Source organism: Miniopterus natalensis, chromosome 18 (genome assembly GCF_054644295.1).
Source record: "Miniopterus natalensis isolate mMinNat1 chromosome 18, mMinNat1.hap1, whole genome shotgun sequence".
NCBI classification, from domain to species: domain Eukaryota; kingdom Metazoa; phylum Chordata; class Mammalia; order Chiroptera; family Miniopteridae; genus Miniopterus; species Miniopterus natalensis.
Window position 1 is genome coordinate 39,641,692 of NC_142098.1, and position 130,827 is coordinate 39,772,518.

Genomic DNA, 130,827 nt, shown 5'->3' on the forward strand with positions numbered 1-130,827 from the left:
TTGGCCCTGGCCGGTGTGGCTCAGTTGGCTGGAGTATCGTTCCATACACCAAAAGGTGGCAGGTTTGATTCTCGGTCAGGACACATGGCCAAGTTCAGGTTCAGGTTCAGTCCCAGGCAAGAGGTTGATTGATGTTTCTCTCTCTCTTAAAAAAAAAAAAAAAAAAAAATTTGAAAAATACCATTAAAAAAAAAGACTTTCTAAAGAAAAAAAGAAATTTGTTAGGTTTTCATCCCATTTCTGGCACAGAACCCCTAAAACCCTTGGAATTTCCTAAGTGAAGAGAGCATAAATGTATCTCTTGTTAGGTTAATGAGGTGACTTTTGGAAAACACCTAAGGATGGGGGCTGGTTTCCTGGGGGAACCGACCATGTGATTAGAGGGTTGGAACGTTCAGTCCCACCCCACCTCCCTCTCTGGGGAGGCGATAGGAGCTGGAGGTTGAATCAGTCACCAATGGCCAAGGGCTTAATCAATGAAGCCTATGTAATGAAGCCTCCATAAAAACCCAAGAGGACAGGTTCAGAGAGCTTCTGGGCTGGTGGACACGTGGAGATTTGGTGAGAGTGGTGCCCCTGGAGAGAGCATGGAAGCTACGCACACCCTCCCACAGGCCCTGCCCTCCGCATCTCTCTCATCTGGCTGTTCCCGAGTTATATCCTTGTATAATAAACCTGTGATCTAGTAAGTAACATGTTTCTCTGAGTTCTGTGAGCTGCTCTAACAAATTAATTGAACCCAAGAGGGGTGGGGGGTCAGACTTACAGCTGGCCGTCAGAATCAAGGTGACAACCTGGACTTTGATTGGCATCTGACACCGGGTGGGATGGGGTGGGGGGCGGTCTTGTCGGACTGAGCCCTCAGCCTGTGGGATCTGACTCTCTCCTGGTAGACTGCGTCTGACTTGAGTTTCAACTGTAGGACGCCCAGCTGGCGTGCGAGAATTGCTGGGTAAAGTAGGGGAACCCCACCCCACACATTGGAATTGGATGAGGAACTCAAATCCTCCCATTAGCCCTGAAAAGTCCAGCCTAGTTCCTTATACAAGGCCCACTGTTGAGGCAGTGACTGGGCTTGGCCTGGACCCTCCAGATTGAAGGGAGACCATGGGGGGAGTACGGGAATGTGTCCCCATCAGCCCGGATGGGTTCAACTCACTGGTGAATTGTCCTTAGTCTAGGCGGGCACTTCTGTGAACCGGGGAGCTGACATTTCCCCAACGGGGGCCTTGAGAGCATGAAAAGGGCTTCACATGCTGGACTAGTGTCTGGAAGTGCTGTAATCCTTTGACACCCCTCCCTCCTGGCTTTTCTGTCTCTTTGGGTCTCCGCCACTAGCTTCGCACATTTCCCACTGCCCAGGTCCCCATTGTTATTAAGATTTCCCCGGGCAGGTCGCCACGGGAAAAGGTCGGCACGTTTCGCCTCCCGGGAGAGGGAGGGAGGAAGAAAGGCTGAGCTGCCCAGAGCTGGCCACCTGGCTGCCTTCCTGGTTTAAGGTGTGGGTGGTCACAGTCTCCAGCTCAGGTATGTCTTTAATTTTCTGTTCCACAGGAAGGATCTGGGCGGCCACCTCTCACTCTCTCTCTCAGATCCCAGCTGTCACCCCAGGCGGCTGGCTCGGGACTGGCAGCCTTGGAGACGGGGCATCACAACAATTATATCAATGGGAGCAGCCGTGCTAATGGCACCTGACACAATAACCCTCACTCGGTACCCGGTGTTCTCTCGGGAGCTGGCCACACACCAACACTATTCACCTTCCCAAGAACACCCCGGAGCACGGGCCATTAAAAAGAAAAAAAGTTTATTCATATATTGAGCTGGTTCGTAATCGTTCAGCAGAGAGAGTTGAGCTGGTGATGGGTGCGAGAGACTCCTTGTTTGTCTCCATTCCCTTCTGTTGTCTTTAAAAACTGATTTAGAGAGAAAGGGGAAGGGAGACAGACAGACAGAGAAAGAAAAACACCCGTTTGTTGTTCCACTTGTTAATGCGTTCACTGGCTGACTGTTTTTTTTAATTACATTTTTTTAATGTTGATGTTATTGCAGGCTTTCCCATGGCGCTCCTCCCTCTGCCCCCCCCCCCACCTCCCCCGCTTTGGCCTTCACGACGCTGCAGTCCCTGTCGCATATGTTCTGGAGCGAATCCCTCCAACTGCTCTATCGCTGGTTTACTCTTCTGTGTGCCCTGACCCTGGTTCAAAGTGGGAACCTTGGTGCATGGAGACAACACTCCCACCCACTGCACCGCCCGGCCCGGGCGGCCATTCTCTCTCATTGTGTATATTCATTGTCCCTCCTTTGCTATCTTTACTATTGTGTATCTTTGCCACTGTTTTTATTATTGCGTATCCTTTGCTCTTATCTTTGCTATTCTATGTCCTTGTTATCGTCTCTATTACTGGGTATCTTTTGTTATTGTATTTATTTTTGTGTAAATTAAGATAAGGCCTTACATTGAGGTTGAGGAAAGGAAAGTAACCTCTATGTTTTCTGCTAAAAAAACAACAAATAAACAAACAAAAAACCCTGGTAGTTTAGTTGGTTAGTGTCCTCCTGATACTCCAAGGTTGTGGGTTGGATCCCTGGTCAGGGCACATACAAGAATCAACCAGTGAACGCATAAATACACGGAACAACAATCAATGTTTCTCTCTCTCTAAAATCAATAAAAAGGAAACACTTCGGAATGAAAAAAGAAAAACACACCAAACCCTCCATTAAAAAAAATTAAGCCCTGCCGGGCGTGGCTCAGCGTTCGAGCATCGACCTAGGATCCCGAGATCGCAGGAGGCAGTCGATCAGTGGCTCTCTCATCATTGATGTTTCTCTCTCTCTCTCCCTCTCGCTTCCTCTCTCTGAAGTCAATAGATATATTTATATATAAAAAAATTAAGATGAAATGCACATATAAAAGTAACTATTCCAGGTGCACAGTTCAGTGGCATTTACTACATTCGCAATGTAATTTTATTAGTATATGTTATAACAAATTGTGTATTGTTTTGTGTGCAATGTCTTCTTCCCAGAATATCCTATTTAAAATAGCAACTCCACCCACTCTCCTAACACAACTTCCTTTTTTCCTCTCATTTATTTTATTTTTTCCAACACAACTTTCTATCCCTTCAACTCCGCCTTTTTGCTGCCTGACAATGTATTTCTTTACTCACCTTCTTTATAATGTGTCTCCCTACAAAAAAAAAGTAAGCTCTGCAAGAGCAAAAGGTTCTATTTAATTAACCTCTGTCCACGATAGTGCCTGGCTTATGATAGGTACCAACATTTAAATAAACAAAAGTATATTTACCCACACTCAGTGTCAGCACTGAATATGTTTGCTGAGAAAAATAAATAAATACAACACCCTTGGACACTCAGCAAAGGGGTTATTATTGACATCCAAATGTAGTATTTTATAGGGAACCTTGCAAATAATAGCGGTAAGCCCTCAACATTTATCCTCACAGCAGTGCCCTGAGGGAAAATGAGAAGCCCTGTTTTACAAATGAGAAAAGAGGCGGTGAGTTTTATGACTTGTTCAAAGTAGGCACTCCGGTGGCTTGAGCATCTGACCATTGTGTTCTGGGGTCACGGGCAAAGGTGTAACCATAGTAGGGGGCATTGAACAGGGTGTCCTTGGAGGAGACAGATGGACAGGATATCTGGTGGACAGCGGGGTCCAGGCATGGGGCCCCCCTTGGGATACTGAAGCCCATCGCTCTAGATCCTAGAATGGGCATGGGGATTTGGAGACGGGGAATATTGCCAGAGGCAAGATGTTGACAGAATGTGGGATGTGTGTTGGGGTGGGACATTTGGGAGGTCCAGAACTATGTGAGAATGAACTGTTATGAGGGTCAAGGTTAGCTGTGATGCCATTCAGAAAGGCATAGCATAGAGGATTGTGGGCACAAGAGAATGTTTTCAGAATGAAATGTCATGGGAGTCTAGAACCTTCTTGAGTACCAAACGTAGAAGGATCTAGAATGTTGGCAGTGAACAAGTATCTGAAGGGGTATAGGATGTTCTCAGGAATGGGCATTCACAGGACATGAATATCATTGGGATGGGATGGAGGCATCAAAGCATTCACAGATAAAACATTTGGATGGTGAGCTGAGTTTATGCTGAAACAATTGGGAGACCTGAAACATGTCTGGGTTGGGACTCTCGGGGGACTGAGGTATTTCAGGGATACAACGTTGGGTAGATTGTGATGCTGGCAGGGACTGAGTGCTTTTGAAACTCAGTGTCAGCTGGGATGGGACATTTTGAGAACATGGACCGCTGGTTCAAGTGGAATGTTCTGGAAGGGGCAGAGAAGGGCTGGGCAAACTGAGGAACAGGGGCTCGATGGATGGAAGGAGGCTGGCAAGTTGACCCGCCTTTTATTGTGGGCCCTTCGTCCATTTCTGCTCCTGAGTTTTCTGTTCTCGGATCGTTTCTTGAATCCATGAAACATACTGAGAGACTCGGGTGTAGACGCCAGGCCGGTTGGGCTGCCCGCATGGGAAGTCTCCCCAGGAGATGATACCGTGGAGCACTCCGTTACAGACCAGGGGGCCTCCCGAGTCGCCCTGAGTGGGGGAGACAGAAAGGTGGGGTCCGTGCTGAGGCCAAACAAAGGCAGAGATAGGGACTTGTGGGGAAAGAGTAAAAGATGGAGAGAGACAGGCACGGAGGCATGTCAACAGCAGGATCTGGGCAGCCAGTGTCAGTCAAAGCCCAGGCTTAAGATGAATTATATTTGCCATCCCTGGGGACTCCTTTTTGTCTTGACCTTCTACGCTAGGGGATATCTCACCTTACAAAGACTGGTTCCCCAAAGGCTAGAAGCAAGTCCTTTCCCCCTGGCATCTGTCCCCACCTCCATCCTGGCTGCCCACCCTGGCCCCTGGCAGCCCCCCCCAGCCCCACGTGGCTTCACCTCACAGGAGTCCTTGCCGCCCTCTTTGGTGCCGGCACACAGCATGTTGCGTGTGATCTTCCCCGGGTAGATGTTGCGACACTCCTCATCGGAGCGCAGCTGGATGTTGGCACACTGCAGGGTTTGTGGAAAACTCACTGGGGAGGAGAGAGAGAAAGGTCTTAGGGACATCTGTCTTGGACAGGCCGTGAGGTGGGAGTTCAACAGGAGAGTTGGCAGAACACAGAGATGGAAAGAGGGAGATGGGCGGAGAGATGGAATATAGTTCAGGGGAAAGTGACGGAAGAGACAGAAACGGGGGGGGGGGGGGAGAGTGAAAGGAAAGAAAAGTGGAGGGAGAGACGGGTCAAGGAACTGAGCGAGAAGAGATGCACATGGGGAGGTAGAGGAGAGAACTGACGCAGAGAGAGTTGGGAGAAATAGGGAGACACAGGAGCAACGGAGAGAGCTGCAGGAGAGTGGGAGGTGGGGGGAGAGATGGGGCATGCTGGGCATGGACAGAAAGGTACAGAACAGGCCGGGAGAGCCCTGGGGACAGCACGGGGCTCCACTGCTGGAGACCAACTTTATGTTCACATATATATAACTTATACACAGAGTATATAGCTGCTTACATTTTATTATATTTGATAACTACCTATCAAAATATTTACTTTATAAATTATATATTTATGTATGCATTTAAGTATATTTACTCATAATATACAACTTATATACAAATATATTTAAATAAATGCATATAGAAATATAATTTAGAAAATAAATCTAATTTTTATAATTTGCATATTTATATAAGAGGTATAATGTATATTTTTATAAATATTTACATAATATATAGAATATACTATAATTTTATATACTTAAAGACATAACTATATAGTATATGATCTATAACATTACATAACTTTATATTTATAAATTTATATAAAGTATATATAACATAACTTTATATAGTTATAAATTTATATTTATATAAGATATAGACAAATTTATATGTTATATGTAATATATGTAACTATATTTTTCTTGTTTCTTTATAACTATATATTTTTTATTTTCATTTTTATATATAAAGGAATCCTTGTCCTGGCCAGGTAGTCAAGGTTGCAGGTTCGATTCCCAGTCAGGGCCCACACAAGAAGCAACTAATGAATGCATAAATAAGTGGAACAACAAATCAGTATTTCTCTCTCCCTTCTCTCTAAAAATCAACAAATTAAAAAAATAAAGGAATAAATAAAGGAATCCTCTTCCAACCTACTCTCCCGTATCTGCCCCTGTTTCCCCGGTCACCCTGTGAGACCCCAGGCCACCCCTGTGGATACCTACCCCGGGGGCTGATGGTGGTGCCCCAGCCGGACACCCGGCAGCAGGTGCCGGCGGGGAGGCAGTCGCTGTGCGGGAGAGGCAGTGTGCGGATGCGGCTAGTGAGCAGCACAGGGGCCTGCAGCTCCAGGAGCATGATGTCGTGGTCGTGGTTCAGGTGGGTGGGGCTGCTCTGGTACAGGGGGTGGGGGATAGAGCGGACCACGTCCCTCACCTGCTCGCCTGCCTCCCTGTGCCCCAGGGCGTGCTTGCCCAGGTGGACTCTGTATCCGCTGCGGGCACAGGAACAGGCTGGTTAGAGACGACAGGCCCCATCCCAGCTCTAGCCTCTTCCCCAGCTCACCTTCCTCATCTCCAAACACATCTCCCTCCACATCAACTGCAGTCCCATCCAAATCCTCTACTTCGAGTCCATTCCCACCCCCAACCCTCTCTCTCCACCCAAATCTCATTCTCACCCATTCCCCTCCCAACCCGAACGAACTCCCCACCCAGTCCCATGACCAACCCTACCCCATTCACCCTGGCCCCACTTACTCCTTCAGACAGTGTGCTGCCGTCAGGACCCATTTGGGGTGGACCAGGACTGCCCCACAAAGCAGCCGCCCCTGCACAAGCAGGGCTGCCTGCCAGGGCTGAGAGTGGGGAGCGCAGGTGTAGCCACCTGGGAGAAACCCATTGGTCCCATTGGTGCCATTGATAATCTTGGAATATTCCTGAGAGATGCCTGGTAAAGAAGAGACGATGTTAAATAACTGCAGTTCAGGCAGAGGAGGAGGTGTGGAGGTGGAGTCCCTGGGCTTGGGGGGAGGGTTGGAATTTGCCCTTGGTGACCAGGAACTGATGATTCATTTCTTGGGCTCTGGGAGTTGCTGTTTTCTAAGTAGTGGAGATAAGTCAGGGCAAAGAGATGACAATGCCCTTTTCCATAGAAGTGCCATACCCTCCATGGCTGGGATGAAGGCAGAGTTCACCGAATGAGGATGCTTCTGATGTGCAGAAGTCTGGCGTTCCCTCACCTGCATTTTCTCTCATCCCACCATGGGGATGGATTTCAAAAGGTAGAAGTGAGATGGACCTCCACAACTACCTAGGCAACATCCACCCACCCATCTACCCACCCATCCACCCACCCATCCACCCACCCATCCATCCATCCTTCCATCCATCCTTCCATCCACCCATCCATCCACCCACCCATCCACCCACCCATCCACCCACCCATCCACCCACCCATCCACCCACCCATCCATCCATCCATCCATCCATCCATCCATCCATCCATCCATCCACCCACCCACCCATCCTTCCATCCATCCATCCATCCATCCATCCATCCATCCATCCATCCATCCATCCATCCATCCATCCATCCATCCATCCTTCCCTGTATCTATCCATCCATCCCTGTATCCATCCATCCATCCATCCATCCATCCATCCATCCATCCATCCATCCATCCATCCATCCCTGTATCCATCCATCCATCCCTGTATCCATCCATCCATCCCTGTATCCAACCATCCATCCATCCATCCATCCATCCATCCATCCATCCATCCATCCATCCATCCATCCATCCCTCTATCCATCCATCCATCCCTGTATCCAACCATCCATCCATCCATCCATCCATTCATCCATCCATCCATCCATCCATCCATCCATCCATCCCTGCATCCATCCATCCCTGTATCCATCCATCCATCCATCCATCCATCCATCCATCCATCCATCCATCCATCCATCCATCCCTCTATCCATCCATCCACCCATCCCTCCATCCATCCATCTTTCTAATACCTATTTACTGGGTTCCTCTATGGTTTTAAATATCATCCATAGGCTAACTACTCCCAAATTCAAAGTTTGCAGGAATCTGAATCATCTGACCTTTGCTAATCTTTTTGACCCCACCTCCCACCTCTCTCCTCTTCACTCACTCTGTTCCAGTTTCATGGATCTGTTCCTCAAACAGACCAGACCCTTTGCACTTGCTGCTTCCTCTTTCTCAACAGCTCTTTCTCCAGACCCACACTGTTCAATATGGTAGCCAACTAGCCACGGGGGCTATTTAAATTTAGATCCATTAAAATGAAACTTAAAAAATAAGCTCTTCAGCCACACCGGTCATATTTGAAGTCCTCAAAAGCTCCAAGTGGCCAGCGACCACCACATTGGGCACTGCAGAGACAGGATGGAGCTAGACCTAGCATAGTGTCTGGCACACAGTAGGTGCTCAACCAATGTTGTATGCACCAGGCACTGTGTCTGGCCCTGGACACAGCAGCTGAAAATGGAACAGAGAAAGTCCAGTCCTGAATCTGCCGCTTTCCAGCTGGGTGATCCTGTTACAAGCTGCCAACCTCAATCTTAGCTATAAAGTAGGGAACAGTTTCATCTCTCATTCAGTAAAATATTACATCTAAGACACACACTGCATTCAGTAAGTGGGGACTGTTGCTATTATTAGCTGCAGCAGGAGGGCCCCAGCTCCGTGGCCGGCAAGTCCCTTCCCCACCTACGTAGCAGTGGGATTAGCCAAGTGGTTCTCAAAGTTGGGGACAAAAGTCATTGGTGGGCACAGGGTCATTTTAGGTGGTACAGGGATGAAGCGTAATTAACATCAAATTGCATCCTCAGACACCGTGTCACTGCCCAGTTCTCTTCAAATTCTGATTTTATCGATGGTGCTGATATGTTTTTAACACCTCTCTAATCCTCTCTGAGCTCACTTAAAAAAATGTTTTCATTGATTTTTAGAGGGAGAAGAAGGGAGAGGGAGAGAAGGAGACACACACACATCAATGAGAAAGAAACATTGATCAGCTGCCTCCTGCACGCCCCCTACTGGGGATCGAGCCCACAACCCAGGCACGTGCCCTGACCCGGAATTGAACCTGAGACGTCCCTGTGCATGGGCCAACAATGAACCAACTGAGCCACACTGGCCAGGGCTGACTCACTTTTTAAAACCCAAAGGGATGCCCTGGCCCATGTGGCTCAGTGGGTAGAGCATCGGCCCAAGTACCCAAAGGGTCACGGATTCGATTCCTGGTCAAGGGCAAGTACCTGGGTTGCAGTTCGATCCCCAGCCCCTCCCTGGCCCTGATCACGGGGGTGCATGGGAAGAGGCAGCCAGTGGATACATCTATGTATCTCTTCCTGTCTCTCTCTCCCTCCCTCCTTCCCTTCCACTCTCTCTAAAAAAAAAAAAAAAAAAAAAAAAAAAAAAAAAAAATCAATGGAAAATATATCCTTGGTCAAGGACTAACAGAATAAATAAATAAATCCCAAAGGGAGCAGAGCCCTCGACCTGCAACCTGAAATTTCTTAAGTTGAACCATCTGCAGTTACTGTTTGGGGGAAGGTTAACAATTTCAGGTGGTCCAACCCAATAAACATACTGTCTTCATTTCATTGTGCAAGATTTATTTCTTTTTCTCTTTTATTTATAGCAAAGAATGCAGTTTTCCACTTAGGACCATGATATAAACTTTACTTTTAATATGCTTTCATTTAAGTTAATAATAATAGACTCGCTTGGCTGGTGTGGCTCAGCGGTTGAGCATTGACCTAGAATCCAGGAGATCACGGTTTGATTCCTGGTCAGGGCACAGGCCCGGGCTGTGGGCTCGAACCCCAGGCGGGGGGCGTGCAGGAGGCAGCCGATCAATGACTCTCTCATCACTGATGTTTCTCTCTCTCTTCTCCCCTCCCTTCCTCTCTCTGAAATCAGTAAAAATATATTTAAATAATAATAATAATAATAATAATAGACTCTAAGCAGACCATCAGGTTTAAAATAATGAAGATGGACTGCCAGGACGTGAAGTCCAGGATTGGGGGGCAGGGACAGGGCAGGCATGGGTTAGGATTCTGACTCAGGCACCACTGCTGTCTTTGGGGCAGGACTCTCCTGTCAATCTTGGGTTTTTCAGCTGTGAAACTAGAGTAATTATAGTTCATGTACCTCTTAAGGCTGTTGAGGATTCCACAAGCCAATGCATGTGGAGCTCCTAGCCCAGGGCGGGGCACCCAGGAGGGGCTGGGGACTTGGGCAGGAGTCCTGGGAGTGTAGCCAAAGGAGACAATCCACCCCACCTCTAGGCCAAGGGGTGGTGCTGGGTGCCAGGTGCCCTTGGACCCCTCCCTCCGTCAGGTTTCAGCTCAAGGGTCTAGTCCTTGGAGGGGGCCTTCCAGGCAGGGAGCTGCCATCCCTAGGCTCCTGGCTTGGCCCCTTGAAGCCATCCCCTCCTGTAAGGATTGTAACTAATTACTCACTAATTATTTGGGTAATTGTTGGAATGAGGTCTGCACCCGCTAGGCTCTGTCTCTGCTTACACATCACTCGGCACATGGCCAGGCAAGCAGAGCTGTTGTTCTACAAAATTATTATTCAATTTACTGGGGTGACATTGGTTAATAAAATTACATAGGTTTCAGGGGTACAATTCTATAAGACATCGTCTGAATGAATGATGCATGAGTGGGAGAGAGGGCTTAAATGGGAGGGGATCAACTCCGGGTACAATCAGGTAGTTCTGGGGTCACCCCAAGAATGAAAGGAAGGACTGGAAGGTTCTGGAAGGGGCTGAGAATGGATAGAGAAGAGTACTAATAAAGTAGTAGTGACGACCAGCTTTCCATCCATTCTATCTGCCGGGCAGTTGGCGCAGACAGGTGTTACCTCATTTTAATATTCACAACAGCCTTTCGTGGAAAGGACTGATCCAGGGGTGGGCAGAAGCAGGTTTACAGAGTTTGCTCCTGTAGCATTATTTAGTAGTCATCGTATTATTTTCCATAGGAACACCTGGAAACCTACTTTTGCCGGCCCCTGTACGTTCCCATTTTACAGATGGAACAACCGAGGCACAAAGAAGCGAAGGCACTTGCTCAGAGCGGCCGCCGCAGGATTCGACCCTGCGCGTGCGCGGCTCCTCCCGCTCAGGGAGGCCGGGGGCGTGGGAGGCGCAGCCGCGGGGTACCTGGGGGGCTGGCGGGGGGATTTCCAGCGCAGAGCCGGACAGACAAGGGGCCTGGCGGGGACAGGGGGATGACCCCAGCCGGGAAACCAGGTCACTCAGGGATAAGCCGGAAGCTTTCGGGGCTGTCCCCGCGGGACCCTGCCCGGATGGGCGGGGGCGAAGCTCGCGGCCTCCACGCCCCCTCCCCACGGGGACCCTCCTACCATTGTCTGGGGTTCGCCACCGCGCCTCCGCCCCCGCGCATTCTTACCGCCTGACAGGGCCGTGGTCAGGAAGGCGATCACCGGGGCCAGGGGCCACATGGCGGCTGGCGTGGGGCGGGACGGGCCTGAGGAGTTGAAGGGAGGCGTGAAGGGCTGGCCACCCCCATCTCTGACCCCCCCTTACCTCTGCTCCTGAACTTCCCAGCTGTAAGTCTCCTTTCACCCTGAAAACCCTCACCCAGGAATCAGCACCTCCTCCCCAAAGTCGGGGGGGGGGGGGGCTGTGCACACCTAGGGCACTGGCCTGCTGCTCCCCAACCCTGGTCCACCCCTGCCCTCCAGCCAGCTGGGTCCCTGGTGCACTCTCCAGCCCCCCTCCCTGTCCCTTGGCCCCCCCAGGGTTGGCTCTGGCACCTGGTCCCGGGCTGAGGTTCGCACCTTCCTGCGGCTTCAGCTCTCCATCCCTGCAGGTTCCTGGCTACAGCTGAGCCTCGGGTTTCCCTCGTCTCCCTGACTCAGCGACGTTCCCCTTTCCCCTTCCACCTGCCTGCCCTCCTCCCCTCCAACGCTCCAGCCCCGGCCCCAGGCGCAACCTACCTGGGCGAGGGGCCCGGGCGAAGAGCTTCTGCAGCCAGCTGCCTCCAACTTCAGCCTCGACCCATGCCTTTTAACCCCTGACGCCCTCCCCCAGCGCCCTCAGCATTTCCCGGTCGCTGGCCTACCCCTCTCCACCCCCAATGGCTCAGCAGGCTGCGCCAGGCACCCCCCAGCCTGGGCTTGGCCCTCTGCTTGGGGGTGGAGCTTTCAGGACAAGCTGGGACCCAGATTTGGCTCCGCCCAAGCCGGAGTTGAACCCACTGTGAACTTTGAGGCAGCAGGACCCACCTAGAGGGAAGAAGGCCCTTCACTGCCTTCCCCAAACCCACCCTCAGTCCTCAGGACCCTTCCTTGTGACATAACTCACCTTCCAACCTCCACTCCAACCCTGTGCATGTTCTTAATATACATCAGCTCCCAGAAGGCCGTTTTCCACCCTATTTCCATCTCCCTCCCTAATTTCAGCCATACCTGTGGCCCCCCTGGCCTAGCCCTCAAAGCCAGTGCCATCAACAGCTTCATCTCAAATTTATCTCTCAACATCAAATCCAACGCATCTGAATTCCAGTTCTTAGTCTCATCTCCAGCCCCATCTCCCATCTCCAGCCCCTTTTCTTTGAAAAACACTGGGATGCCCCAAGTTACTCCCCCCCACCCACCCAACCATCAGGCACAAGAAGGGAATCTTCAGGTAGGTGATTGAAAGTCACCCGTCCTTGAACTGGAATGGAAGCAGGGATTGGGCCTGGGAAAGCAATGTTTCAGATAAATGGCCTTTTGGGAGCAAGGTCAGATGGGGTCAGAGGGAGTCCATGGGGACATGAGGCGGGGGAGGGATGAGCTCCGGGGGCTGGGAAGGGGGAAGAGGAAGCAGGAAGAGGGCTTTTGGGAATGAGTAGGAGTCTCCTGGAACTGTGCCTGGGTGGGGCTGTGAGTTCACCCCAGGGGGTGGGGGGCAGGATTAAGGATTAAGGGAGGACCGAGGTGGGGTCAGGATTTGGAAGAAAGCCAAGGATGGGGGCCAGATGAAGTCTGGAAGGAGAGCAGTGGTGTCAGGTTAAGGATATTTGGGGAAAGTTTAAGTTTGGATATAGGGATCAAAACTAGTGTTAAACGATAACTTTCTAAAAAGGATCTAACCAGAGGATAAGGGGGGGGGGGGGTGTATAAATGGTGATGGAAGGAGACTTGACTTGGGGTGGTGAACACACAGTACAATATACAGATGATGTGTTATGGAATTGTATACCCGAGACCTATATAATTTTATTAAGCAAGGTCACCCCAATAAATTCAATAAAAAATATAAAAGGATCTAACCATGACTCTCCTATATATAAAAAATGAACATATATCTAAGATTTCATTTTGATTCATTAATAAATGATATAACTAGCAAGATGTTACAAAGAACCACACATGTATAGGCAATAAGGTTTTGCTGAAATGAATTTATAAATAGATGTAAAACTGTCCTGTTCCACATGGTGGGGAAGGAAATTGTGCTTCTACTTGACAAAACTCACTTGCATCTCTGGACAAGAACTGTTTGCATTATGAGCTATCTATAATTTACAGAGTTGTAAAGCAGCTCAAAGACAGTAAACGAAGCAGAGACCTCCCAAAATCAGCTGATCCATCTAGTTTTCCATTGAAGACACTTGTTGCATACATATCAAGGTATTTCACAATTTTTCCATACACAAGGGAGAAAGTTTTTGGTCAGGTTTAGGATGGGTCAGATGACAGCATTGGGAGTGCGAGTGAGGGTGGGGGAAAGAATGGGCATGCGGTGAGGATGGGGTTGGAGTTGGCTTAGGGGATGGGGTTGAGTTGTGGTCAGAAGGGATCTGGCAATAAGGCTGTTGATGGAGTCCTGTTGGATTGGGACTGGAGATGGGGCCAAGGCTGAAGTTTTGGATGGGGAGGTGTTGAAATACAGTTGAGCTGGTGTTGTGGGTTGACATTGATAATGAAGACCAGACATGACATTGAGCATCTGTGTTGAGGTAGGGTTTTGGCAGGACTGGGCTGGGCCATAGCTGTGAACTCCTCTCGAGGTGACAGAAAACCAATTGTCCTTCTGCACCTTGGAATTCACCCCTCACAGGCTGGAGCCCAAGGTGGATACCGAGTTCACTCTTTCCCGGTAGAGTTGGGTTCTGGCTGGGTGGCAAGAGGGAGGATGCCAGGTTACGTGAGGTGACAGGCTTGTGTGGGAAGCCAGGGTACCTGTGCCCTCTTGTGGCCTGGGTCCACACTTCCACAAAAGCCGTTCTCAGTTGGGAAGGGCTGGAAGGAACCTGGAGTGGGGGTGGCTGGCATTGGCATTTGCTGAGGGGTGAGTGTGAGGTCAATGCTGATATTAGAGCCCATGATTGGCCGGGACTTAGGTTGGCTGACTCTCATTGAAGTGAAGACATGGACCCACAGAAGGCTGAGCGTGTTCCATCTCCTCACTTGACCCATAAGATGACCGCAGACCATGGGGGACAGCGAGCTGCTGAGAGTCACACACTAACTAGACCAGGTGTACTGTCTCTCAGATCAGGGTCTTACCCCCTTCAGACAGTAGGGCCAGGGAAAGAAATACTAGAAAAAGAGACAGTGTTCCTAGTGGTGTAGAGCTGAGACTCTGGAGTTCAAGGGCACTCTGTGCCTCAGTGTCCCCATTTGGTGCTATCAACAGCACCTACCTCATACAGGAGGGTTAAATGAGTTAATATTGGAAGGTGTTTACACAAGAGCCTAAAGTGGACCTAGGGCCGCAAATGTGCTTGTTAAGTAAGTAAAGCTGCAGATGGAGGCAGCTGAGGTTCCTGGAAGCCCCACCCTAGCTTGGCTTCAAAATGGGGTTCTTTGTGAGGCAGGAACTGGAAGTTCTGGTTGGAAGTGCTGGCTGGAATGAGAAAGTTGGCCCCACAACCAGGCCCAGAGGAGAGGCCCTGATACAAGAAAAACAAAGGGATAAATACACAGAGATAGACAGACACAGTGGGTGGGAGAGGATGGGAAATGCAGAGAGAGAGAGAAAAACACAATGACATAAGAGATAGAGAGATGTCCCCGGGAAAACCAGACTTGAGCTGCGCAAACAGTCGAGAACCATGAATTAATTCTTCAGAGCTGGATCCCTGTGTTACAGATGTCCACCCCCTCCCACATTTTTCCTGTGCACCACTTTCCACCTGTCAGAAAATAGCAAAAACTAGAAAGGTCCGCTTTGCCACCTACTTGCATGTGTGCCCACATCCTCTGCTTCCTCTCCTATTTCTTTTTTTTTAACCCTCACCTGAGGATATTTTTTCCATTGCTTTTCAGAAGGAGTGGAAGGGGGAGAAAGAGAGAGAGAAACATCAATGAGAAAGACACACCTATTTGTTTCCTCCTGCACCCCTCCCCCCCCCACTGAGGCCGGGGAAACAAACCTACAACCCCGGGTCATGCCCTTGACTGGGAATCGAACCTGCAACCCTTCAGTGCACAGACCGACGCTCTAACCACTGAGAAACACCAGTCAAGGCTAAAAGAATTTTAAAAACCTCTCCAACTGCCCTGGCCAGTGTGGCTCAGTTGGTTGAGGCACATACTCAGGTTTCTGGTTCGATCCCCGGTCGGGGCACATACAGGAGGCAAACCAATTGATGTTTCTCTCTCTCCCTCTCCCTATCTCTCTAAAAATCAATTTTAAAAAATTGATTTTAAAAAATAAAATAAATAGCAAATAAAATAAAAACTTCTCCAACCTTCATGCCCTCCTGACCAAAGTTTTACTCCCCTGAACTGCAGCTCTTCTCTAAATAGTTGGCTATGCTCACTGTCCGCAATTTCTCTCCTCTTGTTGTCCCTGGAGCCCTCCCTCCCAGGTTTCTCCCCCACTGCTCTGCCAACTGTGCCCCTGTTAAGGGAACCAATAACTTCCGTGTTGCTGAACCCACTGGCCAGCCCTTTAGGGTTCACCTTACTTGAGTTAGCAGCAGCGTTTAACGGCTTCTGGGACGCTACACCCTCCCGGTCTTCCTCAGAGCTCACTGGCTGCTCCTCACGGTGGCTGACGCCGTGTCCTCATCTCCCCAGTCTCTATGTGGTGGGGCATCTCAGGACTCAGCACGTAGAGTCCTCTTCTCTCCTGTGTCTATACTCAGTCCCTTGGTGATCTCATCTGGTCTTGTGGCTTTAAATACCATCCACACGCTGACGACTCTGGAATTTGGGTCTCCGGCCAGACCTCGCTCTAGAACTCTTGGCTTAGCATTCAACTGCCACAGCATCTCCACACTCAGAACCAAGCTCCCGTCTTCCACCCCTCTCACGCCCCACACAGGCTCCTCTTGCGGTCTTGGTCTTCTCAGCTGACGGTCTCCCCATCCTTCCATTCCTTGGCCCAAACATTTCGTTCTCGCCCCCGAATTCCTTCTCTCATACCACAGACATCCATTTTGTTACCAAACCCCGTCAGCTCTACCTTCGAAATAGATCCAGAATCTGCCCATTTCTCAACACCTTCCATCCTTGCCACCCTGGTCCCTCCCAGTCACCATCACCTCTCACCTGTAAGTTTGCTATCTAGTCTCCCTGTTGGTGTCCTTGCCCGCCTACATTCTATTTGCGACACAGCAGCCAGACTGACCTTTGATAAAGTCAGGGCAGGTCACTCCTCTCCTCCAAACCCTGCAATGCTTTCCACCTCACTCAGAGTGAAAGTCAGGTTTCCTTAGGGTGACCTACAAGGCTCTAGTCTAGGCCATTGGCCCCAATCGCCCTCTGGTGTCATCTACCCTCTCTCCTCCTGCCCCTCTCATGCCAGGCACACTCCCATCTCAGGGCCGTTCCCACTCTGGGAACCCTCTTCCAAACCAGATGTCTGTGTGGTTTCTCTTATTCTTGTCACCCTCTCCACGAAGATCTCCTTGACTCTTGGAATTGGGTCTCCCAAGACAGGTTCAATGAATCTCCAGACTCATGGAATTCAGAAAAGCTGCTACGCTCATGGTTTTGGTTTTATTACAGCAAAAGGCTACAGATTAACATGAACAAAGGAACACAGCACACAGGGCAGAGCCCAGGAGAGACCAGGCATGAGCTTCCTGTGGTCCTCTCCCAGTGTCGTCATGCACACGGCACTGAATTCTCCCAAAGATGACGTTTGACAACACATGTAAAGTGTTGTCCACAAGGGGAACTCACCTGAGCTTTGGTGTCTAGGTATTTTATTGGGAGTCGGTCATGTAGGCTTAGCTGTCTGCCTTTGCGGCTGACCTTCTTCTCTGGGTCCTCCAGAAGTCAAGCTGGTACAGCATGCTCTGAGGACTCCACCAGAAGTCACCTTGTTAGGATAGACTCTGGGGCATGGTCCAATGCCCCCAGGTAAACAAAAACAGGATATTGCAGAGGCTTAGTGGTTATCTCCAAGAAACCAGGAGAAGGCCAAACCTTTCTTTGTAATGTGCAGGAGAAGGCCAAACCTTTCTTTGTAATGTGCAGGGCTTGGACAGCCCAGGCCTGCTGAGTTAACAACCCTTCGTGGCACAACCACCCACTTAACATTGCAACCCTCAAGGATGTCAGGTACAGCACAGGGAATATAGTCATTAATGTTGTAATGACTATGTATGGGGCCAAGTGGGTACTAGCCTTACCAAGGGGATCACTTCGTAAACTATATAAATGTCTAACCACTATGCTGTACACCTGAAACTGATATAAAATGATAATGAATGTCAACTGTAACTGACAAAATTTTAAAGGGGACTCACCCGTTAACGGGATCAGTGGAGTCCCGCAGGCAGGTGGGAAGCGTTCATGAGACAATTAAAAAGCATTGCAGACCACCATGGCCATTGTTCTCAGTGGTTAGAGCATTGTCTACACACTGAAAGTTTGTGGGTTCAATTCCTGGTCAAGGGCACGTACCTGGGTTGCAGGTTCAATCCCCAGCCCTGGTCAGGATGAGTGTGGGAGGCAACCAATCGATGTGTCTCATCCATGTTTCTCTCTTGCATCGTGTTTCTCCCTCTCTCTCTCTCCCTCCTTCCCTCCCTTCCTCCCTTCCATTCTCTTTAAAAATCAATGGAAAAAATATCATTGGCTGAGGATTGACAAACAGCAACAACAACAAAACACACTGCACCCTTCTCCGCAATCCCATCCCCTTCGTCTCCATGGCTCACTCCCACCTGTAATTCTCGATGACCTACTTATTCATTTGTTTCTTTGTTTCTCCTCTAGAAGCGAGTTTCCCAAGGGTGGAGGTGTTTATCTGTTTTATTCCTAGAACAGTACCTGGACGTAATAGGATTCAATGAATATTTGCTGAACGAATGAATGAGCTACTGGCATTTTTGAGGGTGTGGGGAGACAGGAATCCTTCTTATCTGGACCCAAACCTGCTGGTAGTCGGTGAAACTGAGTAAGAGTAGGCCTTTTGGTCCAGTCGTCCTGCTCCTGTATTCCAGAGACTTCTCCTATAAGTACACAAGGGGCACCTCCCCTGTCAAAATTTAGGGCAGTGACCTTACCCTAGACAGGAATTGGGAAGGCCTGTAGGGGGAGCTCTCACACCCTGTGTTGTCGAGGGAGCCCTCCAGGAACCACTCTATGCTCACAGTGCAGCTCTATGGTCCTGTCAATCCCTCCCCTTAGCTTCTCTTCTGCCTGGATTAAGTACCTCCTCCGAGTTTGTCCTGGCATGAACTTCCACGTGGATGGCTGTGGCTGCACAATTGGATTGCAGTACTTTTTCCTGAATAAATCCTTTCTGGCGACCAAATACCTGGTCCACTTTTGTTTATGGTCGACACCTCAAATAGTCACTGTGCCATCGTTTGGGTAGTAGAGGGAACCTAGGTGTGTCCACCGCTGGGGGACTGGGTCATTAGCATGGTGGGTAAAAAAGTCGTGCTGAAATTAATGACAAATTCCTAACTGGGCAGGGCAGGCTGGGTAGCCTATCACTTCTCTGTTTTTTTGTTTTGTCTTTAAAAATATTTTTAAAATTGATTTGAGAGAGAGAGAGGAAGGGAGACAGAAACATCAATTTGTTCCATTTATTTATTCATTCATTGGTTGCTTCTTGTATGTGCCCTGAGTAGTATCAAACCCTCAACCTTGGTGTATTGGGAGGACTCTCTAACTAACTGAACTACCCGGCCAGGACATCTATTTTTTTGACACCCCCCCCCCATTTTTCCTACCATTTCTTTAGTGAAAAGTTATGAAGCCAGCCCAGTCCATTGTTCTTGTGCATCTAGGTTAACACACCTTTGAAATGCCAGAAGTAATACCCCTGGAAGGCGTAACCACCCTCAAGAGAGCACTTAATCTTGTTAACTAGCCTGTAATCCAATCCCCGCCTTGTTTTTCTCCCACGTCACTTAATCTTCCTTAATTCCCTCCTTAACGTCAAAAGCATTAAAAAAAAAAAAAAAAAGCTGCAAAACTGTTATTATCAAGGATCTGAGATCTTGCTCCCCAACATATGTTATCAGTTTGGCTCAAATAGAATCTTACAAAAATTCTCTACAGGTTTGGACATCTCTTATGTTCATACCACGGGGTGGTGCTTCTCAAAGCACCTATTAAGTGCCTATTAAAGGCACTGAGTCCTCTTGGGATCTTGGTAAAATGCAGATTTTGGTTTAGTTGTTCTGGGGTGGGGGTCCAAGACTCAACTTCTAATGAGCTTCAGGTGATTGCAATTCTGCTGTTCTCAGGACTGTGCTCTGAGAAGCAAGGGTACAGACTAGAGCAGAGACGTCCAATAGAACTTTCTGCGATGATGGAAAATATTTTATTTATTGGCGTGATCCCATTTGGCTGCCACTAGCCACACACGCTTATTGAACACCAAAATGTGGCAGTGAGACTAAGACATGGAAATTTAACATATGCTAAATTCAGCTAATCTTAATTTTAAAATGACCACAAGTGCCCTGGCCGGTGTGGCTCAGTTCATTGGAGCATTGTCCCAGACACCAAAAGGTTGCCATTTCGATTCCCCGTCAGGGCACATACCCTAGGTTGCAGGTTCAATCCCAGGTCATGGTGCATATGGGAGGCAACCAATCCATGTTTTTCTTTCTCCCTTTCCCTTCCCCTCTCTCTAAAATCAATACAAACATATCCTTGGGTGAGGGTTTAAAAATAAGTAAATAAATAAATACAAATGACCACAAGCGGTTAGTGGCTACCATGTTGGTTGGTACAGGCTGAGAAGACTGGCAGTCAGAAGCAATAAACTAGATGAGAAAACAGCAACATTGACAGATTAACACTGTGTGGAGAAATGAGATCGTCCATTCAGCGTAGCAGCCTGGCTCCTCACCCACATTTGCTTTCCTTTGTTCCCTATTTCATTAAATCTAAAATGCTGTCGACATAAGAAGCATCCAAACCTGTAAATACTTATTGTAAGAGTTTATCTGAGCCAAACTGAAGACACCTGTGGGGGAGCAAGATCCCCAAAGCTCTGGGGAATAAAAGTTTTGAGGTTTCTTTCGCGCATTTGAAATTAAGGAGAGAAACCAAGGAAGATTACGTGGAGGTGGGAGAAAGCTAGGTGGGGTTTGGATTATGTGCGCGTGTTAATTTAGACGCACAAGAACAGTGGACAGGGCTGGTTTAAAAACCTTTCACTAAAGAAGTTCTATGCCTGGGGCTTGACTACCCACCATGACCTGCCCAGTTAGGAATTTATGATCAGATCACCCTGGAAGGTTACTTTCCATAGAGCCCCCCCGCTTTTTTGTCCACAATGCTGTGGATTGTATTTGCAGTAAGTAAGGAAAAAGGGGTGTTGATTAAATTAAGACACTATCAGTTAGTTGTAATATGCCCTCCCACTTTTATTATTATTTAAAAAAAATTTTTGTGTGTGAACCCTCACCCAAGGATTTTTTTTTTTCCATTGAATTTTTACAGAGAGTGGAAGGGAGGGAGGGTTGGAGAGAAACAGAGAAACATTGGTGTGGGAGAGTTACATCGATTAGTTGCCTCCCACAAGCTCCCCTACAGGACCAGGGAACAAACCTGCAACCCAGGCGTGTGACCTTGACCAGGAACCAAACCTGAGACCCTTCGGTGCTCCTGCCGACCCTCTAACCACGGATCCAGGGCTGCCTTCCCACTTTTAGAAACGTTAAAAATGTGAAAGGAATGTGTATCTGAGAAGCAATAAAATATGGTACTCAGCCACCACAGCTGGGAGTATGGGTTGGAAATCAGATTAAAGTAATCATTAAAGTATGTTTACTTAGCTTTATAGAAGGATGCAGGCCAAGAATTACACCAAGGCTGTATCCTCATTGCACCCAAGTGCCCAGCTGCTTATCTTGCCTTTCCTCCCAGAGCTGGTTTGGCCGGGGAGAGAGAGAGAGAGAGAGAGAGAAAGAGAGAGAGAGAATTATCTTGACAGAAGGTGCAGCCTCTGTTTCCCTGCAATCTTTTTTAAAATTAATTTTTAAAAATCTGTTAATTTTTAGAGAGAGAGAGGGTTGAAGAAACAGAGAGAGATCAATTGTTCTACCCATTTATGTACTCACTGGTTGATTCCTGTATGTGCCCTGACCGGGGATCAAACCCTAAACTTCTACATATTGGAATGATGCTCCAACCAACCAAGCTACCCGGCCAGGGCACTTCCCAGCAACCTTTTGAGCTGCCGTGGTCCTGCAGGTTTCAGAGCTGCCACCTCAGAACTCTCCAGTTCTGTGCTGTTCCCCACAGCATAGCAAGCGTTCACTGGTGTGGTCACATGGCACTCCACGCTGTCTGAACTCTGCAGCACCCAAGCACAGAACTATGAGAAGATAGACACCAAGGTCATCAGGTTGCTCCCAGGCTGACCTGTCCAGTAGTGTGTTGGTAAGGGTTTAACAACAGCCCTCTGATCTGTGCTGTCTGCCAATTTCTGTGGTGTAAATACTGCCCCTTGGGTTGATATCAACCTACCAATGCAAAGTCACTCGACAGAGAATCAGAAAGAGATGTTCAGAAACCCACCATTGCAGATGTAATGTGATAGACATAAATAACATCAAAGCATGGATATTAGTAAAAATAATTAGGGATCGATAAGTTTTGAGTGTTTTTTTTTAAAGTACTATTTTATTTTATTTTTATTTTATTTTTTAATCCTCACTTGAGAGAGAAAAGGAGAGAGAGAGAAACATCAATCAGTTGCAGCCCGACCGGGGATCAAACCCGCAGCCCAGGCATGTGCCCTGGCTGGGAATCAAACCAGCAACCTTTTGGTGCACAAGACGACACTCAAGCAACTGAGCCACTCCGGCAGGGCTGGGCTTTGTTTTTAATATACCTTGTTTAATTGTAAGTTTATGGAATTTAATTTTTAATAATGGCTGTGTTTAGCAACCCGCTCTCAGAATTCCTGAAAATTTGCCAACAGGCTCTTCCGGGCTGGTATGAGCTAGCTCTGACACACACTGGGCCTGCCGCCCAGCCCAGGTTTATTGACCTTTTACTTATCGGGACTCTCTACTTTACTTTAAAGTAAGTTTCTTGTTTCTCGTCTGTCATCTCCTGCTGGAATGTAAGCTCTGTGCGAGGACGCATTTTGTTTTATCTCGCTTGTTCACAGTTCCCCCTTCTAGAACATGCCTGGTGCACAGTAGATGCCCAATAAATAGACCAATGCCTGGCACACAGTAGGTGACCAATAAGTAGACCAATGTCTGGTGCTCAATAAAATAGCTGTAGATGAATGAAAGTAAGAAAGAAAATGAAATTCCTAACAAATGGCTTCCTATAAACTAGAAGCGACAATGCAACAATGCATTGGCATCTGAGGCCATTTGTGTGGGTGCCTGTGGGGAGGGAGGAGACCAAGGCCGGGGATGACAGGTGGAAATAAACCAAAATAACGAGAGCAGGGCTCTGCCAGGACTTGAACTTCAAAGCGTGATTAACTAAACTCTCTTCACCTGAGATCTGATTAGGAAAAAGCCTCGATTTGCATAGTGTTTTCCAGGAAACAGTCCATCTTTGCCCTCCCTGCCCTGGACCTCAGCAGTCCCTGCTCACAGGACCCACACGGGAGGCTGGGGAGCAGTGGTACTCTCAGGGTCACACTGCAAAGCTGAGGGGCCTCCTTCCTCACACCAGATACAGTGCGGGGGGACCCCCAGGGAACAGCTGGCCTCCCGTTCAGCCAGTGTCGGTCCTGGTTCCCAGCTGTGCCCACGGAGCCGCTGAGAGCACACGTCCCGACTGAGGCAAATGAACAGATGAACGGAATTTAGGAGTAGTCATCATTGTTATTATTCACCTGGTTTTTAGAGACGCTAAGAGGTTGGAAAATAGTCTTCTTTGGAATATATTGCCAAGTGTGGTGCCTTCATGCTCCCGCCCTCTGTGACTAAGGGTGGTGATGCCGTGGGGGTGGGAGGGGCGAGAGCAGCTGAGGGACTGCTCTGGGAGAGGGAAGTTCTGAGCCAGGGGTCAGGTCCAGGATGCTGGGGGCCTGGACTCCGGGGCCTGAGGGAGGAGGGGCTGGGGGCCTGGACCCCTGGGTGTGAGGGAGGAGGGGCTGGGGGCCTGGACCCCTGGGTCTGAGGGAGGAGGGCCTGGGGGCCTGGACCCCTGGGTCTGAGGGAGGAGGGGCTGGTCTTGAGTGGAGAGAGCAGGTCTGGGCAGCAAGTGGGCAGCGATATTTCATCTTGCCGGCAATCATGTGCTCTGCATGGTTTGCTGGATCCAGTTATAGTACTTGCAGAGGTTGGTGTAGACTCCCGGGTAGCCAGGCAGGGCACAGCGCTCCATCCCCCAGGACACGAGGCCCTGGAGCTGTCCTCTGCACACCAGGGGTCCCCCAGAGTCTCCCTGAGGGGGAGAGACCGATGGAGACACCCACGGACAGATGGTCAGAGCCACGTGCATGGAGAAGCCGAGAGGCAGAGATGGGGAGGCACATGGGCTGAGACCCGGGGGGTAAAGGGGGGAACTCTGCAGATATCAGCACTCTGAGCTGCGGGCAGACACTGCTCTGTGTTCTTTCCATGGACCATCTCATCTGATTCCACCAACTGCTCTAAGAGGTGCTACCTCTGCTTGACAGATGAGAAACTGAGGCATGGAGGGATTAGGTCCTTTACAAGGGTTTAGGAGGCAGACTGGCTATCACAATCTCTCTAGGTGTTGGGGGGATCCCCACTGATTTTCATGCTCCTGAGATCCTTTTGTACGGAAGCCCCAGCCCCAAGCCTTCCCCCTCCTCCGGCTCTCACCCTGGGCCTCACCTGACAAGAGTCCTTCCCGCCTTCTGGGACTCCTGCACAGACCATGCCTGGAGTGATGGCTCCGGAATATGCCTGCTGACATTTCTGATCAGAGACGATGCTGACGTTCACACACTGCAGAGAGCTGGGGTACCTGGCTGGGGAGGCACTGCGAGGTCATGATGTGGGTCCACCCGCCAAGGGGACCCAGGAATGTGGGGACCCACCTCCTCCTCTTCCCTCAGACCCAGGAGCCCAGCCCCCAGCCTGCTCCTTCCCAGGACACAGCAATCCTCACCAATGGGGCTGGACGTGGTGCCCCAGCCGGACACGCGGCAGGGAGTCTGTGCGCTGGCGCAGTTCTGGGCCACAGAGATGGGCCTCACCGCGCTCCCCAGGCGAACCGGCCTCTGCAGCTGCAGCAGCATCAAGTCGTTGTTGTGGGTCCTGGAGTTGTACTGGGGGTGTGGCACCTGGCGAACCACGCGCAGCACCTGCTGGGTGGCTTCATACTTCTTCAGGTTGTGCTTGCCCAGAGCTACCCGAAGGATCCTGGCCCATGACCCGCAAGAGTAGAGCTGCTCATGATCTGACCTGGAGACCCCTCCCCACGCTCCAGCCCCATCCCCTCTACCTGTAGGCTGAGCATTTGCTGGGTGTTCTCTCTTGGGGCAGTCCCACCCTTCTCCCCTCCTCCCCTTCTCCCCTCCTCCCCTCCTCCCCTTCTCCCCTCCTCCCCTCCTCCCTTCCTCCCCTTCTCCCCTCCTCCCTTGAGCTGTGCCCTGGCTTTCGGCTTGGGTGTAAGGCGATGGTTGGGAGCTCTTGGCCAGCGCCGGGTTCTATGCTCTGTGCTCTAAGTCATACTCTGGGCTATGGTTCTAAGCTCTAAATCAGAATTGATATTCTGGCTTAGGCTCCGGGGAGGCTCCATCATGGTTCTAGCCTGACCTCTGGGTTCTAGACCTTTTGAATTTTGGAATCTAAGCTAGGATTGGGGTTCTAGATTGACTCTGGATTGTGGTATACTTTCTAGATACTGTGCGAGCTTTCGGTTTTAGGGTAGGCTGAGGGTTCTGTTCTGAGCGCTGCACTATGGCTTGAATCTGGGTTCTAGATATTGATTTGAACTTTTAGTTTTGGGGTTGGGAGAGGATGCTGTACTGACAGATGGAATAAGACGAGCTATGGATTCTGGACACTGATATGAGCTCTAGTTTCTAGGGTGAATTCTGGATTCTTGCTTAAGTTCTGGCTTATGACCTGGGTTTTAGACAATGGTTTGAGCTCTGTGCTCTAGTTGGACTTAGGATTCTAAACATCAGTCTTAGTCTTGATTCTAGGCTGGGCTCTGTTTTACATTGAATTACAGGCTCATCTGGGCTCTTGGTTCTAGACTCTGGTCTGAGTCCTTGACCTTGGGCTCTGGGTTCTGGATGGAGCTCCTAGATCCAAGTTTCTGATGCTGGTTTGCGTTCTGAGCTTCATAGTCTAGACTCTGGGCTGAGTTCTGTGTTCCAGGTTCTAAACTGAACTTCAGTTAATGCCATTAGATTTGGTTCATAGGCAGTAAGAGAGCTCTCATCTTGGGCCTGGGGTCTAGGTTTAGGTCTAGAAGCTTAGAGGGGTTATGAGTTCTGCATGGGGCTTCAGATTATGGTCTGCATTCTGGGATTTAGGCACTGGGTTGGGGTCTGGGTTCTAGGTCACTCAAAGAGGAGCTGCAGAATAGACTCTGAACTAAACGTTGTATCTAGGATGGGCTTAAGGTTCTGCATCTACCCTACACTCTGAGCTGTATGTTCCAGCTGTAACCGGGGTTTTGGATTTATGGCTGGAGTGTAGGTTCTGAACCCAACTCTGGATTCTAGGCAGATTTCTAAGAGGGGTCCTGGGTTTCTAAATTTAGACTGTGCCCCAAATTCAGCCATCAATCTAGAATGGGCTCCTAATCTTGATCTCTACATGGAGCCAGCCTCTGTATGGATCTCGAGATTACTCATTAGGTTGCAGGTTCTGTGTGGGCCTCCAAGCTGGCGTATGGGTTCTAAGCTGCCAATCTGCCTTCAGAATCTAAACTGAGTCCAAGATTCGTGGCAGGATTCCCTATTCTGAGCTATGTCAGTTGTTCTAGGCTCTTATCTAGACCCCAAACCAGGCCCCAGCTGCTACTTTGGCTCTATACAGGGGTCCAGGTTCTAACTGAGCCCTGGGGCTCCAAATTGGAGTTCACTTGGCATAAGAATAGGGGAGGGTGTCACTCACACGCGGGAGCAGTGAGCGGCAGTGATGACCCACTGGTCTGACAGCAGGGCCCCTCCACAGAGGAAGCGACGCGTGACACCTGCCAGCAGGGCTGCCTGCCACGGCTGGGAGTGCTGGATGCATGGGTAGCCACCAATTATTTTGTTATCCTCTTGGCTCTGCACCATGGCTAGGAACAGGCAGGGGTGGGGTGAGGAAAGCAGGTGAGCAAGTGTTCTCCACTTCCCAGCAATCTAGGATGTCTAGGACCCCAACCCCCTTTCTTTGCTTAACCCTTGATCACCACACCTGTCTTTCCCAACCAATATGACATATGGCTGACATAGCTCCCATCACTGCCCCAATACAATAGGGAGCTTACTGACACCCACCTTCATTATTTGACCCAGGGTCTTGCTATGTCTTCTGCCCTTGACTCCAAATTCCCACAAACACTTTCCATCATCACTTTTCACAATACACCCCACTTACCCCCATTAATCCCTCCTCCAACACATTCAAGGTGCTCCCTGTCCTATCCCAAAACTTCCCATTCAATGTGGCCCCCTAAGGTTCCACTATCTCTCCCCACACCCACTCCATACTCCACACCACGTCCCTGCCATGAGCCCGCCACCTCCTTGTCACCCCAACCACCACTTGGAAGCACCCCATGGCCCCCCTTTCTTATATGACTCCTAAAATCTCCTGAAATAACCACAAGACTGCACTTAGGCCTCCCTCTCCAGCACATCCCCAAGCCTTAATTTCTAAACTACGCCCCCCAACTCCTCACCAGGTCACCCATGAGCATCCTGGTCCCCAGGGCCCTTCCCCTCCTTTCTCAGGGTCTCCAGGGGACTTCCTACCCCAGACCCCAGCGCTATCTTACCTACAGCCAAGATCTGAAGTGCGGTCAGCAGGAGGAGCATTCTGGGGGCTGGGAGTTTGGGTTCTGGCAAAAACAGAGAGAAAGTGAGAGAGAAGGAGTGGCGTCAGGTCCAGAAGATGAGGGACAGAGACAGCGAGAGCCTCTCACACAGAGACCAAGACCCTTAGAGACATGGATCTGGGGTCCTTGGCGATTGGAGGGAGGATGTTGAAGAAGGCCCACATCCGGCCTTGATATCTTCCCAGGTGGAGGAAGTGGGGATAGTGCCTCATCTCCCTGTCACTCTCTGGAGGCCTTTTATCCCTGGTCTGGGCAGTTGGCCCTACCTCCCCCCACCCCGCCCCCCTACCCCGCCCTTTTCCTGACTTTTTTTTAATTGCTTAGTTCCCATTCCAAGACTCCCTGGTACCATCTCCTCCCTCTCTGGCCAGAGAAGCAGCCACAGTTGTTAATGAGAACCCGCAGGGAACCTGCCCAGCCCAAGAAGGTGTTAGAACCTGGAAGGGATCCAGGGAGGGGGACCCCAGGGCAGGGTGGGTGGGGTAGGAGGGGGCTCTCAGGGGAAGGTGCAGGGAGAGGCTGAGAGAAGGAGGGACAGAGGCTGGAAATGTAACACGAAGGTGGAGAGACAGGGAAAGGGTAAGAAAAATACAGGCCTGGAGAGGAGTGTGAAAGGCAAACCTGGGAGAGATGGGGACAGGGGAGGCCGACCAAAATGGTCAAGACGAGGCAGGAGGCAGAGAGAGTCCTGGAGAGATCAGCGTGGGGAAGCAGGGAGAGAAGCAGAAGGAACAGGGAAAAAGGTGAAGATGGAACAGAAATAGACACAAAGAAAGAGAAAAAGGTAGAGAGAAAAGAGGCAGAGGTGTCCCCCCAACACACATGCCAAATAACAGCAGCGATGATGGAAGGAGGGGTAGAGAGGCCCTCGAAGGACCAGGCAGACGAAAGTGGGCAGGTGAGGGAGTGATGGATGCAGGACAGGCGGTGGGGAGTGGGCAGTGAGCCTGGGAGGGAGCGATGGAAGGTGACAGCAGCAGAGAAAGAGAGAGGCAGGGGTGGGGGTGGGGAGCCAGAAGGAACTGGGGGTGCAGGAGGCAGCTGGTACTTGGCAGTCCTGTCTCCCATGCTTTCTCACTTCGTGGTCCTCATAGTCCTGGAAGGTGGGGGAGTCAGGGCCCTGGCAGGGAGGGGGAGGCTTCTTGCAGAACTGGAGAGTAGGGGACAGAGACATGGTAAGAGATAGAAACCCAGGGAGAGGGAGACAGGGACCCAGAGAGAACAGGAGAGACAGCGGTGAGAGGAGGAAAGGTCCCAGGAAACCTGAGGTGGGGCCCTGTGTTTGGGGAACGCATCCTAACTTGGAGCAGGGCCCGTATGCTCAGCCCCTCCCCCAGCCTCTTAAATTCCCTAATGACTGCAATTTGTCTCTGGGCCCGAGCAGCCCCTCCCCGGACCACCACGCGGTGACTCAGGAGGCCGCCTCGCCCGCCCAGCACTGGCTCCCAATCCACTTTCCTCCCCTGCCTGCCTGGGCTGCCTGAGCTGAGCCCCTGGCCCTGGGACTCGCTCTGTGCCTTGGCACCGCACCCCCCCCAGCCCCTGGGCGCCCCTGCTTCCCCACCTGGCCCATGGTCTGGCCTCGCTGCTTCGTGCTGAAGCCTTGGCTCTGGCCCTGGTGACTTAGAAGGGTGAGGTGCAGCGCTAAAACACCGAACCCCCTTTGTAAAGAAAGAACAGGGGGTGGGCGGCTCCAGGGGCCTGCTCCGTGATTCGAGATCTGTGCTTCACACAGAGTTACACATGGGATAAAGTTACATAGAAACACATTTGCACACCTGTGCACACACCTGCACACACACACAGACAGGTGCACGCAATGAACCTCGAATAAAACCTTCGATCTAGGCCTGGCCAGTGTGGCTCAGTTGGTTGGAAGGTTGTCCTCTGCACTGAAAGGTGGCAGGTTCGATTCCTGGTCAGGGCATGAGAGGGAGGCAACCTATGGATGTTTCTCTCTCTCTCTCTCTCTCCCACTCTCTCTCCCTCCCCCCTCCTTTCCTCTCTCTAAAATCAACGAAAAACATGTCAGGAAAGGATTAAAAAAAAGATCTGGGGTCTAACAGATGATGAATTATAGAATTGTACCCCTGAAACCTATATAATTTCATTAACCAATGTCACCCCAATAAATTTAATGAAAAAAACATCTGGGGTCTAGTTGACGGTCGTGCATTGCCTGGGTCTGATGTTGGATCACAGTTAACTAGTTGTCGCTGTTGGGGGAGCTGGGTGATGGAGACACGGGACCATCTGGACTATTTGTGCAGAAAGCTTCAATCTGACGGACTCACAGGGACCCTCTGCTGAGCGTGTTTCCAAGGTCTCCCTCGTCCTGAAAAGAACGCTCAAGTGGGTGGCCTCAGGGAGCCAGAAGGCTGGGGACGCACCCACACAAAAGGCTCACGCGGCCTTATCACTGCCCACCCGGGCGGGCCCTCAGCCCCGTCTCAGCCACTCCCGGTTACTCATTCCCTTCCCACTAGACTGAAGTCTGCTCCCCCCTCCACTCACCAGCTGAGCAGTGTTGGTGCTCAATGACTGTGATGAATAAAATGATTGGATGAGTGAACATATGGCCACAGTCTTTGCCTTCAAGGAGCTCACAGTCTGGTGGGAAAGGTCAACGGGGCCTCCGATGGGGACATCCAAGGGCCTGATGGAGCCCCGGGAGTGGGAAGACTCTGGTGGGCATGCCAAGCTGGGGCCTGTGGATGAGTAGGAGTTCGCCAGGGGCAGTGTGGTAGGGGTGGGAGGGAGGTGAGAGATTCTGAGTATAGTCCTGCAAGCAGGAGGATGGTGACAGAGGCTGAGAGAGGGGAAGTCGCTTGTCCAAGGTCATCAGCTGGTAGGGGCAGGGGGAAGCATACAAACCCCAGGACTATCTGAACCTTCTATTGTCTTTGGAGATGATTAGAAGAGTCAGTTCCATTTGAGCACTGGTTTTTGTGTCCAATGCTGTGGGGATTTTTTGTTGTTGTTTGTTTTTTTGGTGTGACTTAACATACAGAAATTTATTTTCTCACAGCTATGGAGGCTAGAAGTCCAAGTTCAAGGTGAGAGCAGGTTGGGTTTCTTCTGAGGCTTCTCTCCTGGGCTTGTAGGTGGCCACCTTTCCCATGTTGTCACCGAGTGCTAGTCCCACCATGGGTCCCAGCCTGTGTCTCTCTGTCCAATGCTGTTTTAATGCATTTTTATTTTTTATTTTTTGCAAGGTAGCTCACTGAACCCTTCCCATGGTCCCATGAGAAAGGGACTATTGTTACCCTCAGTGCACTGAGGAGGAAGTGAAGTCCCCCACCCAAGGTTACACAACGCTAAGTGGCAAGTGGCAGCACCATGATTCCAACCTCTGCGGAGTGCTAACAACCCTAGGGAGTAAGATGCCCCAGAACAAAGGGGCAGATGGTGCAACTCTGAGTGGTGGGATTAGCCCCAGACATCAGCCCACAGACAGACGCCTCTTCCATTGTTCCAGGAAGGAAGGAGGAAAGGGAGGCTGAGGTTGCAGGTGGGGTGTGGGTCGGTGGCAGGAAGTGGAGGGAGGGCCCGTGGGTGGCTCCTGTTTCCTCTGGAGGAGACAGGAAGACCGAAAACCATCTCGTCTCATCTGTCACCTGGGGCGGGGGGAGGGGCACAGTGACTGCAGAGAAGGTGCCCAGGTGAGGTTGGCCATCAGGAATTTAAAGAGGAGCCATCTGAGCAGTTGGCTGATTTTGTTGTGTGTGTGTTTTCTCCAGCAAAGAACAGGCAGATGCAGGGCTGTGTGATGGTGGGACAGATGCTGGGACAGGGAAGCTGAGGATGGGAGGGTTACTGAAGGGGTGGACTCTGGGGTAGAGGAAGTGGAGACAGAAGGGGCTTGGTGGGGAGGCTGCAGGACAAGGGTCAGGGTGTCTTTGAGGTGGAAAAACAGGTACGACAGAGCCACCCACAGGCCTGGGAGCATGGGAGGCTGTGGTCAGGGAGTGGGATGTGGGATTTGGTGGTTTCAGAGGTGGAGCCCTTTGGGATGGAGATAGGGGCCGGGGTGTGACCGTGAGAATGGGTGACGGAGGAAGGTGGTCTCCAGCCACGTGGATGTTGGGGGATTGCCCAACCAGGGGGTCCTCTCTCCCGGGGTCAGAGCCTGAGTCCCTGGGTCAGTGGATGCCTGTCTCGATCTCCACTTAAAATAAAAATAAAAACGTGAAGCCCAGGCAGGATGCCAAGGGCTTTACATACATTATCATGTTTAATCCTCGCAACAGCTTTATGAGGTCGGAGATTCTCATTAATATGAGACAAGTGAGGAAACCAGGGCTCAGACAGAAGTCACTTGTGCAAGCCCGGGTTGGAACCAGGATCGCCTGGCTGTTAAGCTCCATGCCACTCTGTCTCGAATTATTTTCCATGGCACAGAAGGCAGGGGGCCCTCCAGTGGATCCCCAGCCCCGGAAAGGCTCGATGGGGGAGCGTGTGCAGTGTGGATGGGCTGAGCGCACAGTCCCTCCCCCGTGTTCCGCTGGCAGCTCTTGGTGGGCAGTTTTCCTAGTACCTCCTGTGTGCTGCGTCTCACCGAGTTCCCCCGTCAGCCCTGAGAGATGCATACAATCAATCCCACTCTACAGATGAGGAAACTGAGAGAGATGCAGTCAGTTGCCCAATGTCGCCTGGCGAGCAGGTGGCAGAGCTGGGATTCGAACCCCAGCCTGTCTGTCTCAATGCCTCTCTGCTGCTGATTACCCAAACTCCCTCTGGGTAATCCCTCAGATGTCTTTGAGTCAGCACCTGTGTCTGCTACGTGCCAGGCAGCATGTCTGCATACCTGGGCACCCCGGATGCCACGTCAACAGCCAACAAACATCTCTGCCTCACCTCTCTCCGTTTCTATGCCCCACTCGTTTTTGTTTAGGCCCCAGGTACCCCCAACCTTCCCCCTGAGTCTTCCCCTTGTTAGTAAATGACAACATCTTCTTCCCAGTGGCTCTGGTCAAAGACTGGGAGTGGTCCTTGATCCCTCCCTCACTCCCACCTCCCACTCTGACAATTCTTGTCATCTCGACTCCAAAATAGATGGCAAATCACCCACTTAACCTCCTGTCACCCACTGTCATGCAAGCCACGCTTATCTCTCACCCGGACAGGTGCAATAGCATCCAAATTGGTCTAGCTGCTTCCATATTCCACCCCTGTCCCCACCTCCCCCTCAACCTCCACCCCACACCGAGTTCATTCTCCACTCGGCAGCCAGCGTGTCCTTAATACATACAGTATTGTGTTGACAGGACAAACGCTTTGACAGTATTAGGTCCAAACCTGCTTAAAGCCCATCTTGCCTTCCCACTGCAATGGCAATGGGCCTGCATGCCTCCAGGGCACGCTAAACCTGGCTTATGCCCGTCTCCCCAACCCCATCGCCCCGTCATGCTCTGCGCCTCAGGTCCCCTGGGTTTCTTTGATCATCTTGACTTGGTAGGTGCCTTCCCACCACAGGGCCTTTGCCTTTGCTGTTCCCTCTGCCTGGGACACACTTCCTACCACTCTGCCCATGATCATCCCTCAAATCTCAGCTGACAGGTCATCTCCTGGTCACCTTCTCTAGAGCAGACCTTCCCGTCTGCCTTCTGTCTGCAGGGTCTCCTATCTATGCCTTATTTCAGCCTGTAATTGCTTTATGTGTTCGCTTTCTTGTTTGTTGCTGTTGTTGTTTTTCTCTACAGCGCTTATTGCCGTTGGATGTCCCTCATGTTCTATGTATTTTACGTGTAATCTGACTCCCGCACTTTGTGTGCCAACTCTGACAAGGGCAGGGAGTTCTGCCTGCTTTATGTGCTCCTGTGTCCGGGCGCATAGTAGGTGCTCGGTGAATGTTCATGAAATGAACAAATGTCTCTGGCACTAGGACTGAAGCTTCATGAGGACAGGAACCATGTCTAACAGGCTCATGTTGAATCCCTGGAGCCCGTTCCGATAACTGCATGTGTCAGGGGCTGGCTCTATGAATGAGGCAGGTGAGTGAGATTATCACAGAGCCTTCTCTCCAGAAAGTCTGCAACACTCCTAACTCTTCAGACCTGACAGTAATCTCCAACCACCCAGCCCGGGGAGGGGGAGAGCATTCATGGGGGAAGGGGGAACCCATCTTTCTGAGACTGGACTCCAAATGCTTTCAGGGAAGAATGTTTCTGACTCTAGGGGGTGATACTCCAGGGCATGGGGGTTTCTGCCTCATCAGTCTGGTCCTTCCAAGGATCACTTGAGTTTACGTAGCAGCTGCATTCACCAAGGCCACAGGCCTCAGCAGAAGCCTGGCTCCACGAGGACTAGAGCCTCTGCCTCAGGGGCACCCTGCCCCCTGCGCCCCGTGGGCAAGTCTCTGCCGTGTTTACCGTGGCCGCCTGCCTAGGCGGCAAACACCTTTGTCTCCACTCAGTCTGTTTAGGAGAGAATTCTCTTGCATGTGGGTTCACGTGGGATGGGAACTCTTATACTTACAAAACACATCCTACTAAAGTTTGTTTGGTAGGATTTCCAACCCTTGCCGAAGTGCTTCTTAAATTGCCCTCATATTTGTCCCCAGCCACTCCCACCCCTTGCCACAGCCTCAGTTTTGGCTTTTGCTTGGTTCCTGGCCTCCTGGACACAGCCTCAGAAGGGTCTTTCTGACACCCAGGCTAGCCCTGTCTGCTTTAAACTCATCCCGATGCCCCATAAGCTGGGCTGAACACCTCTCCGGGGGCCTGGCCACCTTGCCAGCTCCTGCCCGGCTGTCCTGTGCCAGGAGTAGCCACGCTGCACAGGTTCTCTGTGTTTCTGGTGCTTGCGTGCCTGTTATCCTCTGTGCCTGCCATTCTCTGGCCCCCTCCCACCCCTTTCTGTGCTCATTCTTTTATTAAAAATTTTATTTTATTATTATTTTTAAAATCCTCACCAAGGACATGCTTAGGGAGAGACAGAGAGAGTTGGGAAGAAGAGAGAAACATCAATCAGCCGCCCTCTGCACCCACCCTGACCAGGGACCAAACCCGAAACCCAGGCATGTGCCCTGCCCAGGAATCGAACCGGCGAGCCTTTGGTGCACAGGACTACGCTCAACAACGGAGCCACTCCAGCGGGGCCATGCCCATTCTCACTCATCTCCTGGGTTCTGGATTAAGCACTACCACCTTTGGAAAACATTTCCTGACACCCCATGCTGAGCTGGGTGCCCCAACTCCGGGTCCCTGTTCCCTTACTACCCCTCACCAGGACTGGTATCCCTTTGGGCCTCGACTTGCTCATGTCTGGGCAGCCTCCCCCAGCGGACAGGAAGCCCACCAAGGGCAGGGCTGGGTCTGATTCAGCCGTTCACCCAGTGCCTTGCACCGTGCCTGGCTCCTGGGAGGCCCTGGGAGATGTTTGCTGCGTGAGTGAGGGGATGGCCACTCCTCTGCTCACAAGTCTCCACAGCTTCTGTCTCAGAACCAAAGTGGAGCCTGCGCAGTCAGGTCCCTCTCTCCTCCGCTCACCCCTCCATCACTCCCTGCCTCAGAACTCCCACCTGCTGTTCCTCTGCCAGCAATGCCCTTCCCACAAATCTGCAGAGCCTGGGGCCTCACCTCGGATAGGTGTTTTCCCAAATGTCCCCTTCTCCTGGAGGCCTTCCCTATCCACCCTCCTGTCTTGTGCCGTCGGAGCCTGTCTATAACCAATGTTGTGGCAAGATGCCCTCAGCAATAACCACCAGGAAACTTTGGGGGGGGGGGGGAGTTTATTACTTACAGGCCCTGGTTGTTACATTGCATACCCGGAGCCACACAGCAAGGTCACAGGTGTGTGGGTGGGAGATTGCATGAGAGATTGCAGGCCTGGGGTTCTGCTTTTAATTGGGGCTGAGAACAGGGCCTAGGGTTTCCCAGGCTAACTCTTTATTAGTGAATTTAAAATAGAAGAGAGGAAATTGAGGGGGGAGGGAAACAAAGGGCTCAAGTGGTAGGTTATCAAAATCCACCAAGATCTCTAAAACAAGGGGCCAGCCTGGCCCTTTAACTAGTGTCAGGACTTACCCTGCACCTACTTAAACACGTGGCATGTTTCTACCCGTTAGCATCCTCTGACATACCATAGACTCTGCTTTCTTTCTCCTTTCTTTTTGGGCCACTCCCATGAGGGCAGGTTTTTGCTTTGTTCTCTGTTGTCACAAATTAAATGCTAAATAAATATTTGTGGAATGAATGAACGAATGAATGAATGAATGAATGGACACGTGGCTCTTGAGGTCAAGGAAGGTTTCCAGTGTCCGTGTGGGGGCCTCAGGATTTCTGCCAAACTGTCTCGCCCTCCAAGGCTGATCAAGCCGGGGAGAGAGATGAGAGCTCCCCTCGCAGGCCCTGCCACCCCACGCACAGGCGTGGGCACAGTGACCCCTTGTGGCCAGGGCTGAGAACAGCGTCTTCCCCAGCTCCCTAGTGGGGCCTTCATGTCTATCACCTGTGGTTTGAGCGGTGGTTGAGCCTGAATCCAGATAGGCTGGAAGTGGAACGTACACACTGGATTTTGAAAACTTAGCAAAAGAAAAAATAAAGAAATGTGAAGTATTTTTTTATTGGTTACATATTAAAATCATATTTTGGATATAGTGGGTCCAATAAAACGTTATTTAAATGTCACCTCTTCCCCCCTTAAAAAATATGATTATCAGAAACTTTAAAATTACAGCCCTGGCTGGGTAGCTTAGTTGGTTAGAGCATCGTCCCGATAGGCCAAGGTTGTGGGTTTGATCCCCAGTCAGGGCACAAACAAGAAGCCACCAATGATGCATAAATAAGTGGAACCACAAATCGCTGTTTCTCTCTCTCAAATCAGTCAATAAAAAATAAAAATAAATAAACTTTAAAATTACATATGACTCACATAATATTTCTATTGAATAACGCTGCTCTAAACCACGATAGAAATCTAACCAACTACCCACTCCTGGTGGGAGGGAGAAACTCAGTTAACAGAAGAGAAAATGTCCCTTGCACAAAGCCATACGGTGAATCAGTGGCAGACCTGCAAGGACTCAGGTCCTCAGTTTCCAGCAGGCAGCACAGCAAATGGGTCAAGCGGTCCCACCTCCTTCACTGATTTGCTCTTGGGTCACCTTCCAGTCATTTCCTGTGTCTGAGCCACAAGTTTATCCTTTGTAAAATCAGGGACCAAACCCCAGCCCATTGCATCTCTGAGCTAACATGGGAAGAACGCTCCACAGAGCCTGGAACACAGGAGTCATCCCATCGTGGTAACTATGTATGGGGACAGGTGGGTATTAGCCTTATTGGGGGGGGGGTCACTTTATAAGTTACATAAATGCCTAATCACTATGTTGTACAACCAAAATGAATATAACATTGTATGTCAACTGTAATTGAAAAGTAAGCAATTCTTTTTTAAAAAGTCATCCCATTTTTTACCTTGATTACCCCCCCGTCCATTATCCTCACTACAGCTGGAGTGAGTTTTGCGACAACAGGAATCCGATCTTGAGCTCTTTGGGTGGAGTCTCCCAATGGTCTACTCCTACACTCTATTCAAGTATTTCTTGCCTCTAGAGACCCTGCGCGGCCCACCCTGGCTACTGCCTTGTCTCATCTCTTGCCATCTTTCCTGTCCACTCCGCTCTGGTCACGAAGAGGGTTCCCAGCTCCCGCAGTTCCCTCCACCTGGAAAGCTCTCCCCCAAGACCACTTTCAGATCCATCTCTGCTTTATTCTACTCTCCGCTCAAATGCCGCCTCTTCAAAGAGGTTCCTGTGGAAACTGGCTCCTGCCACCTCCCTCTCTCCGTATCCCACTGAATTTTATTTGTTGCCTTCACCACGACTTGACATGATTTATTTGCTTACTGCCCGTCTCTCCAAGACTGAACGACATAAAGAGCAGTGGCTTTTGTCTTTTGCTCACTGCAGAATTTCTAGAACCTTAATGAATCCCTAGCACCTGGCACACAGGCCACAGACAAGGTGCTTAATAAACGCTGGAGCTCAATTAACTCATGGAAGGCGCAGGGCATCTGGTCCCTGTTCTCCAGCCCGATGTAATTAGGAAAAAACAAGACCCAAAGAACGTGGGTGGCCACACGTGAGGGCCCGACCCAGGGGGTGGGGTCTGGGCGGGTGTTTGAGCAGGGAGGCTTCCAGGAGGGCCCAGGAGGATGTGAGCGGGAAGATGGGGGGGGGGGCATTCCTGACAAGGGATCAGCCCAGCAAAGCTCGGAGGTGGGGCTGAAAATACCAAGTCTCCCTGGGGTCAGGCTCCTGGGCCTCACACCTGCGTAGACCCTCCGACCACCAACCTTGAAACCCAGAGCCCCCTGGTGGCCAAGCCTTAATGTGAACAAGTCGGCACCATTTACCGAACACTTTATGGAATCCTCACAACAGTGCTCCGATTCCTTTTCAGAGGAGGAAACTGAAGACCAGAGAAGTTAGGTCACTGGTCCTGGCTCACCCAGCTCTGCCCCCAGAAGCTGAGGTCAGGGGAACCCACCCAGCTGCTCCTCACCCACCACTGAGACACCAGGTGGTATTCAGGTGTGAGGGGGTGGGTGGGGGGCAATCCCACTGTCTTGAAGAGCCCCAGGCAGACCCTGGTGTGAGTCCCCGGTTGGGACCCTCTCCAGCCAGGTGACCTCAGGCCCGTTGCAGGTGCTCAAGTGACAGCCAATGAGATGGTGCGAATGAACCAAGAGGGGGCGACGCCTGCAGTGTTGCGGGGCTCAGAGCAGCACCGTGATTACTGTGCGTGACACGTGCCCATCAAGTCCGGTGGTTTTGCTGATCCCACTGCAAACGGGAAACGTCGGTGCACAGTAGGTGCTCGGGACCGGCTGGGGCTGGCTGTCCCGGCAGAGGCACGAGGCGAGCCAGCCCCCTAATTCCCACTCGCTCAGGAGTGGAGAGTTGTTCAGCCAGACCCAGAGCCCAGGGTCCCAGGTACCCGGTTCCGACCCCCTCCCAGCCTCACGCCAAAGGTAACGGGTTAATTCACAGTGTCATTTACAGGCGCCCCGCGCTCCCAGGTCGGACCCCAACAGAGACCCTTGGTCCCTAGGACGTGAGGACGGCCTCGGAGGCCGGGGTTCGGCCCTGCTCCGGGCCCCCGGGCGCCCCCGGCGGCCCCGCCTCGCCCCGCGCCCCGCGGCCCTCGCCGATGGCCAGGCGGGGCCGGCCGCGGTCCAGGCCGTCCAGGAGCGCGCAGGCCTGGCAGAGCGCGCGGCTGGCCAGCGCCCCGCAGCGGGAGCAGGCGCCGGCGGGCGGGGGCCGCGCGCCCGGGGCCAGCGCCAGGCGCTCGGCCGAGTGCACCAGGTCCAGCGCCGCCGACGGCCGCGCGGCCTCCAGGCGCTTGAGCAGGTCGCGCGCGTGGGCGCGGAAGGCGTCGGGCGCGTACACGCACTCCTCGGAGAAGTAGTCCAGGCGGCGGAAGTGCGCGTACAGCACCACCTCCTTCTGCGAGGCCAGCTGCAGCGGGCGGCAGCGCGGCAGGGCGCCCCCCTCGCCCGCCGAGCCCAGGCCCCCGCCCCGCGCCAGCCGGCCCGCGTCGCCCCGCAGGAAGTTCATGAGCACGGTCTCCGCCATGTCGTCCGCGTTGTGGCCTGGGGGCGAGACGGCGAGCGGGTCAGGAGGGGCGCGGGGCGGGGGGACAGCTGGGTGGAGGCGGAGGGTGGACACGGCGAGAACCAGGGAGGACGGGCTCCGCTGGAGCAGCTGGGGGCCCTCACTGCCACCCCCCTACCGGACCAGGCGCGCCCTGTGCTAGGTGCCGCTCGCGGAGGGAGCACAAGGGCTTCACTGCAAATACCCTCCAGTCTCAGTTTACCGCGCGCTCGCGCTGCACACGAAGGGCCAGATGGCACCTAGTGCGGGCTCTGGAGCGCGGCCGACGGAAGGGCCTCCGGGAGGGCAGAGCGCGGGGAAGGGACTACGCAGCAGGCGCCGTAAAACTCAAGCGAAACCTCTACTTACTCGGCACCCTGTCATCTTACACTCGAGTCTGTCCAGGGAGGCGCTGGGCTCCCTGGGGCTCCCCGTCGGCCCCGCGTCTCCCCCGGCCTTTGCTCAGACACCCCCAGCCTCTCCCCGACAGTCACCCAGTTACCCGCGCAGCCTTCGGGTCTCGCTGCCTCGGGAAGCGCTTCCTCAATCCCCACCTTCCTGCCTGCACTAGGTCCTCCTGCCGCAAACTCACAACGTGTGATTTTCCTTGTTGGCATTTCTCAGGCTGTGGCTGTTACGGGAGAGTCGGGCAGGAGCAGGCGCCTCCAGCCCTCCTGCCACTGCGCGTGCGCCGGATGTGGGGCGCCCCAGCAGCTCGCCGCGCGCGGCCCGCCCGCCCCAGGGCCCCACACAGACCCCCTCTGCCTCCCGAGACCCTCCGCTTAGGACGCACCCGGGCGCCCCCTTTCCACGTCTTGGGCATGCGCCCCAGCCCCTTCAGCGCGCGCCCCTCCCACAGGCGTCCGGCTGCGGCTCACCCGTCACGACGTGCGTGGCTCCCACGGGGCGCGCCCCCTCCTCCAGCGCCCGGCGCCGCAGCACCCCGCAGAAGGTGCAGCGGGAGCGGCTGCGGCCCGAGCCGGCCGTGCTGCGGGCCACCGCGTCCATCGTCCAGCCCCCGAAGAGGTCGGCGTAGGCCACGACGGTGAGCGGCAGCGCCCAGCGCGCCGCCTGGCGCCGCACGGCCGCCAGCGCCGCGTCCCGGTAGCCGCCGATGCCCTCGTCCACCGCCACCAGCCGCAGCGCGATGCCCAGGCGCGGCGCCAGCTCGCGCAGCACGTGCGCCAGCACCGTGGAGTCCTTGCCGCCCGAGGCGCCCACGGCCACCACGGCGCCGGGCGGCAGCAGGCGGCCCGCGACCACCGTGTGCAGCACCTCGGCCTCGAAGGCGGCGCAGAAGCAGGCGCCACACAGCGCTTGGCCGGAGCGCGGGCGGCGGAGGGCGGCGCGGGCCTTGTGGCAGGAGGCGCACTGCGGCGCGGGCATCTTGGACTCGGGCGGGTGGCAGGGGTCCGCCTCTCCTGGACTAGGACAGAAGGGAGGCGCGTTACAGGTTGATTCTGGGTTGTTGGGTCGTTGCCTCCAGGGAGGCTGCCTGGATAGCGCCCTCGGAGTGTGCCAGTGAAGCAGGCTCCTGGAGATGGGGCAGCCATCTGGCTTAAAGAGGCTGCCAGGGTACGCACCCTGTTCTCCACGAAGCCAGAGGGATCCTGCTCTGTATCTCCTCTACACCCCCTCACGCATCTCCCCTCACTTTGGGAAAAGCTAATGGCCTATGAAACCCTATGCGACCTGGCTCCCAATCCTCAGTCTCGTCCTGCGACCTCATCGCCCAGTCTCCTTCAGCCATGCGGGCCTCTCCCCTCAAACGCCTCGGGGACACTCCTGTCTGCAGGTGTTTGCACTGGCTCTTCCCTGCCCCTGGGCTCAGCGGGGAGCTCCCGGGTTCCATCCACCATGACCACCTGTCACAGCTGAGCAGCGCCCCCTTGAAATTTTTTCTCCCTCTAGTCTTTTGTTTTAGAATAGCTTATTGATTTGGAGAGCGAGAGGGAGAGAAACATTGACGTGAGAGTACAACATCAATGGGCTGCCTCCCGCACGCACGCACCCTGACCAGGTTGCACGCAACCCAGGCATGTGCCCCACTGGGAATCAAACCCGCAACGCTCCGGTACTCGGGAGGATGCCCAACGAACTGAGCCACACTGGCCAAGGCTCTCCGTCTGGTTTTTGACTTGATCCTTCCTTACTCTCCTGGTTTGTTTGTTTTTTTGGTTTTGTCTCCTGCTGAGTCTCCAGTCATTTCCGGAGACTCCTCTTCATGGTCATCAGGTCCTGCCTAGCTCGCTCTCCTTGTGGGTGACTCTGAACGGCAGCTGAGCCTTTTCTCAGATCCTGATTGCCCAAACCGACCATCCCCTCCCCGTCCCCCTCTCCCCAAGCAGAAACCTGTTCTTGCCCAGCTGTTTCCCATCTCCTGCGAGCACCACCACCTTCCACCCAGCTCCTCCACAGGCCAGGACATAGTCACTCTGGACTCATCTCTCCCCTTCCCCTAAAATCTACAGTCACCTGGGGGATACCTCCTGAAGGCGGAAGACCATCAGAAGATGAGTCTGCAGGCTGTCAGAGACTCACAGGTCACAATGTACAGTTTTAATTTTATTCAGACGGAGATGGGAGACATGGAAGGGTTTTGAGCAGAGAAGGGATATAACCTGACTTAGGTATTAAAAGGACCCCTTTGACTGCTGTAAGGAGAACAGGCTCTACCCTACAAGGGCAGGGGCAGGGGCAGGGGCAGGGGCAGGGGCAGGGAGGCCATGGAGGAGGCTATGGGGCAGTCAATAGCCAGTGAGAGATGACAGTGGAAGAGACGACTGGATGGGGGTGGGAACTGAGTTCTGGATCTGTTTTGAAGGTAGACTCCGTAGGACTTGCAGAAGACGCGGGCTGGAGGGGAGGACTGGGCAATGAGAAAGGAGGAATGAAGAATGACTTGGAGGTTTTGGCCAAAGTACCTGGGAGGAGGATGGGACCATTAGGGGGGCCGGCCAGGAATTCCACGGGGACATGTCAGGTTTGAAGTGCCTGTTAAGCATCTTCCCCTGGAAGACTATGGACTCTAGGCTGGGCCAGGCGCCTCCCCTGGGCTCCACCCCAGCCTGCCCAGACCCCAGCTGTCACAGGGACAGGCCTGCCTGCCCCACTGCGCTGCGAGCTCGCTAACGGCAGGGACTGGGCCTGCCTCTCCACCACTGTCTGCCTCCACTTCGCACGGGGTGTGGCACACAGCACTGTGTAGGACGAGGGAGGTGTACGTGCACCCGGAGGGCAGCGCGCGGGAACCTGGATGCCTCGGGCCTGCTGCCTTGGCAGAGGATGGGTATTGTGGCATCTATCATGACAGGTTCTAGGGCAGAGTAGCGACCTCCCGGGTGAACCCGATTAGAGGCGGGGGCAGGTCGAATCCGACCTGGGGAAGGGGGTGGGGGTGGGGGTGGGGGCAAGAGACAGGAGAACCAGAGTGTCCCAAGTGGGGATCCTGGCCAGAAGGCCTCGGGGACACAGGCGTTGGGAAATCACAAAGGTGAGTCCACCCCACCCCCACCTCCCAGAGACCCTTAACTCGCACACAGCACCGCAGCCAAGAGCAGGCGCCCACGGGCCCACCCGCCACAGCAGGAAATACTCACCTGTGCAGAACGTGGTGCTGGGGCGGCTAGACGCGCCGAAGCCCGGCACGGGAGTGGCTCCAGAGACTACAACTCCCACAAGGCCTTGGGGCCGTCTCGCCTACGGCTCCCAGAACCCCGTGCAACAGCTCTGCTCCCAGCGCCCGTGGAGACCGAGCTCGCTTGGCCTACGACTCCCAGCAACCCTTGTGGCCCCGTGTGCTCCGCCTACGGCTCCCCAAGCGCAGTGCCCCGCTTCCTTTCTGCGCCTGCGCCCAGGCCCGGGGCGCGCGCGAGCTGTAGGTGGGTCCTGCGCCTGGACCGTGCGCCGTCCCGGTGCAGGGCGCTTGGAAGGCGAAGCGGCTGCGCTCGCATTACCTGCGTTTGTGGGATTATTACAGGGTTTGTAAGGGATTAGAGGGCGTATGATTTCTACCCTTCGAGGCGGGGTTGCGGGTGGAGAGTGAAGGCGGGAGGGCGGGGTTGGCCCGAGGGTCCAGGCAGGAGACCGCGCGTGCACCGGGCGGGGGTTCCGAGGGTGGGCTCGGAGTGGGTTTCCGCGCGTCTGCCGGGCTGGTAGACCCGCGTGAGCGTGTGCAGCGGGGAGAGGAGGCAGTGAGGGAGCTGAGGCCTCGGCGTGCATCAGCTGTTAGTCATTTTGGGGAGGTGTGTGGGGGGGGGTTCTCTACTCGCGCCTGGCTGGCCCCGGGTAGTGGGTGTGATTGCGATCCACTGTGCAGGCCCCGCCCAGGGAACCGAGTGCACGCTTCCCATCCTATGGAGGTGGAGCTCGACGATGGAGGGCGAGAGAGGGGTCCCTAGGGAACCAGGGGACCCTACAGACCCCAACTAGGACACTGAGGGGTCTGAAGGTGCAGACTCCTGAAGCCCAGTAGTCCCGAGGCCCAGATCATGGAGACTCTGGGTCCCAGTAACTCAAGAGCCTAGATTCTTCCCTTACCCCCAGCCGAGGAGCCCCAAGGCCTGGAGCCCCACATCCCTGAGATTCAAACAGCTGAGAAAACCAGGGCTCCAGGGACAACTTTCTCCCACTCAAACCCAGGGAGCTAGAGAGTCCATTTCCCCTCCAGTGGTCAAGGACCTCGGAGACTCCTGAAACTGAAATCTAGGGGCCCAAGGAGTCCAAAGACTCAGGTCTCTGAGACCCAGGAGACCAGAGATCCTGTGGCTGTAAAACTGAGACTCAGGCCCTGGCTCAGCTGGTTAAGTGTTGTCCCTCAGTCACAACAGTTCCATTCCAGGGAGGGCACATGCCTGGGTTGCAGGCTCAATCCCCCAGTAAGGGGTGTGCAGGAGGCAGCTGACTGATGTTTCGCTCTCACATCAATGTTTCTCTCTTCCTCTCCTTTCCTCTCTCTCAAAAAATCAATAAAAAATATTTTAAAAGAGAAATAGTTGTCGTATGGCATTGAAAAGTTCCTGATCCCAAAGAGAGTTACCTTTTCAGAAATATAGGGGAAAACCTTGGGCCCAGAGGACCCTGGTAATTTTTACTGATTCCCCCCAATGGACACATAGTCCCACTCATATGAGTGGACAGACCTGGGTAAAATTAATGAAAAGACATCCAGAGAAGAAGCCCTATATATCATTGGTTCTGTCTTTGAGGGTCACCTGAGCTTACCATCTTTCATCACATTGTTGAGTTCGGGTTCAAGCACAAACCCCAATGTAAGCTACATTTCTGGGTTGGTGGAGAAAAATCTTAGCAAATACTGGAGTCTCAGAAAACAGAGCAGAGTCCTGGGCCCTAGGAAGCGCATACTGAACCCCATTTCAGTTCTACCCTCTCTCTCTCCCCTTGGCCTCCATCAAGTTGATTGAATGCAACATCCACTTCCCAAACATATTTAAAAAGAGAAATAGTTGTCGTATAGCACTGAAAAGTTCAGAATGGAAGTTTGGCTCAAAATGGTTCAGAATGGAAGTTGTCGTATGGCTCCGAACGGAAGGGGAAGATGATATGTCTGGACAGACTGCCTGTGTTAAGTGTGAAAATGTGAAAAGTAACCACATAAGTAGTATGCACACATATTACCCTGGTTTTGGTTCTGTTCAGGCTCTCAGTGGATTGGATGGTGCCAGCCCACACTGGGGAAGGGCAATTCACTTTCCTGAGTCCACAGATTTAAGTGCTAGTGTCATCTGGAAACACCCTGAGAGACACACCCAGAAATGTTTAATCTGGGCATCCTGTGGCCCAGTCAAGTTGACACATAACATTAATCATACACTGGCCTAGAAGGCCAGTGTTCAGTACACACACACACACACACACACACACACACACACACGTCATATCCTGCCTCCGCTCTGAATCAGCACCACGGACAGCACCATCGCCCTTGTCTCTGGATCCCCAGAAGCCACGATTTGTCCTGGGCAGAGGGAGCGCGCCCCCTATGGATGGTGAATTGACTCCAGCTAGGGTGGAGATGGATTTGGTCACAAACTGCACATCACTTGGTAGCTGGCGGAGGATCTCCAACACCGTGGGAGAGCGAGTGGGACTGAGAACACGATACCTGAGTCCAGTAATTCCCAGGATCATCTGCAGAATTTACATCCCTTGTGACTGCCTGAGGGCCCCTACCATGTCCACTTGGCCTGTTTCTCCCTGAGAACTCACTTTCCAGCCCGTAAGAGCAAGAGCCCAACCCATCCCCCGCCTGTGCCTCCTCTATCACAGCCACCTATCCTACGCCGCTGGAATTTTCAGGTAACTTGCCTGTCTCCCAACCAGATGTTGCTCTCCTCAAAGGCAAGGGCTAGACCTCTCATATTCACCCCTTTACTGGAAACCTGAGGGCACAGTGTGTAGATAGATGGTTGTTGAATGAATGAATGAATGAATGAATGAATGAATGAATGAATGAATGAAATTTCCTTCTTCACTTCATGGGAAGAGTTGACAATTCTGCCCTCTCCGAGTAACACAAGATCTTCCTGTTTTCCAGCAGACAAACGTTGATGAAGTGGCTCCCCATGAGCACAATGGTGCATGAGACAGAACACTCCTGTGATCTAGGCAATTCCCTTGCTCCCTCTGGACCTCCTTCTCTTCTTTGCAAACTGAAGAAGCTGGGCTAGAAGGCTTCCCAGATCCAATAGCCTGTGGGTTATAAGTTCCTCTTTTGCAGTTTATCTGAGGTTTCCCACCAGTGTCTCTCCTTCCCATTCTTTTGCAGTTGGGGACAACCGGAAACAGACTGGAGTGGCCCAGTCCTCCTGACCACAGAGATGCTGCAACTCGGTCCTGTGGAGAGAGAGTGAGTTGGCCAGGATAGGGGCCCAGGAGGGGGGTGGGGCTGCGGGTAGGATACGTACTGAAAATTCAGGAATTGGGATGGCGTGGGAGAGCCTATGCATGATCGAACCCTGCAGCTTCCCTCCTCCATGATCACAGCTCTGACTCCACTCCAGGTTGTGGGTAATGGTTCTGGGAAGGGCATATTATGGGATGGGCAGATTCCTGAACTTGAATGGAAGAAATCAGACTGTAGTTTTTTCCTATGTATAAGTCTTAAGAAAAACACATGCCAAGCCATTGTATTGAAGGCAGCATGCTGGGGTGAGAAGACACAAGGACACACTTAGCTTTAAAGAGAGGTTAGGGGCTCCTTTGGAGGGGTTGGGGTGTGGTGATAAGAATGGGGGACCAGGGGGAGGTCCTGGGGTGCCCACAACATTCTCTGTCTTTCTATAACTATCATCTCTTTTTTATAAAAATCCAACCTCCCAGGCATAATGATTCCTTCTTTAATGGCACATTTCCTCCTAAATCCAGAAATGGGTTTTAGCCATGGCCAGGTGTCTCAGTGGTTAGAGCATCATCCCAGTACACCAGTGTTGTGGGTTCGGTCCTGGGTCAGGGCACATGAACCAATGATGCATCAATAGGTGGAACAAGACATCAATGGGGACCAGCATCCAGCCCAAAGCTAGATAAATGGGTGGTCTGGAGCTCAGGAGGAAGGTGGGAAAGGACAGTGGGAACCATCAGAGGCCCAATAATCCTGATAATAAACACCTATTGTTGTGGGTTGGATTGTGTCCTCAGCTCTGATACCCGTGAATGTGATTTTCTTTGGAATAAGGTCTTTGCAGATGCAATCAAGTTATTTTTGAGGTCAGATTGGGGTTTGCCTTGTGTACAGGCACTGCCTTAAGTCTTTGTGAACCTTCCAGCGGTCAGGCAATGATGCCCGCAGCTGCTGGGCTGGTGTCCACACCTCCACAGGTTCAGCCAGCAAGGAGTCTGCCTGCTCAGTCGCCTTCCTTGCTGCTTTCTTTCTATCTTTGTCCTTCCCTTCATTATTTTATTGTAACTGCCATAGTGATGAACAAATTTGTTTAGATACTCGTGGGCGCACCCATAAAGACAGCTCAGAAAGAAAGTTCCAGAAACGTTCACCATGGGATCTGAACTCACTTCATGCTGTTTTAACTTTATTGTGCGTATGTTTTTTTTCTGGTTATAAAGGCAATTTATACATTTTGTGAGAAAAAAAACACTAGAATATACAGTCATGTGTAAAGAAGGAAATGAAGAGACAGCACTGTTAATATTTTCTACAATTTTTGTACAGGTGTGTATGTACGTGTGTATACACGCAAATCTCTGCGAAACACATATATACATACCATACATACTATATCTGTATCAACAAATTAATGTATACTTTTTAATAACTGTGGTCCTGTCGTGCGCTGCTTTGCATTACACATTTCTCACTTAAGTTGTGAGCGGTTTCTGAGTCAGGCCGCATCTTCCCACAGCGCGGTCCCCAACAGGTGACAGATGAGCCCAACAGTGCTGTGCCCCCTGTAAGCAACTCCAGGCTGCTGGGCTTTCATAGGTTGTGCCGCTTCCCTGCCACAGGCAATGCTGAGCTGGGACATCTTTGCAGCGTCTCTGAAGGTCCAGGGCATGGGGTTGGAAGCACACTTGCTGGTGTGGAAGAAGCATTGGAGTCAGAGCACAGAGCTTCGCTCACCACAGCCCCCCGCCAGGCCTGGGGCCGGTTGGCCGGCTCTGATGGACAGATGGGGCAGCCAGTGGTTATCCTGCCCATGATGTCACACCCCCAGGTCCTAGGCGGGGTCTCCAGACCTCTAGGAGCCTGCGTCTCCCAACCTCAGTGTGACTGCCCCTGTCCCCTCTCCTCACTGTCCCCTATGAGTACTAATCCCCTAGCCGAGCTCGCCTGTGAGGACTCTCAGTCTTTATCCATCAGCCCCGCCCCTCCCTTACCTCCTGGTTTATCTGGTCTCATCGGTCAGGTCTGAGGTGGACACTCATATAGCCCGGCTTGTCCTATGGGAAGTAATCAGGGAAGAAGTCACACCTCAGGTCCATAGGAAACTGAGAGAAAGCAGGAGAGTACTGGGTAGATGAGGGGTCAGCTTCTCCTTCCAAGCCCTCCCCTGGAGGGACTCCAGGAGTAGGAATCTAGGGGGCTAAACCCCTACACCAGGAGTCCTCAACATTCCCCATACTTTTTAATATTTCTGAGATCTTAAGGTCACTGGAGGAAGATGCCATGGGCAGGCGATAGATGGAGGGAAAAGAGGCTGGGTATACCTGGGGAAGGAGTTGGCACTACCTGGCCTAATTACTGATGATGATGATGATGATGATTTATTTCACACCTATTATATGCCAGGCACTATAGTAGATGATTTATAGAAATTATCTTGAACCCTCCCAACAGTTGCACAGGTAGCTACTTGAACCCCATTTTGTAGGTGAAGGAATGGGAGTTCAGAGAGGTGAAATCACTTGCCCAAAGTCACACAGCAAGAAAATGACAGGGGCCAATATTCTAAACCTGACCTCCAGCCCCCTTGACCCCAAGCATCAGGCACCTGGTGGAGAAACGGCTGATCAGAATGTAGATCAGGATTCCGCAGAGGTAGACACTGCCCAGGACTGTCATCACAATGAAAAACACCACTAAGGGTCCTGAGAGGTAGAAACCTGTTCTAATAACAGGCATTTGCCCTGGAAGGAGAGGATACATGGGAGTCAGGACCACCATTCAGTCGTCCCTTCCCTCACCCACACACCTGCTCTTCAAAGATTGATTAGTAACCACTACGCGCAGACTCTGGGGGCTTCCTGGAGGAGGCAGCTTTGGGCTTGGACCTCAGAGGATGGGAGGAGTTCACCCAACCATTGTGAGCAGGGCATGGCAAGGTAGGGATGGCACTCCTGAGGATGGTTGCTGGCTAGGCAAAGGCATGGAGGTAGGAAGCCTCAGAGCGTGTGCGCCCCAGAGGGGGAGTAGCTGCACTTACAGGGCCTCTGGATCCGGATGTCCCTGTACATGGTCAGCTGGGTCACTGAGTTCTCCACGAAGCACCTGTACCTGCCCATCTGCTCCCAGGTCAGACGCGGGAGCAGGACGCTGGCCTCTGAGCTCAGGAAGGAGCCGTTGTGGGTCCAGCGGTAGGTGGACAGTGGGCGGGAAGTGGAGGAACATTGCATCCGCACCTGGGAGCCCACCTCGGTAGACAGGACGCCGCCGAGTGCGGAGGGCGTGCTATTCAGCATCACGCTGTCGGGCCCATCTGCAGAGACCGGAGCTGTGTTTCTGCCCCTCCCATCCCGGGTCCTGTCTCCTTCCCTCAAACCACATGAGGTCCTCCTCCCAGCCAGGAAGTACCCGACCCTGCACCCTGAGAGGACCCCTGGACCTACCCCAGGCAAGGCAGCTGGGCCAACAAGAATGACAATAATAATGCCTTCCGTTATGAAGCATGCACTATATGGACCAATGGTAGCCCTTTATGTCATAATAAAACAGGTATAGAGTAGAAACAAACGCACTAGGCCCACTGCATGCCGGGCACTGTTCTAAATGCTTTACACATTCAATTAATTCCCACAGCAATCCATGCAGTTGACCCATTTGGTGGATGAAGAAGATAAGGCCCAGAGGAGAGGATTGGAGATTAAACCGCCTTCTATTGACCTACAAAAGGGTTTTAAGCAAGTCCCCCTATGGCCCCGGGGGAGGGGGATTTCCCTGATCAGCCATAGCCCGTGGGGCTTGGGGATGGTTCAAATCTCCAACCAGTAAGCAGTGTGTGAAGCTCAGAAACTGCCCTCTCCCTGAAGCCCAAAGAGCTAAGTAGCCAGAGCTGGGGTTCGAACCCAGATCCAGCTGGGTTGCAGGCTGGCCCAGGATGTCACCTTTCTCTGGTTCTGCCTTTTTCATCCCTGTGTCCCTGGGAGACCCTAAGCCCACCCTCCAACCCAGCTTCACACACATGACGCCAGACCACTTACAGGCCACAGTCAGGAAGATAATGTCACTTTTCTGAGGAATCTCGAGGACGTTGTCTATGGAACACTGAATTGTGAAGTCGTAGCGGCTGAGCTGGTGGATGATGAGGGTCTTGCGGTCCGGGGAAATCGTCACCTGGTCATTGCTGGACACCTTTAAGGCATTCATGTACCACTGGATTCTGGTGGTGTTGGTGACGTTGGTGTGGCAGAAGGCGACCACGGGATCCAGGTTCTCTGCCACAGACGTGGCGTTGGCCGAGATGTTGGGTTTGTCCACCCATTCTGTGTGAAGATGGGGATTAAAAGTGGGGTCTTCCTCCCCAAACTCTGCTTGTCTCCAAGGGGGGGGCTGGGGTATGTTGGAGAGAAACCAAGAGTTGTTGAATGGGGCCTGGGGTCTTGACAGGAGAGCATCCCTGGAACTAAGGGGGACAGAGAAGTAGGGAGTGGGCATGAGGCGGCCGAGATGTGGGCAGTTGCCTGAGCCCATCGTCCTATGTGCCAAGCCATTGCTGTGGCATCCCCTGCAACAGCGGTCAGTTCTTGGCAGGAGCATGTGATAGAATGGCTGTTCCTGAACCCCCAAATCAGGACCTCCCACCCGGAGAGCCGTGAGTGGACTTCACAGCGAGAGGTGGCATTCAGACTCTCCGTAGGGATTGCTCTGAGTCCCATTTACTTTACTGATGCTCCCTCCAGCTTTACAGCAGACCACAATCGTCGATGCCACCCCCATTCTGCCGATGAGGAAGCTGAGGATCCCAGGGGCAAGACAAAGTCCCAAGGTCATGCGGTATATACCAGTGGGACCTGCGATTAACCTACAGAGTATAGCAACGGTGATGGCTGCTACGCCCATCATGACCTCGGGTCAGATACAACTGCGCAGTAGACTAGAGAGAGAGGTCGGCTGACCCTGAGGAGTACACAGCCCCGGTGTGAAAGGTCTGTGTACAGAGCCACGCTTGAGAACACGGCCACAACCGACATTTATGAGCCAACATTTATGAGCATAGGACTCGGCTGAGCCGCGCCTGGAGCCTTGACACAGAAATAGCGCAGTGATAAACGGGGCTGTTTTTTGGCTGCTGAGTGGGTGCTATTTGTTGTGCTGCGCTCCTAATAGCTGACTAATAACTAATGAAACTGGAGCCCCTGAAGGTGGTGAGTGATCTGTCTGCAGGAGAAGCCTGACAACCACCTGCCAGCGCTCCTAGGGTCATCCGGGGGAGGGCGGGGCACTTGAACAATAAGATCTCCAAGGGTCCTCGCTCCCAACGCCTCCGGGTCTGACTCCCGCCTTCAGGAGATGGGGCAACCTGTCACATCACCTTGAATCGCCAGCCAGCTAGTTGCTTTTTGGGTCCCGCTGCTGAGGGTCACCCGCACGGTGTAGTTCCCCGCATCGGATAACATAGACTGCTTGATCTCCAGGTCACCCGTCTTGGTCACGTTCTCCCGGCTGCTGGACATGGGCCCAGGCTGCCAGGAATTGGAGGGAGGTTTGTAGCTAACAATCTTATCTTCTTCACTGTCACGGGCACCCCGGTACCAGCTGTATTCCTGAGCGCCCTCAGGGACATGCTTGAGGACCAGATAGCTCTCAAATCCCTCGAGCCCTGTGAATGGGACAATGGAGATTTGGCCGGAGGCCTGGCAGATCCCACAGGCCAGCAGACTGGCTGAGGGAGGGAGGGAGGGAGGGAGGGAGGGAGGGAGGGAGGGAGGGAGGGAAGGAGGGAGAGAGAGAGAGAGAGAGAGAGAGAGAGAGAGAGAAATTTACCACCCAGGCAATGATCCACAGACACACTGGTGAGCACTCCAAGGGTTTCTGCCTCCTGAATAACCCCTGGCCTGTCCTCTCCTCTCCACCCACTCAGCCCCTACCCCAGCCCATTCTTTCCCCCTTGTCTTCCAGCCTGGACTCTTCCCTGGACACTCATCCTCCAATCCCTCCTTACGTGACAGTTATATGGATCCTTATAAAGGCCCAGTTGCAGTCCTGCTCTCCCCGCTGCTTGAGTACTTTCCATGGCTCCTCAGTGCTCTCATGGTGAAGGTCAAAGTCTTAGAGTGGCTTTTGAGACACTCTTAGAGAGAGCTAGTCTTTTGGATCCGTTTAGACTCTTTTAAGATCACAGCTATCCCACCCCATCACCCCATGTACTCATTCACCCATCCATCCATCCATCCATCCATCCATCCATCCATCCATCCATCCATCCACCCACCCACCCACCCACCCATCCATCCATCCATCCATCCATCCATCCATCCATCCATCCATCCATCCAAAGACACAGCATCCACACTGTGCCCAGTCCTACATACAGCTCTCTTGACACACCACACTCGCTCCTGACCTCAGGCTTTCACACAAGCTGCTCCCCACTTCTGGCCCACGCATCCCCACTTCTACTCATGCCTCAGTTCTCAGCTCTGATGTCCTGTCCTACTCAGCCCTGGTCAGATGGCCCCTGGGTGCTGCCCCAGCCTCCTGTCACCCCCCTCACCCTGTCCCCACCACTCTGGGTTATCGGAGTGTAGTTACAGACCTGCACCCAGCTGTGGGTGTGAACCCCAGGAGGGTGGTCTCTGTCTCCACGGCAGCCCCAGCACCCCCGAGCACAGGGCGGAAACCAGTGAGAGTTCTCGGCATGATTATCTGGGTGGATAAAGCTCCCCAAGACTGTATACACATGCCTTTGATTTAGGGTCTAAATTCCGTGGCATGGACGTGAGTGGAGGTGACGATCTGCTACCACCTAAGATGCAGGCAGGTGTCGGCTGCCCTGTGAACCATAAGCCTTGGCTCTATGGAGGCGGACACCTGAGACCCCTCAGCTCTAGGCCTCCAGGTGTGGACACTGGAGTTGTTCAAGGAAGGTTCCCACAGCTGCCAGTGAAACACGATAGTCGTGAGTGTCCGGGGGACACAAAGGGTCCTGGGGACAAGTGAGGGGCTGCGAGGGGGTCTAGGTGGAGAGGTGGAAGAGGGAATCAGGGTGAAGGGGCACCCAGGGGAAAGGGGTGGGGGGGGCAAGGTGTGCCTGGGTATGTGAGCTCATGAAAGTCCTGGCGAGTGTCCTGTCCCCCTCGCCTCTCTGCTCCAGTCCTGCTAGGTCAGCTTTCTCTTACCCACAAGGGCCAGTTCGCTCCAGTGGCCAAGCCTAGGTCTGGAGAGATGCATGAGCTCCGGGGGTCCTCCTGGTGCAGGAATCTCTCAGGCACCAGACAGCCGCCTCTGGACGCCTTCACCACCTGTGCCTCGGGCCCTGTGCTCCTGTCTCATCCCCCTCCTGCCTCCGGCTTGGACTCTGCACCCCAGGAGGGAGGGGCTGGGCAGGAGGGCCTCCGGGGAGTCAGTCATTACCTTTATGACTTTGTGTTGCCTTTACTTATTTATTTTATTACACTATTCCATCCCATTTACAAACACGAAGCAAACCCCACCCCCAAAACCCCCAAGAACCACATGCTCACTTTTAGGAACACTGGAAGATACCAAACGGTGGAACAAGGACACGACGTGGGACCTTCTGAACACGTGTCCTGTTGTTCTGGTTTTCCTAAGCACTGCCGAATTTTCAAATTACAACTGGCTGCTTTGCTCCTGGATGGGGAGTGCACCGCATCCCCCCTCCCCCCGGGCAACGACTGTTCCTGCCCGTGGGCATTTCAGTGAGAGAAGGGCAGGCTTCTCTGTGCCTGGGCCAAAATGTATACAGCAGTTGGCGTGGGACTTTCACACTACTCCTAAAATTCAGCCTTGGAGAGAGGATCAGAGCTGCTCCATGCAGCGGAGGCGGTGGAGGGAGACTGGAGCTGTGCTCAAGGGCGATGGGGCTACATATTCAGGTGACTAGGGACAGGCAACTGGGGTGGGGAGACAGCACATCCCGGACTGTACAACTGACAAGGTCATCTTTCATTTTCCTACCAACAAATAATGACTTTTGAAAATTTAAAAAAAAAAAAGTTTAATGTTTTCATTGATTTTAGAGAGAGGAAAGGAGAGAAAGAGAGAAACATCGACTGGCTGCTTCCTGCACGCCCCCTACTGGGGATCCAGCCGCAACCCAGGCAGGTGTCCTGAACTGGAATCGAACCTGCGACCATTTGGTGCACTGGATGAAGCTCAACCAATTGAGTCTCAGCAGCCGGGGCCAAATATGACTTTTTTTTTTTTAATGGCACAGGGAAAGTATTGGCAGTAAAAAATTTGGAAAATTATTAACAGAAAAAAATAGAATTAACACTGCCTTAATAATTAAATCATTCAAAAATGCTTTATGAATCTTTATAACAAATAATTTAAGATTAGATAAATAGTTAAGTACTTATCTAAATATATATAAAATATGTATACCTGCATACATTTTTTACATGTATAAATATATAAATAAAAAATATTTTATAAATAGAATAAATACACAATTTTAAATTATGATTTAATTAATGCTCTTAAAAATCACCTGTCATAATTTGACTCCCCGGAGACATAGCAAGCTTTTTTTCTATGAATCCTTTCAGTTCTGATGTTTTATATATACTCATACACATATGCATATTTTTACCACAGTGGAATCATACCATTAAATTTCCTTCTTTATTTGGGCTTCTCACCAATGTTAAACCCAAGTTTAGCCAGAGAATGTGAGAGAATATACACCTCTGAGTGTCTGGTGGCTTATTAAATATCTCTGAAGTCTCCTATCCTCTCCTAAAATATCCATATGCAAAGGACATCTGTTTAATAGGAAAGTAATGTATTAGTTACCATTAAAGGTATTTAATGGGTCACCCCCCACATTTGAGTGTAAGTGGTGTCCCCAGAAGACATGCAAAGTTGGCCTGCTAGCTTTAGCTCAACTGAAGCTCTTGGCTATGGTCCCTTCCTCATCTCCAAATTCTCCTCCATTGTCACTTCTCCTGAGATGCTGGCTCTCCTGTCCCCCTTTCTCACTTATACAGGCCCTTGTGCATACACCCCGCTTTCCTCCTCCCTAAGGCACCCCACTATTTAGGATTGCATTCAGCTGAAAAGCAAAACACAAAAATAATAACAAGGCAGTCTTAAAGAAGGTAGTCATTGATTTCTCTCTCATAAAAGGAGTCTGGTAGTGGGCAGTCCTCGGTGAGTTTGGGAGCTTTATGATAACAGGAACCCAGGCTCCTTCTATGTTGTTGCTCTGCAATCCCTGTGACTCACACATCCTGATCCAAACAATCAGCAGAGACCAAGACCCATTAGTCACCATGATTAATGATTTTTTTCCCCTTATGTAATCCATCCCCTGGAAGCCATCAGGGAGCCAGGTCTTTGAGCAGGAGCCACCTGTGACCCTGGGCATGGTGCCATCTCCTTAATAAATCCTCACTTTCTTGGCTGGAAACTCTTTTTGTCTTATTGGCTTTGATTCACACAGGCAAAAGGACCCCTTCAGTCTGGTAACATTCCCTCCAGAAAGATGTGTCCATAGTACATGTAGCTCCCCTCCCCTCAGCCATCCCTAAAGTTCACCTGGAGGCAGGCGACAGCCTGGGGAGAAGCCTCAAGAAGGCTTAATCTCTTTCTGGAGCTGTCTTGTGCTGATCTCAGCCTATTGATAATCAGTGTTGTGGCTGGATTGGCCATCGTAGTTATTATGATTGCAAGATGCCCTCTGCCATAACCATCAGGAAACTTTAAAAAAATTAAGGTTTATTACAAACAGGCCCTGTAAATTACACAGCATACTTGGGGCTGTACAGCAAGGTCACAGGAAGGGAGGGAAAGAGAGAGAGGGAGAGAGGGAGAGAGAGAGAGAACAGAGAGAGAGTGTGTGTTATTATTGGTGAATTTAAAACATAGAGCTGGAATTTAAAGCATCAGAAGAGAAAAAAACAAGTAGCCTAAAAGGTCAGTTATAAAAATTAACCAAGACCTTTAAAACAACAAAGCCTCACCCTGGCTAGTTAACTCAGTCTATTATAGCTTCGTCCCGCTATGACAAGGTTGTGGGTTTGGTTCCCCAGTCAGGGCACAAGAAGCAACCAATGAATGGAAATTAAGTGGAACCAATCAATGTTTCTCTCTCTCTCAAATCAATAAGTAATTTTTTTTTTTTTTAAATAGAGCCTCTTAGAGAGAAGTGGCTTGAGTCTTATCTAGTCGTGTGGCTGGCAATGTGTTTTTCCCAGAAAGCCATCTTTGATGTGAATGCCTTGGCAACCAAAGCTGAAATCAGGCACTTGCATTACCAAAAAGAGAGGAAACTCAACTGCCAGGGGTTACACTACCAGAGCCCAGCTTTGTACCTTCTTATCAGGAGAGAACTATGTCACAGCCCCTCCCAGGGCAAGGTTCTGCCCAGCACAGCCAGAAGGTACACTCATAAAACAGGCACTCCTCCCTGTTTATCAGGCCTGGAGACCACAAGGAATGTTCACCTGAGATCTTTATGGACCTGTAAACCTCAGGGAGCCATGACAACCAACAGACTTTGTGTCCCTCTGGATATACCCCGTCTCCCCAGAGCACCAGGCCAGCAGGGGGAGCCATGGAGCTGTGAAGCACAGCAACCCTGACCTTGGCATGGGGAACTTCGGGACCCTGGTAGGATAAGGCCCACGAAATCATTTGGTCTGGCCCATTTGGTGAGTTAATTAAATGTTTGACCAAATACAGCAGGCTAATTTTTAAGTTGATAATTTTGTATGGCCCACAAATGATGTTATAAATATCCAGGTGGCCCTTGGCAGAGAAAAGGACCAGTGCTGCATCAGAGAAGAAAGCGGGATGGGAAAATAATAATATTAACAATAGCAAGAGATGGGCTGAGGGAGGAGACTGATGCGGTGATCCCAGTAATTCTCTGCGTGAGCAGCAGGGGAACCCTCACCAACGTAAGGAATGCTGAGACAGGTGAAGGGACTCAAGGGGGGCGTCATGGGCCAGTGCCCAGTGCACAGACTCCAGCTTCCAGAGGAGCGTTGCCTGGTCTCTGTGGGCCTCAGTGTCCTCATTTGAAAAGTGGACATCACAGCTCCTACTTTTATGACTGGAGAACAAAAACCAGGCTGAATAAAATCAGCAGTAATAATACACACACAGAGAGACACAGAAGGAGAAAGACTGGCCCTTCCATGATATGAACACTGGAGACGAGCCACATCTCAAGCCAGGTCAAATCAGGGCCTGATTTTTTAATTTAAATTTAAATTTAAATTTAATTAAATTTATTTTTCCTCACCTGAGGATGTTTATATTGATTTTAGAGAGTGAGGGGGAGAGAGAGAGAGAAACATTGATGTGAGAGAGAAACATTGATTGGTTGCCTCCCAACCAGGGATGGAACCCCTGAAACCTGGGTATGTGCCCTGGTGGGGAATCGAACCTGCGAACTTTTGATGTACAGGATGACACTCCAACCAACTGAATCACACCGGCCAGGGCTTGATTTTTTTTTTTTAAAGGTACTCGGGAGGCAAAGAGATAAAAGACAGGAGCCCCAGATCTGGTAACTACAGACAAGTCAGTAAATACTCCAACCTACAATTTGTCCCTCACTATATATTTTTTCTTTGTGGGTTTGGGGATTTGGAGTGTATAGTTAAGAACAAATGCTCCGAGACAGGAAGGTAAGATTCAAATCCTGGCTCCAGCATGAGGCGGGTGTGCTCTCTAGAAAGTGAGATCATGAAATATCTCAATGTGGTGACAGTCTACTCTTATAAGTGTCAACGTAAGAACATCCAAACTTATAGAGAATTTTTATGAGAGTTTATTTGGGCCAAAATGAATGACAATTGCCAGGAAGCAGGATCTCAGATGCTCCGGAGGGTGACGAGTTCGCAGTCTCTTCTATACATTTGAAATTAAGGCGGGCATGTAAGGAAGACTTTTGAAGGCGGGAGAAATCAAGGCAGAACCTATTGCAATATGGTTAACAACTATGTGCTTCCTCGAGGGTGGTCATGCTTTGGGAGCGCGGGTCCGAAAAGAGGCCTTTCAAAGATGTGTTAACCGAGATGCACAAGAACAAAGGGCAGGTCTCACTTAAGGCAGAGAAAAGCCTTCTACTAAAGACGTTACGTGCTTGGGGGTGACTACCCAGCATGACCTGCGCAGTTAGGGATTTATGATCAGGTCGCCCTGTGAGGCTCCTTTCCATAGAAGCCCTTTTCCCGTCCACATTAAGCTGATGACAACTTAACCTCAATCACACACAAAAACTCTACACCTTCCCCCTCAATTTTATTGTTTTGGTGTCACAATCTACATCTTTTTATATTGTGTATCCATTAACAGATGGTTGCTTTAATACTTTTGTTGTTGTTTTTATAAATCCTTACCTGAGGATACGTTTTTATTGATTTGAGAGAGAGGGGGAGGGAGAGGGAGAGGGAAGAATCACTTTGTTGTTCCACTTAGTGACGCATTCATTGTTCACTACTTGTACGTGTCCTGGCCAGACACCAAACCCACAACCTCGGTGTATTGGGATGATGCTCTAACCAACTGAGCTACTCGTCCAGGGCTTAAATATTCTTACAACAAACAAGCACCCCCCCCCCAAAAAAAAACCCCATGAGGCACTGGGAAACATTGAGAAGTGATAGATATAATTCTTACCTTGATTATAAGCACGGTTTAAACAGGTGTATGGGTATGTCCAAACACATCAAAGTGCATACATTAAATATGTGTCCATTTTCGTACGTCAGTTATACCTCAATAAATCTATTGAAAAGCAGAGATCTATCTGTGAACCTCATTATCACTCTGACAGTGGAAAACAGATCGTTACTACGGACCTCAGTGGGCGGTCATAAAACTCAAAGGATCTATTGTAGGTGAAGTACTTACACCGGTAATTAATTGACACTAAATACACTAACTTGCTTCAAGCAATTAACTGGACCGCTTCCAGCTAATTACAGAAGTCTCAGGCGACCTTTCACCTGATTCCAATAGCTGGCTGCGGAGGCGCGGACTCGGGAGAGCCTGCTGCCATCTGGTGTCTGAAACCTGAATTTTTGCCTCCGCAGGTTCCCACGGGAAGGGGGCCCCGCAGGCACCAGCACGCTCGCTCACCCTCTTTTGCTGAGCAGAGGCATCGCCCCAGGCTCTGGTTGGGCTTGTTGGGCGTTGGATGGGAGGTTGTCACAAAGCGGGATGTCAGGAACCTTTGCGGAGAGAGAAAGAGAGTGACAGAAGGGAGAAAGAGAGAGAGAGAGGAAGGAAGAGAAAGGGAAAGAAGGGGCGCTCTTCCTGGTGCCATGTGGGAAATTATGTAACAAAACCTTACTGCACCCTGATACAAACCCACGTCCTGCATTCACACCAGACCCAGATTGCTCGTCCAGCCACAGAATAGACAGGCCTCTGGGTAATGTCAGGTGCCTCAGGCTCCAGGATACAGGCAGCTGGGGCATGTGAAAAGCTGGAGAAACAGCCACATGGGTCAACCCCGACCAGAGGGGCTGCTGCCCAAAGCAAAAGTGTGCGTAACACAGAGACTGACGCGGAGGCCAGATGCAGAGGACATTCGCACTGTAGCTTCGAAGGAGAGTTTGGAGCAGACTTCACCCGTGTACTCAAGCGTCATCGGGAACCCACGGTGAGCACACACTCTGCACCCGGCCCTGCCCTTGGGTGGTGATGGAGAGAGGTTGGCGGCATGGCCGCGGAGGTGAGTGGATTCTGTGTGCTAAATGCCCAGGTAATCAGGAGCATGCTTTGTGGTCATAGAAACCCATATTTCCACCCCCTTCCTCCACTCTTTAGCAGCATTAATATGCCCCAGTCCTGGTACAGAGGGCAGGTAGCAAAGGACAGGATATGGGCAGGCAGCCAGTGGAGCCTCCAGCCACGGCCCCAGCCATGTCTCGTGGTCACACCGTCTACCAGGCAGGTCCTGCAGGTTGTCTGTGCCCTCCCAGATGGGGACCATCTCCGGGCATGGACTGACAGGGCCTGCTGGGTCTCCTCTGCCTCCAGCCCCCACACAGGGTGCAGGCTCACTCTATGTTTGTTGAGTGGATGAGTGAAAGAGCGAATGAAGGAGTGAATGAAGGAGTGAATGAATGAATGCCTGAAATAATGGCTGCCTCCTACACTTTAGCTAAGACCCTTACTTATATTTTTTTACATGGCCCATGCCCACACAGAACACCCCACACCCCATGCCTGCCTGCCTCTGCGGTCTAGATGGGGTTTCTTGACCTTGGCACTGACCTTTGGGCTTGCTGTTGGGATGCCGACCTGTGCATTGCAGGACATGTAGAAATGTCTGTGGACTCTACTCACTCACTGCCCATTGCACCCCCTCCCAAGCTGTGATCATGCAACGTGTCCAGACATTGCCAAAGGTTCCCTGGTGTGCAGGACAGGAGGCCCTGTAGTTCCTGAGACCAGAAATTTGTGTAGGGAGTAAAAATATCTTTCCCCTCTGCCCTTCTAAGTCCTCGACTTAGACCCTAGGAACAGAGAAAGATTAGGCACCACATCTTGGGGTAGTGTGCCCTGAACCACACCATGTGTAATGAGTTCTGTTGTGTAGAAATCAAGTTGTTGGTTGGGATGCACTCCCCCCAGAGGCCCCAGGAGATAACCCGGCCCTTGCTTACTCCAGGTGACCTGGCTGACAACTGTCCTTGGGTGTGGCTGTGTCACTGTAACCTGTCTCTTGGTCACAGTGCCTCCTCCTGCTCTGTGTGTACAAAGATGCCGCATGGTTTCTATTCTGCAGATGCCATTGAAACATCATGAATCAGCAACTAGATGTAAAATAAAAACCCACACTTGTATTTTTAGAAAATACCCAGCAAGCCACCAGGACACAGGGTAAACTCACCAGTGACTGCAGCTCTAAAGCCAGACAGTGCTGTGTTTGGGAGGCAGTGATGTCACTGGGTGGGGAGTTTCTCACAGACACGGACCAGGTCCATGTATCTGTTCTTGTCTTGCCTTCAGCCAGCAAACACTTAGGTGCAGCCGAGTGTTTGGTGAATGAACGAATGCTGCCCTCACTTCACTGTGACCCCTTCATTTCTTCTGTCCCAATCCTTCACCCACAGGAACGACCACAGCTTCTAGATGAGGCTGGGACCTCTGGCCAACGTAGGGTTGAGCGGCTGCCTGGAACAGGCAACAGAGCTCAGAAAAGCCCCTAGTATGAGCGAACCTCAGGGGACTCATGTGTCCCATCCTCAGATGTCCTCAGAGGTGCTGGTCCTGCTCCGGTGCTGGAGGGAAGCCCCAGGGATGGGACAGGACCGGGGCCTGGTCCCTGTGTGTTCTTCTCTGGGCGGGTGGCCAGGGTCTCTGGGCTGTGGGGTGTCCGCCTGCTCTGTGCAGAGAGGGGAAGCGCTTTGGCTCTGAGGTTCCCCTTTTGTGAAGGGCCAGGATCTCCTGTCCTCCCCAGCTTCCGTGGACTCACCACGGTTCCCCTCCCACTGCCTTCTTTCTTTCCTTATTCACAGGAGCTCAGTAACCCTCTGGTCAGAGATGCTGCTGCTGCTGCTCCTGCTGTGGGCAGGTGAGTGTCTGAGGGGGAGGGAGGGCAGCAGGGGGACTGCAGCTGACCCTCCTTTCCCTGCAGGGTCCCTGGCTCAGGATAAAAGATACCAGCTGAAAGTGAATTCATCTGTGACGGTGCAGGAGGGCCTGTGTCTCTCTGTGCACTGCTCCTTCACCTACCCCCGGACCTATGCGAATTACCCTGCTTATGGCTTCTGGTTCCGGGAAGGGGCTGATATATACCAGGATGCTGCTGTGGCCACCAACCACCCACATCGTGAAGTGCAGGAGGGGGCCCGGGGCCGATTTCACCTCCTCTGGGATCCCCGGGCCAAAAACTGCTCCCTGGACATCAGAGATGCCAGGAGGACAGATGATGGATTATACTTTTTTCGGGTGCATAAAGGAACTTCTTTGTTATATTCTTATGCATGGAACAAGCTCTCCCTGCATGTGACGGGTAAGAAGCGGGCTCCAGGAGAGGCCTCAGGGGAAGCTCACGATGGCTCCAGAGCAGGCCTGGGATGGAAGGACCTGGACTGCAAAGCCTGGGGCTTCTGTCAGGGCCGCACCTGGGCCCTCCCTCCTGACACCGTCTCCCCCTCTCCTCACCAGCCCTGACCCACACACCTGACATCCTCATCACAGGGGCCCTGGAGTCCGGCCGCCCCAGGAACCTGACCTGCTCTGTGCCCTGGGCCTGTGAGCGGGGCTCGCCCCCCATCTTCTCCTGGACCTCAGCTGCTCACACCTCCCTGGGCCCCAGGACCCGCTTCTCTTCTGTGCTCACCCTCACCCCACGGCCCCAGGACCATGGCACCAACCTCACCTGTCAGGTGCATTTTCCTGCAGCTGGTGTGACTGTGGAGAGAACCATCCAGCTCAACGTCACCTGTGAGTGCTGGGCCAGGACACCAGGGTCCCTGAGGGTGTGTGGAGCAGGAGGGCCAGGCTGGGTGCTTTGTCCTGGGGGCCTGGCTGAGCAGGTGACTAGAGGACAAATCCCTGTCCCTCCTGCATTTCTCTTGCATCTGGGTGTTGGGTGATGCCTACATGATCCTCACCCCATCTCACTGACAAGGGAACTCCTCTCTTCCTGTCCTAGGTGCCCCACAGAACCCAACAGCAGGTGTCAGCCTAGGAGACGGCACAGGTAGGAAGAAGCCGGTCATGGGCTGTAGGGAGCAAAGCCTCTTCCAGATCAGACCAGGGCTGGTCCCTGCCTCATCCTGGAGGCACCCTGGTGACTGGACACCCACTTGTGGGTGAACCCAGTGGTTCCTCTTCTCCCTCAGCCTCCATGGCCACTCTGAGCAGCTCTCCCCACCAGCCCCTTACTCCCCAAGGACTTCTCCACCCCCCCTGACAGCTGCACCAGGAGAACTAGGCACCATTCACATGGCTGAGCTGGCTCTCGAGGCCCCCGATCCTCCATCTCCTCCAGACTCATGTTTTAATTTTCCTCCAATAGTTTAATTTAGGTATTTTTGAACAGGTAATATAGTCACATGGCCAAAAATTCAAGAGGAACTGACGTCGGCCCTGGCCGGGTAACTCAGTTGGTTAGAGCGTTATTCCGATACACCAAGTTTGCAGGTTCGATCCCCGGTCAGGGCACATACAGGAATCAATCAATGATGCATCAATAAGTGGAACAACAAATGGCTCGCTCTCTCTCTCCCACCCCCCTCCTCTTCCTCTCTATCTCTAAAAATCAATAAAAAAAGAAGACTGTTCGCTTAGACTAAAGGCACTGAAGTCTGTCCTCAGGTGCCCAGTCCCCTCCCAGGAAGTGACCATTGTCCACAGGCTGCTGTGAGCCTTGGTTTGTCACCTGAAGGATCTAACAGGTCCTTGGACACCAGTAGGACAGACGTTCCCCTTCCCCTCTGTGACTGTGGACTATTCCACGGCATAGACGGATCCTGGCTGTGTGCACGTCTCCTATAATGGAGAACCAGGACGTTAAGTTGTTGTCTGAATAATAGTCATTGAATGGATGTACCACATTCAGCTCACCCACTGATCAGTTGATGGACATTTGGGCATTTCCACTTTTTGGCTGTTATAATACTGCTGTGGACATTGACTACATTTTTTGTTGAATGTGTTTTCTGTTTTCTTGGGCATACAGATGGGAGTGGAATTGCTGTGTCAAATGGTAGTTTCTATGTGTAACTCTCTGAGGAAATTCCACACTGTTTTCCACAGTGGCAGCATCGTTTTACGCTCCCACCAGCAACGTATAAGGCTTCCAGTTTCTCCACACGATTACCAACGTTGGTATTTTCCTTTAAAAAAAAAAATTGCAGGCTACTAGCGGATATGAAGGGCTATTTCAACGTGGTTTTCATTGGCATTTCTGTGAAAATAATGATGCAGTTTACTTGCTCACAGAACCATTGTTCATTTGTATGTCACCCTTGAAGAACAGTTTTTTCAAGTCATCTGCCCAGTTTTCAATCTTTTTTTTGACTCTCTGTTGTTGAGTTGTAAGAGTTCTTTATATGTGCTGGATACTAATCCTTACGTGATCTATGATTCCCAAATATTTTCTCCCATTAAGTGGGTTGGCTTTTCACATTCCCCGTAGTGTCCATTGATGAACAGAATGTTTCATTTTGATGAATTCCGCCTTACACATTTTAATTTCTGTCCAACTGCTGGGGGTCACGGCAGGGCCTGGGGTGACCGTCTAGGTGGTCCCCCCTCCGGGGATGCAGGAGGCCTGGAGAATGACGTCCAGGGTCCTGCTGGGAGGGGAAGGACACAGGTGACTCCATCCTTGCCCCTCTTTCCTGCAGGATTTTCAGGGCCCAGGGCAGAGGTGGTGCTGGTGGCCTTTGGGGAAGCAGCTGTCAAGACCCTGCTCCTCCTTCTCTGCCTCATCTTCGTCATGTGAGCTCTGCCCCATGGGGAAGGGGACACGTGGGGAGGGTAGAGTGCACCCAGCTGAGTCCAGAACCAGGGCTGGGAATCCTGACAGTTCAGGGCAGGGCCAGCAGGAGGTGAAGGGGTGGTGGGTGAGGACTCCAGACTGACAGGCGTGGTGAGGACCCGCCAGCCAAGTGCCCAGGGTGGGAGGCACCTGCAATGCTCAAGATGGTGTGTGAGGCCAGGCACACCCTCTGCATTTCAGTCTCCCTCCACCCCTGGGCAGGGAACAGGGGGTTGGGTCTGCTGCCCAATGTGCCCTGATCCAACCAGACTGAAAGGCCCTGGTCTCTTCTCTCAGAGTCAGGTACCACAAGAGGAAGGCCCCGAGGCCCCAAAGAGGTATGGAGGATGCCAACACCACCTCAGGTTCACCCTCAGGTGAGCGATGCACGTATCTCACCACCCGGTGCCTCCCCAGGATGGCCCCTGGGATTGCTCCACTCGGCACTGCTTAATTTGAGCTGCCCCCTACCTCCCCAAACCCACTTCTCTGCTGGCTTCTGCACTTTTCCCTTCCTCCCTGCTCCCCAATCCACTAAGGCCTGTCCATCTTTCTTCCTAATCACAGCCCACAGTGAGGGCCATCTCCTCCCCGTGATGACCCTGGTGGTTCCTGGGGCCTCATCACTTCCCTGGCTCTCTGACCCCACCAACCTTTTGCCTCCAGATTGTGTTTCTGGAGACATATCGCCCACCTCCTGCACAGTTTGAGCAGCGATGGTTCTCCTCCATGGCCAGAGATGAGCTGCAGACACCACAGGATGGATTTGAGGGCCTGGCATGGCCTGCTCCCCTGCAGGACTCTCCACTAGATTGTACCATTGCCCTGAATCTCATAGCACCTCCACATCCAGGTCGGGGAGGGGCTTTGTCACTGAGACTTTGCACTTCCTTCTGCTGAAATGCCCTCCCCTCCCCATTCCTGCATCTCCAAGCGCTGATGATACTTTGTCTCAGTTAAAAGTTACCTCATTGTACGTGTGTGTGTGTGTGTGTGTGTGTGTGTGTATGGTTTTGAACAAAACAATATTTAGTCATTTATGTACAGACTCTTTAGCAAGTATAACCGTACACCTGCTATGTGCCAGCATTGTTGTAGGTACTGGGGATGCAGCTGTGAACCGGCATAAAAAAATCTCTCTCATCTAGAAGCTATCATTCTGGAGTCAAGAAGATAAAATTTAATATAAATAAATAAAAATTAGCCCGGCCGGGTGTGGCTCAGGGGTTGAGTGTCGACCTAGGATCCAGGCGATCGGGGTTCGATTCCCGGTCAAGGCACATGCCCGGGTTGCGGGATCGATCAATGACTCTCTCATCATTGATGTTTCTATCTCTCTCTCTTCCTCTCCTTTCCTCTCTCTGAAATCAATAAAGATATATTAAAAAAAAAATTAGAACCTTTTGGATGGTCACATATGTGTGGGGAGGTTCATGCAAAGAAAGTATCAGGTGACATGTGGGGAGACAATTCCTGATGTCGAGAGTATGAAGTGATGTCTGAGCCCAGACTTGATGCTGCTGAGAGAGCAGACTTTGTGTTTCCCTAAAGGAAATGAGCTGGGAAGACGAAGGGCAGTGCCACAGCTCTGAGGCAGGGGCAGCCTGGCGGGCATGTGGTGGAGACAAGACTCAGCGGTGACCGCCCCGGGGGCCTGGGAGGAGAGACCTGGGAGGTGGTGCAGACCCCATGGTGTGCAGCCCGTGAGGCCTTGCAGCAAAGGCAGGAACCTGGGAGCTTTTGAGGAGAGCAGAGATAGGACTGAGCATTCTTTGTAACAGGATCCCTGTGACTGCTCTGTTCAGAATAGACAAGAGTAGGTCCAAGCAGCCAAACAGAGATTGAGGAAGGCAAGGAAGGCAGGACGGGATGGCGGCTGAACCAAAGAGGTGAGGAGGAGAGTGAGGTTTACTTTTTGGATATATGTTGAAGATCAAGTTGACTGAGTTTCCTGCCGTTGTGGGGCCTGAGGGAAAGACCAGGGCCAGGATGGTGACCAGGCATTTCCCTTCGGCACGGGAAAGGATGGGTTGTGTTTCACGGGCACAGAGAAGAGGTTTTTGTGGGTGATGTTCACTGAGAAGCCACTTCATGCTCAACTGGGGACGTCAGTGAGAGAGCTGGTGTGAACATCCGGAGGTCAGGAGAGGGGTCCAGACAGGAGATGTGTACACGTGTGGTCCGTACGTGTAAGATGATGACAACAGGTGAGGACGGAAAAGGACTGGTGGCACACAGAGAAGAGAAGAACAAGGAAACCCCTCGTCATTGAGGGTCCGGGCAACTGGGGTTTCAGTGGTTGGTGGGAAAGGTGTGAAGAGGTGATTGTCGCCACTTCAGAAGAGAATTGGAGGAGGGAATATGGAAGTAGTGGGTCTAGACAACCCTTTGAGGAATTTGGCTGCAAAGGGAAACAGAGGAATGGGTCGGGTGAAGGTCTTCTCTCAGCTCCTTCTCTGTGTTCTCCAAGAGGACCCATGAATTCCCACCCGTATTGGTTTCCTGGGGACATGGTAACAAATTACCACACACTCGGTTACTTTAAAAAAGGAAACTAATTCTCTTGGTTCTTGAGGCCGGAAACCCATGTAGGGAGTAAAAATTAATTCTCCCGTTGTCCTTCTAATTTATCAACTGAGACCCCTGAAACAAAGAAAGATTTGGTGCCGTGTCTCCGGGTAATGAGCACTATACCCCATCAGCTGAAATGAGTTCTGTTGTGTAGAAATCAAGTTGTTGGGTGGGATGCACTCCGTCCAGACGCTGGAGAAGAGAATCCCTGTCTTGCCTCATCCAGGTGATGTGGCTGCCAGCTGTCGTTGGTCTGTGGCGGCATCACCGCAATCTGTCTCCTGGTCACAGTGCCTCCTCCTGAGCTGTGTTTAGAAAGTCACCCACTACCTCTCTCTCAGAGGACACTTGTGGCTGGATTCAGGGACCAACCCTAATAATCCAGGATGATCTTCATGTGAAGATCCTTAGCCTAGTCCTATCTGCAAAGACCCTTTTTACTTACAAGATACCATTGCGGGTACCAGGGATTAATACCTGGGTATCTTTGGGTGGCCAACATTCAGCTCTTTGCACTGTCCACATGACCTTTTGCACTCCCTGAATGTTCCTGTCTGGCCTGCAGACCTTGTTTGCTCTGCTCTTCCATGTCGCCATACATTAGTGGGTCATCTCAGCAGTTACACATGTTTTAGGAAGCAGGAGCTTGTTGTTCTGTAAAAGCCACCATTAAGAGAGTTAAAGGAAAAGTTACAGACTTGGAGAAAATATCTGCAAATAGATACTTCATGAATGACTTGTGTCCAAGGTATATCCAGGACTCTCAAACAAAGCCGTAAACAAAAAATAGGCCCAGTTGTATAAAAATAGTCACTCAACAACAGCAAAACCAACAACCTTATTTAAAATTTGACTGATGATTTGAATAGACATTTTATAAAGATATACACATGGCCAATAAGCATATGAACTTATGCACAGCATCACTAATATAGGAAAATACAAACTAAAACCACACCGTGAGCTACCACCATTATTGCTTAAGATGGCTATTATATTTTTTAAAAACTGAAAAACAGGAAATGGCAAGAGTTGGAGCAGATATGGAGAAAATGAAACTCTTGTGCTTTGCTCTATATTCCAAAACTTTGCATCTGCTTTAAAAAAACAACAGCATGGCAGTTCCTCAAAACATTAAAGATAGAATTACCATACAATCCAGTAATTTCATTTCTGGGTGTTTACCCAAAGGATTGAAAGCAGGAACTCTAGTAGATATTTATACATCCCTGTTCATTGCAGCATTATTCACAGTTAGGTGAAGGTAATCCAAGTGCCTACTGACAAAGAAACAGATACACACAGCGTGGTGTACACATACAAGGAAATGCTATTCAGCCTCAGATATGGAAGGAAATTCTTACACCACATTGTGGATTGAAGACACTACACTAAGTGCAACAAGCCAGTCACCAAAGGACAAATACTGTGTGATTCCACTTCCATGAAGTACCCACAGCAGCAAATTCATAGACACAGAATGTAGATTTGTAGCTGCCAGCATCTGGAGGGATGGAGAGCTATTCCTTTCATGGGCACAGAGTGTCATTTTGGGAAAAATGACAAAAGGTCTAGAGGTGGATGGTGGTGATGGTCACACAACAATGTGAATGTACTAAATGCCACTGACCCAGACAATTAAAAATGTTTTTGTTAAGTATGTGCTACCGCAACTTTCAAAAACAGGCAAAGATTTTTATCGGTTATTTCACCAAATATAAAAAATAATGGCAGCTATGCACAGGGAAACATACTTAATATCATTCATTATTAGGAACTTACAGATTTAAACCAGGATGAGATACAACGGAATACTACTTAGTAACAATGCATTATGAGCTACAGATACATAGAACTTGGATCAAGTTCACAAATATTATGCTGAGTGAGAGAATATAGACATGAATCAGTACATTTATAGAAATTCTCCTATAGACAGAACTAATTCACCATGAGAGAAGGTGTACCAGTGGTTACCTGGGGCTGGAGATAATGGTGATGAACTACAGAGAAGTGGGGGAAAGTCTCTGTGGTAGTGGAAATGTTCTATATCTTGATTGTAGAGGTATACATTTGTTCAAATTCATAGAAATGCATACACAAGTGGGTGCATTTTGTTTTATGTAAATTATAAAGTTATTTGAAGAAACACAATGAGAACTCACAGAGTCCTCCCTTCCATGAATATGGTATAACTTTCTTTACTATACTCATCAATTGTACTGGGTTTTCTATTATATGCTCTATTCTTACATGGTTTTTTAAACAACTAGAACATGATATTATTTTACTTATGGGAGACTCAATTTTTAAAAAATATTTTTATTTATTGATTTGAGAGAGAGAGAGAGAGAAAGAGAGAGGAAGGGTAGAGAGAAAGAGAGAGGAAAGGAGAGAGAGAAAAACATCAATTTGTTGTACCATTTATTCATGCATTTATTGGTTGCTTCTTGTATGTGCCCTGCCTGGGGATCAAACCCACAACTTTGGCGTATCTGGAGGACACTCTAAACAATATTTAGCTACCCGGCAAGGACAAGACTCAATTTCTTATCCAACAAATGAGGGTGCAAAAATCTCTCTGTATTAGTAAGACTGACAGTCCACCTATCTAGATACTACTGTGTTGGAAAGATTTTACAAGTGTGTGGTGGCAAATGCTTTTATGTCACTGGGATCGAGAATTTGCTAGATGCATACACCATAGGCTCAGATGGAAAACCAGGTGACCTGAACCTAAATTTTAGTTGTAGCTGCATATTCCACTCATGTTTCCTAGAAATATTATGTTTATCACATTTAACTGTGAAAGTATATTTTTCATCAATTCTTACACATTTTTATTTTATGTAAAAATTATACCCCCCATAGTCCCACTAAGGATTTAAGGTTGACTTACAGTTTTATAACACTTTTAAGGTAGCAATTTTTTTTTAAAGGATAACAGAAATCACCTAGGAAACAAGAAATAATTGTACCAGAGAGCTGGGATAAGGTTGTTTCTCAAATTAAGTACTAGATATATATCTGAGATTCCTGGCAGCCAATGCAACAAGGGAAATGTGGACTCTTATGTCTGAGAAAAGAAAGTATGTAGTTTATTTGAAAGGCAAATATCATCTTACCGCTGAAGACTTTGAGAAACTTACGCCACTTGGAAAAGACACTGCTTAACATAATGAGAAATGCTTGAACATATTATTAATCCACAACTTTGTCCTTGGCTATTGGAGAACTCAAAGCAGCATTTTTCCATGAGAGGAAATGTTCATCTGTGTGGTGAGAAACTGAAACAGTTTCTCCAATTCCCACACACCGAGTGACTGGAACCATAAAAAAGAGCTTCCTGTCCTGGCTTATGGGACATGCGGTTCCCTTTGTTTTACATAAAGATGCAACACTGTTCTTATTTTGTAGATGCCGTTGCAACATCAGGAATCAGTAATTGGTTGTAAAATAAAAACCCACACTTGTATTTTTAGAAAATACCCAGCAAGCCACCAGGACACAGGGTAAACTCACCAGTGACTGCAGCTCTAAAGCCAGACAGTGCTGTGTTTGGGAGGCAGTGATGTCACTGGGTGGGGAGTTTCTCACAGACACGGACCAGGTCCATGTATCTGTTCTTGTCTTGCCTTCAGCCAGCAAACACTTAGGTGCAGCCGAGTGTTTGGTGAATGAACGAATGCTGCCCTCACTTCACTGTGACCCCTTCATTTCTTCTGTCCCAATCCTTCACCCACAGGAACGACCACAGCTTCTAGATGAGGCTGGGACCTCTGGCCAACGTAGGGTTGAGCGGCTGCCTGGAACAGGCAACAGAGCTCAGAAAAGCCCCTAGTATGAGCGAACCTCAGGGGACTCATGTGTCCCATCCTCAGATGTCCTCAGAGGTGCTGGTCCTGCTCCGGTGCTGGAGGGAGGCCCCAGGGATGGGACAGGACCGGGGCCTGGTCCTTGTGTGTTCTTCTCTGGGCGGGTGGCCAGGGTCTCTGGGCTGTGGGGTGTCCGCCTGCTCTGTGCAGAGAGGGGAAGCGCTTTGGCTCTGAGGTTCCCCTTTTGTGAAGGGCCAGGATCTCCTGCTCCTCCCCAGCTTCCGTGGACTCACCACGGTTCCCCTCCCACTGCCTTCTTTCTTTCCTCATTCACAGGAGCTCAGTAACCCTCTGGTCAGAGATGCTGCTGCTGCTGCTCCTGCTGTGGGCAGGTGAGTGTCTGAGGGGGAGGGAGGGCAGCAGGGGGACTGCAGCTGACCCTCCTTTCCCTGCAGGGTCCCTGGCTCAGGATAAAAGATACCAGCTGAAACTGAATTCACCTGTGACGGTGCAGGAGGGCCTGTGTGTCTCTGTGCACTGCTCCTTCACCTACCCCCGGACCTATGCGAATTACCCTGCTTATGGCTTCTGGTTCCGGGAAGGGGCTGATATATACCAGGATGCTGCTGTGGCCACCAACCACCCACATCGTGAAGTGCAGGAGGGGGCCCGGGGCCGATTTCACCTCCTCTGGGATCCCCAGGCCAAAAACTGCTCCCTGGACATCAGAGATGCCAGGAGGACAGATGATGGATTATACTTTTTTCGGATGCAGAAAGGAACTTCTTTGTTATATTCTTATGCATGGAACAAGCTCTCCCTGCATGTGACGGGTAAGGAGTGGGCTCCAGGAGAGGCCTCAGGGGAAGCTCACGGTGGCTCCAGAGCAGGCCTGGGATGGAAGGACCTGGACTGCAAAGCCTGGGGCTTCTGTCAGGGCCGCACCTGGGCCCTCCCTCCTGACACCGTCTCCCCCTCTCCTCACCAGCCCTGACCCACACACCTGACATCCTCATCACAGGGGCCCTGGAGTCCGGCCGCCCCAGGAACCTGACCTGCTCTGTGCCCTGGGCCTGTGAGCGGGGCTCGCCCCCCATCTTCTCCTGGACCTCAGCTGCTCACACCTCCCTGGGCCCCAGGACCCGCTTCTCTTCTGTGCTCACCCTCACCCCACGGCCCCAGGACCATGGCACCAACCTCACCTGTCAGGTGCATTTTCCTGCAGCTGGTGTGACTGTGGAGAGAACCATCCAGCTCAACATCACCTGTGAGTGCTAGGCCAGGACACCAGGGTCCCTGAGGGTGTGTGGAGCAGGAGGGCCAGGCTGGGTGCTTTGTCCTGGGGGCCTGGCTGAGCAGGTGACTAGAGGACAAATCCCTGTCCCTCCTGCATTTCTCTTGCATCTGGGGGTTGGGTGATGCCTACATGATCCTCACCCCATCTCACTGACAAGGGAACTCCTCTCTTCCTGTCCTAGGTGCCCCACAGAACCCAACAACAGGTGACTGCCTAGGAATTGGCTCAGGTAGGAAGGAGGCCCCTGTCCATGGGGCCTTGACTGAAGTGGGGCCTCTACCTGGTGGATTCAGAGCTGGACTTCCAGAGTTCAACAGGGGGGAGCGGCCTCGGTTAGACATGAGAACCCCCATCCAACCTCTACCCTATTGTCCTTCTACTGCCAGGGTGACCCACCACCTCCTCCCTGCCCATTCTAAAAGACGCTCTTTGACTTCCTCCAGTCACAGATGCCTTGCGGCATTTTAAAGTAGACTTTAGTTTTTAGAGCAGTCATAGGTTCACAGCAAGACTGAGCAGGAGGCAGAAGGTAAAACGATTTCCCCTAAACCTGCTGCACCCTCCCTCCTGCAGGTCACCCACCAGTGGGGACATATGTACCATTGATGAACCTACACTGACACATCATCATCACGAAACCCCATCATCTACATTCAGATTCACTCTTGGTGTTGCACATACTATGGTCTTGGACATTATATAATGACATGTGTCTGCCATTATAGTATCATGTAGAGTAATTTCACTGCTCCAAAAATCTCTATTTTTTGCTGTTGCTGTTAATCCTCACTGAGGGTATATTTTTCCATTGATTGTTAGAGAGAGTGGAAGGGAGGGTGAGAGAAACATTGATGTGAGGGAGACACATCAATTGGTTGCCTCCCACATGCACCTCGAGTGGGGCCAAGGATTGAACCTACAACCAAGGTATGTGCCCTTGACAGGGAATCGAACCCGTGACCCTTTGGTCTGCAGGCCAACAATGCTGTAACCACTGAGGCATATCAGCCAGGGTCGAAAATCTCTATTTTTTGACTGCCAATCCCTCGGCCCTCACCCTGATCTATCTCTGGAACTCAGTACTCCCCCTGCCCTATTCCCATTGGTAATGGCATCTGGTACCCCCCACTGGACAGTGACCCCATTAGGACTCTCTCAGCAGTCCCATCAGACTGTGATAGACAGGTAATGCCCAGAGACACGTCCCTGACCCTGGGCATTGGGCTCTTGGGAGGCATGGCCAGAAAGGACCAGGAAAGCTGTCTGGGTCTTGCCTGAAGGTCTGAGAACCTCCCCACTTTCATCTTCTTCTGGAGGCACAAAAGACCACCTTTGACCCTTTGGAGGCCAGGAGAGAAGATTTAGACCCCTTCCCAGGAAGGGAGGAGAGACAGGTCTTTCTGCATCCCACAGCACTCTGTGTGTCTCTCTCCCTGGAGTCCCCATGGGATCCTGAGCCTCAAGGTCATGCTGCAGCCAGGTCTGGGGTATGTTGTAGAGATACCCTAGATGGAGAAGAACCCAGGTGCTGCACAGGAATGTGGGGATTGGATTGGAAGTGTCACGTAGACCCTGTCCTTCATTCCACGGTTGTGGAAGACCAAGGTGCTGAGCCCTGGATGGGAGGAGAGGGGCACCCATCTCTTCATGCTCTCGAGGAGGGAAGACATGCCTGCTCATCAAGACTGGAGCTCACTCAAGACTCTCTTTCTGCAGGGGAACCAAGGACCAGGGCAAAAGTGGTTCAGGGGGCCATCGGGGGAGCTGGTGTCACTGCCCTGCTGGCTGTCTGCCTCGGCCTCATCTATTTTGTGTGAGCTGGGGCAGGTGTGGGCCAGAGGTGGAGAAATGGGACCTGGAGGGGTTGTGAGGGCCTGGGGCAAGAGTAGGGGGTACAGTGGTGGTGAGAATCCAGCCGATCGCCGCTGAGCCAGCTTCAGTCTGTTCCCAGCTCCGGTCCCAGGTGTCTGAGAGTGGGGGGACCGTGTTACAAATTCTTGTTATGAAGACTCCTGGTCTCGCCCCAACCTTTACCTGCCCTAGTCACTCTCTCCAGCCCCAAAGAGTGACCCTGTGTTGAAAACCCTGGTGTCTCACCACAGAGTGAAGACTCACAGGAAGAAAGCAGCCAGGGAAGGAGCGGTCGTGGACAGCATCTACACTCTGGTGGGACCAGCTTCCCTGGTGAGTGATGTGGGCACCCTGGTATGCAGCCTGCCCACCACACCCCCACTTCCCATGCGGCCCACAGTCACCCTCCATCCAGCATGCCCAGGAATGAGCTCTCCATCTTCCCACTCTTTTGGAAAATGTAGGTTTTATTATTATTCAGGTATGTCAGGCCAATGGATCAGAAAACCATTGCCCCCATTTGTTCCTCACAGTTCCCAAGAGGAGGGGAAAACATCCCACCACAGGGCCACCCAGGGCAGCACCGGGGTCGGCCAGGAGGCAGAAAGAGTGAGGGGGGAAAGTGGGCAGGACCCTTGGTGGCGGTTTCCACGGGGAAGGCGAGGTGAGGCAGGGCAAGCAGGCTTAGAACTGGCTAGTTTGAATAATTTCAGTGGGCTCTGGGCGTAGGGGCCATCTCCCATTGTCTGGTACCAGGTCCTGGTGCGACTGGGGCAGGGGGAGAATGGTCTGAAGTGTAAGAACTCCATGGAGGAGGTTGTTGGAGGTGTGGACTTTGGACTGGACTGGCTGGCTAGTTTGCCACGTGAAACTCACACTTTACTATCTCTAGCAATCGGCCAGTCCTGGCAGAGACAGGACGAGGCTTAGCAAAGCCCCAGATGTCAACACCTAAGAGGCACGTAGTTGATACATCCCCAAACATATTTCTGGTGAGCTCTCCATCTCACCCATGGTGTTCTTGTACCTGACGCCCAGAGACCTGCCCCTGTCCCACCCCGCCCTCCCAGCGCCTGTGCTGCTTCTGAACACAGATCCGCGTAGCCATTCCCTTCCAGCTGAGCTCCCCGTAGCCTGCAGCCTGCTGCCGCTCTCCCATCCCTCCTCCCGGCACCACCCCGTCGCGCCCAAGTCTGCAATGCACTGGTTCTCCATGCTGCCAAGCGCCCAGCCATCTTGGTCTGGCACTTGGGGTGAGATAACCAGAGTCACCCTCAATGTTTCGCGCCTCCTAGGCTCGCCTGCTCACTCTCCTCGAGCAGAGTAAGCCTCTTGCGTCTCAGAATCATCGCTCGGCTGCCTCCTCCTCACATGCCTGTGTCAACCCGCCCTGTTCCTGCTCGTCCTCTGAGCTCTGACTCTCGTTTATTCATTGAACTCTGGCTAATATGGACAGCACTGTGAGGTTCTTGAGCAGATGACCAGCAATCACTCGTGCATTTATCTCTCCCTCCAGCCATTATCTCCCACTTGTCAACTGTTCTGAGTGCTCGGGTAATATATATATATATATATATATATTTACAAATTATTATGTTACAAGTGTAAAATGTCCCTCTTGAAAACTCTCCTTGGCTTGCAGATGGCCACCTTCTCACTGCGTCTTCACATGGCCTTTTCTCTGTGCCCACACATTCTTGGCGTCTCTTCTTCCTATAAAGACTTAAGTCATTTTGGGTCCTACCCTAATGACCCCACTTAAAATTAAGTACCTCTTTCAAGGCCCTATCTCCAAATACAGCCCCATTGGGAGTTAGAACTTCAACATATGAATTTGGGGGACACAGTTCAGTCCGTAAGACAAACATAGTCAGGGTAACAATGATGAATCTGGTGTGAAGCAGTTGAGTTCTGGATGCATCCTGAAGGTGAGGTCGACAGGATTTGCGAATAGAATGAGTGAGTACACTTGGGGTGCGAGCAGAGATAGCTCACTGCCTTTACCTCATAGGTATCATAGACATCAAAGAGGACTCCGTGGGTGTCAGAGGTGTCACAGATATTCCGAGATGTCACGGGTATTCATAGGTTGTCACAGATGTTTTTAAATGTCCACAGATGTCCATAGATGTCAAAGATAACTTTATGAATATCACAGATGTTCAGAAATGTCACAGACAGTCAGAGATGTCTATTGATCGTCATGGATATTCATGGATGTCATAGACATCCAGCGATGTCATAGAGGTCCACAGATAGTCGTAGATGTCCACAGATGTCCATAGATACCAAGGATGACTCCAATGTGGTTGCCTTGAGCAACTTAAAGAATTGACTTACCAATTCCTGAAATTGCCATCTTTTCAGGAGGAGTATGTTTCTGAGAGGGGATCAAACCTTGTTTTGGTTATTGTAAGTTTGAGGTGCTTCTGAGATGTTTATGTGAAGGTGGCAAGTAGGTGGTCAGAATCTAGAGCTCAGGAGAGGGATCCAGGGGGGAAGCACAGAGATTTTGGGGTCTTCCACACCAAGGTCTAATAGTGGATGAAACCACAAAGAAGAGAAGGGGTCTGTGGACAAAGGCCTGGGACCCTCCAGCATTTACAGTCAGGGAGATGTGGTGGAAACAGCAAGAAGACCACTGAAGAAAAAAATGATCAGGACAGTATAGGATTGGGTCCTGATGGCCGAAGGGGGATGAAACTCCAAGGAAGAGAGAGTGCTCTTGTTTTTTTTTTTCCAAATACTAATAAGTCCAGTAGGATAGGATCTGAGAAATGACTTTAAACTTAGCTAAGTGGTTTCAGAGCTGAGCCAAACAAGAGCAGCTCTGGTGGCCTGGCAGAGGCAGATGTCTTGATTGGAGTCAGTTCAAGAGAGAATAGAGGAAGAAGAAGTGAAAAGCCTCTTTTGAGAAATGTTTCAGTAACTCTGGGTCAAGAAATGAGTCTGGAACAGGCTGATGAATCTCAGAGGGAAGGCGGGGGTGGGGGGCTGGGGGGGGAGATTAACCAGAGAACTTATACTCTTAAGTGCATAACCCATGGACACAGACAATAGTGTGGTGAAGGCCTGGGGTGGGGGGTGGGGGTGCGGAGTGGAAGGGGGTCAATGGGGAAAAAAGGGGACATCTGTAATTCTTTCAACAATAATTTTTTTAGAAAGCAAAGTTAAAAAAACACACACACAAATGAGTCTGTAGCAGAAAATGGTTGTACCCTTCAAGCCCTTGGAATTTCCTGGGTAATAGGAGTGTCTTTTTTTTCTAATGAGGCAACCCTTGGTGGATTCCTGGATGGGGGCTGGTCACCAGAAAGACCAAGCCGTGGTGAGCAGCTTAGAAGTTGCAGAGAGGGGAGAGGGCCCGGTGGGAATGGAATTAATGATTGATCATCCCTACACGATGAAACCTCCATCCAAATCCTGAGTGCGGGGCTGGGGGAGATTTCGAGCTGGTGAGCACAGGGAGGCGCTGGGAGGGCGGTGCCCTTGGAGAGGACAGGAAGCTCCTTGCCCTGCCCTCATACCTCGCCCGACGCATCTCTCCACCCGACGCTCGCCGCTGTCCTTTCTCATGCCCTTCTGTTACAAGCTGGCACAGCATAAGTAAACTGTTTCCCTGAGTTCTGTGAGTCACTCTAGCAAATTAATTGAGGTGGGAACCTCTGATTTACAGCCAGTTGGCCAGAAGCACAGGTGACAACCTGGACTTGTGGTTAACGTCTGAACTGACCGGGGGTGGGGGTGGGGGTGGGGATGGGCCTTGGACTGAGCCCTTATCGTGTGGTCTCTGACAATATCTTCAAGTAAATAGTGTCAGAATTGAGCGCAATTGTAGGGTGCCCAGCTGGTGTTGGAGAATTGCTTGGTGCAAGAGTAAAGCAGAGCCCTGGCCGGGTGGCCCAGCTGGATGGAGCATCGGCCCGTACACCAAAGTTGCAGGTTCGATTCCTGATCAGAGCACGTGCCTCGGCTGCACGTTTGATCCCCAGTTGGGGTGTGCGTATGGGAGGCAACCGATGGATGTTTCTCTCTCACATCTCTCTCTCTCCCTCTCTTTCTGCCTTTCTTCCTCTCTATAAATCAATAAAAAGAATTAAAAAGAAAGAATAAAGGAGAGACACACAGGAAGAGAAGGCATTTTTCATAAACACCTCCCTGCGTATCCAGCGCCCAGCATGTAGGAGGGCTCCGAGAGACCAGGGGTTGAGTTCATGAACAGCAGGTGTGTGACCTTGAGAACTACCTAACTTTTCTGAGACTTAGTGTCTTTCTTTATAAAATAATCGTATTTTCCACATAGGTCTGCGTGGGTGTCCAGTAGAACTAGAAAACAACCAATGAGAGCTATATTTGTTGGCTACGTGAATTGACGAGTCCTTAGGAAATATTCAGTAAGAGAATGGAAGAGTTAACAAAGGTCCTGTCACAATCAAATTCACCTCAGGGACTCCCCCCACCCCTGCCCGGCTCTGACCCAGTTCTTTGCTCTCCATACAGGGTCACCAGAAGAAGCCCAAGTTAAACAGCCCCGCTGACTCCACAGGCTCTGCAGGGGCCCCCTCGACCTCGGGGTTGGAGCCAGAGCTGTATTATGCCTCCATCCACTTTCAGGGGACGAAACCCCCTCAGGAGAACACCCACACCGCGCACTCAACCGGCAGGACCCAGTGAGAAGCCAAAACGTCCATACGTCCATGAAGGGGGACCCATGGGCTGATTTTTGGAGACGTAACGTCCCCACAGTGGGTTTATAAACTAAACTACTGTATACGAGTTCCCTGCTATGTTGGAACTGTCTTAGGCTTTGCGATCAGAGAGACCTGGGACCAAGTTCATGCTCTTTCACTGATGAAGAACGTGACACCACGTGAGCCACCCGACCCCTCCGGTTCTCCATTTCCTGACCTGCCATGAGGTGTGAGAAGTTCAACATCACAGGGTGGCTCTGAGGATTATATAAAAGTACACGTGGAACCCGGCCGGGTAGCTCCGTTGGTGAGGTCGTTGTCCCGATATGCCAAGGCTGTGGTGGGTTCGATCCTTGGTCCTAGGCCGGGGCACATACAAGAATCAACCAATGGCCCTGGCAGGTGTGGCTCAGTTAGCCTTTAAAAGATGGCATTTAAAAGACAGCATCATACAAACTCCATATATTTTCCAGGATCAACTGTACAAATAATGGTTTCTTTCCTTTTGCCTGTAAAAAAGAACGTATATGCTTAGGTTTCTGAGTATTTAGTGGAGTGTTGTCCTGTGCACCAAAAGGTTGCTGGTTCGATTCCCTGTCAGGGCACATGCCCAGGCTGTGGGTGTGCAGGAGGCAACCGATTGATGTTCCACTCTCATACCCATGTTTCTCTTCCTCTCTCCCTCTCCCTTTCTCTCTCTCCAAAAAAACTCAATAAAAATACATTTTTTAAAAAGTATCAACCAATCTCTCTCTTCCCCCTCTTCCTCTCTCTGTAAAGTCAATCAATAATTTTTTTAAAAGTACATATAAAAAACAACCAGCAAAAGTCCTGGTACACTGTGAGAGTCTGGTTCCTTTCCCCTTGAACAGAAAGGTGTTAGTGACATATCACTCAGAGGCTGGGTATATATCCTGTTACAAACACCACATCTGCAACATGTCAGCGTCACCCTCTACTCGGGTCACTTCCCATCACCTGTCTCCACTCCAGAACCTCCCCTTTCCATCCTGCCTGCCACTAGTCCTGCTATGGGCAAAATCACTTACTAACGTTTAGAAATTTCCTAAAACTCAGAGCTGACTGTAGTCAAAATAGTGATCTATCTCCTCAGCCCGAAAGAACAATTTTGAAGCCTCTCAACTTGACGCTCTCGGTCAGGAGTCAGGAAAAAAAATTGTAAGGGGACAGAGAGGAAATATTTTAGGCTTTGCAAGCAGCATGGTCTCTGTTGCGACTATGCAATTCTGTGTGAGTGCAAACACAGCCACAGACAGTCTGAAAATAAGTTAATGTGGCTGTTTTTCAACAAAATTTTATTTACAAAAGCCGACAGTCCCCTGGCTGTGGTTTCCTGACCTCTTTTTTAAGTTCTTTTTTCTTTCTTTTTAAATTTTCACCTGAGGATATTGCTTTTCAGAGACCAGTGGAAGGGAGACAGACAGAGAGAGAGAAACATCGATGTGAGGGAGACACATCGATTGGTTGCTTCCCACACGTGCCCCAACCAGGGCCGGGGATCGAGCCTGCAGCTGAGGTACGTGCCGTTGGCCGGAATCAAACCCGGGACCCTTCAGTCCATGGGCCAATGCTCTAACCACCGAGCCAAACCGGCTAGGACAGTTATTCTTTTTTAAAAAATCCTCACCCAAGGATATGTTTTTATTTTATTTTATTATTTTTTAAAATATGTTTTTATTGATTTCAGAGAGAGGAAGGGAGAGGGAGAGAGAGAGAGAGAGAGAAACATCAATGATGAGAGAGTCACTGATCAGCTGCCTTCTGCACGCCCCCCACTGGGGATCGAGGCCGAAACCCGGGCATGTGCCCTGATTGGGAATCAAACTGCCATCTCCTGGATCCTAGGTAGATGCTCAATCCCTGAGCCAAACTGGCTGGGCAACAATCATTTAAGCACTTAAAGTCATTCCACCAGGATTGAAGCACCCCCTTCACCACTTAGCCTCCTGCTCCTTCCACTGGCTCATCTGTTAAATGGAGGGAAGAGCATTCCTTAGCTCGGGTGCTTGTTCTGAGAAGTCCTGGAGCGCAGTGAGCCAGCAGTAACGGTCAGCGATGGGCAGCTGGACAAAGTGCACTCAGCCAGATGCTGCTGAGGTGATCACTTGACTTCCTAAGTGACCTCTCCGTTTCAGTCAGTAAATAAATTGTGACAGGCTTTCCACTTGCACCCTGACCAAGTGGGTGCCGCTGTGGTTACAGGAAGGCTGCTGACCTGAAGGTTAGCAAGTAAGTATCAGGCCTATTTTAAGTTAGTTGTATTTATGGCCAGAGATTTGTTTCACTTCCCCTCCCACATTTCTCGTTCTCATGAGTCACGGAGTCCCAGATCTATCCCCTCCTCTCCATCCCCAGATCTGGTCCCAGCCTCTCTCCCAAGGACCATTGAAACAGACTCCCCCCCCCTGCAGCCTTGGGGCTCCATTTCACCCCATCCAGCCCATCACCAGCACCAGCAGCAGAGAGAACTTTCTAACACTCACTCCAACTCTGCCCCTCCCCGAGCTAAACCTCCTTTCACACCTGCCACTTTGGAGGCATCAACCCGGCAGCAGCTGTTCAAGAAATTTACACAACCTCACCTACATCTACCTTACCCCATTCTCTCAGCCACCAGCCCTCACACACTTCAGCCACATCCTTGCCAACACCTGAAGACCCCCTGCCCCTTCTTTTACATTTTAATTATTTATTTTTCGAGAGAAACATCGATTTGTTGCTCCACTCATTGATGCATTCATTGGTTGCTCCTTGTATGTGCCCTGACTGGGGACTGAACCCGCACCCTTCGCGTATCAGGATGACGCTCTATTCCATCTCCCGGTCGTCCTGTTCCCTTTCCCCATCTTTGCAGCGCACTCTTGTCCATTGAGATCTGGCTCGAATATCACCTCCTCAGACGGGCTGCACCTGTTGCCTTTACCACCACCTCCACCCCGCCCTCTCCCCTGGGTTGGATCAGGGCCCTGACTTACCAGCCTCAGTGCTATGGATATTGGGCATTTGTAGCTGAGTGACTTTGTTGTTGCTGTGTGGGCTTTCCTGTGCACTGTAGGATATTAAGGAGCAACCCTGGCCTCCACCCACAAGGTGCCAGGAACTTTCTCCACCCTGTTTTGACAACTAAAAGTATCTCCAGACATCGCCAGATGTCCGTGGGTAGCAAAAGGCCGCAATTAAGAACCACTGGGTTAGAACCTGCCCCTCTGCCTTCACAGAGATGCTTCAGCAGAGCGACAGACTTTCTCCAGTTCTTCTTTGCATGGTCACCACAGAAACCTTCACTCCCGATTAGTTTAAAAACAAAAGTGCATTTCAGCTCCTTTGCATTTCATTCACGAAGGGAGCATTGGGGGAATCCCTACATCTTCTCCCCATTTCTTTGTTCTTCAAATTTTTACTGCATGTCTGTTATATGCCGGAAGCAGCCTCAGGGAAACTCAAGTGCATGGTTTGGGGCTTGGGGTTTGGGGAAGGCACAGAAATAAATATGTAAACTATTAAAACAATGTGATGTCTGGCCGGTGTTTCCTAGTGGTTGAAATTCCCGGTCAGGGCCCAAGCCGGGGTTTTGGGGCTTGGTCCCCAGTAAGGGGCGTGCAGGAGGCGGCCGATCAATGACTCTCATCATTGATGTTTGTCTCTCTCCCCCTCTCCCTTCCTCTCTCTGAGATCAATAAAGATACATTTAAAATATACATAACAAAGAATATCCAAGATACATAGCAGGCACGCGGCCGCGAGCGCGGGCACTCACCCGCCTCATTGATTGGCGGCAGGGTCCTAGAGCATGCAGCTGCTGATTGGCTAGGGAAGACGCCTGAGCAGGCACTGATTGGCTGCGGGTAAGAGAACGTGCAGCCGCGGATTGGCTGTGGAGTAGCCGCACGTGCAGCCGCTGATTGGCTGCCGGGTGGACGCGCCCCGCGCAAGGCATGCCGGGAGCACCCCCGAGAGGCTTCCGGGCGTCGTTTCGCGGGCTTCCGCCCGCCTCAGCCCGGCGGTAACCGACCTCGCGAGGCCGGCCCGGGCTGTTGGCTCTCCTGGCCGTTGAGGAGCGTGGGCCGTGCGTTGGGCCTGACCACGCCGGGCTCCCGGGAAGGGAGGATTTGTCTGACCGTCGGCGGGTCCCTCAGTCAGCGTGACCTCGGGCAGCCAGGGCCGCTCTGGGGCCTAGAGGTGCCCCCTGGAGCCTCCTGGTTGGACAGAGACCAGGCCGGGGTCAGTCAGGCGGACGGTGAGGCTCCCTGAGAGCCCGTCCGCTGCCCAGCCAGCCAGGAGCCTGTCTCTACACTTGTCAGCCCGCCCCCAAGTTGGTGGCCCGGGTCCCCCTGCAGGGCAGCCAGGTGGCCTGTGGGTGACCGATCAGGGCACTGCGGTCAGCACGTCACCCCCTTGTAAGCCAGGTAATCGGATAACCCGCTCCCTCCATACCCTGCCCCGCTCGCCGGTTAGACTCCCTTTAAGTAGGATCCTTCATAAGCTAAGGCACCGGGCCGCCGGTCATCCCGCGGGTGGTCCGGCCGCCAGTGGTTTCCCTGGAAGACAGCCTCCCAGGCAGCCGAGCGGCCCAGCCCCACGGCCAGCCCTCCCCCGGCAAGACCGGAGAGCCCTTGGCACCGCCCGCGCCCTGCCGTCCGACTGTGTGCTGAGCGCGGAGAATACCCTGGCGGCCCCGGGACGAGAGACGCAGGTGAGGCTGAGGCCGGTGGTGACGGGCCAGGGGAAGGGCCCATCGAAAGCCTGGCAGGGAAGGGCCAGAAGGAGCCAGAATCTGCGCTAGGCCGACGATTCCATAGCAGGACACCCCCCCTACCCCCCCCATGGCACAGATGAGATGAGGAAGCCACGGAGGAGGAACTACCGGGCTAGGGTTAGTCGGTGTGTTCCTGGCACAGCCGGGCCGGGACCCAGCGCGGGCTCATTCCCACATGCGATATGCGGTTTTATTACTATTACATTTTATTTTTTCCATCACCATTTATCCCCTCTATGCCTTCTTCCGCCTCCCCGCAGTCACCACACTGTCGTCCATGCCGATGAGTTCTCTTTTTTTTTCTTTTTTGCTCAATCCCTTCCCCCCCACACCACCCCTCCCCCACCAGAGCTATCTGCCTGCTCTCTACCTATGAGGAGTCTGATCTCTATTTTGCTTGCTGTGGAACGTAATGAACTATCAAGCAACGTACAGTTTTAAAATCGGGGAAGGGGAAAGAAAAAGATTGGCGGTGCAAAAAGGGAGCGAGTGTGGCGTGTGATGAAGAGAGGTGCTTGTTTCCTGGCAGCGTGGGCAGCATCTTCTTCACCTGAGAAGGAGGCAGGAAATCTGTTTTGACATGTGGACGTTAAGAGTCAGGGCGGAGTCCACTCAGAGGGACCCTGTGAAACACACAGATTCAGAACAGGAAAGCAGGGGCCTGGTTCTTGAACTAGAAATATACTGGGGAAGGATTAAAGATAGTCAAGAGTGGTCCCAAATCTAATGCAGACAGGAGCCAGGCAGGAAATTTAATAATAGTAACTGGCATTTATGGAGTATATGCTGTGTGAGGCTCTGTTCTATTAACTCTTTTAATTCTACCAACAACCATTTGAGAGGTATGTTGTTATAATCCATATTTTAAATATGAGGAAACTGGGGCCTAGGGAGAGGTGAAACATCTTGCTTACCATCACAAAGCTAACCAGGCTCCACACCCAGGAGGTTGAAATTTTCCTTTAAAAAAAAAAGAGAGAAGCTGAAAGTTTGAATTACTTTGTGAAATATCTGATTTTTAAATATTATCCCACAAAAGAAGTTGATTTTAAAATTGAAGCGTTTAGTAGGCCTAACAAGACCTATATATCCTAAGAAACCTGAAACACTAATTCGAAAGAATCTATGCACCCCTATGTTCATTGCAGCGTTATTTACAATAGCCAAGATCTGGCAACAGCCCAAGTGTCCATCAGTAGATGAGTGGATAGAAAAGGAATGCGCCCCTTGAGAGAGACTCATTAGAGGGCGCAAACTGCTCTTTGAAGAGGAAGGGCTCTCTTTAGAGTGGCAGGAGCTGAGATCAGAGAGGAAAAGGGAAAGAAAGGGCCACATTGTACAGAACTTTGGCTTTTACTCTGAGTGAGATGAGAGCCACCAGAGTTTTGAGCAGAGAAGGGGCAGGATATTCTTAGGGTTGACAGAATCCCTGTGGCTGCTATGTGAGAAACAGACTGTAGGGGGACTCGGGTAAAGCAGCAAAGCCAGTGAAAAGGTTCCTGCAGCAAGCGGGCCAGAGTGATGGCAGCGGAGGTGATTCTAAGTGGGGAGATGTTGAATATATTTTAAGAGCAGAGCCAACAGGATTTTCTGACAGATTGGTTGGCTGTGGGACACAAGAGAGAAAAGACTAGCCAAAAAAAGGACTCCAAAGTTTTGGCTCTTGATTTCTTCCTGGACATGATTTTATTTGTTTTAGATACATATTTCTAAAATTTTAGGTGATTGATTTTTTTTCTGAGATGAGGATGTTTAAACTTTTATATTAATTTCTACTTTTCCTATATTGCATATTGGCCAGAGAATGTGGGTAGCTTATAAAATTTCTACTCTCTTGAAAGCTGGTATGGAGAAAGAAACACTTGAGTTTTAAATCCATCTCCACCTATACTTGCTCAGTGACTCTGGGAAAATCATTTATTTCTCTGAGCTTCAGCTTCCTCCTCTATAAAAAGGAAATTATAAGACAATTCTACAGGGTTTGAGGAAACAGACAAAGACCTCCCCAATGAGAACAAACAGGCTATTCATTTAGAGCTTGCTGTTGCAAGAGGGTCAGCCCCAATCACTTGCATTGGGCAAAGACTCAAAGGCAGGCAGGGCAGTGGGGAATCCTTACAGTGAAAAGAGAGAGAGAGGAGTTTCAGATAGTGTCTGACTGGAGATTGTGATCATGGGGAAGCTGGAGATTAGCTAATTACAAGTGGGGGCACCTTATGTGATTGGATGGGGGAGCATATTTGACTTTGGTTGATTCTGAGCTGGAAATGGGTAAAAATTAGGGAACCTGGTACTCATTGACCAACCTGTGGCTCTTCTGGGCCAATTGCTCTCTGGTTTGGCTTGTTGGACTAGTTGCTGCAAAGTGAGGATCAGAGTCAGCTATGTCATATAGTTGAGACTTGAAGGTCATAATGGTCTGGCCCTGCCTCTCCGTCCCTCACAGCCCATGCACCATCTCAAGAGTGTCCTGTCATTCATTCCAGACCACCACACTAGTCTCTTCTCTGGCCACCTGGTCTGCAATTGCTTCCCTACAGGTCTCCTCTCACATGGGTCCCAGTGGAATATTCGGAACACGCAAACCTGATCCTGTCCCTCCGTGGTACACAACCCTCCCATGGATCCCCATTAGCTTTGAGAGAGAACCCAAAGGACTTGGTACTAGAGTCCCTCCAAAGGGGCTGGGATTGGGAGAGCGAAGAAAGAAGACCTGGATTGGGGTTTCACGGGATCAGTGGGTGCTGTGCTGCCCCTAGACACCCTTAATCCCATCCCACATAATTCCTGCTTTCAGGGTGGACCGGCCTTCAGGATGACCAAAGAGACAGAAGCCCCTGGCTTGCTAGAGTACTTTCTGCTCCCCTTACCCCCACATCTTCTTTCAGTTACTCATCCTCTCATCACTGCTGGACCACACGGCTGCAGTAAAGGCCCCAGGCCACTTCTGTCCCTGAGAGCCACTGCTGCTGCTGCTGCTGTCACCACTGAAAATGAGTGAGTGGTGGAGAAGCAACGCCTGGGTGTCTGAGGAAGCCAAGGGCACCGGGGGCATGAAGAAAGAGAACATAAGGGTGCAGGGTACCAAATAACCAATCCAGATCAGACATCTGTGGGCCAGGTTCTGGCCAGGCTGGGGGTGTCCAGGGCAAATAGCTGATTGGGACAGGGAGTGGAGTGGGAGGTAAAGGTGGTCTGCAGATACGAGAGCACAAGGAGATGTTTCACTGGGAGCTCCACGGGTAGTCAGTGTTTCAGCATCTTGTTGGTGGCACTCCACGAGCACACTTTCCCAGAAGGATTAAACAATCTTGAGAACAGCAGTGGAGGACAGGCTCTGTATCACCTGTCACCACCCCCTGCAGATTCCTCATCAGCTCAAATGGCCCAGGTGAAAAGATCAAGATCCAGGGTTACTATTTAGGGGGAAATGATGCCTTTCCTCTGGTAATCCCAACTGACTCCAATAAAAACACAAAAACACTAAGCACCGACTCCTCACTAACCCGTGGTGTTCACCAGATGGACGATATGTCCTACCTATTCTGTGTAGAGTGAGGCGGCTTCAGATCTTGTTACCCAGAAAATGTCATAGCAGCCTGCTTCAGGCAAATGCTCAAGCAATGGCCACTCGGGATTGGGAAGAAACTAGAGAAAGGTGTTCTGTTTATTGGATCCGTAATGCTTGACCACACACTGAGCTAGGAACTCTGTAAACCTTAGGGCATTCGTCCCTACGGCAATGATAGTATGATGCAGGTTCAGTGAACATCCCTATTTTCCAGAGTAGGAAAGAGCAAAGAGAGGGGAAGTGATTTGCCGTACAGTGTCCAGACAATAAGTGATGAAGGGAGAAATTAATCTCAGTTGGAGCTGGGAGGGGGCAGAGCCCAAGGGGAGAGTGGAGATGGGATGAAGAGGGGAAGCAGAAGCTGAGACTGGGAAGTCTAGCCTGGGCTGGTAGATAAGGGATTATATGCAATGTAGATCCCCAGAAAATTCCAGTCTAGAAGGTGAAACATTCAGGTTCAGGCCAGATGAACAGAGAGAGGAGAGGTCTGTGAGGCTCAACTCCTCTGGGCTTCCAGAAAGTCCTTCCAAAGCTGGTGAATCACGAACAAGGAGAAGGCTGGGTCCTGGAGAAAGTGGAGAAGGGAAGTCAGGATTCTTTGGAACCCTCCCTTTCCACAGAACCTGCCAGGCTGGTCTCTTCCTCCTGCTCTTTGAAGAAAATCCTTCAGTGCTCCTGCTCCTTCCATGGGGTTCCCACACCCAAGGTGAGCTGGTGGATAGGAAATAATGCGGTGAAGGAGTCTGGCACCGATGACGACCCCAAGATTAATTCCACCATCCTTGCCCCCTGGGCCAACACCACCATCAGCGTGCCAAAGATGCCACCAATGCACTCAACTGTTCACTGTGAGGCACGGAACGGCGAGGGAAAACCTTCTATGAGCATCACATTGATGTCAAGTGAGGATGAGGAAGAGTGGGATGGGGATGGGCACTGGGGCCAGGGGAGGAAGCAGAGCTTGGGCTTCAATGTCAAGTTCGCGGGAGAGAAGCCTTTCTCATATGTTCTCTGCTTCCAGTAAAGAGTCCTTTGGTCACCCAGAGTTTCGTCAGTGCACTCTTCCAGGGCTTTGTCTATGGAGCCATTGCAACTACACTGCTCTTCCTCTGCCTCTTCCCATTCATGTGAGTACTGGAGTTAAAATCCACTTGTCAGCCCCTCTCAGAGCCTGATGCTCAACAGGCCTGGCTGCGGTGCTGGCACAGAGCGGGCAAAAAGACAGGCCTCCTGCCCTCAAAGAGCTCAGGGCCTGGCAAGGGAAAGAGGCACCAAACATGGTCACCACAGTCCAGGGCCACCAGGAATATTCTGTGCCATGAACAGGCCCAAGGGACAGAGGCTTTCAGCATATTTCCTAGAGGAGAAGGCAGAGGAAGGAGCAGCAGCCCTGGGAAAACAGCAGAGTCCCCAGAGTTCTGTCTGTAGTGGACCTGGCAGGGGAGGGGTGGCAAGCACTTATTTTTTTTGCTGGGAAGTAGTCTATGCAAACCCCAGGGATATGCCTGAAGAATTTGCAGTGTCATCATGCAGTGTCAGTTGCATTGAGAGTAACAGATAATGGCCAAAAGTGAAAATGAAAAAAGCCCTCTGTGTTGGTTCAGAAAGACTCTCGAAACTTGGCTAAGCCTATCTGCTAGAAGCCTAGAGCAAGAAGGGTGGAGTTACCAGAGGTCAGGCAGGCGTTCAGTGGGGGAGGGGGGGCGTTTGATGTCCTGGGCTTAATCCTAAATTGGGAGCCATGGAAGCATGGTAAACTGGGAAGGAAAGCATAAGCTTGGGGTAGAGCACAGAGCAGAGAGGGAGAGCCAGGAGGCCTGGAGCATAAGCCAGGCTGAGCCGGGGCAAATGATGAGGGATAGTTAGAGAGACATGGGACTTGGGAGTAACTGGTAAGAAAGAAGAGGAACCGTGGCAGGGACAACTGGAGAGCCATTTTTAAAGTATAGTCAGCTGGACTTAAAGAGCAACAAAGGTCCTTTACAGTTTGCAAAGCCCTTTCATAGCTGACCTCATCTGAGCCCCACGGCCTGATAGGCAAGGTGTCCCCAGTGTATAGAATATGAAACCAATTCCCAGAGAATGTAGTGGCTCGCCCTAGATAACAAACAAGATGGTAGTGTCACTGAGGCTCTAAACTGGCACTTCTGACTGAGACCACAGTCCACCTGGGGGTACCCAGCAGAGGGGTGGGGTAGAGAGCCAGAACTGATCCGAGGGTCATTTCCTTAGAGTGAATTATATCAGAAAGAAGCTGTCAAAGAAAATTGCAGTGAACAAGGCAGAAATGAACCCTTCACAACCCAGCATGGCTCTGAAGATGGAGGAATCAGGAAAATCCATAATCACACCATCTCCTGAGATCCAGTGTGGTGGGTACCCAATGTGTCTAGAATCTAGTTTGTCATAACAGTGGTAACAAAAGACCCATGAGGAGAGGCACGTGCGTGTTTAAAGGGATTATCCTTGGTCCTATAGAATGCCCAGACGTGCAGGAACATCACCTTATGGACAATGAGCCTAGGCTCAGGGAGGGAAAGGAGGGTGAAATGAAGAGAAACAGCATGCAGGGGAATAGGAATCAGCAATGTACACACACACGCACACACTCTCTGAGTCCCCATTGATGAGGGTTGGGAGAACCTCTAAGAGCAGTTGTAGCACTGGAGTGGGGATCAAAAGGTTAGGTCTCTGAGTGTGGCAGTCTGCATCAGCACAGCCTGTAGATGCCACAGGCCTAACTCAGCCCAAGTGCCAGAGGACCAGGCTGAGCCTGGGTTACTTCATTTACCCTGTGCCCCATGTCTTCAGTGAGGTTTAGAGGGAACAGTGTTTAAGCCTCACTGTTATTTACCATTGATGATTATCTAGGACCAGAAGTGCCCTGCTGCGTTCCTTGTACCCTGCACTGGGAGCTGGTGTCCCTTTTTGGATAAACCATGCATCTGTTACATTCCAAATGGGTCATACCCAGGCCTTCCCTCAGAGAGCAACCAGGCTGGTGAGAAAGGCACGCTCACAGTAACAGGGCTGAGCTGGGGTTCTGGTTGCCCAGAGGAAAGAGAGAAAACTTCCCAAGGGAGTCTGGGGAACAGTTGGGTGGCTTCTGGTGCTGGGAATGCACAAGGAGGACCAGCAGGAGAAGACATGGCTGCAGGCTCCAACCAGGGGATTGCAAGAAAAGGTGAAGTCAATGCCTGCTTCTTATTGCCCCTGGTGCCCAAAGGGAGGGACAGAATTCGGCCATTTAAAATTTGGATACCTCACCTCTGAACCTGTTCCAACATCCTTCTTTCTTTGCTCTTCAGGATCCACTACCTTAAACTTCCAGGAAAAGGCAAAATAAGTTGGAGCTGACAAACCCTGGGAAAACTACAGTCATACCTAGAATGCCCATTATCCCACAGAATTGTTAAGGCCGGGGAAACCCAAGAGCCTATAACAAACCTGGAGCCCCTGAGTTTCCTCAGCTCACAAAGGTCTCTCAAGGCCCCCCACCCCCACCCTTCACATTGTTTCTTCTTTGAATAGGGTTGCTCTTTGACCTGATTGTAGAACCTTTGAAAGCAAACTATGAACTGTTGTTTGGGTACGCTCTGTCCTGGAATGGCGTCGAAGGACAGAAAAATAAACGTGAGACTGAAATAGGTCCACCAAGAAATAGCTTTTGAGCCCCTACCATGTGCCCAGGAGCTGGAATATACATACCAGAGCTCTGGACTTTGGAACCATCGTATATGGGTTGAATCCCAACTTCAAAGCTTAGTGGTTATATGTCTCAGATAAGACCATTTGCTCCTACCCTTGAACTTTAAACTTTGAACTTCAGTATCCTCACCTGAAGTGTACCTGGATGGAGAGTGAGTGAACAGTGGTGTCCAGAGACACAGGTGGAGCAAAGACACAAAGATGGGCCTGAGTGCAAGCTAAGGCACTGGAGGTTTATCTGGTAGGGCCTTATTCTGACTCCCTTAGAATGTAAGTTCCATGAGAACAGGGATCTTGTCTTTTTTCCTACCTGTATCACCAGCACCTAGAACAGTTTAAAATACAATAAACTCAAAATAGTTTGTCAAATAATTGAGTGAATGAATGAGTGAATTGCAAGCTGCTGGGAGGTCTGAAGCAAAGAAGCGGGGTTACCAGATAAGGCTGGAGGCAAAGAACCTGGTTAGGAGGTTATTGCAATATTTCTTGGCCAGGCTGAAAGGTAGGTATGCAAGAGATGAGCAGGAGATTCTGGCATCAGAATGGGCCACAGTTGTGTATTGTTCCCTTCAGAATGGATGGCAACCTTTCTTCTCACGCCTGAGGCCGGTAATTTTCAGCTGTTGGAAAAAGGGTCATGTCTTCCCTGGGGTAGCACCAGTGAGATGGTAATCTTGTACTCAAGGTGGATATTTAAGCCCCCACCTGTATGGGCACCTCTGTCCCATGCAGTTCATACATTCCTCCACAGATGAAGCAAACAAGTCAGACACTGGCATTGCCTCCGTGGAGCTCATAGTCTACACAGATACACAGACAATGAAAGAAAAACAAGTGCCAAGGAGGACGACAGAATACTAGAAGCACCTGCGAGGGACCAGAGGAGGAACCTAGTTTGGATTAGAAAGTCAGGAAGTGACATTTCTGCTGAGACAAAGAACTATTAGGAGCTAGTAGAGGGAACAAATTCTAGGCTCTGAGCCGGGAGAGGTTTGATGGGTTCAAGAACCTCGGGGTGTGGGTTCTATGCCACTGGAGCTCAGACTGAAGGTTGAGTTGCCAAGGAGACAATCTTTCCGGGCCTGGAGGTGAGAAGTTGAAGTTTTAACCTCACTCCTGGAGGCTTCTTTCCTGGACAGCAGGCTCCTATTCATGAGGACTTTGTGAGAATATTGTGTAACAGGTTTAAAGTTGAAGGTGGGATCCTTTCTAACAGGTCTGGTGTTTGCATCTATCAAAAATTATCAGGGAGAAGTGGAAAGGGATGGGGAGAGGAGGGGTCGTAGGTTTGAGGAAGGGGTGGTGAGAAAAAGGGTGGGAACTGGGTTGGGAATAGGTCAGGTCTCGGTTGTCATGAAAACGGAGAGCTGGGTCTTCCTTAGGTGTCTTGTTCTCTTCGGGACAGGGGTCTTGGTTGCAGCACAGGAAACAAGGGGCTACCAAGGTGCCTTCTGGTCGGTCCTGAGGGTCGTGCACTTGACATTCCGTTTCTTGTGCAGTGGTGTCCAGTGCACCCACCACCTGCTTCCCCACAAGTACAGGGCTGAGGAAGAGTGTCCCCTAGCGACTAATTGGCCTGGAGCCTTGAGCTCTGGGAGGAATCTAGAAAGACGATTCTCCCGAGGGCTGGGGAGGGGGTGCCCCGCGTTTCCCGCAGCGGCCGCTGTTCCAGACCCGCTCAGGCACTGGAGACCCATCCAGCGGCGCCTGCGCGCATCCTCAGGCGCTGATAGGCTCCAGAGGGACGCGCGCATGCGCGGAGGGGTGCGCGGCCTGCCTCTCGGGAGCCGTCGGCACGTGACCTCCGGCGCTCCGCCGGCGGGCGTTGGCGACGCGACGCGCGGGGGCTCCGGGCGGCTAACGGGCTGCTGCTGAGGCAGCTGGTCCGCCTTCCTCCCGCTCAGCCCCACCGGCGGTCACCTAGCGTCCTGCCCACGGTCGCGCCGCGTGTCAGCGGGGCATGGAGCTCGCGGTGAGGCGGTAAATCAGCCCAACGGTTCGCTCCTCCGGAAAGGAAGGTCTCCGGTGAGTCAGCCGGCCGGTCACTTGTCACTCGGCAGAAATCCAGGAGGACGGGCGGCCTTCGAGGAGGGAGCCGGGCGGAGACGCGCGGGGGAGGCCCAGGCCGGGCTCCCGGAAGCCGGCCCGCGCGAGGAGGTAAACTGGGGAAGGAGACTGGAAAGGAGGGAGGAGGCCGCCGAGGCCGGGAAGGGAGCGAGGTGCGCAGGAGGGGAGAGCGCCCCCTCCTGGGCGTAGCCTCCGTGGGGCCCGTGAAGGGGGGGCGGGGCGCCTGCGCTCCTCGCGGCTGCCGGACGCCGCTCCGCCTGCAGCGTGCACCCCAGTTCCGGGGACGACGACACTGCCGAGGGCGAAGTGGGGGTGCCGACGTCGGGAAAGCCGAGGCCCGCAGCCTCCCCAGGTGGCCCCCTGTGCCTGGGACTCGGTGCGGGCGAGTCTCGCGCAGCCGCTGGACAGCTCGTCGCGCCCAGGCCGAGGCTCGGGGCACACGGGCGGAGGGGACGCGGCCCACGCGCGGGCGCGCGGCCGGGGAAACGGCGCCGTCGAGCGTGGGGCTCTGTTACCGGAGCCAGAAACGATCCGGTCAGGCGACTGGCCACAGTTCCATTTTACTCGAATATCATTTTCGTAAGACGTGGAGTCATTGTCACATCTTTGGAGACCACTGTTTAAATTGTTCTTTCAAGGGAGGATTTGTATTAGCAGAGAATGGAGCACGTCGGCCGCAGTCAGGAACATTCATTAAAGAACGGCATATTGCAGAGGAGAACGTAAATTATATTCTTATAAACAGTCTCAGTTTTGCACAATATCAAGTCAGATTCCCCGAACCCTTTTAAAAACAGAACAGTGTGTTTTGACTTAGAGCTGCAGGGGAAGGGAACATCCTCATTTCTTTCTGAGTTGTTTCCTTTATTATAAAAACTTGTTTTTTAAACTAGGCTCTGGGGTTTTATGAGCTAGTATTATATACCAAAGAAAATTGTAAAACAGATCTTTGGATCTCTATCTTGATGGCAAAAAAAGAAAAAAAAAAAAAATGGGGTAAAGGCCAAATAGGCTTTTATTTGCTGATAATAACTTGATAGCATTTTTCTTACACTTGACTCAGTGTCCACATAGCCACCCCTAAAGATTAAAAAAGGCAGGGAAATACAGGTGGAGGTTTTTGTGTTTGTTTGTTTTTTAAGAACTGGGGATGTGATCACCTGAACAAACTTGAAATAATGAGACACAGGAGGGTTGATATCATGTAGGCAACTCTTGGGGGTGGCCTGAGACACTGCCATGTAAGAGATGGACGGGAAGAAAGTCTGAGAAAGGCGGCTTTTTGGTTGTGGATATCCTTGGAAGCTACCATGAGGACGTTACATTTGACACGGACTTGGATAGAGTGGTAGGATTTGAATGTGGGCAGAAGAGAGAGTTGCAGAAGGATGCCATGAAAAGGGGAGTGACCCAAATAAACATACAGAGGTAGGAGTGTACAGAGTATGTGTGCAAAGGGTACTATTTCTCTTTCCCATGCAAAGGCCGGCAGAGGTGTAGGGAAGGGGGGGTGGTAGAGATAGGGCAAGTGTGGGGAGAAACCACAGAAAGCGTCGGGTGCAAGGAAGGGGAGTTTGGAATTTATCCTGTCAGCCATACAAATGCCTTTTTTGTGTGCAAATACCTTAAATATACTCCATCTTCTCCATCCCCCATAGCCACTGTGCCAGCTGAGGCCAGGTTATCTGTCCTGAACTCTTGTTTCCTCCCAGTGGAACCTTTATAACACCCAAACCTGCTCCCCACAGTCCAAAACCTTTCTGTGGTTTCCATGACTTCCCCATTGACGTGGGAGAGAGACCAAGCCACTCAGCCTGGCGCTGAGGCCCTTTAAAGGGGAAAGGAGCTGAGTAAAGATGTTAGAGAGGAAAGCAGATGTGTTGGGGCTCCGCAGAGAATCACAGGCCTCTCCTCTGTTCTTGAAGCTCCTAGCGGCTGCTTAAATGCAGCTCCCGGTTCACAAGATGAACAGACCTTAAGGGTGATGGGAGAGACAGTAGCCCCTAGTAAGCAGTGGATCTGTTTCTACCCTCACCTCATGGGTCTGACTGCACCTCTCCTCATCCATTCCAAATCCTTTCCTCCAGGACGTGTGGATCGGAGGTCAGAGTTAGTGGCAGCATAGGTCCTGGTCCTCTCTTGTCCCTGCGATCCTGCTGGTGCTGATGGCACTACCACTGTTATGGTTGGGTAAGTGGAATGAGAGGCAGGGTGGGAGGTGTCTCAGGAAGCCAAGAGTGTGCTGGGGGGGGGGGGGGGGCAATGGAAGATGAGCTCGGCTGAGGGAAGGTGCAGAGGTGACGCCCTAGAGAATTAAGTACTAAAGGATTCCACGTGCACATTCTGCCATTGACTTTGTGACCCACCACATGCGCCATTTCATCCACCCAGCCACCCCGTGAGGAGTTACTGTCCCCATCTGACAGATGCGGAAACTGGCTATGGGAGATTAAGCAACTTGCCCAAAGTCTCTAGAAAATTTTGCTAGTGGAGCCCAACTCTTCTGACTCCTAGTTCCATGTTAATGCCATGCCCCTGCTACTCCAGCACCTAGGTGATAAATGTATCCAAATCTCTCTCAACATCATTTTGTGTGGTGGGTATTATTAAGTCCCATCTGAGCACGAAGAGACACAGCATGTGGCCCAGAACCAAGTGTGTCAAGATCCATGGATGTGATGTCTCAGAGTACTGGACTTCACCTTTGAAAAGCCGGGGTCCAGGCCCGATGCTGTTACTCCTTTCTCCGTAACATGGGACAGGGCCCTTAATCTCTTTGAATCTCAGTTTCCCCATATGTCTAAGGGAGTAATAATAACACCATTATGAGAATGGCTTAAGCTGACTTCTATGAAGGCACTTGGAAATCTATACACATTTACTGGCGGTATTATCATTTTAGGATGTCATTACCAGGGGTGGCCTCAGGAACCATGAATTTTATGAGTACACCTGTTCTGTACATGAGAGAGTTGTTGCCTAGGAAAGGGTGAAGGAAAGGGGAATAACTGTTCCCTAAGAACCAAGAGCTAAGTTATAACCTGCAATTGTTATTGCAGGGTGCCATGCACCTCTGTAGTCAATATCTTTAATTCTCACAACATTGCAGCATTGGTTTTATTGTACCCATTTTTCTGATTGAGAAACTGAGATTCAGAAATGATGCAACATGGCCAAGGTCAAACGATGCAGTTACTACCAACAACAAGACAACAACAAAAACCACCCAGCAGACTGTATTATGTTGGTGCAATTCAGGAGTCCCCAAGACCACCCTCAGGTTCCGTGATTTACAAGAAGGACCCACAGAACTCAGCAAAACTGTTATATTCATGGTTATAGTTTACTATAGCAAAATAATCTAGTTTAAAATCAACAGAGGGAAGAGGCCCATAAGACAGGGTCTAGGAGAGACCGGGCACGAGCTTCCAGTTGTCTCTCCAGTAGAATTGTGCAGGCGGTGTTTGCTTCTCCCAGCAACAATGTGCGGCACCACACACGGTATTGCCAAGCAGGGAAACTCACTGAGCCTTGGTGTCCAGGCATCTTTTGTTTTTGTTTTTTGGGGGGAGGGGCTTGGTCCTATAAGCATAGCTAACCACCCCCATGGTGGACCTTAGCCTCCAGCCCCTCCAGAGGTCAAGATGATACTTTGTGCCTCAAGGTGTCCACCATTAATCACACTGTTACCATATACTATCTGGTTGTGGCCCAAGGCTTCAGGTAAACCAAGACGCACTCATCGGGCAGGGTATTCCGAGGGCTTAGAGGTCACCTCCCAGGATCTGGGCAATGGCCAAACCTTTCTAGGGTAAGGGCGATTCACCTTTAATGCACCGTTGGGATAGTGGGAGACAGTAGGTGAGTTTGTTTTGCAACTTGAATCTCTCCCCACAGGGTTACTTTCTTATGCTCTGATGGAAATACCAGAGGAAGAGGACCTGTGCATGACAGTCCCTTGCAGATTAGAATTTCCTGAAGAACCCCGGAAAAATGCCATGGTCACGAGCTACTGGCTCAATACAAATAACAGCTCCCCTAAAGCTACAGATCAGTCCAATGTTATAATAGATAACAACAGCAAAACATTGCACTTTTTTTGGAATCTTGAAGAACATGACTGTACCCTGCTGACCCACGATGCACTCAAAGGGAAGAGCACGGGATACATGCCCTCTGCAGAGGAACAGCAACAAAAGAGGGCTTTCCTGAGGGAGAACATCACACTCTTCCTGTCAGGTGACATTCAGCCTCACGCAGTGGGTGGTTTGGAGGGAAGGGGCTCACCGGCACTGGGCTTTACAAAAACCTAGTGATTCCGTTTTTACAACAATAATACAGAGAGACAGGTACAGTTGATAACTTTATTTTTCTGAATCGAAACAGCAAAGGGCGAGGAAGTGACTTGCCCAGCAGCAGCCAGTCAATGAGAGATGGAGGCGTAAAGGATCACCAATCTGCTGGGAAGGGGCAGAGCCTACAGGGAGAACTGCATTGGGAGGCAGGAGGGCAGAGTAGAAGCTGGGCCTAGGAAGTGTAGGCTGGGTGACCGACAAGGGATCATCGGCGATCTAGACCCTTGGGAAATTCATTCACCCTCAGCCTTGAAAGTCCAGGGTTCGGGTTCAAGTTCAGGCTCAAGACCTTAAGCAAGTCTCTCCAGTTTGCTCACCTCAACAATGGGGTATGCTCCTCCCATGCAGAGAAGGGAAATATACTTAGGAAAAGCTACCCCAAAATAATAATCCCAGGTCCCATAAGGTTGGAGGATTGGGGGAGGGGTACCAAATGAGCTAATGGGTGGGAAAGCTCTGTGTAACCTGAAAACACTATGCACCTGCGAAGTGTCCATGGGGGTCCCTTGTCCCCAAGGTCTGGATACAATACATCCCTCTCCTTCAGACCCAACTCAGAAACCAGGGCTTTACATTCCAGATATTCCTATGGCTGGGGAGTCTGTGATCTTGACCTGCACCATCAGAAGCTCCTGCATACAAACCAGGAGAAAACCCACCATGCCCTTCAACAAGGACGGCTCCAGAAGCACCTCCATCTCTTCCTCGATGCTGCACTCCACCCCGAGACCTAAGGACCATGGCACCAGCCTGCAATGCCATTTGAACTTAGCCATATCTGGAAAGACCATTAGCACTGGCTGGTTCACCAGTGAGTGTTGGTGGGCACGGGAAGATCCAGAGTCTGAGAGAAATGATAAGCCCAAGAGAAATACCAGAGTCCTTGTAGGGAGGGAAGGGAAGAAGTCTGGGGAGCAGTCACATCTTCCCCTGGCTTCTGGGGCTGAAAGCTCAGAGGTAAGAGCTGAGCCCAAGTCTGAGACAGAGGAGAAAGGATGAAGGAGAACTGCTCTGAATTCCAGCCCCTCTGAGCTTCCAGAATGTCTTATTGAAGCTCCTTTTGAATCATAAATGAGGAGAAGGCTGGGTCCTGGAGGAAGTGGAAAAAGGAGATCAGGAGGCCTTGCTGACTCGGTCCTCCCTCCCCACAGCGTACCCCGAAGTGCTGGACTACATCTGTTCGTGGACGAAGATTCTGCAGTGCAACTGCTGTGTCTTTGGTTTCCCCACACCCACCGTGGGGTGGTTTATAAAAGATGTTCCGGTGACAAACATAAGTAATGTCATCAAGGTGACTCACAACGTGGCTAACCGGTGGAACAACAGCACCATAACCCTAAGGGGGAAGCCAGAAGTACTCATGGACCTCACCTGTATGGGGGAGAACAAAGTTGGAGTCACATTTTCCAGAATCTTCCTGGTACCAGGTAAGTATACAGGCGTCTAGTGACTGGGCTAGAATGACGTCATTAGGGACTGGGATGAGGAAGGGCACAGGGACAGAAGGAAGAGTAGTGCCTCATGTCGCAGCCTTAGGAGGAAGGAGACTCTCGCTTCCCTCTGATTGCAGATGAGAGCACAGTTCCCCAGATGTTCATGAAAGGGCTGGTGCAGGGCGTGGTGTACGGCGTCATCATCCCGGCCCTCCTCTACTTCCTCCTGGTCCTCTGCGTGTGAGTACCCCGAGCCCCCAGTTCCCCAGCTTACCCCTGTGGCCACCCTCCTGGCGCCAGCTGGTGTCACTGCAGTCAGTCTTCTTTTTCAATATTTGCACTTAAGGCTATAATTTTCCCTCTGAGCAAAGCTCTTTAGCTGCATCCCACAAATTTTAATGTGAAATATTTCATTATCGCTTAGTTAAAATATTTTAATTTCCATTGTGGCTCTTTGTCCCAAGGGATATTTTTAGACACATCAATATTTCCTGATTACCCTTATTTATTTATTTCTAGCTTAAATCCAGTAAGTTCAGAGAATACATACAACGCATGATTTTGGTTTTTTGTTTTCTTTGTGGCACAATTATTGTTTAGTTTTTATAAATATTCCATGTGTGCCTGAAAATAATGTGTATTCTGCACTTGTTGAATTCAGTGCTGCGGTTGCTTTTTGGTTGTGTTTTGTGTTTTTTTCATCCTCACTGAGGATATTTTTTCTGCTGCTTTTCAGAGTCGAGGGGAGAGGGGGAAGCACATGGGCTGGTGGCCTCTGCACGGCCCCACCAGGTCAGGGTGGAGCCTGTCACCGAGGCGCCGCCATTGGCCGGAGTTGAACCTAGGGCCCTTCAGTCCTGGGCCAACGCTCTAACCACTGAACCAAACCAGCCAGGGCAAATTCAGTGTTTTCATACGTATACTGTAAATCAGGTTCAACCTTGTTTAAACCTTCTCAAGCTGTGCTGTAACTCCCTCTTGGTGAGCCCTCTGCACTGACTCTCCCACTTCTGTCCCCTCCTCTTTCTTGCCGCAATTTACTCGGCATGTAGCACTGGGCTCACAGCTCTTCCATCGGGTGCCCCCGGAAGCCTTGCCTGGCACTGGGCACGGTGCCTTTGGAGGGCTCCCGTAGCCCATTGAGCTTTGGGGTATTCACACTGATGTGGCGAAGTGTAGATATCTTTTGTTTGTTTGCTGTTATTTATATCTTTTTGGCCTCTTTAATGTGTGTTTTTGTTCTGGAAAATTCTCAACCTTTGTTTCTTCACATATCGCCTCTGCCCTTCCCTTTCACTATGGGGTTCCCATAAGATACTTGTCAAACTTTCTTTCAATCTTTATTTTATTTTTTTAATCTTATCCCGTGGTCTTGTATTTTCCAGAGCTATAGACAAGTACTAGGTGAAAGGTCTGTACAAGGAAGTCACTAGGGGAACCCCGCGCCCCTTCCACGCTTCCACGGTGTGGGGGCGGAGCGCAGCACTTCCCAGAAATGCTTCACCTTGCCCCTAGTCAGCCCTCTCCAGCAGAGTGCTCAGCAGTACTATAAATGTGTTTCTTTTTTCCACAGCCCTCTCATCTCCTGCCCCTCTCACTCTCAGCACAAAGGTTTACATATTTCACGGGAGCAAAGCAACTCCCAACACCTGCAGAGTTATTACCGCTGGTGCTGGTGACTCCTTGCCTTTTTCGGGGGACAAGGCCTTCCTCTTCCTGTCCGAGGTTAGTCCCACCTCCTTTGCGTGGGAATCCACCTTCCCCACACTCCATTCATCATCCCTTCTCTCTCCTAAACTTTTAGTCATTCTTTCTTTACTGGCCCTTTCCCTGAAGGATATAATCATGCCCAAACCTCTCCCACTTGAGCCCCACCGGCTCCCGCTGTGTGCCATCCAGTGTTGCCATTTGGGAGAACAGCTCACACCCACTTTCTGACCCTCATCACCCTTCCGCCCTTCAGCCCACTGCAGTCTGCTCCCCAGACCATGCCACCGAAGTGACACTGTCTAAAGCAACCAGATACCTTATTTTCAAAATCCAGTAGCGGTGTGGGATGTTTCCTCCCAGCCGTGGTTACTGGGAGATAAAGAGTAGATGGTAGCATTGATCTAGGTTTGGGTCCTTGTAGGCAGAGTGCCATCAAAGGCTCATGCTGTGGGCGGCGAGGGAGGCAGGGAGACTGGAAGGAGAGAGCCCTTCAAGAGGGTAGCCATTCAGCCAGTATGGTAGGGAAGAGGGAGAGAAACCAAGAGAGAGGCTGGAGAACGCGGTGTCTTGGGATTGAAGCTTCCACCTGTGAGATCAAAGGACAGGAACACAGACTGGAAGGAGAGCACAAGAAAACTGGAGAGAACGGAGGAACTAGGCAGATCATGAGATATTGGGGTTGAAAACTTCAGAGGTGGAAGTGTTTGGGGGGGACAACGGGCCCTTGGCAGTTGAGGGAGACAAGTTGCGTCAGCCAGGACAGTTCCCATTGTGAGCAGCAAGAGCAGAACTCTGCAAGTTCAAGGGAAAAAAAGAACAGTTCAGGTTATCTGTTGCTATGTCACTACCCCTGAAATTTAGTGACTTCAACCAAAGATCGTTTTGGTGTTTCTCATAATTTCAGGGGCAGGAGTTTGGGTGGGGTCCAGCTGGATGGTTCTTCTCCGTGCCATGGCATCCATTGAAGTCACTTGGTATGGCATTCAGCTAGCAGCTGGGCTGGAGGGTCCAGAAGGCTGGGCTCAGCTGAACCCCTGTCCCTTCCCATGTAGTCTCAGGGCCTCTCATCTCTTCCGAGGCAGGAGTTCCCAGTCATCTTTAAGGCGAGGCCTGGAGTAGACTGAGCATCGTTCCTGCCATATTCTGTCAGCCAGAGCAAGTCGTAGGCTAGCCCGGATTCAAGGGCAGAGGAAACAGACCCATGTCTTCATGGGAGGAGCACCAAAAGTCTGTGGCCATCTTTAACCTACCACAGGAACATATGGACCACATGTTAAGTCTAAGACTTAAACCACAGAGACTTATTTTCTCACAGCTCTGGAGGCTGGAAGTCCAAGATTTAAGTGTCAGCAGGATTGGTTCCTCCTGAGGCCTCTCTCCTTGGCCTATAAATAGCCACCCTCTGGTTGCCTCTTCACATGGTTACCCCTCTGTGCACACAGGCCCCTGCTGCCGCTCCCTCTTCTTACAAGGACACTAGTCACATTGGATTAGGGCCCCAGTTAATAGCCTCCATTTAACTTAATCACCTCTTAAAAGGCCCTAGCTGCAAGTACAGTTGGCCCTTGAACAACACAGAGTTGAACTGTGTGTGTCCACTTATACGCAGATTCTCTATTGGCCCACACAGTTCAAACCCACATCATTCAAAGGTCAACTGTACAGTCACATGGAGTAGGGCCCATTCATAGGACCTCATTTAACCTTAATTACCTCTTTAAAGGCGCTATTTCCAAATAGTTACATTCAGAGGTACTGGGTGTTGGAACTTCCACATATGGATTTGAGGGCAGGGACACAGTTCAGCCCACAACAGGGAGTATCTATGCTTTAAGCGTGGCTGGATCCCGGCGGCAGATCCTCGAGTCTGTCTGTCCCTTGACTCTGCTGCCTCCGCATTGACTTGATCTTTGGAGGCTCTCGCCACCTAGTGGTCCAGATGGCCCACAGCAGCCCCAACCTCACATCTTCCTGTCTTAGCAACCAGCTGAGGGAGAACTTGTCCTTGTCTTGGTGATGTATCAATCCCAGAGGTAACTCTGGTTTCCCTGCTTGAGTCACAGGGCCATCCTGGACCAATGGCCATGTCCACGTGGGCGAGGCACTTTGATGAGCCTGCTTACCTTGCCTTGTCTGTTCCCTTGGAAACCACAAGAAAAGCTCCTACCTGTAGTTCCTCCTCACTCCTTGCACCTCCTGACTGACCCTGGTGCTTTCCCATGTGTCCCCGTGTAGCACAACTGCCCCTTCCTCTGGGAACTTTGAGTAACAAACTCTTTTCAATGGCAGTTGCCCCCGATCTATTGGCTCCATCATAGCCAAATATGAATAAAATCCTAGGTACACTTTAAAACAGCTCTGGGAGATCCAGGCTGGGCAAAGCAGGGGACCACTGGGCAGGCCTGCAGCTGCCAGGCAATAGAGGAAGGGGTCTGGTTATGTAATCAATGGCAGGGCCACACGATAGAACGCTACACAGCTGCATAGATGGAGGAAGCTCTCCATACACTGATGTGCACAAATATACCAGGAATATTAAGAGAAATAAGGAAGGTACCAAAAAAGATTTGTCCAGAAAAAAGCAAACCTATACTCTTACCAATAAATTAGGCCCTAGCCAGTTTTGCCCACTGGCTAGGGTGTTGGCCCACGTACTGAAGGCTCCCCAGTTCAATTCCAGCCAAGGACATGTATCTCAGTTGCAGGTTGCATCCCCAGCCCTGGTCAGGGCGAGTGCAGGAGGCAGCTAACTGATGTGTCTCTGTCATATCAATGCTCCCCCCACACACTCTGTGTGAAAAGCAATGGAAAAGATATCCTCGGGTGAGGGTTAAAAAAAAAAAAAAGATGTTAGAAGCCTGGGAGAGAAGCAGAGAAACAGTGCAGTCATGAAAAGCGACCAGGCAGGAGGGCTGAGACTTTGTCCTGGGGGCTCTGTGGAGCCATGGAAAGACTGTGAGCAAGGGAGAGGCAGGGGCAGCTCTGCGGCAGGAGGCCAAAAAGAGGGTGGGGAGAGGGTCCAGGCCAAAAGGTAGGTATTTGTACCCCATTTGATGAAGGGAAGGGAAGGCTGGTCACAGAACCTGCAAACAGAGGAAAACAGTCTTCTGACCTCCCGCCCAGGGCTCCATCTGGTAATGAGAAGCTGCGGATGGGGGACTGATCACAGCATTAACCACAAGGTTCATTGCCTTAGAATAATGTTTCTTAAGTGGTGGGTGAAGCATCAAATCCCCAAGGAGGAAGAGGCCCTGATCCTCGAGAAACCAGAGCTGCTGGAGGAGCCAGAAGTATCCAAGGAGACTGAAGATGAAACCTCACCAGTTTCCATGGAGGTAAGTCCCTGGGACTGTGGGAGCCCAGGCAGTCCACCAGCCAGGCTGCTGCACCACTGAGGCTACCAGGGGGCACTGGTTAGAAACAAAGACTCCCAGGACCCCTGGACCCTCCAACCAGGACACCCAGGGCTGGACCCCAGAGGGTATATGCTTGAGGCAAGCTCTCCTGCTCATTCCAGTGTATGGCCACCAGCACAGAAAACTGGGGCTGAGCCTTAACAGCCTCTGTCTGGTTCTGCAAAAACTCGGGATCCAGCAGCCAAGCCCCAGGCCCAGCACCTGTCCCACAGAGGAGGCCACTCGGTCCAGGTAGCCACTGCCCTGCTGAGAGGATAGTAAATCCTAGGGAGGGAACTTTATTAGTCTGCTCAGGCTGCTGTAACTAATTCCACAGACTGGGTGGCTTAAACAACAGGAAGGTATTTTTCATGATTCTGCAAGCTGGAAGTCTGAGATGGTGTCGGCAGGGTTGGTTCCTTCTGTGGACTGTTCCTTGGCTTGTAAGTGGCCGTATTCTCTCCATGTCCTTGCATGGTCCTCTCTCTGTGTGTCTGTGTCCTAATCTCCTCTTCTTATAAGGAAATCCTGCTGGATTAGGGCCCACCCCAATGACCTCAATTTACCTTAATTATCTCTTCAAACGCCCTTTCTCTGAGTACAGTCACATTCTGAGGTCCTGGGGTTAGGGCTTCATCGTACGAATTTGTGGGGGGAACATAACTCAGCCCATAATAGAGGCTTCCAGGAGCTAGCTGGATCTCTCCATTTGTGGGAGACCCAGAGAGAAGAGGGACTTGCCCAGAGCAGAGGAATGACAAGATCTGGTTCTCCGGCAGGGGAAAGCTAGAAAGAAAGACGCAAACGTGTAGATCCACCACCTAACAAGACGAGCGCGGACCTGCAGAGCAGGAGGAGTGACTCCATCTCAGACTAAGACGAGAGGCCACTGCTGGGCACTCGCCATTCACTCCACAGACATCTCCCCAGGCCACCCTGTGCCGGCCTCTTGTCAGCCACATTGGAAACATGCCTGCTCTCTGCCCTCGCGGAGCACCTAAGAAATACGGAGGACTCTGGGCCCCAGGAAATGGGCTGTTTCTGGTGCAGAAGCCAGACAGGGCACTGTGAATCCAGAGTGACAGTGACCCTCCTACAGCCTCGGGCACGGCCATCAAATCCAGCCTCCACATCCTGCAGAGAGAAACCGAAAGCTGTGGGAAGGAAGGAGCTGACACACTAAAACACACACAAACAAAAATGGAGGTCCTTCTGTGGGGACATTGAGAGTCCTGAGACCCCATCGTCCACACACTGCTTTGCAGACAGGGAAACTGAGGCTGGCAGTGTGCCCTGCCCAGCACCCCTGAACCTGAAGGCCTGTCCTGGATCGTCTCCTGACCTTACAAGACTCTGGTGCAGGGGTTGCAAACTCGAAACTCCACAGGGCCAAGCCGGCATCAAAATGAGCGCAGTGTGCCCGGTGAGCCCACCTGGAGAGCAGGTCCCCACCCGAAGGGGGCGCCCTGCAGCAGCAAGGTCCTCCCACTCATCCCCCACCTCCTCCAACACCCGCCTCCCAGCTGGAACTGTCTCTCTATTGCCAGATCTTCTGACTTTTTGTTGTTGTTTCATTATAGGGAGAAACCAGAGATTCATATTTCAGTGTGAAGTTTCTGGATTCGAACATGTTAGTAATTAAAACCATGTTTTTAAAAACAATATGGGTCCAAGAAAAGGCTCTCATTTGCAACTCTGAGTAGAAGCACAGATATGGAAAGGACACCCTTTTGGCAGGACGTGTCTTTATTCAGAATGCGAACCCCTAGCCAAGTGCAAATGGAGTCCCCAGGTACTGGGCAGAGGCTTGGGTGTGGACGGGTGAGGAGGTTTCCTGGGTGCAGAAGGATGTTCCAGGTGAGTCAGTGGCCCTCCCTAAAAAACGCTGCCCTAGCAAAGCTTACATTCTGGGCAGTGGGGAGTGGGGGAGATGATTGGAAATGAGTGAACACGTGAAATAAGGGAATGGTAAATGCTATAGAGAAAACAAAACAGAGGTATGACAGTCTGTCTTGGGAGTGGGGGTTACTGTGCACAGCATGATCAACAAGGGCTTCTTAAAAGGGAGACAAATGATAGGAAAGAGTCCTGTGCCAATCTGGTGGGAAGAGCACTGCAGAAGCGGGAACAGTCAGTGCAAAGGCCCTGAGGCTGGAATACTTCTGGCTTGTCCCGGGAACACACAGACAGGCAGAGCAGCTGGAACCAAGTGAGCATCTGAGGCAGGGTGATGGTGTCAGGGCCGTGGTCAGTGGTTGTTGATCTAAGGTGGGGGCTGGGAGGCCAGGGCATTGGCTGCTGTAGTCAGAGCAGCCCTGCAGGGGGAGGCAGCTCAGAGCAAGGTGGGGGAGGGATAGAGAACAGTTGAGATCTGTTTAGGAGGCAGAGCCAGTTTCTCCTGCACATGGATTGGGGGGGGGGGGGATTGAGGATGGATATGCTTTTGAGGTAAAACAGCTCCTATGGGGGTAGTTTACAAGTTCCTGCCTCCAGCTGCCCCAGACGTGGAGCAGGCTCAGAGAATGCTCTCAGAGGCCTACCTGAGGGACGGGGGACAGGGACACTTCTCCTGGTGGGCCAGGAGGGAGGGCTAGGCCTAGCAAATGGATGCATGGCAGGGCCAGGAGGAAAGAAGAGACTACAGGTTGTCGGGGTGCTGGGCAGAGCTAACCCCTCCCCAGGATCTTTATTCTTAATACGCCCTGGAAATGGAGGGGTCCGTCTAGCAAGGGAGGACGCTGAGGTCCTGGGAAGAGAGGTGACTCGTCCAAGGTCGCACGGCCAAGCCTGTGAAAGAATGGGAAATGGGATTTTTTTGCACCTAAGCTTTGGACTACCATCTCCTCCCCACTTCCAGCCCCAAGATCCGGCCCCCCAGGCCCTCCCCATTCCCTTGTGATCCTGGGGGTGAGGACTGGCATCCCTAACGCCAGTGCTATTCATGAAAGTGGAGAAGCTGAACTATGTCCCACCAGGAAGAGGGGGCTGGGGGCCTGGACCCCTGGGTGTGAGGGGGGAGGGCTGGGGGTCAGGACCCCTGGGTGTGAGGGGAGAAGGCTGGGGGTCAGGACCCCTGGGTGTGAGGGGAGAGGGGCTGGGGGCCTGGACCCCTGGGTGTGAGGGGGGAGGGCTGGGGGCCTGGACCCCTGGGTGTGAGGGGGGAGGGGCTGGGGATCAGGACCCCTGGGTGTGAGGGGGGAGGGCTGGGGGTCAGGACCCCTGGGTGTGAGGGGGGAGGGGCTGGGGGTCAGGACCCCTGGGTGTGAGGGGGGAGGGGCTGGGGATCAGGACCCCTGGGTGTGAGGGGGGAGGGCTGGGGGCCTGGACCCCTGGGTGTGAGGGGGGAGGGCTGGGGGCCTGCACCCCTGGGTCTGAGCGGGGATGACACTGGGACCCGAAGCAGGAGGGCGGTGGGCGCCGGGAGAAGCGCCCGAGCCCGGGGTTCTGGGCCGAGGGGGGTCGCGGGGACGTGGGGCGGGGGTAGGGGCCGGGCCGCAGTAACAAAGGCCTCTCCCTCCCACCAGCACCCCCCTGGGCCCCGCCTCCCCGGCCCCCCGCCCGCCCTGATTGGTCCGTTTCCCTGCCCGTCAGCGCCGCCCCCCTCCCCGGGTCTGCTGCAGCTCCGGCCGCCTCGTCGCGCCCCCCCCAGCCCCTTCCCCCGCCCCCGCCGCCCCCCCGGGCCGGTGCAGCCGCTGGCGGGGTCCCCCTCCCCCTCCCCCTCTCCCCCTAGGCCTCGCGCGCCCCGGGACGGCCCCCTCCCCCCTCGCGCCGCCGCCGCCGCGATGCCCCCCCCCGCGCCCGGGGCCCGGCTCCGGCTCCTCGCCGCCGCCGCCCTGGCCGGCCTGGCCGTCATCAGCCGAGGTACCGCAGCGCCGGGGGCGGGGGGCTCGGCCGGGACGCCGCGGCCGGGCGGGGACTGGGGCGGCGGGGCTGCACCCGCAGACGGGGAAGGGGCGCCCCGGACGCCGCGGTCTGGGCCCGGGCGGGGGCTGCGTCCCCGGGCTGGGAACGGGGTGCTCGGGCGCCTGGATCCGTGCCCGGGGCACCGTCCGCGTCCCGGGGCGCGAGCCTGGGCCTGGGGTCTGCTCCTCCCGCTCGGCCAGGGGTCGCGGGCGCCTGGTCCCGGCCTGGGGCGCGAGCGCGCGGCTCCGGGCGGAGGGCGCCGAGCTGGGGCGGGGGCTGCCCCGCCGGGGTCTTCTCTCCGCGGGGAGCGGGCCCCCGACGGGTCCTGGCCTGAGGGCCGGGGCTGGCGTTCGTGTGCAGAGGTGGGGGGATGGGGTCTTCCCAGGGTCAGTATGAGGAGGGGGCAGGGGTGTCCAGAGACTTCAGCCCCAGGGCCAGGGAAAAAGAAGGGGGCGGGGGTCTGGTCCCCCGGCTGGGTCCTGTGGGTTGGGGAAAGTGTTGGCATTTGGAGGCTTGCAGCTATGTGGGGAATGGAGGTCCAGGAGGTTGGGGTACTGAGCTGGGGGCAGATGTGGGAGCTCTGTCTGAATATCTGCCCCCCCCCCCCCCCCCCGGACTGGAAGGATGAGAGCCTGGCAGCCTGAGAAGGACGGGAAGGGCCAACAGGGGCCAAAGGGTGACTGTCACCCCTCCCAGGCGGGCGGGCTGGGGGCTGGTTTGTGCAGGGAGAGGGGAGAGTGGAAAGGGGGGCAGGGGGTGCACCGGGAAGCCTCCGGATAGAGGATGTGTAGCTGGACCTTGTGTCTCCCCAGCAGGGGGTGCTGCCCAGGTGGGCCAGGAGGTGCCCTCTGAGGAAGGCAGGAGTGGGCAAAGAGGCCGGAGGCCAGGAACAGGGGCAATTCAGTGCTTTTGGAGCCCTCTGCCTCCAAACAAGGGTCACAGAGTCAGCGACACACAGTTGGGGACAACGTAGAGCCCCCAACGGTCTCAGTGAGGCTCCCGGCCTCCCGCCCACACGGGCCTGGTCTAAACGCCATCACTGAGGGTGGCAGGAGCACCTGCATCCTGGCACCAGCAGCCCAGCAGCCGCCCACGGTCACACCAGCCCGGTCACACCAGCCCAGCTGCGTGCACGCAGGTCAGCAGCCAGCCAGCGGCCGCAGGACCCAGGGCCCGGGCCCCAGCAGGTGCCAGCGTCAGTCCCCGCCTCCTGCAGCTCCTTCCAGCGGCCTCTCACTCTGACTTTCTGACTGCTCGCCTCTGTCCATCTGTCTCTGTCATTTGTCTTTTTGTGTCTCTCTAGGTGTCTCAGGCGTTTCTGGAGGCTCCCTGGCTCTAGGTGTCATTCCCTGTGTCTCTGTCTCTGGGTCTCTGTCTCTCCATCCCTGCTGGTCTCAGCACAGTCTCACATCTGTCCCTCCCTGCCTCTGGAAATGCTTCCCATCATCGCGTGCCGCGTGCCCCTGTCCCTTCCTGGCTCTCACGCGAGCTGCGTCCTCCTTGACTTCTGGGAATTCGTGTCCCCGCAGTCACTGGCACCTCTTTTTTCTCTCTGCCCTTGCCTTGTCTCTAGCCTTCTCCCTCTCCTCCCCTCACTCCCTCCCCTCTCCCTTCACCGCCCCCTACTCTCCCCCCCCTTCACTCTCAAGATAGCTTCCCACTTCCCCCTTCCCCCTTCTCCTGGTGTTGACACATCCTGGGCTGGGAGCTTCGGGCAGCCGGGAGGTGGCTTCTGGCCTAGGTCAGGTGCTTTCCCCCCCTGGGCCTCAGCTTCCCCACCTGAGACCCGAGGGCATGGAGGTTGGGGGACTGGTGAGCTGAGACCGACCAGCAGGCGGAAGGCAGCCAGCCTGCCCACCCACCCACTGAGCTGGGGCTCCCGAGGAAAAGCTCCTGGGAGAAACGCAACTGCGTCTTCTCCTCTCTTGTTTTCCAAATTGTGGGAGGAATGTGTGCAGGTCACCATCCCCTACAGCATGTCCCTGCCCACTCTCCCTGGGCAGTCTGACCTGCAGAGCTCCACAGGGTAGGAACAGAATTAACCCATTCCTCTGCATGGGGCTTTTTTCTACCTCTGGGCATCTGTAGATACTGTTCTAGCTTTAATTTTTTTTCCTGCGGGGCAGTTCCCGAGCGGAAGTTTCCAGGGCCCTTGGCTCAGCGTTCAGAGTCTGGGCATCAGTGATGAGATGGCCCCTGGACTTCCAAGGTCAGCAGTAAGAAAGAGGGGTCTGGGGGCTCCTCCATGGCAGCGAGGCCAGGCCCCCCCCTCTCACCGGCCTTCCCTGCCAGAGCCACACACCCCATCCCAGCATGTCCCCACACCCCCTCCGGCTCACACAGACTCCTGGCCCCCTTTGTGGGTTCCAGGACTGTGGTATTCCAAGCACCCCCTCACATTGGCAGGTCCCAGTTTTGCCTAAGTTCCTTCCAGGGATGACAGGAGGTTCTTTCCTCCAAGTCAAGGTCACCAGCTTGTTAGAAATTTCCTCCCTCAGGAGAGGGGCGCTCGCCCACCTGCAACCTTCACTCCTCGATCTATCAAACAGGGGGCTCCCTCCATTCACCGCCAGACCCCCATAATTACAGGCTGGCACCTGCCCCACAGTGCAGCCGTTGGCGGTGCTTAACCAGCGGGCTCTGCATGCAACCAGTCCTTGAATGACCTCATTTCCTCTCCCCTCCCACCTGATGAGGGAGGCAGGATGATCACCCCTGTTCACAGGTGGGGAAACTGAGCCCCAGGCAGGTGAAGTAACTTGTGGGACACAGAGGCAGAGCTGGGCTTTGAACCTGGGCAGCCGGCCCCCCAGGCCTTTCCTTCAGATGTCGAGCAGACGCTGACGGGGCATCTGAATGATCGCCAGCTAGGGGGGTGGGTGCCGGGCACGCAGCAGCTTACAACCCAGACACCCCTGCCCTTCCCAAGCCCCACCCCCAGGGAGACTGACCCCAACCCAGGGGTCGCAATAGATGCTTCTTGAAAAAGAAAGTGCTGGCATTTATCGGGCCCTCTCTGCATGCCAAGCACTGAGCTAGACATCTTGCTAATATGTCCTGTGGACTCCCTCACAAAGCCCCAGAGGGAAGAACTCTTATTTTTCTCTCTTTTACAGATGGGGAAACTGAGACTCAGGTTGGTGGTGGGGGTCACCCAGCCAGGAAATGGTGGGGCAGACATTTGACCTCCCAGCTCCGGCTCCCCAGGGCTTTCTTATCCAGTCTCTAGAGACCTTCTGTTCCCTCTTCGAACACTTCCCTGCTCTGAGCTAAGCCCAGCTGTGGGGAATACAGCCAAGATTCAGGCCCTCGGGGAATTCCAGGTCAGGCGGAGATACGCCACAGCTGAGTCCAAGCTACCCCTTAGAGAGAGTGGAGACTGTCTGCCGTGAACACTCAGAGAGGTCCTCCTGGAGGAGGGGGCATTTGAGTTTGGGTCTTGAAGAATGAGTAGGAGTTCGAGTTGGAGAAGCATGTTGTAGGCATCTATTATATTCATTTATTCAACAAGTATTTCCCAAGGCCTTCCAGGGCCAGACCCTGTGCTGGGAGGTGCTGGAGGCACAGACCTGAGTCAGACCCAGGCTCTGCCCTCAAGAAACTTAGGACTGCCCTCAGCCATGCCCGAGCTGGCATGTTGGGACACAGAGATGCTCTGCCCCAGGTCCTGTCCTGGAGGAGCAAGTTTGGGAGGAGGTTTGACCCTGATCCAAGGTGCCCTGGGCTTATATACACCATCCCTCCCAGAAGAGGCCCCACTATATTAGGTCCCTGAAGAAGGAAAAGCATTTGGTGGGAAACCATGAGACAGAGGAATGGACAGAGCTGGGCCCCACACGCACTGAGAGGCAAGGCAGGAGAGTGACACGAGGCTCCGGGCCGCAGCACGGAGCCGTGGGAGGGATTGCGCAGTCCTGTGTGTTGGGAAGGGGGTTGTCTGTGTCTGTTTCCATCGGCCAGGACGTTTGCTTAGGGTCCTGGCTGCTGGTGTGGGGCCCGCTCCTCACGCCAGAGCCTGGTGTGTGGGCCCAGCTCCCGTGGCAGCTCCTGGCTGGAGTCGGGCTGAGCCCAAGAGCCCTGGTGTCTGTGAAGCTTGCAGCACCTTGGACAGCTCCCTCCTTAACCCCAGGCGGGGTCCCCCTCCTTTAAACTGGGACAGGTGCGGTTAAGTGTGGAGGGGCACATAAGGGACATTCCACAATGACTGGAGGTGTTTTGGTTGTCACCACTGTGCACTGGGAGGAGCTCCTGGCATCTAGTGGGTGAAGGCCGGGGTGCGGCCTCACATTCTCCACCGGGCTGGACGGCCCCACAGTGCAGAATCCTCCAGCCCTGAATGCCAGAGGTGCCTCGGTGGAGAGGACCTGGCCCAGGACATGTGTGACCAGGAGTATGACAAATCCTGTTTGTTTGTGCGCGTGTGTGTGTGTGTGGATATGACCATGTGTGATCTGATTGTAGGTGACAGCATGACTGTGTGTGCCTGATTCTTGGCCCAGAGCAGCCCCTTTGTGTCAGTGCGCAGGCTGTGGCTTCATGCGTGAAACTCTAGTGGAGGTGGAGACGAGCAGGGCCCCCCGGGCTGGAGGTGTCACTCAGGATCAGGCCAGCTTGTGTGTGTGTGAAGATGGCCCCCAAGGTAGGGCTGTGACTGTGTAGACTTTGCACCTGCGTGTGGGAGGCTGTTGGTGTCCATGTAACTCAGTTGTGCTGTACATGGGGGGGGGGGTGACTCAGTGTACAACACTGCTTGGCCTGGGATGTCCCTCTGTGCCTGACCGTGACAACAGCAGCGCTCCCGAGAGAGACTTGTCTTTTCTCACTGACCTTCCACTAGGGGTGTGTCCCAGGCTGTGTCGTCACCCTGAGTGTGTGTGGGTCTGTCCCCTGAGCAGGGCCCGTCGCCATTCCTGTGACTGAGTGTGGGACTGTTTCTTTGCCTGGCGATGGCTCTGTACGTCTCCTGGGCCTTGGTGGCTGTGTGTGTGACCGCGTGTGTGTGTGTGTCCATCCACTTGCCATCTCCTGCTGTTCCAGGGCTGTGTGTGGCGCTGTCCACTCCGCACAGCTGGGGCGGGCCGGCCCCTTCCCTCCACCCGGGAGTGACTGGGTGAAGCCAGGGTGAGGGCTGCCCACAGCACTGGCCCTGCCCCAGCCCTGCCCTGAGGGGCTGCTGATGGAGAGGGCCCTTGGGAGTCATTGGGGCGGCTCAGGCAATTAATTCATCAGATTAATTAGCTCCTCGCCCCGGGGCAGGGCAGGGCCCTCCCTCCCAGGCGTCCAAGGTCATCCGGCCTCCTCCTCTCCCCAGCCTGGTGTGTCTCCATCCGGCCGCCTCCACTTGCCCAGCCCCCATACCCTGGCTCCGGTCCAGCCTGCTGGCCACCGTCCACAGAGAGATGAATGGGTGGGGGTGGGGGCCCTGCCCGGCCGTGGGGCCTGCAAGCTGCACTGGAGTGTGCGGGCAGGAGTGGGCCTGTGCCCGCCAGAGCGTGTCCGGGTGAGCATGGGCACATGGGTGTGTCTGTGTAAAAGTGTGTGTCTGCAAAGGTTTGTGTGTGGCTGTGCACCATGCCTAAGGGTGTGTTTGTGCATTTGTGGTAGATGTGTGTCCAGTGAATATATGCATGTATGTGTGTGTGTGCATGTGCGCTGGCGTCTATGTATCTATATGTCTGTGTGCACATGCATGGGTGTTGAGTGCATGCAGCCAGCTCCATGTGTGTGTCTGTCCACGTGTTTCTGAATTCATGTGTGCACATATGTGTCTGCAGGTGTTGGTTGCATAGGTACATGTTTCTGTGTATATGTGTATATCTGTGTACTCATGTCTGAATGTTTGTGTGCCATGTCCCTCTGTGTGTATGTTTGTGTGCATCTGTGTATGTGTGTTAGTTGCATATGTGTATGTGTATATCTGCCTATGTATATGTATCTATGCACTTTAAAATCTATGCATGTCTTCTCTGTGAATATGTCGTGCATGCATGTATGTGCACATGTGTTTTTATGTGCACACATGTATCTGCATTTATATGTGTGTGTATATGTATGTGTCCCTGTACACAGTACCTGTGGATATATGTGTATGTGTGAACATGTGTGTGCTCTTGAACATGTGTCTTGTGTACACATGTGTTCATGTGCTATGATTGGAGTATGGTCTCAGTGTCTCTAGAGGTGTGTAGGTTTGTGTGTACCAGTCTGACTTAGTCAGTGTGGGCTTGTGGGAAGGTACATGTTGAGTGTGTCTTCTCTGAGTGTGTCTGATGTGTGTGTTTCTGGAAACATCAGTGAACCTGTGTGCAGTGGATGTGGAGAATGTCTGCGAAGGCAGATTGTGTGTGTGTGTGTGTGTGTGTGTGTGTGTGCATGCACATGAGCATAGCCCCGCTTGCTGAGCTGCCCCTCCCATCCCCAGGGCTGCTGTCCCAGAGCCTGGAGTTCAGCTCACCTGCCGACAACTACACGGTGTGCGAAGGTGACAATGCCACCCTCAGGTATGGGACTCAGATCGCCCTGAGACTGCAGCCCTGCCCTCTCCCCTTCCCTGGGGAAAACAATCTTGACCTGGGGCACAGCCCGCATCTTACTGTCAGGAGAGGCCATCAGGGCACAGACCCTGGGCCACAGTGTCCCTGTCTGTCAAATGGGCGGAGGGGTGGTAACCACTGTGTTGGTTGTTGTGGGGATTTGAAGGTCTGTACCCACACCCCGAGCTGAGGGAGCACGGCACACTATGGCTGCTTAGCAAGCGAGAGCCAGGATCTTCATCTCCCAGACCTCTGCCTCTGCCCACTCTGGGTCCCTGTCCCCCTCTCTGGGTCTGTGTCCCTCAGTTTTATGCGTCTCTGTCCCTCTCTCCCAGAGGGCCTGTCCTCTTTTCAGGTCTCTAGCACAACCACCACTCAAAAGCTATCAGCTACCATCCCAGGTGCACTTGAGCTCACATCTCTCCCTCTCTGGAGCTCACTTTACCCCCCTGTAAAGTGGGCACAGTCACCTCTACCTCACAGGGCTGCAGTGGGACCTGGAGATGTGGTGGGCCTCCCCCACCTGCTGCAAGCCCCTGCTGTGGGAGGACCCGGCTGGGGTGGGGGATAGAAGAACCTTCCTCCCCCCCCCCCCCCCCCGCAGCTGCTTCATTGACGAGCATGTGACCCGCGTGGCCTGGCTGAACCGCTCCAACATCCTGTACGCCGGCAACGACCGCTGGACCGGCGACCCGCGGGTGCGGCTGCTCGTCAACACACCCGAGGAGTTCTCCATCCTGATCACCCAGGTGGCACTGGGCGACGAGGGCCTCTACACCTGCTCCTTCCAGACCCGCCGCCAGCCCCACACCACGCAGGTCTACCTCATAGTGCACGGTGAGCCTGCAGCGGGGGCCCACCCTCCTGGAAGGCGGACCCCGCCCTGCCCTTGCGGGTTTCAGCCAAGAAGAGGGAGGGACAGTCACGTAGAGAGTGACCCTTCAGCGTGGCAGCTTCTAAGACAGGAGAGCTACAGGGTGAGGGGATGGCGTCCTCACAGGAAGCCTACATTCATTGACTCAGCCCCCTTTATGGAGGCCTACTGTGTGCAGGCAGTGCTCCAGGCACTGGGGATGGAGAAGCAGCCGATCAGGCTGTCCCCACTCCTTCGAAGGTGACTTTCCAAGGAGAGGCGGCTTCCCAGGCATAATGGCTGAGCTGAGACCTTCAGCCGGGTGCAGAGCTGGGACCCCAGGTGCCCAGGGAGAAAACGAGTCGGGTGTGCAGAGGCGAGCCCTGCGGGGCAGGATGTCCGAACTCACAGCGGGCAGAGGGGCTGGAGGGACCCACAGAGGGGGCCGGGGAGGCATCAGGAATGGGCTGCAGGGAGGGAGCCCTCGCCCAGGGGGGAACCCAGCCACACCGACAGCCCAGGGGGCCAGGACAGGCCCTGCCCGGGAGCCAGCCCACCTGGGCTCCGGCCTCCGCACCGCCACCAGCGGAGGGACCCTGGGCAGGCGGGCAGCCTCGGACCCCCCAGGTGCATCCAATCTGAGGCATCAGCAATCGGAAGGGGCACTGTTAGTGTTTATGCTGCTGGAAATGAAACAAACAAACCAAAAAACAACAAGCCTGCCAATTAGACTCTGGCATCCTGACTGGAGACATGATCAGGTGGGGAAACAAAACCCACCCGCAGGTGGAACTGATGAGCAGCCGCGTGTGCCCCACGGGCGGCCGAGGGGGCTGGGTGACTTTGTTTCCGTAAGTCGCTGAGAGCGGGGTCTGCCGCACCGTAAGCGCCATGTATTTGTTAACTAAGTTAACTAAAAATAATAATAACAACAAATAACTGAAAATGGAGATGGGGAGAGAGAAACTCGGAATAGAAGATAGAAAAACCAAGCTAGGATGAAGGCGGAGAGACAGAGTGAGGAAGACAGAAGTTAGGAAGCCAGGCCCAGAGGCAGAGAGAAAGGAGAAATCTTAGCGAGACAGGGAATGTCAGCTGGACCCCAGGTGTGAGGGGGGAGGGGCTGGGGGCCTGGACTCCTGGGTCTGAGGGGGGAGGGGCTGGGGGCCTGGACTCCTGGGTCCTGGGAGCCCATATCTGCCTCCAGATGACCTCTGTCTCTTCCCCCGCAGTCCCCGCCCGCATTGTGAACATCTCCTCGCCTGTGACGGTGAATGAGGGGGGCAATGTGAACCTGCTTTGTCTGGCTGTGGGGCGGCCAGAGCCCACCGTCACTTGGAGGCAGCTTCGAGGTGAGGACCTCACCCTTGGCCCAAGCCCCTTCCCCTACTCCACAATTTGGGCCCCTCCTTTCCCCCACTCCTGATCCCCCTAATCCTTGTGATGACTTGATTTCCCCCTCCACCCTGATCCCCTTGTTTCCCTGGCAGACCTCAGATTCTTAAAGCCTTCAGCGCTTGGCATCCCAGGCCTGGGCCACTTCCTCCAAATCATCCATTAGACCCCAACCTCGCCCCTCCTCCCCGCGCTCCACCCTTCCCCTACCCCCAATATCCAGTGTCTTCCCCACGAGCCACAGGATTCTCCTGGACTCGGATCCCTGCCCCTGGATGGCCTGAGGCGGGTTACAGCCAATGCCCACCCGCATCCCACCTCCTGGCCACATCACTACATCGCTACTGGGAGCTCCAGCCCAGCAGTTCCCAAAGTGTGGTCCCGAAATGGCAGCATCAGCATCAGCTGTCCTGCCCCCCCCCCATCACTATCACCCTCATCACAGTTTAACAAGCCCTTTAGGTGATTCTGATGGTGGAGTTGAGAAACACTGCTCCAGGCTACTCCCAATATAGTGCCAAGGTGCCTGAGCGTGACTTCCCCGACCCCTAGATCCCACAGCGCCTTTTACCTGGATCTCCACCACCACCTCCCGAGTCCTAGACCCTCACTCACTGGGTCTTTGCAGACCAATGGTGCCAATCACTGGATCCCTGGGATCCAGTCAGATCCCTGATCCTCCCCCACTGGGTCATCTGAGCCTCATGGTCCGAGTCATTTGCTCCCAGTTCTCTGGATCCCCTACACCCCTAAATTCTAGGACCCTCCCCACTGGGTTCTAGTTACTGAGCCCGGATCCCCACTCCCTGCCCTCCCCTAGCAGATCCCAGCGCCTCGCCCCCCGCCCCAGCCCCTCCTGTCTCCCTTTGGCCCCGGGCACACCAGGCCCTGTGGTGCCCGCCCCGCTGATGTGTGTCCGTGTTGTGCCCGTGTTGTCCCGTGTTAAGTGTTTGTGTCCGGCCCTGCCCCTCCCCCTCCCAACCTCCACAGACGGCTTCACCTCTGAGGGCGAGATCCTGGAGATTTCCGACATCCAGAGGGGCCAGGCTGGGGAATATGAATGCGTGACTCACAACGGGGTCAACTCCGCACCCGACAGCCGCCGCGTGCTGGTCACCGTCAACTGTGAGCCCCCTGGCAGTGCGCGCGGAAGCCGGCGGGCCCTGGGTCCCTGGGCGAGAGGGCTCTGGGGCAGGAGAGGGCGGGGCCTGGGCTTCTGGGGGGCGGCTGGAGGAGGGACCCTGAGGCCCCGCCTGGCTGGGAGAATTCGCTGACGCTCTCGGGTCACCAGATCCTCCGACCATCACGGACGTGACCAGCGCGCGCACGGCCCTGGGCCGGGCTGCCCTCCTGCGCTGCGAGGCCATGGCGGTGCCCCCCGCGGACTTCCAGTGGTACAAGGATGACAGGCTGTGAGCACAGCGCCGGGGGCGTGGGAGGAGGGCGGCCCGGCCACCTCGGCCTGCGCGCGCGGGGAGGGGCGCGGGGCGCGCGGAGGGGGGCGCGGTCCTCCGTGCGGAGGACGGGGTGGGGGTGCGGGTTCGTTGGGCGTCAGAGCGAGAGGGTGGGGACTTTCTGGAAGCTTGGGTCCGACGATGGTGAACGCTGGAGCTCCATCTCCTCGGGCTATTCAGGGGGAAAGTCGGGGGTCGATGCTGAGGATCTGGCGGGGAAGCTTTAGGAGACCATCGGGCTGGGGGCCAGCAGGGTCTGGGAGCCCCTAGAGATTGGGGGGCACACCGGGAGAGTCCAGGGTCCCTGAGGGGCATGGGTGCCTAGAGAGGGTCGTCGGTGGGAGTGGCCGGGGACCCCTAGGGAGCTAGACTCCGAGGATCCGTGTGGGGGCGGGGGGTTCCCCAGGGAATTGGGGAGCCTGAGAGTCGAGGGCCTGGGCTCTGCGCCCCGAGGGCGTCACGGCCCGGCCCCTGACCCGGGTCCCCGGCAGGCTGAGCAGCGGCACGGCCGAGGGCCTGAAGGTGCAGACGGAGCGCACCCGCTCGATGCTGCTGTTCGCCAACGTGAGCGCCCGGCATTACGGCAACTACACGTGTCGCGCCGCCAACCGGCTCGGAGCCTCCAGCGCCTCCATGCGGCTCCTGCGTGCGTCTGAGCGGCGGGCGGCGGGCGGCGGGGGCGGGGCCCGGGCGGCGGGGGCGGGGCGGGGGCGGGGCCCGGGCGGCGGGGGCGGGGCCCGGGCGGGGGCGGGGCCCGGGCGGGGGCGGGGCCTGGGCGGTGGACCCCCGGGGACAGCCCCCAGGCTCGCCCAGAACTTTGCGAAGAGACGGGCGCTGGGACGCGAGCAGCTTGATTGAACCAGAACCCGATCCCTTCGGTGATTACGGATTCGCTGGACGCCCGCTGAGGGCTGGGCGTGGGGCGCTGCGGACACAGCAGTGCACGAGACACAGGTTTAAGGGCTCGCAGGACTTACGGTCCTGTAGCAGAAAAGCAATGAACAAGCAGTCATAAATAAAATAAAAAGCACACACATATACACATAAATAAGCAAAATACGATAGGATTGGGGATGGGATGGGGTGGTAGCGTTAGATAAGCCCATCGGGAAAAGCTTCCTGGGGGTAACCTTTGGACGGAGACCCGAGGGGTAAGCAGCAGCGCGCTGGGCCAGGCCTGCGGACCGGCGCCGCAAAGGCGCGGCGGGGACCAGCACTCGGGGGCCTGAGGTGACAGAGGAAGGGAGAGTGCGTGTCTCCTGGGCCGTGGTCGAGAGGCTATCCTACCTCCGGGCGAGGCCACCGCGCGCTGCTGAGCAGGGGAGCGGCATGTGGTGGACGCTTCTCAGAATCGCTTCGACTGCTATTCCAGAGATGGGCTGTGGGGGGCGCAGAAAGGGGCAAAAGCCCAGAGAGGAGGCTACTGCAGGAACCCAGGCTTGGGGGGGGGGTGACGATGCCTGTCTCAGGGAGGTGCTTTGGGGTGGAGGGAGGTAGAGGCCAGGGGATTCCAAGGCTGGGTGAGCATCTGGGCGTGTGGGGATGTAGTGCTGAAGCCCTGGCGTGGAGAAATAGTGGGGGTGGGGAGGCAGGGCCAGCCAGGCCGGGCCACAGAGCCAAGAGTGCAGTTTGGGACATGCTGCCTGTGAGATGCCTGGTGGCAGCGCCGGATAGATGGAGACTGTATGACAGACGGATGTTGAGAGCCCCAGGCTGATGAAAAAGATGTGGCGATCTGAGAAAAACAGGGAAGTCAGACAGACAGACAAATGCTCCAGGAGATGCCGAGACTCAAAACAGAAGAGCGCCCTAGCCAATGTGGCTCAGCTGGTTGAGCCTTGCACCGAAGGGTCGCCAGTTCGATTCCCAGTCAGGGCACATACCCAGGTTTTGGGGTCGATCTCCCTTCCAGGCACGTACAGGAGGCAATTGATCCGTGTTTCTCCCTCTCCTTCCTTCTCTCTCTAAAATCAATTTTTTAAAAAAACTATTTTGAAAGATAGAAGAGCAGGCACATGGAGTGAAAGGCTCAGAATGGCCTCGGTAGGGAGCCTTAAACAAGAACCTCGGGCACCTGGGAGAGACACGCTCGGGCCTCCTCCCCCCAGTCCGCCTCCGTGACCCTCTCTCTTTCCCCAGGCCCAGGATCCCTGGAGAACTCAGCCCCGAGGCCCCCAGGACCCCTGACCCTCCTCTCTGCCCTGGGCTGGCTGTGGTGGAGGGTGTAGGAAGCACCCAGTGCAGCTCGCCTCCCCCTGCGGGGACCTGAGGCCGAGAGCAAGAGAAAAAAGGGGGAGTGGGTCTCGAAGGGGCGGAAGAGCTCTCGGCCGCCGAGGAAGAAGACAGGAGGAAGAAAGATCTCTAGAGAACCCATCACTGTGAGGGATAACGCAAAATTATGCATCTTTCTACAGCCATTCTCGCCACCGTTCACGTTTCTGATTGTGACCCACCCCCACCACTCCCACCCCTCTCTTAGCTCAGGCTGTCAACTGGGTTGCATGTGTGTAGCGGGTGTGTGTGTGTGAGCCTGCACGCGTGTGTATGTGTGTGGGGGGGAGTGGGTGGGCAGGGTGGGGAAGAGGGCTTCCATCTTCCCTCCCTGACACCCCCACTGCCTCTCCCCTAGGGCTGGAGGTAGGTACGGGGGCTTCGTGGTAGAAGCTGTGAGGGAGGTTTGCCAAGCCCCCTGTATTTTCCCAATATATGCACGGACACCGCCCCCTCCCCTCCCTGCTGAAAAGGTGTCTCCTGGGCAGGTTAGGAGTGGGGAGGGGTGTGGCACTCACCTGTCAAGCTGTCATTCAGCCTTTGTGGGCAGGTGGGGGATCTCCATCTGGGCTCTGGGTCCCTTTGCTGTCAACCACCAACTGCCTGTAGCCAGAGGCTCCATCACTGGCTCAGCGGCCTGAGACCTTCCCACTTTCCCTGCCCCCCTCTCCCCTGGACTTTCTGGCCCCCTCCTGGGCCAATCGGTGCTTCCATCCAACTGTCAGGCTGGTGTCTGGTCACCTGTCTGTCTCAGTGCTTTTCCCCACCCCACCCCCACTCCCTTTGGCCACCTGCAGCACCAACCAGCTGCCCTCAGCGTCCCTGAGCTGGCCCACACCTGCGGGTGAGCTGCTCTATTCCCTGGACTCTCCGCCACCTGTACCTCCCAAAGGCTGGCCTGACCGCCCCCCACACACACCAGCGACTGACCAGCAACAGCCCTCTGGCTCCAGCCGTAGCCAGTGACCAGCTGTCATTCCCCCAAGGGTGGGCAGCATTGTCAGGAGGGGCGCTGAGAGGCTGTAGCCTCTCTCTGGTTGTAGAAATACCCCACCCTGGCACACCACACCACACACAGTGGAACAGCCGGAGAGAGAGGCCTCACACAGACATCCCGAGCCCAGACCAAGATGCCACGTCACCAGCTCTGACTCCCGGGAGACCCTCTATAAACACCCACCCTGAACCACACCACCCAGCACTTGGGAGGGACAAGGGCAGAGCCAGGGCGGGGGGCAAGGGGCAGTGACTGTACCTCAGACAGGGGCGTGGGCCCCATCCCACATTGTCTTCCATTCCCAGGGTCCAGGGGATGGGGATGGGAGGGGGAGGGAGACAAGGGAGGGGGTGGGAGGGCCCTGGGGGCCGTGTGTTCCGATTCATGGGGAGTGTTGAGACCACCACACCAATAAACGCCTTTTTCCAAAGTCTCTGCCTGCAGGTGTCGATGTCATTAAGGATTTGGGTGCATGGAGGTCAAAGGGTCACGGTCATTGGTGGTGCCTCCCCAGCGTCATTCTCATGTCTCCTTTCTCTTTGGCAGATTTGGAATTGGCCTGGTACAGAGGTGGCCCCTAATGGGCTTAAGCCCATTACCCACTGTGACTGGTTCAAAGCTAATGAGAGAGTTAATAGCAAGGCCAAATGGATTCACAAGAAGAGATGGTCCTCCACTGGATAAGGTGACTCAATGATGTGAGGTCTAGAGCTGTGCAGTTGCTTTTCTCCATCACGTGGAGAGATCTTGGGCACGTGGGGACAGCAATGGTGGGCAAGACAGACTGTGGAGCCTGAGAATGATAGAAACACTACGGAATGCAGAGTGGAAGGTCTGTATACAGACCTGATGATATCATTTGAACTGCTGGATCAAAACTTACCTGAGGCCTACCTTCACTTACACAAGCAAAGTCTCCTGTATATTTAAGCCAATTTCTGTTAAGTTTTTCTGTCTCCAGTGATCAAGGAAACGACAACTCTAACTGATATAAAAGAAATATGGAGAGTCCAGGTACCCAGGACTCCAGCCCTCAACTCTTCAAAATGATCCAAGAGTTCTATTCCCAAAGGCCTCTTTCACCTCAGTCTTTAACCAGAACCCTTCACATCCTTTCCTTCCCCGAGACATGCTGGCTGCCTTTAGTTACTTGTTTCCTTTTTCTTTGCTGTCAGACCCACCTCCGATGATACAGGCTGAGCTGCCTGGTCCCCCAGGCTCCCCTGCAGTGAGTGATATGACCAGTTTTGGGTCAATGACACAAGAGAGGTTTTCTGGTAGGCTTCCAGGAAAGCTTTCCCCCCCACTCATGAGATTGGTGGAGGAGAGGTGTATGAGAAGAGAACCCAGCTCCCTTCTTTTTGTCTTTAAACCACAGTTGTGTGAAGATGTGATGCCTGGAGCTGCAGCAGCCATCTTGCTACATGAGACAACATGCCAACCCACTGAGGATGGCAGAGTAGAAGGATGCAATAAGCCCAGGTCCTTGATGGGGTCACTAAGTTGCTGCACCAGCCTGAAATCACCGACTTCCATGTTTCTTTCCATCATTTATTTTGTTAATTGCAGCCAAAAAAAAACCCCTTCATTGGTGCATACCCTAAATTTCCAGTGAGAACCCCTGCTGGAAAAGGAAGGCATCCTGCTGGGGAGAGCAGTAGCAAACCCAGCCCTTGCCTGGTACCAAGACATTTGATCAGTTAGCTTATATTTACTGATTGCACACTGTGTGCCAGGCTGTGTGTTAACTTCTGGGGATAGCAACATGGTCTGTGCTTCCATGAAGCTCTCAGTTTAGAGAGAAAGTCAGAGGTTAAAGAAGTAGTTATGTATTTATGGATGAGAGGCGTAAGATGCAGTGTCTCTAGGACCTAACCCATGACTGAGGCAGGGGTTAGAGGAGCATCTTCTAAGATGGCAGTGGTCACCTTTACACAGGAGAAAGAGCTGTGCTCCAGACAGAGTAAACTCTGGGGGGAAAATAACATGCCAGAGAGAAAGCCTGTGCTACTGGAGTGGCAGGGGAAGTACTGGAAGGGAGGTCAGAGAGGCCAAAGGAGGTCAAACCACGAGGCTTTGAAGGTCATGATGAGCTTGGACCACATCTGAAGGGCAATGGGCAGCCAGAGACGGGTTTAAAGAAGAGAGAACGTGTGATATGATCTGTTTTAAAATGAAGACTCTGGAAGCGGGATGGGCATGGCCTGGAGGAGGCAGAAGTGGATGTCGGAAGATATTTTCAGAGATGAGGTGGGCCCCCCTCTCTGGCTCAGAGCTGTACACCAAGCCTGCCTGTTTGCTGCAGAGCCCGTACATCTTGCCTGCTTGGTGGTTTGCAAACCACACTGTTAGGTCAGCAGCAGTCTCCAGCTCAGGAGTCCCACCTCCTTAGTTGCACAAATACAGGTAGAGTCTTCTGAGGTGAGAGAGGGAGACAGAAGTCCCACTTTCAGGGTCCAAGCTTGGGTCACAGTAGGACAGGAAGGCTCTGCGTGCTGCTGGGGTGAGACAGGAAGCCCTGCCCAGAGCAGGCCCTTATAGTCCTGGTCACACCTGTGTGGCTGCCCGAACAGTCTTCGGGCCCCCACCTGGAGAGATGACTGGACTGGGGCTGGTGACCTGGAAGACAGAGAAGGAGGAGGGGTTGGGAACAACCTCAGGGCTTACCCTGGATGTGACATGACTCACCCTTTTCTAGCATTAGTTCCCATTATTCAGAAATTAGCTGGGTTTCCTCCATTTACAAGGAATAAAAAAAAGTCTAGCCAACCTTGGGAGAGATGAGACATGCAACTTTACCAGGAAAAATAAATTCCACCCCACCTCAGAGAGAAAAATGGAAGTTTTGCCCATTTCTATGGAAAAACGAATAAATAAAGAAGGTCCCATCTTACCTTTTGGGGGGGGGGGGATTGGAATATCACTCTTCTTTTAAAATACATAAACATTGGATGGGAAGCCCTGTCCAGCTTTTATATATATTTTAAAAGCATAAAATTTTAGCAGGATTGTAAACCAACAAGGAAAGCTGGAGGAAGACAACTCAGGCCATCTCATCTTCCCGACTAAACACGAAATTCTGCCCTGTCTCGGGAGCTCATGGGCACCCACGCTCACCTGGCAGGCCTGGGCTGGGCTAGGATCCTCCGGCGGGGCTTTGAGGGGCACAGGCTGTGGAGTCTTCACGGGGGCCACGCTCTGCATTTTCCTCTCCGGTGGGGGGACCACAGGCATAAAGGTGGGCAGATGCGTCTTTTTCTTGGGAGCCCCTCCTGGAAAAGAGAGAGGAAGAAAAAAATCCAGAGAAACACGTCATTGGCTGCTCCAACATGACCACCCAGCCAATGGCAAAGGAAGCTGGGCTGAAAGGTGGAGCCTTTAATCTGATTGGCTGATATGGAGGCCGAAAGGTGGACCTGTGGCCTGTAAGCACGCTGATTGGTGCAGCCAGTCCTCCAGTGGGGTTTACCTAGGGAACCTCCCCGTGGCCCCTCACTCACCCCGGATGCGGCGCAGGCCGCAGATGCACAGCAGGGCGAGCGCTGCCAGGAGCGCCAGGCCCAGAAGGGAGCCCAGGACGATGCCAGCGATGGCCGCGGGGCCCAGAGCGGGGCCTGGCGGGGGCAGACAGAGGAGGAGAAGGGGAGTGAGAGCCAGGGCCTGTTTCCTGAGGCCCGCATCCCAGCCCTCTCAGGGCCCAGGAGTCTCAGCTCCCAGAACGTTTGCTGAGCGACTACCTGTGCCCAGCATTCCACCAGGTGAAGATCCATTGCTGAGCAAACTCAATACACCTCCCCTCCCTCCGTACCTGTGAACGTGACTCTATCTGGAAATAGAGTCTTTGCAGATCATTTTGACTTGACCACACCAGCTCTATTTCCAGATAAGGGCACGCTCACAGGTAATGGGGATTAGAATGTCAATGTATCTTTTGGGGGAGACACAATTCAACCGATCAAGTCAGGATGAGATCATGAGGGTGCATCCTAATCCAGTATGACTAGTCTCCTTACAGGGAGAAGATGCAGATACACACGGGGGGGGGGGGGGGGGGGGGGCTGTGGGAAGCTGGAGGCAGGGACGGGGCTGATAGGGCTGCAAGCCAGGGAACACCAAGGGCTCACAGGCGCCGTCAGAAGCTGGAGGAGGCAAGCGGGCCTCCCACCCAGGGACTCTGAGGGAGCACCGCTGACGCCTCTATTTTGGACTTCTGGCCTCCAGAGCTGTGTGAGGACACATTTCTATGGTTTCAAGCCACCCAGTTCATGGTCCTTTGTTACTGCAGCCCCAGGAAACTAATACAGGGGGAAGGAGGGTCCAAGGAAACAGGCTGATGGAGGCAGCCAGGAGAGGGCTCTGACAGCCCCAACTCACCTGCACTGTAGACCCGGCTTTGTGATGCGGTCCCTGGCTGGCCCCCCAGGGTGGGCAGGATACGCAAGGCCCAGGACCCCGGGTTCTGAGAAGGGAGGGGCACCACGGCTGATCGGTCCTGAGGCCCCAGGATGAGCAAGGAGACCCAGTCCTGGTAGGTAGTGGCTCTGCCCGGGTCAGGCCTCTCGGGCCGTGCCTGAATCTCAAAACCACTGATCAGGGCCCCACGCTCCACATCCCAAGTCAGCACCACTGCATCCTGGGCTCTCTGCAGCCTCCATGAGGAGATGGACGGTCCTGGAGGGATCAAGATGGGGGGCGGGATTTGTGGGTCCCAGATGGGAGAGGGAAGGGGGCTTCGCACCTGGACTCATAAGTCCCAGGGAAAGAGGACCTGAAGACCCAGACTTTGGTGCCTATGAGAAGGGGCTGGAGGCCTGGGCTCCTGGGTCTGAGGGAGGAGGGGCTGGGGGCCTGGACTCCTGGGTGTGAGGGAGGAGGGGCTGGGGGCCTGGACTCCTGGGTCTGAGGGAGGAGGGGCTGGGGGCCTAGACTCCTGGGTCTGAGGGAGGAGGGGCTGGGGGCCTGGACTCCTGGGTCTGCGGGAGGAGGGGCTGGGGGCCTGGACTCCTGGGTGTGAGGGAGGAGGCGCTGGGGGCCTGGACTCCTGGGTCTGCGGGAGGAGGGGCTGGGGCCTGGACTCCTGGGTCTGCGGGAGGAGGGGCTGGGGCCTGGACTCCTGGGTCTGTGGGAGGAGGGGCTGGGGCCTGGACTCCTGGGTCTGAGGAAAGAGAGAACCAGAGGACCTGAATTTTGGGTTCTGGGGAAGGACAGAACTCACCAGTAAGGGTGATCTGGTCGCCCCCAGCACCCAGCACCCCACTGCACAGCACGGAGTAATTTCCTAGGTCCCAGTCAAGGCTGAAGTTGCCAATGAGGAGCCTCCGCCCATCTTGGCTGAGCCTCAGGCGCCCCCCGCCGCCTCCGGAGACCAGGGGCCGCCCTTCCCGGGCCCAGGATGCTCGTGAAGGTGGCTGACAGCCCGAGGCCTCCAGCGCCACCTCTGCCTCCCCCGGCCGTGTCTCCTCCACTACTGGATGCAGGAGCACCTCTCGGGGGGCCTCTGCAGGTGCAAGAAACGTAGTCAGGAAAGTCAAGACCTTGCCCCAAAGTCAAAGAACAAGTCCTGTGCCCTTTGGTGAATCCAGACATGGAAACCTCGGCGCCTTAGTTAAGCGAGGAAACGCCATCCGTTCACTTTCTCCCTCCCTCATTCAGCATCTGAATCCGTAGCGAAGACTTAAGTAGACTATGGGCCAGGTCCTGGGCTGGGAAAGCCGCGTTGTTCTCAACCATTTATTGCTCAAAGGAGCTAAGAAATACCCCGCCCTCCGCAGGACAGAGAAAAGACGTCCCACCCGCTCTCACCTGGGGTGACAGTGCAGGTGCGCGTGGTCACCAGGTGGCGAGCCAGACAGGTGACGGGGACGCCGCTGAGCCGAGGGTGGGCGGGGACAGCCGCCAGGAGCACGGAGTGCGCGGGCCCCGCGCGGACGCCGTCGGGGAGACCCTGGAACTGCAGGGAGGCGGCGGGGACCCCACCGGGCCACCAGCAGCGGAAGCGAAGGCTGCGGTCCCCGGGACCCCCTTCGACGGAGCACTGTGGGGCCCCGGGGGGCGGATCTGTGAAGCGCAGGGGGAGACCTCGGGGTCAGCCCCGCTCGGCTGCAGCCCCGCCCGCCGCACAGTCGCCGACCGCGCCCCCGCGCGCCCCGCCCCCCCGGGTGTCCCCGCCCCCGGCCGGTTCCGCGCCTCCTCCCGCGCCCCGCCCCGCTGGCCCCGCGCCCCGCGCGGCACTGCCCTCGCCAGTTACCCGCGGCTGCGAGCGGCCCGGGCTGCGCTCACCGGCCACCGTGAGGTTGAGCAGCGAGCGGCGGCGGCGGCCGGTGCGCGGGTTCGCGGCGAGGCAGGCGTAGGCTCCCGCGTGGCCCGGCCCGACGGCGGGCAGCAGCAGGCGCGGGCCCGCGGGCACCGCGGCCTCGGCGGGGTCGGCCAGGCTCCACGCGATGTCGGCGGGCGGCCGCGAGGCGGCGGCGCAGCGCAGGGTCACGTTGCTGCCCGCGGTCACGTAGAGCGCGGGGGCCGCGTCGCGGTCGGAGGACACGGCGATGACCGGCGGGTCCGGGCCGTCTGGGCGGAGGGAGGGGGTCGGAACCACGGGAGCCGGGGTCACGCGGGACTCCTCCACGGCCCGCGGAGGCCAGGCCGCCAGCCCCCGCCCCCAGGGCCCTGCCCCCGCTCGAGGCGTCGCCCCACTCACAGAAGACACTGACGTCGGCCGCGGCCTCCGTGTGGCCGAAGGGGCTGCGGACGCGGCAAGTGTACCGGGCGTGGTCGCCGCGCACCGGGCGCGCAATGAGCAGCTGGTCGCCCTCCGAGCGGATGCGCGGGGGCTCCGCTGCCTCCAGGGCGCGCCCGTCCCGGCTCCAGCTCAGCGCCCCGCAGCCCGGCCTCCACCCCACGCAGCGCAGCCGGAGCTCGGCCGCCCCTTCCTCTGTCTCCGGGGCCTCAGGCTGCACGGACAACCGAGGCAGGGGCTCTGGGACAGGAGGACCGCGATCAGGACCCAGCCCCGGCCGCCTCCTCCCTTAGGTGCAGGACTCCAAGCCCCAGCCCCCCGCCGCCGCCACCCGGCTCTTCCAGCCCCAGCCGGGGCCTCCTCTTAGGCCCAGTCCCCTCCTCACAGACCCGCGAGTCTCTCCAGCTCTCTCCTCCGGAGACCTCAGGAGCCGAGGGCCCCCAGGGGTCTTGGTCCCCAGGTCCCGCTTCCCTCAGGTGCCCTGGTCTTGGCCCTCAGCCCCTCTTCTCCCTGCAACCCAGAGGTCCTCTCCTCTGTCCCCTTCTTCGGGGGAGGAAACACCCTCCCAGCAGCAGTGACCGCCCCAAAGGTATGGCAGAGCCGCCCTTACAGCCTGCATTCTGGACCTCAGAGCCCACTTACCATACACACCCACCGTGAACTCCCGAGTCTGCCGGGAGACCCCAGCCCGGATGATCTCAGCCGTGTAGACCCCAGCATCCTCCAGCTGGGCGGAGGCGAGCTCCAGGCCTCCTCCGGCCTGGTCAAACCGGAGGCGATCTTTGTGAGCAGGGTCCAGGCTGATCAGGGGGGCCCCTGGCCCAAGGGCCCCTGCTGCCAACACCTTGGAGCCCCTGCGCCAGACCACCAGAGGGTCAGGGGGTCCAGGGCTGGGGACTGGAACCAGGGGGAGCTGGAGCGTGGTCCCCACCAGCACAGCAAGAGGCCCCCCCACCTGCTGGGGGAAGCTTGGCCCTGGGGCAGCTGCTGCAGGAACTTGGGGTTCAGGGCTCTGGGGGGAGAATTTAAGATCCAGCTCCTCAGGGGAGAACTTTGAACCTGGGCCCTCTGCAGATACGTGAGCGTCAGGGACTTGAACAGGAATGTTTGAAGCTGGGGTCTTAACAGAAAAGGCAGGCTCTGGGTCTTTGGCAGGAACTTGAGAACCCAAGGCATCAGGAAGTCCTTGGGAATCAGGGATCCCAGGGATGGTGGGCTTCAGGCCCAACTTTTGGTCCCCAGCAGAAACATTTGACCAGAAGGACCCAGGTACATCGTTTGAATTCAGGGCCTCGGGAATCCATTTGGAATGGGGGATATCAGCAGTGGCTCTTGAACCTGGAGGCTGATCCAGAAATTTCCCTCCAGGGGGTTTAATGAAAGAAACATTCAAATCCGGGCCCCGGGAAGAGCTTTCTGAGTCCAAGATGAAATTGGTTCGCTGAACTCCAGAAGAGGCTCTGAGAGCAAGCACCCCTACTCCGGAGGCTGCAGAAGAGAGGAGGGGAGTGCATTGGGGGGCTGCTAAGAGGGGAGCCTGGTGGGGAAGGGGCTGAGCAGGAGACTCACCCAGGAGCAGGAAGAGCCGCAGAGCCTGTGAGGTGTCCATGGTGCTGCGGCACCCAGGAGGACACTGGAGTGAGACTCAGGGCCCGCACCTGTCCCTCCCCGGACAAGTCTGACAGGACTGGTAGCTTCTTGGGCGGGGAAGGGAGCCAGAATCAGTGGGAGGCACCAGGATCCCCTACCCAATCTGGTGGCCAAGCCACCCACCCCACCCCACTGGTCCTCATCAGCTGGTCCCTCCTAAGGGGAGGCCCAGCCTGACCCCTGACCTCTCCACTCTCAAGGGGGAGATAGTAAGACCTGAGTCTCAGCTGGAAACAAAGCCTGGAGGACTTCCTGGAGGAGGGTGAGGTGACCTTTCAGAGAGCCTCACCTCTGATGGCCTTGGCTTCAGCTCAGGCTCCCCCCTCCCCAGTCTCCTGGACTCTCCACTCTGTCCTGCCTGCAGCCTCAGATATACCCATGTCTGGCCCTGCTCTTAACCCTCCCATGACTTCCTGTTACCCTCAGGACCAAGTCTCAAGTGGCTATCTCCCACCCAGTCATCTCTCCTGAGACCCAGAACTGCATCTCCAAGTCCCCTAGAGCCTCCATGCCCTGCACCCCACTAAACTTAGCATCTTCCCTCTAACCCGACTCTCCTCCTGGATTCTCCATCTCAAGTACAGTTCCACCACCTATGTAGAGGCTGGGGCGCCTTCCTCCCTCTTTCCTCCCCCTCACCCCTGTGAATCTCTGAATCCCACCCCTCCTACCCCCTACATCTCTCTGTCCTATTTCTTCCTCTCTGTTCCCATTGGCCAGGCCCCAGCATAAGCCTTGTCCACTCCTCCTGCCCCTTTGTCTAGCCTTCTATCTTCAGCTTTGCCTCCTACAGTCCATGGATCCCCACATGGCCCTTGAGTTTTTCTACACCCAGAGCTGCCCCTGCCCCTTCCCTGCTCACAGCCCTCCCATGGCTCCCCAGGGCCCTCAAGAGACATCCAAGGCATTTCCAGATCCTGCCTGACCTAGACCCATGCACTCCACCCATTCCCTCCCCACTCTAGCACTTATTCTTAGAACACCCTGCCATTCTTAGGCCCATCTCTCCCCTCCCAGGTCTGCAGGTGCAGTTTCCTCTGCCAAGAATGCTCTCCCTCACTCTCCACCCCCCTCCAACCTGGCTAAAACACAACTTGTCCTTCAGGTCTCTTATTAAGAACCAAAATAATAATTACCACTTATCATGTGCCAGGAACCGTGCAAAAATGTTTCCCAGACATTATGGCCGAACCCTTCCAAACGCCCTATGGGCTGAATGTTTACCATCCAGGAGACTGTGGCTCAGAGAGGGACCTACTGGAGGTTGCACAGCCAGAGGGAGAAAATGGGTAGCCTCAGCTCAGGATGGTCAGACTGCTCACTCCTTCTGAAAGCTTTTCCTGCTACCCCATACTGGCCTTAGCACCTCTGTTCAGGTCCCAGTCCT

At 53.1% G+C, this 130,827-nt stretch overlaps 8 protein-coding genes across 13 annotated transcripts; 3 read left to right on the forward strand and 5 right to left on the reverse strand.

Annotated features, from left to right (window-relative positions):
- Window positions 1–4,394: 4,394 nt before the first annotated feature.
- KLK13 (kallikrein related peptidase 13) lies at window positions 4,395–11,553 on the reverse strand. Of its 3 annotated transcripts, none has more exons than XM_087827324.1 (5): window positions 11,502–11,553; window positions 6,797–6,986; window positions 6,482–6,531; window positions 4,934–5,070; window positions 4,395–4,583 (listed from the first exon to the last, which is right to left on the reverse strand). In XM_087827324.1, exons 1-5 carry the CDS (start codon window positions 11,551–11,553, stop codon window positions 4,395–4,397), a joined length of 618 nt encoding a protein of 205 aa, XP_087683450.1. The 3 variants fall into 3 exon arrangements, with proteins under 3 accessions (XP_087683450.1, XP_016061455.1, XP_087683451.1); XM_016205969.2 differs by having other exon boundaries at window positions 6,263–6,531; XM_087827325.1 differs by lacking the exons at window positions 6,482–6,531; window positions 6,797–6,986.
- A 12,183-nt stretch (window positions 11,554–23,736) lies between these two features.
- On the reverse strand, window positions 23,737–27,898 carry KLK14 (kallikrein related peptidase 14). The gene is made up of 6 exons (XM_016205924.2): window positions 27,877–27,898; window positions 27,418–27,465; window positions 26,547–26,715; window positions 24,583–24,836; window positions 24,306–24,442; window positions 23,737–23,889 (listed from the first exon to the last, which is right to left on the reverse strand). The coding sequence occupies exons 2-6, from the start codon at window positions 27,455–27,457 to the stop codon at window positions 23,737–23,739; spliced, it is 753 nt and encodes a 250-aa protein (XP_016061410.2). The 5' UTR covers window positions 27,458–27,465; window positions 27,877–27,898.
- Window positions 27,899–37,750: 9,852 nt separating this feature from the next.
- On the reverse strand, window positions 37,751–40,570 carry CTU1 (cytosolic thiouridylase subunit 1). The gene is made up of 2 exons (XM_087827326.1): window positions 39,952–40,570; window positions 37,751–39,072 (listed from the first exon to the last, which is right to left on the reverse strand). The coding sequence occupies exons 1-2, from the start codon at window positions 40,457–40,459 to the stop codon at window positions 38,528–38,530; spliced, it is 1,053 nt and encodes a 350-aa protein (XP_087683452.1). The 5' UTR covers window positions 40,460–40,570; the 3' UTR covers window positions 37,751–38,527.
- Window positions 40,571–47,970: 7,400 nt separating this feature from the next.
- CEACAM18 (CEA cell adhesion molecule 18) lies at window positions 47,971–59,559 on the reverse strand. The gene is made up of 7 exons (XM_087827454.1): window positions 59,498–59,559; window positions 59,046–59,137; window positions 51,298–51,648; window positions 49,967–50,248; window positions 48,945–49,245; window positions 48,541–48,657; window positions 47,971–47,989 (listed from the first exon to the last, which is right to left on the reverse strand). Exons 1-7 carry the CDS (start codon window positions 59,557–59,559, stop codon window positions 47,971–47,973), a joined length of 1,224 nt encoding a protein of 407 aa, XP_087683580.1.
- A 1,901-nt stretch (window positions 59,560–61,460) lies between these two features.
- On the forward strand, window positions 61,461–78,618 carry CD33 (CD33 molecule). The gene is made up of 12 exons (XM_087827455.1): window positions 61,461–61,491; window positions 61,555–61,932; window positions 62,088–62,423; window positions 64,286–64,370; window positions 64,708–64,787; window positions 71,075–71,188; window positions 71,252–71,629; window positions 71,785–72,063; window positions 72,275–72,322; window positions 73,810–73,906; window positions 74,196–74,277; window positions 78,445–78,618. The coding sequence occupies exons 1-12, from the start codon at window positions 61,461–61,463 to the stop codon at window positions 78,616–78,618; spliced, it is 2,082 nt and encodes a 693-aa protein (XP_087683581.1).
- Window positions 78,619–86,405: 7,787 nt separating this feature from the next.
- Window positions 86,406–90,654, forward strand: SIGLECL1 (SIGLEC family like 1). The gene is made up of 5 exons (XM_087827456.1): window positions 86,406–86,493; window positions 87,604–87,885; window positions 88,005–88,110; window positions 89,216–89,355; window positions 90,515–90,654. Exons 1-5 carry the CDS (start codon window positions 86,406–86,408, stop codon window positions 90,652–90,654), a joined length of 756 nt encoding a protein of 251 aa, XP_087683582.1.
- A 16,779-nt stretch (window positions 90,655–107,433) lies between these two features.
- IGLON5 (IgLON family member 5) lies at window positions 107,434–121,416 on the forward strand. Its single transcript, XM_087826868.1, has 8 exons — window positions 107,434–107,512; window positions 113,976–114,054; window positions 114,692–114,924; window positions 116,173–116,292; window positions 117,326–117,460; window positions 117,627–117,747; window positions 118,281–118,435; window positions 119,929–121,416. The coding sequence occupies exons 1-8, from the start codon at window positions 107,434–107,436 to the stop codon at window positions 120,015–120,017; spliced, it is 1,011 nt and encodes a 336-aa protein (XP_087682994.1). The 3' UTR covers window positions 120,018–121,416.
- A 1,743-nt stretch (window positions 121,417–123,159) lies between these two features.
- Window positions 123,160–129,399, reverse strand: VSIG10L (V-set and immunoglobulin domain containing 10 like). 4 transcript variants are annotated; one of them, XM_087827329.1, is made up of 10 exons: window positions 129,360–129,399; window positions 128,433–129,152; window positions 127,752–128,030; window positions 127,337–127,621; window positions 126,860–127,114; window positions 126,273–126,554; window positions 125,432–125,728; window positions 124,558–124,671; window positions 124,175–124,329; window positions 123,160–123,676 (listed from the first exon to the last, which is right to left on the reverse strand). In XM_087827329.1, the coding sequence occupies exons 1-10, from the start codon at window positions 129,397–129,399 to the stop codon at window positions 123,605–123,607; spliced, it is 2,499 nt and encodes an 832-aa protein (XP_087683455.1). In that variant the 3' UTR covers window positions 123,160–123,604. The 4 variants fall into 4 exon arrangements, with proteins under 4 accessions (XP_087683455.1, XP_087683454.1, XP_087683453.1 ...); XM_087827328.1 differs by having other exon boundaries at window positions 128,433–129,278; XM_087827327.1 differs by having other exon boundaries at window positions 128,433–129,399.
- Between the last annotated feature and the right edge of the window lie 1,428 nt (window positions 129,400–130,827).

What these genes read in the sequence shown, in the direction of transcription:
- KLK13 (XM_016205969.2), bottom strand. Translation starts at nt 11,553, where the DNA reads ATGTGGCCCCTGGCCCCGGTGATCGCCTTCCTGACCACGGCCCTGTCA. An exon ending in CACCACCATCAGCCCCCGGG is followed by an intron (nt 5,071 to 6,262) that starts GTAGGTATCCAC and finishes TCTCCTCCCCAG; the next exon opens with TGAGTTTTCCACAAACCCTG. An exon ending in GCGGCAAGGACTCCTGTGAG is followed by an intron (nt 4,584 to 4,933) that starts GTGAAGCCACGT and finishes TCCCCCACTCAG; the next exon opens with GGCGACTCGGGAGGCCCCCT.
- KLK14 (XM_016205924.2), bottom strand. Translation starts at nt 27,457, where the DNA reads ATGCTCCTCCTGCTGACCGCACTTCAGATCTTGGCTGTAG. An exon ending in GCCGCTCACTGCTCCCGCGT is followed by an intron (nt 24,837 to 26,546) that starts GTGAGTGACACC and finishes GTCATGGGCCAG; the next exon opens with GATCCTTCGGGTAGCTCTGG. An exon ending in CACCACGTCCAGCCCCATTG is followed by an intron (nt 24,443 to 24,582) that starts GTGAGGATTGCT and finishes GTGCCTCCCCAG; the next exon opens with CCAGGTACCCCAGCTCTCTG.
- CTU1 (XM_087827326.1), bottom strand. Translation starts at nt 40,459, where the DNA reads ATGCCCGCGCCGCAGTGCGCCTCCTGCCACAAGGCCCGCGCCGCCCTC. An exon ending in AGCCACGCACGTCGTGACGG is followed by an intron (nt 39,073 to 39,951) that starts GTGAGCCGCAGC and finishes TCTCGCCCCCAG; the next exon opens with GCCACAACGCGGACGACATG.
- CEACAM18 (XM_087827454.1), bottom strand. Translation starts at nt 59,559, where the DNA reads ATGACGCTTGAGTACACGGGTGAAGTCTGCTCCAAACTCTCCTTCGAA. An exon ending in CCTCTGCTCAGCAAAAGAGG is followed by an intron (nt 51,649 to 59,045) that starts GTGAGCGAGCGT and finishes TCCCTCCCTCAG; the next exon opens with CCAGTCTGCTGGCCTGTGGG. An exon ending in TATCTTCCTGACTGTGGCCT is followed by an intron (nt 49,246 to 49,966) that starts GTAAGTGGTCTG and finishes CGGTCTCTGCAG; the next exon opens with ATGGGCCCGACAGCGTGATG.
- CD33 (XM_087827455.1), top strand. Translation starts at nt 61,461, where the DNA reads ATGCTGCTGCTGCTGCTCCTGCTGTGGGCAG. An exon ending in GCTGCTCCTGCTGTGGGCAG is followed by an intron (nt 61,492 to 61,554) that starts GTGAGTGTCTGA and finishes CTTTCCCTGCAG; the next exon opens with GGTCCCTGGCTCAGGATAAA. An exon ending in GTGTGGAGCAGGAGGGCCAG is followed by an intron (nt 62,424 to 64,285) that starts GCTGGGTGCTTT and finishes CAGGATTTTCAG; the next exon opens with GGCCCAGGGCAGAGGTGGTG.
- SIGLECL1 (XM_087827456.1), top strand. Translation starts at nt 86,406, where the DNA reads ATGAGTGAGTGGTGGAGAAGCAACGCCTGGGTGTCTGAGGAAGCCAAG. An exon ending in AGAGAACATAAGGGTGCAGG is followed by an intron (nt 86,494 to 87,603) that starts GTACCAAATAAC and finishes CCCTTTCCACAG; the next exon opens with AACCTGCCAGGCTGGTCTCT. An exon ending in GAGCATCACATTGATGTCAA is followed by an intron (nt 87,886 to 88,004) that starts GTGAGGATGAGG and finishes CTCTGCTTCCAG; the next exon opens with TAAAGAGTCCTTTGGTCACC.
- IGLON5 (XM_087826868.1), top strand. Translation starts at nt 107,434, where the DNA reads ATGCCCCCCCCCGCGCCCGGGGCCCGGCTCCGGCTCCTCGCCGCCGCC. An exon ending in CCTGGCCGTCATCAGCCGAG is followed by an intron (nt 107,513 to 113,975) that starts GTACCGCAGCGC and finishes TCCCATCCCCAG; the next exon opens with GGCTGCTGTCCCAGAGCCTG. An exon ending in GGTGACAATGCCACCCTCAG is followed by an intron (nt 114,055 to 114,691) that starts GTATGGGACTCA and finishes CCCCCCCCGCAG; the next exon opens with CTGCTTCATTGACGAGCATG.
- VSIG10L (XM_087827330.1), bottom strand. Translation starts at nt 129,399, where the DNA reads ATGGACACCTCACAGGCTCTGCGGCTCTTCCTGCTCCTGGGTGAGTCT. An exon ending in GCTCAACCTCACGGTGGCCG is followed by an intron (nt 127,115 to 127,336) that starts GTGAGCGCAGCC and finishes TGCGCTTCACAG; the next exon opens with ATCCGCCCCCCGGGGCCCCA. An exon ending in AAGCCGGGTCTACAGTGCAG is followed by an intron (nt 124,672 to 125,431) that starts GTGAGTTGGGGC and finishes TGCCCCCGCCAG; the next exon opens with GCCCCGCTCTGGGCCCCGCG.